The sequence below is a fragment of the Plectropomus leopardus genome, chromosome 1 (assembly GCF_008729295.1).
Source record: "Plectropomus leopardus isolate mb chromosome 1, YSFRI_Pleo_2.0, whole genome shotgun sequence".
Classification (NCBI taxonomy): Eukaryota; Metazoa; Chordata; class Actinopteri; order Perciformes; family Serranidae; genus Plectropomus; species Plectropomus leopardus.
The window spans coordinates 8,719,586-8,841,481 of NC_056463.1; the positions used below are offsets into that span (position 1 = coordinate 8,719,586).

Sequence of the window (121,896 nt, forward strand, 5' to 3'; positions counted from 1 at the left end):
GGATAGATGACTTGCCAAGAGGAACAGTAAAATGGGACAGTAAGCACAGTATGTGATTTTTTGTAGCTTATTTACACTGGTCCCATTATGATGGAAGAAAAGTGCTTTGTGTGAAAATTGGAATTATACCATCAGGCTATTCTTTAATGACCGATAAATTCTTAATGGGACATGAACCAGTCTGACCACAATGTTGTTGCAACAATAATTACACTTATTCCATGAGAGATGTTGTCTCAACTATTACCCCTGTGGTTGGGGTTCAAGGTTTTCTGCTCGATATTTTAAAAATCACAAGCTGGACATACATTTTACTCAGCAGAGTTTGCATCAAATTGAAGTTAGTTAAAGGTTAGATTATGAACAGATTCTTGTGAGGCAATGATATATGATCCAAAAAGTCCAGATCCATGTATTTAACTTTGCTCTCAGAGTGAAAACACAGCACAGCATTTTACATTATCACAAATTTAACGATTTTTTCACGAATTTTATTGCTCTGGAAAGTTAGCATAGTTGTTTCATGTTTCCTCACACTGGTCATGGTGTAAATAGTGGTAACACTTTGGTCCAATAAAAAGGGTGATTAATGTTTACCTGTGTGTTTTATTGACCTGAACCTGGAAATTGCGCTGTCATGTTGTTGCATAAATGGGTGGGCTGCATTTCTGCACACAGTTCATCTGGACACAGCCTAAAGCTGCTGACACTCCCAACCAACTGAAAACAACAAAGCAGCGTTAAGGGCAGACTGTTGCATCGCCTCACATCGCTTGTGTTAGCCAAAATGTTGCACTTGCAACGTTGCACTTGCACATACGTTCTGTGCCTGCGTGTAAGGAAATAACTCTCCATGCCAACAGGTGGGACAAATGTGTGTTTGTCATTAAAAAGGGGAAACCCAGAGACCAACAGGTTTTTTAAAAAAATTTGGGATGATAAAATGAGACGAAGAATGAAGAGCCTTTTGTCAGTGCCCTCTTGACATTTCAAATTACAAATCAGAAAGCAATTACTTATTTTTAACAAAAAAAGTGGTTATTTAACTTTCTGTCTCATTTAGATGTGCTGTGTTTGCAGTCATGACAGTCAAGGTAAGTCTGCTGTTAGTCATGAATGTGGTGCTAAGCAATTTGGAAGCGAAGTCTTCTGTACTCATGAATACCGGGCTTCAGAAAACTGAAACTGTGTGCACTGTTAGGGAAATATCTAGTTATTTTTAATTTCAAGGTTAAAACAAAGCCCGGCATGGTGCTACAGTGGTTAGCACTGTCGCCTCACAGAAGAGAGTTTTGGGTTTTACATGTGGAGCTTGGATTTTTTTCTGTTGTGGATTTTCTCCAGGTTCTCCAGCTTCCATCAACAGTCCAAAAACATGCAGGTGTAATTTGTTGTCTGTCTCTACATTGTTGTCTGTCTCTGTGCATCAGCCCTGTGATTATCTGGCAACCCGCCCCGCCTCTGGCCCTGTGTCAGGTGGGAGGGGCCCCAACCTTCCCATGACTCAGAAAAGGATAAGCGGTTATAGATAATGGAGGGAGGGATGGATGGTTAAAACAATCAGATTGCTAAAAGGAGACAAAATGCAAACAATGGTTCTGGCCACACACATTCCTTCATCAACATGTCACACATTGTACATCTAAGCATCTACCCAACAAATAAGACTTCATATTATTCACTTATAAACTGCAAAAGGTCTCTTGTCAGGAAATTTTAAACATTTTAACAAACGACCAACGCTATCATTTTGCCAGTGACGTCATTCTGGGAGCCAACGAAGTCAGAGAGAATGCAGACATTGAATGAAATACATATAAGCAGAACTAATGATTTATACATACGCGCGCACACACACACACACACACACACACACACACACACACACACACACACACACACACAGACACAGACACAGACACACACACACAGACACACACACACACACACACACACACACACAGAAGTGCAGCTGGAACTCGACATGGTACTAGCACAGTGTTTGCTACCAGACATTTTTTTAGGCTGCCAGAAACTAATTTTGGCCACCACACGGTGCCAGTTGGCCTAATAATAGTGTGCATCAGGAGTCAGTTTGTGCGATGAGGTAACGAGATGAATGTAAGCTATCCAGCTCAGAACTGCAGTCTGTGTTGCAGTACAAATTAATGGGAGGAAAGCTTGCACACCACAGGAGAGGTACAGTAGATCACTATCTTTCTGGGGAAAAAAATAACTCACTGCCAAGTCAGACGGTCTGTCAGCGCTACAGCTTGTCGCTTGTGTTTTACAGTCGTCATGTAGTTGACCTCTTAATCTTTGCCATAGATCAACAGGGTAAACTCTGGCTGCTTAACAGAAGCTACAAATAAACATGATAATAAGAGATACTGATATTTTATGTCATAAGATAAACTGTAGATGAAAAAGTCTGACAGTGTAATCCAAGAAGTTATTGTGGTGTCAGAAGCAATCAATACAGAAATTTTCCCAGCTGTGCGCCAAGCTACGATAAAACAGGCACAGATCAGCAGAATTTGACATGAGTACTTTACAGGTGCGATATTTTGCATCTCAGCAGTATGTAAATCATATCAGCCTCTTACCACTTTTCTCCTCCAGCAGCCACGTGTTGCTGAACAGTGTATCCAAACTGCGCTTGTTTAGGGCCTTTGATGATCCTGAAGTTCTTTGTGTCGATGTTAAAGCAGTCAGAGAGACCTTGAAAAGGAAAAGAACATTTTTATGAGCATAGGCTAAAGAAGATCCCATAAATGTCCTGAAGTACCAAGTGCATCATAGATATACAACCTAATTGCAACACAAGTGCAAGCATTATGTCATGCAGTGTTCCTCGTGTTAATGGTAAAATAACAAGGTGCTCATTTTTCTATACCCCCTATAGAAAAACCTGTCCCTACATATTAAAACAAAGCCAAACAAAGGCTTGAAAACAAACAAACAAACAAAAAAGGATTTTTGGGGAGGACTGATGGTTCACCTCTCAGGAGGTAATCTGAACCATAGGAGTGTAGTTGCAAGGGGAATGAGTAGGTTTATAATGTAATTTGTTGTAAGATGTGTAAGTTGCTATGTATTGTATGTTGTTTCCACTGAGGACCGCTTTAGAAATATGTGTTTTTTGACTGCTATCCTCTGGGATTTTTTTGTCATAATGTCCCTTCTATAAACTGTGCTTTTAAATTCCCTTATTTTTGTGATCAAATTTAGTTTTGTGCAGAATATAATAACAATCTCATGCACATGTGCCCATATATTCCCCTCCACACCCCAGCTGGCTTAGAATGACCTGTGAAGTCTTAATGTTATAATTTAAAATAAATAAATAAAAATAAAAAATAAAAAAACAGACAGAATATTGCTTTTAAATTCTTCATAAAAATCAAATCAAGTAGGCTTGGGCGGTGTTTAGAATTGCAGTAGGTATGATTCTGAATACCACCAAAAATATAGACGTTCGTCTTTCTATTAATTAAACTGACACAAAGATGCTGTATTGAGGGGATGCAGTGCATGCACCATAAGAAGTCAGTCTCTACTGGTGGATCAGTAAGCTAAGAAAGGTTTTGACTGTGAGTAATGGGGGACACTGCAGGACCAAAAGGAAGAGACAGAGAGGGAAATATAGAGGTAGATAGAGCGTATTTTTACAACTAACTCAGTGATTTAAGGGTGTATTTTGACCAAACTAGGAGAGGCTAGCCAAGATGGTTTTGGTAGGTTTTAGTTTTTTTCTGTCAAGTTTGAATGAAGTGTGACAAACTTGAACTTATAAGGTGTATGGTTGTATTTTCCTGTTTAACAAGTAAAGTGCGTGTAATAATATTTCCTTTCCTTTCCTTTCTTGACATTTGAGCTAAATTGTGGTGAGGTAGAGCACTACAATGACCTCTATTGTCAGCAGTTAAACATTTCGTTTTTTTTTCCTTACACTAACACCATAACAAACCATATACCCTGGAGAAATGGCAAAAAGGAATGAAAAAATAGATACCGCCCATGCCTAGTTTGTAGTTCTTTACCATTACCATAACCTATACAAAACATGTAGGTTTCAGTGCCACGTTGTAATATCTCAGCAGTTTTATGAACGTCTGTACCAAAAAAAACTTTCACATCAACATTTATCAGAGCAGACAGTGTCTGGCTAAAGTGCAACAAACAACTGCCAACTCATTCTTACTCATCATTAAAATAATCCCTTTCCTGTCTCGTGTCTGTTTGTCTCCCTGTGCTGCTCTAAACACAGACTTCTCTCATAAAGACAACAAATACTAATTGTATAAGCATTGCAGAGAAACTGAGCTGTCACATTTGATTGACATTCATCCATCAAACATACTGACAGGAGTTTTGGTTATGCAGCATCGTATGAACTTTACCAGTGTTCTATAAAAAAGTTTGCCTGAGGTGTGCTACTTCACATGTGTAGGTTTCAAAAACAGGTGCTCTTTGGACTCAAGGACAATATTGACCAAAAAAGGTGGTAAAGGAGGTTAGACTTGTTATTTCTTTTGTCAATAAGTCAAAACCAAAAAATTCCAGGGCACACTGTGCTGCAAAAGTTGAAAAGCCTTTAATAAATGGGTTTGACCACTATGCGTTTCAACTTACAGTCATCAGGGCATGTAACAACAAGAGGCAGCTCACAGATATACCAAGGCTGATGCCAGGTGCCAGGCAATCAGAGAAACACTAGATAATTGTTACCAATGTTTTACTCCCAAAAGAGCTCTTTGAAAGACACACATTGAGCATTTAATAGGTCTAAATCTGGTGTAAGAAAGATGCTAAATTGTTGATTTGGTGAAGGAGCTGAGAAGACCCTCAAAGTGTTCTAAATGAAAATAACAAAACACATGCAACACATCAGCACCTAATCTCTTGCAACTGCAAGACACAGCAGGGAGTTTTGTTTCGATATTGCAGTTAATGTTTAGTGAAGTGTAACCCGACAGGTAGCAAGAGGGTAAAAAGTAAAAGCTGCTGTGGGACATGATCAAAGCCAATCCGTTTTCCCAAATGTGTACTTAACTTCTCTCACATCTCTTGACAGCTTACCAGGTGACAGAAAAAAAGTAGCGAATGCCTGTTTCTCATTAAAATACCAATCAGAGAAGGTAAGCTTTTCAGATTTTGCATGTCACCAAGTTACCCATTATGGCTTATTAATGGCGATAGCATTATTTGGCTTTTAAATTTCCACCAAAAGAGTATGTAAGGACATGAAGGTGATGAGATTTTCTTTTTGGCATAGGAGAAGGGGAAAAAACGTAAGCGTCTGCCACTTCAACTTCCTCTCAATCCATCTCTCTCTGTTTGTCTGTCTTCTACTAAATCCCCTGCTGATCTATGTTACACCAGTTGCCAGATTTATTGTAAATGTGTGTTGATTGGTGTTGCTCCACTGATGTTTTAACTCAATGTTGACCTTTACACTAGAGCTTATTGAAATTCTAAATCCCCAAATATACCAAGTTAGATTGGGAACTATTACATTTCAGAGCAAAGAAAACACAAATACATGAGGAAAATAGTAAAGGAAAGTTACAGGCCAGTTGCTAGAAGAAAATGTTGGCATTGTATGTTTCTGCAAACCACGTAGTACATGTACATTAGTACATGTCATATTTATCATATACACGTTTTTACAGTGCTGGAGAATACGAGCTGACTTTGACATTTGGGAAATGAAGGGGATAGTGGATGACGTGTCACCTACACTAAATGCCTGCCAAGCAGCAGACCACAAACAAACAACAAAACCAGTTGTGATTTACTGAGTCATTGCTGTGTTTCCAGTGGCTTTTAAGGCTCCAAATGTTGGTGTTTTGTAGCAACCAATCTGTTTTTCCAGCGGCTTCTCAGACTCCAAACAAGGCTGTTTTGTAGCGACCTGAGAGTTTTTTTTTTTCAAATAGCTTTTCAGGTTCCAAATGAAGGTGTTTTGTATCTACGCGTTGTTTGCATGTTTTTTCAGTAGCTTTTTAGGCTCCAAAAGAAAGAGTTTTGTAGCGATCTGTCTGCATTTTTCCAGCAAGGATAATAACATGAAAAGCCGACATTGCTGCTATTCCTACCAAGAATGAATCCCTAAAAAAGGGTAGTTAAGCCAAAACATAATTCCTAGCCATGACCAAGTGTTTTTTGTGCCTAAACCTATTCTTATGTAAACCATAATTTAAATGTAAAGTTTCAACATATCCACTATAACATGCAAATGTAATGCATCTGTGGTTTGCAGAAACATACAATGCCAACACATTTTCTGGTCATTGGGTTGAAAGTTAAACTGACTTTATGCTTAATAAGACACAGAAGTTTGTTTTGTAGGAGATGTGCATGATTGTTAAAAAATAAAGTGCTTCCTCACAGTCTGAGCTGTGCAGCTGAGCTGAAAGCACAAAAGCCTCTGCTTTTAACCACCACTAACTCCCCCACTTCTTGCATCTCTGTGGCTCTTGTCCACACACTGTTAGGCTCATTCAATCCCTCGGCCTCACGCTAAACGACCCCTCTCCCCATCTGTGAGGTTCTGGGGTCACGTCAAGTTAAGTGAGCCCTTTTTTCCCTGCAAGGGGAAATTCAGTTAAAAGTAAACAACAGGGTGAAAGAATGCTCAACAAAGTTGAAAAACATGTAGAATTCAAATTAACCCGCAACAGGTGACAGCAGAGGTCACATTCAAGACAACTGTACCCAGGACTCTCTTATAATGATATCAGTCACAGGTGAAACTTTATAATTTACCTTTGGCAGTTATTTATTTAACTCTACATACCTAATGAGCAAAAGAATATGATTGTACTAATAAGAATATTACATAAAATACCTATTTAGAAAGAGAACTGTGCTATTACTTGCTGTTATGCAGAGAAAACAGTCTCTTAATACTCTCTTAATGTGACTACTGTTGACCCAATATTGTTGCCATGTTATCCAATAACCCTATTAATTGTGAGTTTAGCATCTGTTTCCACTTTTATCCCAATGATACTCATCTTCATCGCCAAGATAAATGGAGAAGCCCAAGTTACCCGCATTACATAACTGTCTAGTTGATGTCAAGGACTGTGAGTCCCAAAATCTTCAGGACGTAACAATGTGTACCAGTCTGCCATTAAGAAAACTACAGCTGAGTCTTTGAAACACACCTCCCAGGAGCTGTTTGCTTTTCTTGGCTTTCCATGCAACACAAAGACTATTAACAATTCAGTATCAGTGTGTTGGTTTGGGGCTGTGTCAAATACAAAACATTGTTGTGTAGCAGTTTGTGGTTTGATTCCAGAGCCAACACGGAGCAAGAGTTTGCTTTTGAGGCCTCTTGAGGTGCCAGTTTACTTCATCAGAAATGCTTGTCAGATGGGTCAATAGCTGCGGAATCATGTCCTCCTACCCCTCTTTCACGTCGAATTTGAGTGGGGCTGTGTCCGACCGTTTTTGTAACTTCCAAAAACCAATCCAATATAACTTCATATCCGCTTTCTGCAGCAATTGGCCAGCTGAACAAAGTAAAAACTATTTCTATAACTCTTTATATTAAAAGCTAAGGAAAAAATAACATTAATGTCTTTCAGGACTGTTTCCAAAAGTGCAATGTCATCTCTGTATTTAAACGATTGTTGTGTCTTCCTCCTCTCTGTTACTGCCTTCCAGTGTGGCCTTTTGGAACAGCTATGAAAACTTTTGGCGTCTGACATAGTTGGACAACACCTCGTACGGACTAGTTTTTTTCCGGTATAAAAAGAACTACTCCGTGCCTGTGTGTATTTGTTCAACTCAACCTCTGACTAATTTCAGAGCTCAAGAGAAGCTCCGATTCTGTCTCTTCCCTCCAGTCTCTCCTTTTCCTTCTCAACTCTGCTCATTTATAAAGTAGATTCATAAAGCCCTGGCATAAACAAAACATTTTCAATCAAGTCGAAACATTTTCAACTCTTGCACAGACCTTTGCATCAATTTGCACTGGCTCAGGTAGAGTCACATCTAATCCTGTCTTACATTTCTGTGCTACCTCAAAAATTCACTTTCTGTTTGAACAGTTTATAACAGTATACAAATAACTTTTGATAGAGCTTTATTATGATTAATCAGATCTGTTTTTTGTGCAAACTGAGGGATCATTATCACTAAAAAAGCATTTTACCAGAGTTCCCACCACCGAAGGCAGGTGGAATTTAGGACTGACTCTTTTTTAATGCAATTCAGAATTAAATATAAGACTAATTTCATAGTAGCCAAAACTGAAGGGAAGAACAAACAGGAACCAAGATCACCTATTTAAGGTTAGCAAGATATAGATAAGATATTGTTTGCAATATAAAACATGATTTTTTGGTGATTTTAATGCAAGAGCATTTGGTTTATTATCTTTTTTAAGGTTACAAATTGTTTGAGCTTTTAAAGTGCAATGTCAAAAAAATAAAAGTCATAGAAACCTACTTCCCATGACTAAGCATTTTTAAGACTTTTGAAAGATGGGTAAAGGACATTATTTTAAAATTAATGGATTCAATGCCTTTAAAGACTGGTCACACTGTAATGAAGATGCTCCTCTCCTGCACTTAAGATTAGAAATCAAGCTTCTGGTGCTCAACCTCCAGCTGAGGGACAATTGTTGTTATGACTTCAGAACAAGTAATCCAATTTGAAAATACTCTCTTCACATATTAGCTAAAATTGTTTAATTAGAGCTTGTACATACGTAAATTTAAAACTATATTTTTCTGTTTTTTATTTTCTTTTTTATTGTCCCTTTATATTTAATGTTTAATTTCCTGTACATTGAGAGCAAAGCTAACTGTCAAATTCCTTGTTTGTTGAAGCATACTTGGCCAATAAAGCTTACTCTTCTTCTGTTTGGGTTGATAATGTTTTACTGAATTTTATTGAAATTTCTATGTTTTATAAACATGACATTACCTTCACATCAAGATGGAATGTGTTAGAGTTATAAAATACACTACTAGTGATACCATAGACTGCATAAAAAGGGACGTATCAATTGTGTTGTCACCCATTTGTTTGTCAACTTCCGTTTGGAAGCTCAAAGTTCAACATTTTGACCATCGTCATTGTCTTTTTTGGGGGCTGTGAAGGCGCGAGGAGTGGATCTGATTCATAGACTGTGGTTGGCAACTCACAGACAGCTTGTCATTCAAACGCTTTTAATTATGCATAACTTAAAGCCTTAATAAAATGTAAATAGGTGAGTTATATAAGAATCCACCCCTATATAGCAGTCATGAATGGTGAAATAAATTATAGACACCAAATAAGAGGAACCATAAGAGGAACTGCAGTTTTTGGCACTTCAACATTGGCCTCATTTTTCAGCCCTGGAGGTCTCAGCTTGAGTGACATAGACTTCAGCTGCACCTCAACTTAGCTTTTTGTTTGTAACATCAGACAAGAATTATTTGTTTGGGTGAACAGTTGTTTGCACTTTGAAATGCAGAGGAGAGGTTACATATTGAGCAGCTGTGATCTTTGAAGAAAAATGGATGGTGCCTTAACAAAAACTTGAGGTTGTCCAAATTCCCTAGAAAGTGAATATTTAGATGTGTGAATAGGTTATCTAAACAAATAGAAGAGCAAACATCTACTCCCACGGTTCCTCAGCAAGTATCAGTAAACCCGGGGTCGAGACGGAGAGTTTTGGTGGACTGCAGACAGGGAGTGTCAAACCCATAACGACTATTTTACCACAGGACATTATGTGAGTGGAGTGACAGCCAGAGTGAATGAGTCTTTCATTTCTCAAGTCTGTCAGGTGACCAGGAGTTTATCACACCTTGATTGGCACAACTATAGACCATTTGTTCTGTTTCATGAAAAACCCCATTAAAATAAATGGCAATCTCTGCCATGGCGGCTCTTCATGTAAATATTGACACATTCTCCACGTTGCTCATTTCCTGCTGTATGAATGGTTCACATGTTCAGCTGGGGTTTGATCCTGCCCCCCAAACATCCTCCTGAAGTTTCTGTTTATCTGGAAACATAAAAGCGGTGACTGAAAATAGATTGCTGGGAACAGATAGGTGCATGAAAAATAAACAGAAATCAGTGGGTAACTCTCGACAGTGTGTGGTGCATAAATCATTTTACAAACAAAGGGCAGTGGGCTGTGCCATTCTGAAGTTATTATTGTTTAGCTGGAGCACATAGATTTTAACAGTTCTGGTCAATGATTTAATATTAGGGTGACTTATGACTATAGCATTTAAAATACATAGACTTTTTAAGACTTTAAAATGCCACTGGGAATAAAGTTTTAAGTCCAATTTTACAAAAAATAAAAAAAGAACTTACTTAGAGATAGGGACAATTTAGCCCAAAAGAAACAGAATTGGGAAATATCTGGTGTTTGTAAGCATGTTTTCTTGATGATTTTGCATTTCTCACTCTATATGTGGTATTCCACTGCCTAGATTCCCATCCTGCCAAGCCAGTTTTCTCAAAATGTTCATTTCCCAATGTTGTCCATGATGCAGTGACAGCTGCCAGTGAATCCTATGCTCTGAGCATTGCGACCAAAGACAAAATATAAGTGTTGTTGGTTCTGCTATACTAATCTGTGTGATTAATGTGTGAGGCATTCAGTCAATTGTTTAAAAAAAAAGGATGTTACCAGTTATTTTGAGATTTTAGAATGCAATGTCAGAAAAAAAAAAAGATTCATAACTCCTAATTTCTTTTTTCTGTCCCTAGCCTGACTAACTCATATGTATATATATATAGTCATCTATACGTCACACATATAATATATACATATGGCAGCTGATCATGTCCTCTCCAAAGGTGGAGGAACTCCACTGTTTTCCCAATTTGACATTTACGGCAGCTATTCTTCTTTTAGTTAGTCACTAATTGCTAATAACTGGTTTTGAAATCTCCCGCTGTGTGGCTGCCAACATAATACGTAATCAATACGTCACACCTGTACTGTCCACGGTCATGTTTTCTGGCTTTACATTTTACACAGACCTCGTTTTGCGCTATTTTTACCACTGGTCTCAGCTCAGAGGAGAGACAACTTTGTCCCCCCTTTCCATGACCGTATGTAGAACAGCAAGTCGGCATAATGGTGTGATATTCCCGCCTTAAACAGGCAGTGTGAAAGCAGCTTATGTCTAAGAATTTTTAAGACTACTGAAAGCTACGACAGGGTAAAGTATCAGGGTGAAGGCATGAGAATGGAGGTTACCCAATTTCCATTCCAATCTACTAATGTGGCAGAGCAATTTAATATTCCCAGTAATATCAGCAGCTTCTAACGCGAGGTCGGAGTCTCGCTGGGTTTCCTGTGTACAGGCTTCCATGCCCAGATAAATAAACCTCAGGCCGGTGGCTGCCGGTGCGACCCAAACTAGTCCGCTGCTGCCTTTGGCCTGACACCAAGCTGCAGGAGCTCCACCACAGACCCACTGACATAGAGCAGCCGTGCCGGTTGCACTGCGCAAACTTCTGGCTTGGACACATCGTCATATCAGTCAGGCATGATGCAGCTCTTTTATTAGCTGAGGCAGTGTCATATGGTTTAGGTTTGATGTGCATGTGAGTATAAGACACGTTACGACTGCATCTGAGTGGTGTTTTAACAAATATGAGAACAGAGTGCACATAAACTAAATCTCAAAAGCATCAGAATGTACTGTTTTTCCATTGAATCCATCCTGGGTTTCCATTACAATGGTTTTCTCTGGAAAGATACTTCCCAGTTGACAATATACTCCCAAAGAATTTGGCACTTTAGATCACATTTACCCAACGCCAACGTAAATACTCTGGGAAGGCACAGGGTATCTAAAACCAGATGTTCCCCGCAGCAACAGCCAACTGGGCACTGATTAACAAGCTGTAAACCCTCTGAGCCAACAGAAAGCCCTCCGGGGATTCAGACCAAGTCTCCCGGGCAGAACAATACAAGACGTGTAGGACCAGCTACCACACACATCTGCATGACAGTGTCCAGATGTTTGTGTAGCGTTAGTCAGCAGTAAGTTTGTTTGGTGGAGTATTAATTGCTTTTGGCCAGTGTAACATTTACTAACTGTGACAATAAAACCTCAGCAGCCTATAAATAGAAATGCTGTAAAACAAAGCTACTCTTGATTAATGAGCAGGTATTTTTCAAAACAGTTTGACAGTAATTCAACCAATTAATCACTTGAATAATTCAATTTGATGAGACATTTTAACACGAATTACCTCTGGGATATTGGTTGCTACTGATTTATTTAGTCCCTGTGAAAGCCAAAGAATAGGGCACAGTTTTGAAAACAGGATCTGGACACAGAGAGACCCAAAAAACAGTCGACACAGCTTGATGTAATGTAGGAATCCTGATCAAATTATACCACCAAACTGTAATCATCTGACTCTTGTGTGAAACATAACCTCCTGCAAATTTATTGGCACAGTAAATACCTGGGGTTGCTGAATGGTCCCCTGAGAGTTTTCAAACTTTGAAAATTGGTTCTTGCAAATGGAAAAATGTCATATATTTGATTTTTATATGATGGCCATGGGATTCACTCTTTTTATAAGAAATGTTACCATTAAAATAATGCAACATTACAATTTACACAAAGCTTGGGTTGACTGTTTATCATAAGTTTAACTTTTTCTATATAAATTGTTATGGAATTGGTTATGAAAACCAGGCAAAAACCTAATCAAACTCCAATGACTTATGAGCTGTTTTAGCCAGTGATTTGTTTTGTGCAAATTTACACTTTAGTTCAGTATCACCACTCTCATCAACCACCTTCTTAGCAGCAGCAGCAGCAGCAGCAGTCTTCTTTAGACTGTTCTCCCAAGATGAACAACAGCATCAGCTCTTTCATCAAATGCTCCAAATTTACATCAATTTATGCTCAAGTGGCAAAGCCCTCTATCGGTCATAGCAATTATCAGTCTTGTCAATGGCAAAGAAGGAAGCTGGGTAACATTTAGGGCTGTATCCAACTCAGAATTATGTCAGTATAATCAGATTTGGCTGCTCAATTTAGATATTTGACTATTTGTTCCTTTTTTGTCCCATGAGAATTGGAATGGCTTTAGTGAGACTTTTAGCGTGACAGCAATGTTCATGTCATAGAGTTAACAGGGGAACTACGACTACTACTACTAATGACGGATTAGTAATGTGCAACAACATATTTTTTTTTTAACAACACTAGATATCAAACAAAAGCCAGAGACTGCATCATATTATCTTGCTGTGAGCTGTAAATTCATCACTTCAGACGAGCAATCACTCTGTCTCTGGGGACCAAGAAGTACACTTCACTCTGATAAAAAGTAAATAAATAAAAAAATCTCAGTCAACATCATCCTGTCGATGGGGGCGACAGAGATCTGAAAACACTTGTTTGCTATAATGCTCTTGTGGTTGCAATTCACCGAGTAGGAGAAGAAAAGCTATCAAATCTTGTGATTATACTTTCCGTTAAGTGCAAAACAGTTAAATGTGAGACAACCCTACCCTATCAAAATGTGCGCACTATACAAGTATACAGTGTCAGACATGTAAGTGCACTAACAGAAGTATCCAAGACAGAGTCACTACTTCAAACGGAATACTAACTTTAACTTCACATCAGCCACCTGTATATGGTGATATAAGGACTGAGAGTCATTTGGCTTACAAAATAGTTACAAAAATAAAAGGCAAATATCTATACTATGGAGCAACAGGCTATAAAAAGCTTCATGCTATGGTACCAGATAACTCAGTGGTGAAAGAGAGTTAAGCATAGATTGCACTGACTGGAAAAAAAATAGCCTATTATAAGTTGATGATGCAAACACAGCTTCCCAAAATTTCCTTTGGGAAGTGGCCATGAGGTAATTGCTACCATGCACTTTTAGACTTACCCATTAATAAAATAATGGACTTTGCCTCTATTTCATTTATTATCAGGACACATCATGGAGTGTCAGTGTTTACCTAAACCAGAATCTGGCAGACTGTAAATTTCTTTGGAATATTTATTTTGTATTTTGAAGGAACTCCAGTAATAGCATTTTTTATGAGTATGTTAAGTAATTAATTCGCAATTTTGGCACTTAAATTGTGCACTTCACCTTCTACTATACATCAATATGAAAGTCATGGTGGGAACTTTCACGACAGCTTGATCTTTCCTGCATGGAGTGGCCACAGTGAACATTAATTAAAAGAAGATAATAAATTTGAGCTGAAATATTCAGTTGGAATTGTGCCGTCTGAGGACAAATCTGCTGAAGGTATTAGAAAAAAAAGGAAACAAAGGAAACAAATGGATATTTAGTTGTGATATAGACATGTCTCTCCAGGGTTCAAACACATTTTTATGGAAAAAAAATTCAAAACTTTTCCAATGACTTTTCAAGGATGTATAATATTAGCCAAAACATCACACATCGATGCATGTTACAACAACGTTACCTCAACAGCTACTGCAAATTAATTTTCTATACATTACAAGAAAGGTTGCCAATGGAAGATAAGTGTAACAATGTCATTACACACAACACATGACTTTTTCAAAACTTTCAATGATTTTTTCCCAGGCCTGGAAAATGTTACTGTGGAACTTCATGACTTTTTCATGTTTTCCATTACTGTGGAAACCGTCTCTATTTCAAATAGTAGTTTCTTGGGGCAATTCGCACCCGCTGTTTAAGCATGTAATCTACATCTATATTAGATGCTGAAACTTTAAGTTATCTGTATAGGATCATTGGTCCAAAACTCCCCAGATTCCACAAACAGCAGACTAAAACACAGCCTTCTTCTCATGTGCTTGCCAAAACATCTCCCACCACAGCCAGCATCGAGTCTTTCTCCGCAGACTCCTGCTACAAGGTCAGAGTCTCCCTCACTGTGGCATCAGTCCAAAGCTTGTTTCCAACAAATTCCAAAATCAAACCAAATATTTACAGAAGAGATTTCCTCTCTTGCACTTTTTAGTTTTGTGCTAGTTACCAAATGTCTAAATCGAAGATCAATTCATTTCTTCTTCTTGAAGAATTTCAGTCTTGTAGACCTCAGTTTATAAACCTCAGGATGATGCAAAATCTCAGAAAACGAGTGAATAATGCTTAATTGTTGAGGAAAACTGTCCATGTAAAGCCATGGAGACAACATGCACAGTATTTAATGGAAACACTGGCCAACCCAGTGTGTTTAAACAATGTGGTTACAGTCCAAAGTATGTTGAGCCCAAAAGCATATAGAGATGTCTGCTGTGGTGCTGCATCAGTTGCTCAAGTTTCTACAGCATATTTAAAGGACGCAGGAGGTTTGATGAGCTTAACTTGTATTTGAGGTAATTGTATATTCATTTATGTGACTTAGATGAAATGTTTGTCTTGGAAAAAACAAATATATATATTCTTCTGGTGCCCTTTAATCATTCTGCCTCTCTTTCTCTCCCCGTCTTGATGTGTTACTGGTATAGCGATTTCACTGGTAATTGACCACAGTTCTGGCTGAGCACCAACAACTCTCCAGTCGCTGGAAACTTGACTGTGAAAAGATAGCATCAACTTTCATCTGAGGCACGCAGCACCTCTGCAGACCAGAGTGGGACAACATATCCTTCAATGAAGCCACTGAGCTCTGCGCCTCCTGTCGCTTACCATGATAGTGGGTCAAGATGTTAGGTTATGATGTCATCCACACAAGCAGCCATTCATTCACTCAAGATATTCACATGTGGCTGTCCCTTTAAAAAAAACTTAAAAAGTAACAGTCTCAAAGTTTCCAGTTGCTGTTGGAACGGGTCAAAGTATAACTAACAATTATAGAGCCATTATTATACTGCAGACCTACATGAAGAAAGAAAGAACTTATTTATACAACAGCAACCATGTGAGGATACACACTCACTGAGACAATAACACAGGTACATAAACACCTTTCACTCACCTAACTGCTGGCTGCAGATCCAGAGCAGGAGGTAGCAGTAGTACTCCATATGTTTGCCGGTGCAAGCGTGCATGTGTTTGTGTGTGTGTGTGTGAGAGAGCGTGAGTGTGTGGGTGTGCGTGTAAGTGATGACTGCTGTGAGTGTGTATGTGGTGGGCCGAGGCAAAGAGACCCAGTGGCGGGCACAGTTAAAGATCCCACTCTGATTGACTAAGTTAAAGCGCTGCCTATATCTTGGGGAAGTAGGAGGGGACTGTAGGAGGAGAAGAAGAAGGAGGAGGTCCACTCAGACACAGCTGGCAGTTAAACTCCGTCTCTCACACACTCATGCAGCTCAGTTTGTCTGGGTGAATACTCAGAGATGACTTGTCTTTAGACAAAGTTTCATTTTTGGAGGGGACACTTTGGTAGTGTTTTTTTTTACTCAATTATTGTACTTAAATATAATTTTTACATACTTCTACTTTACTTCAGTATTTGTATTTTATGTAACTTTGTACTTTTACCCAGCTTTATTTCAAAGAAAAATAAATTACACTTTTGACTCCAATACATTTCAAATAAGCAGCAACCTCTTGGTGCTGAAAAAAGAAGCTAGCATGTAAGTGGCACAACTTCAACGAATTTCCCAATATGTAACCTCTCCTCTGCATTTTTAAGTGCAAACAACTGCTCACCCAAACAAATAGTTTTTGTCTGCTGTGTAACAAACAAAAAGCTGAGTTGAGGTGCAGCTGTACTGTATCACTCAAGCTGCCAAAAACCACAGTTCTTCTAATGGCCACTTGAGGCTGGCTCTGAAACAGAGTCAGTCCTCATAGAGTCGCGATAAAATTACCAAATTCAGAGCAAAAATAAACATATTTACAAAAAGAGGTTTTGTCGTTTCAGTTTTGACAACTGTGCAGGGGTGAATTTTTATATAACCCACCCCTTTACATTTTTTAAGGCTTAAATGTCCATATAAATAAAGTGGACCACTTTGGAAAAAGGCAGGTCTGCAAGGCATCAAAACAGTCTAGAAGTCAGATACACCCCTCAATTTTCCACAGCTCCAACCTCTCGACCAAATATGGCCACTTCTGACTCCAAAAAAACGTGATGGCAACGGCCAAAGTGCCAAACACGAGGCTTCAAAAGAGGAGTCTCCTAGACAAACCTGTCTCCTAGAAATTAAGTTTGTATATTTTTAATATGTATTTATAATTAGGCTACATTGTGGTGACACAGTAACTGTTGGATTATGTTCAGAGACAAAATTTCTTCGATTTAATGAAACACTTAATTAATGTACCGCGCTGGATTTGCAGCGCTGTAACACCAGAACCATGGGTTCATGTCCAAACTCCATCTGTGGTTTAGGTAACAAATGCATTTTGGCTAAGGTTGGGGAAAAACATGACTTTGGTTAAATGTTGGCAAAAAAGGTTACAATAATATGTAATGTTGTAGTTGCTACCAGTGGATGGTGTATTGCAGGACTCCTCAGTTGAAAACCAACAAATAAAATGTTGTCTGTCAACATTTTCTTGATATGTTGGAAAGTGCAGTTCGCTTAGTATTATGTTCGCTTAAAAAACGTATTTGCTCTTTCAAATTAGTTGAATATAAACATAATTTCTAGGAGATAGGGCTGTTTATCAAACAATATGAAATACTTTTTACATAGAAAACAAATCATACACTTGCAGGACATACTTCAGTATGTAGTAATCTTTCTAGTGATAAACTATATTACTAGATAAAAAATAAAGTGGTTGTGGCTCAGGTGGTAAAGTGGGTCGTCCTCTAATCAGAAGGTTGGCGGTCTGATCCCTTTGGCAGGACAATGAACCCCAAATTGCAACAGACGGCTGTTCCATCGCTGTGTGAATGTGTATGGATGGTAGCCTGGACCACCAGAGTATGAATGAGTGTGTGAATGGATGAACGTGACTCGTAGTGTGAAAGTGCTTCGAGTGGTGGAATGACAACAAAAGCGCTATACAAGTACAGATCCATCCATTTACCAAAAAGTGTCTAAAATTGGCTCCACGTTGACAAACTACAACACTAAAATGCTCTTAGATGTGTGATGAAAACATAATAATATAATATTCTATAATAAAAAAACTGTAGAAAGAATAATACTGCATAATTATAAGCATCCATACTTTTGATACTTTCAGAAAATACTTCTTTACTTTTACTTCAGTAGTAATTTGAATTAATGTCTTTTACTTTGAGCATTTTAAGACTATGGCAACTATGGCATTTTTAATTTTATTGAAATAAAGGATCTGAGTACTTCTTCCGTCACTGGATATTTGTGATGACCTGCATTTAAGAGGATGAAGTTTTGAGCTCTTCAGGTGTTAAAAGAGATTAAAAAAAGTCTGATATTTACTACTACTCAGAAGACTGAAATTCAATTACGAATGAAATTAAATAATGAGCCAATGAAACATTCGCAAAGATATTCAATAAGTGAATCAAGAGATATATAGATCAGTAACTTTTCTTTTTACACACCTAAAATGTCTGCTGTAAGACTGAAGCTATGCACCACAAATGCTACCATCATGTCACAACCACAAACTAACCAGTGTATTAACAGTGGAACGTAAATGTGGGGTTTGTATGTTACCTCATACCCCTGCAGCTGAACCATCCAGTCCTAACTACAGAACGTACAATGATCCCACTTACGTAATAAGACATAGTTTGTGTATACTGCTCTCCTGAAATCCATTTGCGGTCACCTGGTAGATCTCCAATCCACTTCTTAACCGCTGTACGTCACAAAAATGCACATCTTTTCTTAACGTAGGCCTCGTTTCCACTTTGGTCTGGGAAATGATTTTTAGACTGGCAATGATAATGGAGACTATGTTTGCATAAAACACTAACACCTGCATAAAAAAACACTTATACCATAGCTATGTACAGACATGTTTAAAAGGCAAGAAGCTATAATGTTTTTTATAGTCATATAATCGATTACAGTATTTTGTATGTATTGTATCAATAAGAACACTATACGAATAGTGCTGTTACTAACAAAAGTGGGGCCATTGGTCATGTTGCCAATATTGTTGTGATCTATTCGAGTATCTAATTAGGGTGCCATATAAATGAAATGCAACTTAAAGCTGATAAAATAAATCTTTTTATATCAGCTACTTATCAAATGACTGCTTATTTTGAAGAGTCTCTCACAATTTTAATGTTTTAATTCTCTCTCACCTCTCTCAAGTGTCAGATTCAGCTGACTCAGGCCTGTGTTTTTAGCTGTAAAAGCTCTAAAAGTCTACCTAAGGCAGATGGACAAAGTTAGCTACTAATTTGTAAACATAGTGGAGAACTTAGATATTAAGAGTCAGATATTTCCCTCAAAAACAGAGCTAAAAGGAAACTGAATACCTAAATTCACAAACACATAGGGAGGTGGGGACCAGGGCATCTATCACTCAGCATGGCATGACATGTCATGTGTCATGGAAATCTCAGGCCTATCACATTTAATTTGTTATATTGAGATGTCAAATTAATTATGTTGTTATCTTGGGAAAGCACACTTCATTATCTCGATACCTGTTATCTGGGAAAAATGTAGTAAAAAAGTATAAATGTATGGACGCTTAGGGCATCTATGCATAACAGCTTAAAAGGTGGCGCTATGTTATGTTTACAGCTTGTTGCGCTGCCTCCAAGTGGCCAAATAAATACTTATTATGCATTTATGTCTCTACATGAGTAAAATAATATTAAACAGAGATCGGTTTATGATAAGAATATTGTGAAATACCTCTTTCTAAGTGGACAGGATGTGAATAAGCAAACATCAGGTTTTTTCAGCGTGTCCTAATGATGATGTCCTAACCTGCTCGACACATCAGCAAACACGCTAAGCAACATGTTGCTTGTAAAAAAAAAAAAAAAAAAAAGCTCATCCCGGCTCTGTCGTGGTGGAGCTTTACGCTCATCTAACCTATTTTCAGAGCAACAGCAAGCTGTCATTTAGGCTCACTGAGGGCTCGAGAGGACACCTGAATGCTGTTGTTGCTCATAGTTTAGTGTAGTTGTGTGTAAGTGTGAGTGTTTTGGGCCGATGTGTGTGTGTAAATAACATGGAGTGAAAAGTGATTCTCCCTCCTCCATTTTGCTGTTGGTTTAGTGTAAATTATACTGTATGTTGACATTGTCCCCATTGGAAGATGAGGTCCATAATCAGTAATGCTGGTGGTAATTGTGTTGATACTGGGTATATTTATTGGTGGTTATCTACTGTGTGAGGCACATGGGAAGAGTGGCTTACTTTCTTGGATAAAGAAAACAAAGAAAGTGTTGCTTCTTAGATTTTAAAAAGACAAAATGACATAATACTGCCGCTTAAAGTGAAAATATATTGTAGGAACCAACAGGTTACATTTTCAGGGTTTGTCAAATGAAGAAGTTAGGGGAGTTCAGAGTTCAGAAAAATTTTTCAGTAACATCTTTCCATGACTACCACACATACCATATCCGGAGGACGGGCGGTCAAACAGCCCATGTGAGACTGTGAGGTGCCTGTGAAACTCATCACTATGAGTTTGTCACAAATCCAGATCTGATATCCATCCTGTGAGCAGCTGTCTATCTGAAAATCAGTCAAACTGACAAAAATACATCTCTGGTTCTCACAGACACTTCCTTTACAGTTTGCAATCACAGCTCCCTTTTTTTCTCTTCTACACGCAACCACAGATCACACAAATCAAGCAAGTGTTTGTGCTTAAACGACTTAGCGTAACCAAGCCTTAGAAAAAAAACAGAATTAAGACTCGCTTTCATTTAGAGTGCTTAAAAGCTCATTAACTTTTTTCTCCCCTCCTTCATCACTTGTCCTCAGTAGACTGCTGCCCCTCTTGTTTCTTTCACGGCAGGAAATTAAGTGCCTACCGCTGGTGCCTGAAAATGTCCACACAGCATTGCAGATGTAAATATCAGCAGGTAGGGTTGTTGAAATAAGTTACTGCATAAGGTGTGTTAAAGTAAAGCGATACTCCACGGCTGGATAGAGTACAAATGTCTGCATTTGACGTTAGGACTTTTTGTCTAAAACTATAAAAATTTCAACATGACACTGACGTTACATTGAGCTTCCTGCTGACATTATGTCGCTGCAAAGCAAAAGCAAGTCCACAGGGTTTACCGGGTTACATCACAAACACACAAAGATTTCCTTGGGCAGACTAACAAGATAATATAACAAAGAAACCATTTAAGAGGCAGCATTCCTTGCCCGTCAAACGCAGTCATTCCCAAATTGGAGGGGAAACTAAGAAGTTACAGGGGTTTGGCAGTCATTATAAAGTTCTCCATAAACATGAAAACTTTCATAACAAGGATTGTTTCTTCCAGTATTGTGGCTACAAACTCATAGCTCAAGAATCTCCCACTGTCAGCTTGTAAGACGAATGATAGATCGGAGGGGAACCTACAATTAAGATCTCTGAATGAAGGCAGTGTGCCAGTGCAGTTAAGGAGTCGGGCTCTATTTGTCAGCGTTTCAATATGAGAAGGGGGTGGTGGGCTATTCTCCCCAATGCTGCTTACCTAAATTACCATGTAGACGTTTAGCTTGCTGTCAGTGAGGGGGTTAGGGGGACTGGAGGTGATCTAAACGGAGTGTGAAAAATTGGGTTTTGAAATCCTATTCTTTATCCCTCCTCCAGACCATATAAGCCATACAGAGTCCCTCTGTGGAGTGCAGCCTGAAATCAACACTGAACAGGAGCTGCGCTTACCTCACCTTTTCAGGGCCCTCTCCGACACCATACCACAACTGCAAGCAATTACCTCAATCACCCCAGGATTATCTGTTTGTGTGCGATGTATGGTCTGTCTCCTCGGGCTAGAACGGGAGCTTTGGCCAGACACAGGACAAGTCCTCGAGGATCAGACGTAAAGAGGCATATAGCCAACCCTCCTCAGAGTTCAGGTTGGGTGCGTGCCTTGTGTTGAGGCCCAGCGTCTATCACCGATCTCAATGTTGTCTCGTTTTAGACCTCCTAGCCCGCTCTTTTGGGCTGATATTAAATTGCTTCTGCATTGCTTCTTTCTAGGGCATCATTACTTAGGCACAACAGCCAAGGTAGGAGATGAATGATGCAGTTTTTGGGAGGGCTATGCCAATTCTGAACAGCATGCCAATTCTGAAAGCTATATTTAAATCTGAGTGGTTTCACAAACTTTTTCCTATTGGATTTAGTGTTTCTGCAACTTTACTCATGACTAAGTAGAAAAACTTCAGCAAGATTTTGACAGTTCAGACACAAATTTCATAAGCCTTTCAGATTTTTAGGCCGATCTTTAAAGGTGCATTAATTGACTTCTGGCCAGTAGAGGGCAGGAAAAACAACTATACAGCAAAAACACAATTCTCCCCAACCCTTTACTTCTACCCCAAATTGCCACGAAGATATTAAGAGCGAACTTATTATGTTTTTCCGTATTTTGTGTGTCTTATATATAGTGTTACAGTGGAAGATGCTCATGTTTAAAGATGGCCAATGCTTCAAATAATGAAGTAGACGTATGCTCAGGTAATCCTGGTGACCGTAATACTTCAGATGTGCTGAATTTATGTATATGGTCAACTGCTCCAGGTACGCTAGTGAAAGTGTTTACATTAGCCTAGACTGCTAAATGAAGCTACATGCTAATTTCAGGGAAACATGTAATGTCGACTGCACATGTTGTTAATTTTCCTTTCATTTCTGATCAGATACTGAAATGACCATTTGTGTTTAAAAGCTTTAATTAGTGATTTTTTAATGTAAAAAGTGCTGCTGCAGTCATTATCCAGCTGCAATGACGGTGCAGAATCACAGAAATAAAGAATATACAGAAGACCCAGAAACACTGACTAATCAGAGTTGACTTAAATATAATATCCAAATATTTCTAGGATATATCACACATCTTGATTTTCTTTGATGTTTTTCATTTCTGTTATTGTTTTTAATCTCTGTTAGGCACTTTGTGTTACTCTTTGTATGAAAAGTGCCATACAAATAAAGATTTGATTTGATTTGATTTGATATCACACTACAGGAAGTCTCAATATTTTGGAATCTCCTCTAAACTACTGTAGACAACTAAAATACAAAATGACTGAATGGACTGTTTCAATAAAATTGAATGAAGTAGATACTGTCATAAAGTTACTATCATAATGAAGTTAAATAAAATGCAGTTACAAATGAAGTCTTGCTATAGTTAAATAAATCAAAGTAGAACCACTGGTGCTTTCATTTTGAAGCACTTGGATTTTTGTGCCTGATATGTTGATGTTTTTTGATGTGAACTAAGCCCCCAAGTCGAAGTCCCCCCTTAAATGTTATAATTTATTCACTGTAAATTGGGAACCAACTACAGCGCTCCAGTTCAAATATTAATAATATCTGCAAATTGTACTGCTGCTCCATGGTTGCAAAATGCGAAACCTTGAATACATGTATGAACCTGAAAGTGAGCATAATAGGTCTACTTTAATGCACTCACAGTAAGGGGAGAGTGTGAGTTTGACAAAATGTTATCAATTTGACATTCCCTCAAATTCCAACAACACAACTGTAACAACATTGTAAAACAAAATAAAACATTTTCAGCTTCATATACAGAGAAATAAAAATAATTGTTCTTTGAGCAGATACCAAAAATGGTGACTATGAACACCCCTTAGCGCTAAAGAGAGTACTTTCCCTGACCCTTAACCTGTCAATACAGATCAATGCTGAACAGAAGCCCTTTGATTTTAAAGCCAAGCAGCACAAAGGCTTTTCAGTTTTGTTGTGAACTGAGAAAACCATGTATTTCTTTTCACTGCTTTTCTCTCGAGGATGTATTATCCCAAAAGTGTATGGGATCTAAAGCAACAAAACAATGCGAGGGAGTGTTCAACCTTTGACTCAAAAAGACAAACCAACTGGGAGACTCAGATTCTCAGATCTGAGTGTGAAGCCTACACCATCTACTGACCCTGGAAGGTCCGCACGCAGTCTTTATGCCCACAGTCCCATATCCTGTTGTCAGAAGTCATCTACAGTTCTCTGTTACTGACAAAGATATTTCTTGGAAACCGTTATTCAAACATTGAACTGTACATGCTGAAACTTATTGCCCGTGGAGATGTTACTTTCCACAAATCACAGCCAACTGAGGCAGGGGCAGGCTGAAACAATGAATGGTTTTTAAAGCAATAGAGCACACACTCTGAGCCCTCCAAGGAGCTTTTTGAAACACGCTGCTGTTCCAGAAGCTTGTTTTTGGCCCCGTGTCATCTGTGAGGACGGCAGGGAGAGATTACTGCATAGTTCCAGCAAGTAGCCCTGCTTAAAGCATTAACCTGGATAAAGTGCTGGGAGGTCATCTGCAGGAAGCTCTCTTTAAAGCATTATGTGCTCTAAAATACATGAACCAAACAAGACACCATTTATTATCCAAAATGGACTGGTTTGACAGATTAAAATCAGAAGTTAACATTTCTCTATCCTGATGTACATGTATTTTAACAAACCTCAATATAAAAATAAGTTAATTGGACAAATGTTCAGACATGAAAAGTTATACTGGTTACTTAAACAAAAGCATAAAAATATTCTCATTCAAATCAGACAAACTCCAGACTTTCACCAAGGAGACTGCTATTTGTGTCCAATGTAAAACCACTAGTAAATCTAGTTCCTTTGTAGAAGTGTGCTAGTATGTGATGCATATATGCTATAGACACACGTCATGTAATGTTATATTACACTATTAACAAAAGCACTTATTATAACCAAACCACAATGTTTATAAAAAAAACCCAACTAAAATCTACGGAAGTAACCCATAGAAATTATGTGCTCTACTTTTGCTGTAAGTTTATTTTGAAAAGAGACTGCATGCATTTAACTAGCAGGAGCTGTAATTTCTTGTGAAAATGAAAGTTAATTTTGAAAAGACACAATGCACGTAACAAATGTAAACTGACACATCCTGAATATCCAAAACTTATGCTGGAGGGGTACCTAGCGCGTGTCATTTTTTGAGGTGTAAGGCCACTGACCAAGAGTCAGTATTAGACCAGTCAGGAGTGAGAATGTGTTGGTTATACACACATGATTCTGGACAGTAAAGAGTTTTCAGTGTCTCAACAAACTTTCTGTTGGTGCTGTCTCCAGAGGTGCTCTCCCACTGGCAAACAGTCAGTTCAACGTCTACCCAGTTAGAACAGGCTAATGTTGCAGCAGCATTTAACATCCGACATTAAGCCGTTAAACCAAACATACCGTCCAAAGAGACTTAAACTGACACAGAAACAACTTGACTAAGTCGTTAAACCTGTGACTAAACCTATCATCACAAGTGATGCTGAGAGTTTGCTGTTAACTGTTTGTGCTGCCAGGTGGACTCACATCTGTCCTCCTCCACTGCAGCAGCAGCAGCAGCTTCAATCCATACAGTCTTTTGTGTGATAGAGTCGAGCTCAGAGTGCTTCCCTGAGTTAGCAGATCGGCAAGATGCAACCAAAATGTTCGGGAATATGGTTATACACACCTCTTCTTCTCCATTCACATAGCTACCCTACCCTAGGATGGGATGGGATAGGATTAACTATAAACCCACCAAAGGGGAAACTGGTTTGCCACTATAGATAAAAAGATACACAATATGCCAACAAGACATCAACACAATCATCACACTATATAACACCAGGCAGAGGCTTCAACAGAAAGTACATCAGTAAAAGCCAATAAAGTCCGTAAGAGTTAGCTGAGTCGCTGCCAAGGCAGGGGCCTTTCATTCTGCTGGAAGAACTACACCAAACAACTGAGTCTTAGTAAGTTTTATTATCCAGCCCTAATCATCATTATGCTAAATGAAACCTTTAAAAGATTTATACCTTTAAAAGATTTATTGTACAGTTTAGTGTTTGTTTAGTGTTGTAGATGCTTCAAGGGGCACAATTTTAAACAACTTTGGTTAAATCTGCAACAATATAATTAGGATAAAATACTTTTGTTTGATCACCAGTAGCTACAGTTGTCAGATAAGTTATAGGGATAATTTTCCTCTGTGAAATTTTGTAAAATAACAAAATAAAGTTGCATAATTCAAGTAAATCAAATGTGTACTTCAATTATGCATTTAAGTTAATTTACTTTGTTAATTTCCACTGAACATACTGTCTTATAATTAAAAATCTAAAGTGTCACACTGTATCCTTGATTATATTTATTTTGTTTAAAGATTTAAACCCTGGTCTTTTGTTCCAGCAGCTGAATTAAATCATCTTTCAGGAATGAAAGGAGACGGTCAACCAATTTTAGAGCAGTACAAATCAAAGCAATGCGAGTGGATTTGGATGAGGAGAAGCTGAGTGACAGAATGCAGGCTGGGAGGAATTCAGTGGTTTTTAGGCTGCCATGCTGAAATCCTGTTACTCTTCAGAATGCAGACTGTGTTTTTTACATTATTTTCAGGGTAACAGTGTATTTCGAAGCCTTTCTTGCTGTTACTGTATGTTATGAGTATGCATGTGGCTTCGGATGATTCCTCTGTTGTATAAAAGTGATGTGTATACTCTGCCTGTATGCAAGATTATACTTTGATGAGTAAATAAACACAGCAAGGATCTCTTTCTCTATGTGTTAAACAGTCTTTTCTTCGGTTGCTCTGTATTCGTTCTGCGGATGTTTCCCAGAGATGGTTTTTAGAACAAATAGTCTATCATACATGTAAACTCAACCTGAGATCTCTGGTTTTAGGCTTCAAAGACTGTCCACCCAAAGCTGAGCTCAAGTGGAAATAACGTAATGCATCCCACATATCATTATGTGCAAGTCACTGCGGTATCTTTGGGAAAATCAAATCGGAAATGCAGAGTTATATGCTCAGCTTCTGTTAATTTGGGGGTAAATAAGCAGAGCTGGCTGAAAAACAGACAGCCAACTGTTCTGTACTCCCATCCTTCATTTTCTTTGCCTAGTTATTCCTTTCAGAGTCACAGAGAGCTAAAGCCTGTCCCAAGATGCATTAAAGAAAAAACAGGAAGTTACCACAAACAAGTCAAACAGGCCTGGCACAGATAGGCAGGAAAAAAAATCACAGCTTTGGACAATGACTCAAATCAATCAGAACTACAAATCAAGGTATATAAGTCATAAAATGTACCACCTTTGTACTGAGAACTTTGTAGAGATTTTGAAGGTTCCCCCAATCATTTCCCTTCAGTTGGAAATTTTTTTGAGTCTACATTAAAAGGCCATTCAAGGATCTGCATCTTAATTTCACGTCAGACAGCCGTCTCTGTCACAACGCAGGTTTCCATTAATCCAATTCAATAAAACACAATTGGGAGATTACATCATTTCCATTGAGTGATGTTATGTGACTTCTCCGCTCTCGATAACACAAGAAGGATGATCAAAACACTAGCAGGTTTGTTTCTATTGCAGCCACCACATACGTCGTCATTATTTCCAATAAGGCGACGTAAGCATGTGATTCAAGCAATAATGGAAAGGCAAGCTCCTTATACGTGGGAGTGGCCACCTCTGAGGGATTTATTGGAGGTGATAGTCCACGATTTTACAGAGGAATTGTGGATTCAAAACTTCCAGGTAATCTGCTAAACTTTTGAAGAGTTATGTGAAGCAATAACACCTCTTGTAGCACCTGCTGCATCATGCCCGAGAGAGCCAGTTCAGTTTTTAGAATGTCACGTGAATCTTTGTTGTACCATATCATGTATCATGTGACCTATAAAGAAAAAAAGCTAAAAAGAAAAAAGAGCGTTTCCATTGCAGTTTTGCAAAATATGGCTGTTTTGAATTGCCTGAAATACCACCTCAATCAAGTCTAAAAACTTTTTTGCAATACATGGGAATTTTTTTTAAATTGAAGTGTTTCCATTAGGCGTATTTTACATTCACAATTTCAATTTGCGCAATTTAAGGGTTAATGGAAAACCTGTCTACAGTCAGTGTCCTGATGAATTTTGGGTCTGAGTATTTGTTAAAGACTCATTTAAGTTGCCTATTTGAGTTACACTGTCTTTGGTTTTACTCAATCAGTTTATCATGAAGAAGATTTTGTTTTTGGGTTCGTATTTACTGTGTTCTTTCCCTTCTGTGTTCCTGTGCTACCTTTACCTAATCTGCACAGCCACACACCTGCCCTCCATCAGCCTTATTGGAGTTTCCCTGTTCCTGAGTTTTTCCCAGCCAATCAAGCTCCCTGTATGTAAATGGCATTGCATTTATGAAGCACCTGCATCCAAAGTCAAAGGCATAAATATGGATGGTGTAACCAGCGGAACATACCAGGGGCCAGAAACTGCAGGGAACCATGTCGGAAGGTGATTTTTTGCCACTTTACTACCTTAGGTGAGCTGGCCCTCTTGAGAATGACAACAATAAATTATTTGTGAAACCTACAAACTGCTCTAGGCTTTTCCACCCTGACACACTGAACAGTGCAAAAAATGATACCAAGACGCGCAGCGCCTCATGGACGAATTAAGAAGAGATTTATCCCAGAGTTTCCCTGATGCATTCAGACCCTACTTTAAGCCTAAAATAGCAAAAGAGTCAACCATGAAGGATCAGGCCAAGATGCTCATAGTGATAGTTTGCTGTGATAGTTGGAGATATCAGGCTGTGATGGTTCAAGTCCTGGGCAGACTGTTAAATTAGCTTTCATAAAATTGCGTTAATAAATTAGGTGCTTCTGTTGCTGTCCGTGGTGCTAAACAAATGCTGGTTTGCAGGATGGTGAGCCTCTCCATGATGACATAGCAATTGTCCCTTTGTTAGTGTCTGGAGTGGTTATATGTGTGTGCACACAAGTGTGTATTTGGTTTTGGGGTGAAGCGAGCACTCAACAAAAAATATTTGCACCAGGGCCAATCCCAATTATGTAACACAGCTTTTCAAAGTGCCTGACAATTTTTCTCTCATTCATTCACACACCGATGACAGTAAACTACCATGCGAGGCACTGGCCTGACCATCGGAACAGTTTGGGGTTCAGTGTCCAAGGACACTTTGACGTGTGGAAAGGAAGGACCAGGCAAGACAAGACCACAAACCCTGTGTTTATGGAGGATCCACTCTACCTGCTGTCATAGCTTCCACATGTCAATGAACTGCTCACCTTACGGAAAACCTGATGAATTAATACTTAAAACTGCAGCCCTGCAAAGTTTTTGGCCTCTTCTAAATTTTTTCTTCTTCTACCTTTTGTTATACTTATATATATATATACACACACACACACACACACATATACATACACATATATATATAATAAAACAAGCTCAATTTGTATAGCACCTTTCATATCAGAAATGCAGCACAACATGCTTTACAATAAAGAAATTACATGAACGAAGTGCTTCACATCAAAAGACATTGAAGACATAAAGAAATAATAAAACACACCAGTAAAAATAAAGTTCAGAATGAAATAGATAAAATGCATCTTCAAAAAGCAAAAAAAAAAGGAAAATAGCCATAGTAGCCATAATAGCCATTGCAATAACTGTATTTATTGCTAATTATCATAATTACATAGACTGTAAGATAAGTATAGATTTTTAATTTCACATAAAATTATGTTATAATGTCATTTTTAAGCACTTCTTCCATGTAACACATTTTCAGGTAATTTTCTTTTTTTTTGTTTGTTAATTTACTAATTTCTTGCTAATTTTTGGGTCATTTCTTCTTTTGTTGCTCATTGCCTTCTTCCCATGTTTTTGGGAGAAATCAAGACAATTTTTCTCAGGTTTCAAAGGGTTAATCTTAGGAGTTGCTGGTGACCACAGCAGAGCTAAAGGGAAAGTGAATATTGGATTTGGGTTTGTGAGGTGGAACTCCAAATGCATGTGAATGTTGTTCTGTGTCTGCTAGATTTCTAAATAGTTTGCTAAGTGGAGCTAAATATTAATTACGAATATTATTAATAACTTTCATCTTCGATGATTAATATTTTAATATTGATATTTTTACATTTTATATTTGCCATAGCCACTTTATAAAGTGATATTTCAGGACTGTGGTTTTTTCAGCTTGTTCGCCCTGCAGTTACATAAAACAGCTGTCCTGCCGTCAATATTCACCCTGCTACACAGTCCTCTTCAGTATCTTAATGAATCTTACTTATTGGATAGAACTTTATTTTTCTTCTCGACTGGTGTCCAAAACACAACCATCACCACAGCACTTATCCTGTTGACACTACGGCTCAAGAACAAAAACCTTGGTTGAAGTATCTCCAGCAGTGTATTATTAGCCACTTAATAGTTTGTCTGGGGATGTAAATTCACCAGTTTCAGAGGACCTTTGCTCAGCGTTTCAGAGATTTGGCTTTGTTTCTGTACTTAAGTCATCAAGCGCCAAATCAATTTAGGAGTTTAAAAGGGGAACAATCATCACAGGAACCATGAATCAATGAAATGTTTTTTTAGCCAATAACTCAACTTGCACTATTTTTTTTTGCTACCTCTTGTCCACTGCATTAATTCCCAAAAGAATAAAACAATTACTACAATCTCATTGCTAGTTTCATGCCGATGGAATATCTCAATATGCCATTTATATAAAAAATTAACACATTAAAGAGTCACGATACAGAGAAGTAAATGTTTCTGTCTGAGCTCGAGTGAGTCATTCTAACTTTTCCAGATCTCTGGCAGGGCATTGTGCAGGTTTAGTTGTGCCAGTAGCAATAGTGGGAAATAGACTAATGTGGAAAGTAAAGCCACACGCCACAAGATGGACGACAATGGAACGCCGCAAAGCTCACACATCCAGATTCAGGGCAAAGCCGTGTCTCTCGACACCCAGCTTAGACACAAAGCCTCACTGCCCATATGAAATTGCTTCCATGGACAATGTGCTATACGTCAGTTAGGATTTTTTCCTCCATCTGCAGCCTAATAATGACATGCTGAGTGCGAGACAGTCATAGAAATATACATTAGCTCCCATTCAAACCACATTCTTGTAGCTGTGTTACTTTCCAGGACTCAGAATATAAAGAAATTAATTACGGTCAAACACTACATTCCTATATCCAATCAGGCAACTCACAACTCAAAAGGCTTCATACCGAGACTTAGGTCATGCCTTCCTGTGGTCTCACATAAACTTCTGCCTCCGTCATGTCTTCATCATGGGAGAACACGCACTCCTGTTTCATTGCGTTTGCATTTACATTCATTGCGAGACAGATGGAAAAACTGTACTGTGCTTTTTTTCTCCTCTTGGATCTCAATGGAAAACCAAACTGTCTACAATTTTCTGCTTGTAATTATTAGGTTTCACGAAGCTTATGCGCAATTGTCTGTTGCAGGTTGACCACTCAAACACCAAGTTAAGTCCCTCTCACAGACTTTTTAAACGCAATCCTTATGACAACACATCAACGGTTAATGCAACACATCTTGTGGCGTGGTGTTTCCAAAGGGAAAGTGTATGTGTGATGGTATTTCATGTTGTTTTACACCCTGGCAGCTACCGTTCCAACGAGAGTTTAAACTGTCTGTTTATTTTTGTACCAGACTTGGCAGCACGTTTGCTTGGGAGAAGACAGATTCAGTTTCTCTAACTATGTTTGTATTTTTCAAAGAGCTATTTAATTTGGCAAGCAGAAGGTGTCTGCCCTAAATAGGTCCTAATCCAGTTATAGTTTGTGCTGTACATTGTGTTTAAAAGCATTTGCCAAGAATGGAGTGAGGGCCTCTCAGGAGGCACAACCTGCAGTCGGTGCTTAGGTTGAGATTTTAAAAACAAAATGAAAATGTGACTACCTCAGCATAAATGAAACCCTTCTCCACGCATTGAAATAAAATATATTTGTGATACATATGTAATATAAAAGTGGATAATATTTAACCTATTGCAGTTTAATGCGGCATATTTCCAAGAAAGCAGTTAACATAGATGGTTTTGTTATGGTTTACACAAGGCTTGAAGGATTAAACAGTTTTATGGTATACCAGGGTATACCATAATACTATAATACTATACCAGAAATCCTGAAAACATGTTTTTCAATACAGTCATAAATACAGGTGCTCCTCTTTCTATTAAACTCATTGTACGCAGTGCACAGCACACACCACAAGACCTCAGTCTCCAGTCTCTTCTGGTGGAACAGACAGCTGAGCAGAAAGACACAGTAACACCTAGTGGTGGAGGGATAAGTTACAGGACTTCAAACAGCCGGTAGCCAGCAACAGCAGAGAGAGATTGTTGGGAATAACGACAGATTTTTACATATAATTTGGTGAATTAAGGATTTATTTCTACCAAACCGTTGCTTGTGATTGTTGGAGCAGTGGACATAGGAACTAGATCACAAAGAGTAACCAAGACAGTTTGGGTTAGTTTTATATTGAATAAAGTGGGTTTTATGATGAAAACAAGGCAAATCAGCCTCACCAGTCTTCCTTGACTGAGAGAAAGTTAAATCCAAAAGGTATACAGCTGTATTTCTCTGTTAAATAAGAAAAATAGGCGTGAAAATAATAGTTTTCTTAATATTTTGTGGGTTTTTATTGTGAATTCTTTATTATAGTGAATAAGTCGGAAATTGTGCACTCAGCATTGGAGGCGGGCTGTGTGGTAGGATGTTAGTGCCGCACACTTATGCTGTCATATACCGAATACACTGGAAGGTAGAAAGGTATGAAATATTACATACACCCCAAGCTTAGTTCACATTTTTTGTAAGGGTCAGGAGTGAATGTATATGTAGATTTTAGACACAGGAACAAAACATTATGCCATTGTTTGTTATGTATTATATGAGGTCAGCATTTTTAGCATTTGCCATGGAAGATTGTTAACTGATCAAATCTGTAGGTCTGTTACCAGAGACCTGTGACTACCAGGAGACTTGCCCTTAGGTCAGCCAAAACCCCAATAGTCAGAGGCTCTTGAATACTGAGGGGAATTTTGAAATGTCAATATGAACATGTGAGCGGGGAAATCAATGGTGTAAAGATTAGAGGAGTGACCTTGTGACTGGAAGGTTGTTGGGTCCCCCCACTGGTGAAATAAATCTGTGTTGGGAAAGTTAATGAATGGTGTTTGCCTTTTTCTTATTCCCAATGCTGAGTGCAGCTACCCTGTGGCTAACACACTGGACTGTGGTTTTACTGCGACAGCATATCCTCATACAACAGTTTGTATGATACTCATACAAATCAGTGCCCCAAAAATGAAGTCGGCACATTATATACTTGATGTTAAGTTACATACATAAGTTACAAGGTAAGATACATGGGTAAGATTTAGTCAAGTAAAATTATGTTGGTTTGGTTTAGGAAAAGAAACATGGTGACCTTATAATAACTCAGACTTCACTCAGTTTCGCACACACTGCGCTACTGAGGAAAAGTTGTGCGTCAGGAAAGTTATTGGTCTCTCTGGTCACCACATGTTCTAGATAACAAACTCATTTTTCAAAGAATCTATTAAAACATTTCGCGTGCACAAACCATACATATCACTTAGGCTAGAACTTTAATGGCTTTAATAGAAGACAGGTTGTGTGCTAACAAGCATGATTCACTGATGAGGGACTGATAATAATTTAATGTAGTATTGGTGTGTTTACAATACTTCAGTCTTGGTCTTGTAGTTTATTATGGTCAATGGGTTATTTATTGAGTTAAAATAACATTGGTCAGATATTAAGTTTAGTGTAAGTTCTATAACGAAGACTTATCTTTATGGATAATTCGTTAAGGCAATCATGTTGCTACTGTCCAAAACCTTTAAACAGGTAAGCCAGGCGGCAGACATGGGGGGGCCAAAGCATGTTGACCCCTGGAGTTGCAGACTTGGCTCTATAGGTGTTGCTACTGTCAAATTTTAAATCTATTCTCCTCTCTAATGCTGTCAGATGTCATTTTAGGCAAAATCTCAGCACCCTCCTAAACTTCATTCATCTCCAGTCATCATATCCAGTGTCTAGGTCGAACTCATCGTAAGTCCACTTCTCATCACAACCAGATCCTCAGCCCCCTCCGCATCTTGTAACCATCAGCACCAGCACCAAGGGTATAGGGGATTCACTATTTTACTACCCCCTACCCTAAAGTCTTGCTTAAAACTAATAGCAAATTTATCAGAGATCAAAGATGAAAGGGATCAATGTGGATGAGCTTCTATTATTCAAAAAAGCACACACATGAGTAGAAATAACGTCCTGGGCATCACAAACTGACACACACTCTCATTCACTCTCTCCCTCTCCCTCTCTCACACACACACACACACACACAAAAAAGCCTTCTCAATTATACCAAACACACTACATTACACAAACAATGAACATCATATCATCCGCAACAAAGTCTGAAAAATGAGCCATGGAGGAGAAAATGCACAGCTACATTTACCGAAAACCACCAAGATATATAGCTGGTCGGTGGCCCATTTTTACTCTGCCAAACAGCTGGTGTCCAGGAATGAGATGTTTGGCTGGAAATACCAACTCAGACTTTTAGACTTTTTCAACGACCCCTAACTGCTCAGTGATTTATAGAAAGAGGATGGCATGATTCCAGGAGCGGGGTCCAGGGCTGAGCAGGGTCCCTGCATGCTGAGTGTCTTTCCTCTGCCAGGCGCAGGTAAATATGCCCCCTGTGGCGATGCTGACAGCTGGAACCCCCCTGTTCAATTACACAGTTTATGAGCACTGAGTCCGTTCTGTACCTTAAGACTTGAGGTTACAAAACATGTCTTCAGTTTCATAAAACGCTCCTTCTGCTTTTATATCACTGGCCACATGCAATGTCTTGAGAACATCACTTTTCTTATACAGTTTACCAGCATCTCTGCCTGACAAACAAAACTCAGATGAAAAATGAGTCAATTTGCTTCAAGCTCTTTATAAACCAGGAACTCACAGATTTAGAAAATTAAATTATTGTTTTTGGTCTTCAACCCAGAAAGAAATGATGGCCTTTCACCTAATTAGTGTGGTTGTATTGTCTTTCCCAGCTTCAAATACTTGTTCCAAACACCAGCTGTTTCCACACAGATGTGTCTGCATATGAGCTATTGGCTGCTACATGATGAAGCTTTAGAGAGGGATGTCTAAACCCTCATAGGGCAAAGCAGACTGACTGCAGATGGACTGTTTTAGTCACAAGGACAAAAGACACTCTTTATGTTTTTTTTTTTAAGAAAAATTTAATTTATTGGACAACAACAGACTCTAATCACTGCACATTCAATTCTCATTTGCCAATCTAGAGCAGGTTTAGCACCTTTTAACTATTTGATGACTATCTGTTTCAGTCATCAATTAATGGAACCTTAAATTATGAAAAATATTATCTTGAAAATATAAAATCAGTATGGAGCCCCTAAAGTCCTGAAAGGTGATTGTTTTGAAAAAAATCATCACACAACAAAGCAGGCATGCAATATTAATGCACAATTCAAATCTTTATCAAAACTTGCCATTTTCAACGTGTAAGTTGTTAGCTCGGAGGTTTTTGTTATTTCTCGGTACAAAGGGGATTTTGAAAATGGTGAAACACAGACAGCAAAAGAGAAGGAGAATGCAGGCCTAAATAATCACCCAAAGGCACGCCTAAAGCCACAGTCTACATCCAGTAACACACTAGAGGCTCTGTAAATCAGAGTGAATACCTATCAAAATACACATAATAAAAAATAAAGTACTCAGGGAGTACATCCCCTGGAGAAACGTTTTGATTGTTTAATTTGTTTGTTATATCCTTGAGTCTTCCACAGAATTTTTACTATGATTTAATATCTCTGTCGTGCAGAAATTCATCTAAATTGCTTCATGTCATAATGAATCAAGGCAAATGCCCGGATTGAATAACAGTGTCACTTGTTCCATGTGGCAGAAATATGCCACCGGTTTCAGGCAGCTGGCACTAATCAGACCTCGTAAGCATTCCAAGTTTGATTACCAGCTCAATCAAAACACAATCAGGAGGAAAGTTACGATGCAACCAATCCCTTGCAGGGAGGATTCAAGCCATTTGTCAGATATAAACAATGCAGCAACAGACCATAAAACAGAAGGAGTCAAAGAACAGAAAGCAAATGACAAAAGTGTAACAAATCCCACAGTTTTTAAAAGATCACAGAGAGGTTTCTGATTCCTAAACCACCCAGAAGAAGTTCTTATTCTGTCAGAAATTTGAAGACAATGCATTTTCTTTGGACATTTTTGAGCTTTCAAGTAACTGACCCAACTTTCTGACCCTCGAGCGTAGGCAAACATGATTCAAGAGTCTTTGTTTTCACTTTTGGCAATACACTGGAAGAGACGCAGACTTCTGCTGAAGGTTCAAGAGCATTCCTCTGCTTTTATGATAAGCCGTAGTCTGTTAGTGCTAAGCCTGGGAGTGAAAACTTCAGACTGGCCAACAAGCTGTGTAAGCAATGACGGGAGCTGCACTAATTGAAGAAAGAGCGATGGACTTAGTGCTTCACTTGGAGCTAGCCTGTCTGTCCTTGTTCCCTTTAAGACAGGAAGACCACACAAAGACATCCACACACTTCTATTTTTGTAACACCATTATCTCAACAGCAGCATGCTCAAATTATCTTACTTAGAAGAGAAAAAACAAAAAGTAAGTTCCAGAACTAGAAAAGTGCAGATTTCCCCCGCACATGGACACTTGCTATTTCAGCAGACATGTCGCAGAACATTTCGCAAGCATCCCAGAGGCAAAGAAAAAAAAATGCCTTGTCTATTTATGATGGAGCCACAGCACATTTCAGAGCAGATTATGTTTTCCTGCTAACAGGCACTATATGCAAAATATAAATAAAACAAAGGCCTATTTATGAGGAAATAATGTATCTTGAATAATACAGACAAAAAAAGGAAACCCTATACTGCTCTTTTATTTACAGAACTTATGGTAGAATCACATATGAAGGAAAAGTCAACAAAATCTGCAAGTCTGCAAAACTGACCTGGTAAAACGCTCCACTTTGGTAACACACCTGCTGATATGATACCGTGTGGAGGGAAGAACAAAACTGGGTTGCAGCCTGACTGTTGTTGTTGTTAAATTATCTCTTAACACACCTCACTTGAGTGGTTTACAACACATCTGTTATGGAATTAATCTTCAGATGCTCCAGTTCAAAATAAGATCAAACATTTCAATAGATGTCAGTTTATGAGCCACGATGAAGGCAAAAATGTGGCCTGCAACGGACGGCAAGGTTTGTTTGATTTCCGAAAAACTTGTAGCTCCTACAGACCAGTTAAGAGGAGTGAGGAGTCGGCAGTCAATAAAGATATAAAACAGGTTTTCCAACAATAAATCACTGCAACCAACAGAGATTATTGAGCATACAGTCAGAAATGTGCAGAAAAAATATTCTGCTGGTTGATCCAAACAGATACACACACTCGCACAAACACATACAGCAAACGCTGCAGGCTTATTCCTAGTGGAGATAATTAACGTGTCCTTATAGTGATGGAGGATAGAAAGGGTGGATGTTCGCGGTGGGGAAAATATCAGTACAGCATAGTATCTCAATATTTTTGAGTAGCAATATCTCGTTGCCACACAGACACAAATTGTCTATTTTTTCACCATAAAAATTATAGATATTACAAAGTAAACTTTTGGTATATAGAATAATAACATCAATTGTGTTTTCAGTCCACGGGTTACAGTTTGCTGCAATTAAAATGACTTAAGTGAGATAAACAGACTGATTTTTTTATCTTATTATATAAACATTAACAACATGTTTAAAATTGTAATAAAATTGTATTCTGACCTAAGTATCATGATAATATTGTGTCGTGGGACCTCTGGTGATTCCCATCCCCTGTGAACGCAAATGGGACTGTGAAGATTTTTAGCAAAAGTTATGGTTTCTCTTAAAAAAGAAGGCAATAATTGGGTATTTAAATGTCACTGACTCATCAATCATGGGTGATTATTAACAAAGACGTATTTTTTTACGTCTAAATTTTCTGTGGAATACATATATATATATATATATATACATATATATATACCTGCCTCAGCACCTTCACAGCACAACAAAGCCATAAAATATAAAGAAACTTGTCAGAAATGTGTCAAGTGCCAGTGTGGTACCACTAATGGAAACCAAATAAACATAAAAGGCACTTCATATTTACCGATGGGGACCGAGCTGACCAAAGGAATATTTAAATGTGCAGAGTGTGCCAAACTGACTCATTCAATCAGTAAACTGAATGATCCTCTGAGAATTATAAGTTTTGAATGTGTTTTCCCCTTGCTTACTGACGTTTACGAGAGCCAAATATATTGTCTTTGGCGATTGTAAAGAGAAAATGAGTGAACTTGAGTAGGGAATCAGTTTTTACTTTCAAAGCACATGGGGTAAAAGTTTCTTATTTTCCTATTGTACATATATTTGACAAGAGGTTGTGTGCTATGTTTCCAGTATTTTTTCCTCTTCATTTTAGGTCTATTTGATTGCAAAGGTCTGCTTAACTGCTACCACATGTTAGGCCTTTGTACTGCTGTCATTGACTTAATGTGAGTGTGTTGTTTTCCAGACTCTGTGTGTGGTGAGTGTGTATGAGAGCGAGGAGAAGAGACAGATACACAGTGACAAAGAGATTGGAATAAAGAAAGAATGTATATGTGTGTGTCTGGTTACTCAGTGTGGGTCTTTTTCCAAAAGGGGGAGACACACTAAGCCCTAAATCACTGATTTGTCTCTCTCTCCTCAAAACATATTAATTGCATTATCTATTACTTTTATAAATCTCTAACTCAACAACAGGGTTAGCAAGGTCATTTAAAGAAGCAGGAAGAGAGGTAATGCAATTTTTTAAAGTTAAAACAACATTATAACAGCATTACATTTACAGGCATCTCTCCTTGACACTGGGATGAATCAGTGAGAGTTTAGGAGGGATGGGGGCCTTTTTCCATCAGAGGACTGCGTAAATCTGCTCCAATGACCGGCAGGTGAAAAAATAGAGCAAATGAGGCTCCGGGAAAGGAAACATAACTGGAGAAAAGACTTGGAGGAATTAAAAGCTGGTGGAAAATGACTTAAAGAGAAGGCGAGACTGGGGCGATACATTGTGCTGAGTGAATAAACTGTGGAACTGTCTACTCATGGTTGAGCTATGCATAACCTACATGAAGAGGCACATGCTGATGCAGTGTGTGCTACTGCAAAATACACAAGACTGATTGATCTCAATCATGGTCACTCCTTGCTTGCTATTTCTATGACCTCTATCAGCTGCTTTGCTTGCCTCTATCTTTTACTTCATGGTCTTTCGTGCCCCCCTCCCCTATTCTTCTTCTTCACGTTGCTTCAGATAGAGGAAGTGGTTTGTGTGCAGACTGTGGCTGGCTGGAACACTGTGCTGTGCACTGGGGAAGCCGAAATTTGAGCCCCTGTGCATTAAATGTTCCACTAGAGCAACAATTTCTGCGAGGGGAAATCATGCGGTGGGCCAGTGTTAAAGGATCTGAAAGGGAGGGGGGCTCAGACAGGGTAGAAAGGAGGGAGAGAGAGAGAGAGAGCTCGGGGTGGTACTAAAGGGGAATCATGACTCTAAATAAGATCTTGGCTATTCTGGTGGTTGCGTTGGTTTTGGTGCATGCCATACACTGTAGATCTGGATTAAAATCTGGCCACATACCTTTCTCACATATCATCTGCTTGCTTCTCCTCCATCCTTCTTATCTCTCTTACTCTTTCGCTGCTGTCAGCTGGTTGGCAACACTGAAAAATGAAAAAAAAAATACAAAAATTAGTTTTAAAGTATTTCAGCACACAGAAACACAGCTCCACCTGTGGATAGGCTTAAATTCAAGAAATAATTTTGTTGTGCTTAATTTTAATTTGTTGCAAAGCTCAATAGAATAGCAGTTGCAGACTCGTTGTGGAAGTTGTGTGATGTGGATTTGTTGCGATGCCCATTTCTAGTTTAACAACAGATTTACAGATTGGTAGTGAGTGTTTACCTCAGCTCATAAAGGCAGCTCTAAGTGGCATCTAGTTGTGATGTTGCAGATTGCAAAGTGACTAATGGAGACAACCAGTTTTGAAAATGGTTCAGTATTAAGCAAGAGGGCTGCAATCAGCAGCGGCAAGTCAGGCTGCAATGTAAACAGTAATCAGGACAATTATCCACCATCAGTGTTAATTTTGCTTATTTTTGCCACTGACAGGCTCAAATTGTTACTTTTAGTTCCTTGACAACAGGATCCCACAGCAGTTGATCTTTCTGTTACAGACTTAGATCCTTTTTGTTTAACCAGAAACAGCCCTGAAATCACCATCACCAAAGACACCAGACTGATTTCTGGGCTGTGTCTTGTTAAACAAAAATGTTCTTATTCTTTGACAAAAGTTCCCTTTATGTTGTGATCCTTTCCATAACGTTGTTAGACAGTATGAATAATAATCTGAGAATCAGAGCACAAAAAAAACTTTTAGTGGACGTAAATTGACGTTGCCCGAAGGGATTACACTGCAGCGGTCTCGCTCAATACTGGACCAATTTCAAAAGCTGTTGTTCCATTACTCACTTCGGCACAAATAGGATCCAGGTTGAAAAATTGCGACGTTACCCTTTAAGGTGAGACATTTGTAGCTATTGGGGTCAAGCGAAACATTAGTCACTGAATGATGGTACAGTTAAGCCTCTGAGATGCTGCATGGGATGTTTGAACCCTGTATGTCAGCTTTACCTCAATCATAAAATAGTTTTTACACTGCAGTTTTTAAGTTGTCGATGCAAGCAGCATTTAGTCTGCAACATTAGTCATTGCTTTGACTGTTAGTGTAATGTGGTTTCTAAACCGTGAGTAAGCAGAGGGGCCTAAGCACGGGGGTCCCTACAGGAGCTTACTGATTTTTCCAAAGGTTTGCACATCTTTCCTAGTCGAGGTAACATCTTGAGCCCGTGGCACAGTGGTTGGTTCCATCAGATTAATTGGTTTTGTCTGCTGTAACACTCATCTGCAGAGCGGATTGATAGATAATGACTTACAGAATAATGCCGCCTCATACTTAACTTAGAGTCTGAATGAATCATGAGGGATTCAGCTGAGCAGAGATGTGTGTCAACAGGATTAATAAACAAAGGAAGCGAATCCATGTACAAATATATTAGAGGATGAGAGGCCTCCTGGCAGAGGTTCAGGTGTCCAGAAATCTGATGGCAAATCTTTTTGCTGCAATTGTTTTTTCAAGCATTGCATTTATAAGGTTTATCATTTGTGGAGAGCTTGCAAGCTGAATACAATTGGATGACATATTAAAATAGTTTTTCAAGCATTTAAAGAGCATGAAAGATCAGTTTTACAAGCTTGTAAAGATCCATAACTATGGAAGCCTAAAGATGAATGTATGTTAGTGCTACTTTTTGTATACATTTTTGCTTTATGTGTACAAGTTACACATTATGAGAAAGTCTATATAACGTGGCTTTCATTTGCTGTAAACAACACAAAAATGTGAAATTGGAGTAAATGATGAAGTAAATATTTCCATATTGCACAAGATTCATGTTTTTCACTTACCAAAGGCCTTGTTGATAATTTCTTGAAATCAATGAATCACATAAACAAAGTCATTAATGTTTTGACAGCTATTATAAACAGACAATTAAAGGCTTTCAGTTGTGGCCTTCAGACCCTTATTTGTTTGGAAAGGCTTGCCAATTCAGCCTGAGAAGTGAGTGATAACGACATAATCTTCATAAATCTGTAAACATGAATTGGCAAAATGACAAGCCCTTAGTTCAACTGGCTAAGAATGAATTGAGCCCAATGTAGATTATTTTATCTGATGCCTTGAGGGTTGGTAGTCCTGTTCATCTTTGAAAGTCAAGTCAAAGTCAAAGTTTTAGTGATGTATTAGCTGAACCTTTATAGACTGAACTTAAAGGTCCAGTGTGTCAGATTAAGTGGTATCAAGAAGTGATATTGCTAATGGAAACCAAATCCTCGTGTGTGCCAAGCGTGTAGGTTCTTATTCTTATTTTTAGGTGATGAGACACTAATGAAAACACTGTTATGAATATTAGCCTACATGACTGCCAATAGATGCTGCTAAATTCTGAAGACTGGACCTTTAAGAAGCCAGTGCAGTTTTACACAATGTATTTTTTTTCACATTTATCAGGTATATTAACAATGTGTTTTTAAGTAGCCTATTGTATAAATCTTGTTGGATGATAGTGCAGTAGGGAAATGTGAGGGAGGTTCTGGTTTACTTACAGTGAAGTCAACCCAGAATTGTTGACTACCCCAAAATTATGTAATAAATAAATAGGCCTAGTATGGGTCCCCAACATTAAGAAACTGCCAGATGCAGTATAATATGTCTAATTTAAATACATTTGCATTATCTGGGTAGTTTGGGGGGTTATTAAGGATGCTGAATCCATTTCTGATAGTTTCAAAACTCAAAATGTATGTTTTAAATCAGAAGTCTGCATATTCAAACTGTCATTGGGCTGATTTTATCAATTTTTGTGCACTGTTTTCATAGGCACTTTAAGACTTTTTATGGTTGGAAATGTGTGATCACTCCTTAAACTGACATTTCTATATCTCAATTACTTTTTTTAACGGTCGACCGAGCTTGACACTTTTAAATGACTTTTATTGACACTTTTACTTAAAATGTGACTGTTTATCAGGATTGCTTTTAATCAAGCTTGGTTTTATTTTATTTTAATTTGTACCACCAACTGCAGATCAAATTTCCCTTTGAGGGACAATAAAAGCTCTGAACTATACTGAACTGATTTTGATTCAATTTGGACATTTCAGAGGACACTGAAGTTACTACATTAGACAGGTACTCTTTTTTATGTTTTTGAAATAACTGAAATAACTTCAAATCAGTTATAAACTGTAAAATATCAGTATAATATTGAGATACTCTTCTATGAACACTGAAAGGGAAGAATTTGCTTGTAGGCCTACCTGATGAAGGACTGGAGGATGATAGCATGGGGAAAATGTAGGCTCTATTCACAGGCCGTTTTGGTTTGAGGCTGTTCGTGTTGCTCTTCACTTCTGAGTGTTGCCGACGGTAAGACAGCAGGAGCCGTTAGCTGGTGAACCTGGATACCTCCTTCCTGATAAAAAGTGACCAGGTGAGTGCTTTCACCTGTGCTTCACATCAAAGACGTGACTTTAAACTGCCTTAAACCAGTTTAGTCCGGTCCTGTTTGAAACTACCATGGTCGTGGGCGCTTCCTGTAACCAGACCGGAGCGAAACAGGACAGGTAGGTGGCATACACCTTTGGGAGGAATTACTCATCGGAAATACCACATTTACCACATTCACCATATTTACGAACACATGAACGGCTGTCCGAAGTCGTTTTTAAGATGCGGGCAATTCGGAAATTTCCATAATATCCGAATTGTGACGTTTGCGTGACGTTTAACGGAAGCAGAAATGGAGGAAAAATATTGAATCTGTGTCAACAATTGACGGTAAAATGTGTATATATATTTCGTTACTTTGTTCCCAGTAGCTATTATTTACTTAGAATACTTGCGCGTTTAAGTATACGCATTATTAGCTGTAGCAGGCAAGCAGGCTTTTAACTATAAAGCATCCCAGGATAACAACTTTAACCTAGTTAGCTAACGTTAGCGTTACAACATTGATGACGCAGTTGTTATTCAGGCCAAGTCATGGATGTATTGTAGGTAAGTCGAGCCAAGTGTACATGAAAAAACAGCCTTTTTACTTCTAGCACTCATATTTTTTTCTAACCAGAGCGCTTGAATGCCTGTGTATCATAGTTACGACTGTACAGCTGGGATGTAAGATATTTCAGAGTATTGGTGGAAATCCTAGTACCCCCCACCCAACTTTTTTAACTTTTGATGTAAGATAAGATTTATTTTAATTTCTGTTATTGTTGTTTTTATGGTACTGATATGATTTTTCGCTGTCAAAAAAAATCCGAGGACCGCATAATAGCAGCTAACAGTCATAACTTCCCCCAGATAAAAGGCTATTACCAGCTGGGAGAGAGGCTATTCAAGGTTACGCCATGTAGGTTAGTTGTTCATTATTAAATGTCTTTTGCATAATATGGAACTATCTATACCAATTTCTCTTGATTGGTGCAAAATTATGTAATCACACCATGTTTTGTTTTTGTTTTAGTTTTAGGTTTAGTGTGTAGGATTTATGGGGATAAATTGGAAGTTAATATTCATAAGTATTAGTGGCCTATGTTTTCATTAGTTTTTAATCACCTGGGAATAAGAATGGTTGTGTTTTGCTACCTTTTGCACTGATTTATGCAGGAGTGGCATGAAATATGGGTGCTGCTGTGGGCACACGCGTGTAGGGCTGGGGCAACACGAGGCTGAGGTTTGTTACTGTAACAAAGAATAACTGTTTTGTTACTATTCCTAAAAGTGACTTGAATGTTACATTATTTTATCTAATTTGCTGTTGGCTAAATGTAGATTGCATTACATTACTTTTACTTGAGTGGAACAAGCTCTTGCATTAATTTTATTTCTGACACTTTATATCAGACTGTAAAACACAGATCACCAGTTAAGACTGGGCTATTTTTGTTGGGGAATAATGCCCTGCAGTGTATGACAAGTTTTAAAATGTTATTTTTGGTAAATTTGTTGTTATATTTATTGAGTGATAACAAAAATAGTTAGATCAATAAAAAAATAGATTAATAGATAATAGATTAATCGATTAATCAAAAAAATAAACAATTAAGATTAGACATAAGATTAATCAATAAAAAAATAATCGTTAGGTGCAGCCCTATTGTAGTGTCTTACATTCCTGGTTATGGTTGAGTTTAAATGATAAATAGACCTACCAATCAGAATGACACCACACATAAGTCAAATAACGCTTCCTTACTTTATTACAGAAATTGTTCCTCCTGAAGTAAATAGTACAATAGCATGTTTAAAGTGCCAGCACAATTGAAATACAAAAAAAATAAAATAAGCCTGTGTGAACAAACTTTTCAACAGTTTGATCAATTTATTTGAATGGAAAATAAGTCAAACCAGACACTACTCTGACACAATACTGCCTGTCAGAGTTTAGGCTATATTGCACCTTTAAACAATAATTCAATTCACTCTTTAAACAGTTCAAGCTTAATTAGGCCGCACCTCGGGTGGCCAATCAGATTTCAGGGGTGGCCTGTGCCACCCTCTGCCACTCCCTGGATACGCCTCTGACTGTCTTGGCAGTATGCATAATGTGACTGAAGAGGCCGGAATGTGACATTACAGCCACGGAACTCCCCAGCATTCTATAGCTGTGTTCCACAGTCTATGCACACACACACAGCCATATAGTGATATAGTGCAGAGATTGCACTTTACATGGCACCTGAAGATAAACAAACAGAAAGTAGACATTAGCAAGGGTCATCTGATATTTGTAACTCCACACAGCATAGATAGGTTATTATCATTTTGGGGCCCTGAGCACAGACATGTAAAGGCCCTGCACCCCATCTTATTAAAAGGGGCCTACAATAGGGGTTGGTAGGGGTGTCAACATCTGGAAAGTGAAGCGCTACCTTGGTAGCTGCGCTCTTTTGGTTGTTGAACCCTGACACTAAAATATCTTATTAATTGGGGCTTACAATAGCAGTTGGTAAGGGTGTCCACAACTGGAAAAGTGAAGTGCTACCTTGGTAGCTGCACTCTTTTGGTTGTTGAACCCTGAAGCTAAAATATCTTATAAATAGGGGCTTATAATAGCGGTTGGTAGGGGTGTCAACATCTGGACAAGTGAAGTGCTGCCTAGGTAGCTGCGCTGTTTTGGTTGTTGAACCCTGAAGCTAAAATATCTTATTATTGGGGCTTACAATAGGGGTTGGTAGGGGTTGCAACATCTGGAAAAGTGAAGTGCTACTGTGGTAGCTGCACTCTTTTGGTTGTTGAACCCAGCTAAAATATCTTATTAATAGGGGCTCACAATAGGGGTTGGTAGGGGTGTCAACACCTAGAAAAGTCAAGTGCTACCTTGGTAGCTGCGCTCTTTTGGTTGTTGAACCCTGAACCTAAAATATCTTATTAATAGGGGCTTATAATAGCAGTTGGTAGGGGTGTCAATATCTGGAAAAGTGAAGTGCTACCTTGGTAGCTGCGCTCTTTTGGTTGTTGATCCCAGAAGCTAAAATATTTTAATAATAGAGGCTAAAATATAAATAAATAAAATGTCTCAATTCAGAAGCTGACCCTCTTTAAGTTAATTTGGCCAAGTGGATCATTTTAGTTCTGTTATCATAATGTAATTGATTTGTGAATAAATTTTAAGATTTTAGAATCTTTTTTTGTTACGATTCTAAAATGGACTGGAAGCCAGGATCTGTATGTACTTTGTGTGTTAATGGGGACGTGGAGGGCCAGGGTGCTGCTGGGTGGCTGATGGACAAGATCGGCTGTCCTCTGTCCCTCCACCAGTGCTGCTCAGTGTCTCTTAATCACCAAGCACTGCTACTTGATTTTCTTGTTGATTGGCGTCATATGGGATGGGTCACAGTAGTGGCATGACACAAAAATAAAATCATTCATTCATTTGTTACCAATCACTTCTTTTAGTGATTTTTTTTTTTAAAATATTGACTCTTTTTTTTGTCATTTTGAGTCTCCTTGTGTTTGTTTGTGTGTGTGTTGTTTTTTTGGAAGTAATTTTGTGACTTGTTCTCATTCTGAGTCTTATTGTGGGTTTTTTGTGTCTCTTTCAGATATTTTTTGTATTTAAATGCCATGTTTATCTTTATTGTCATTTTGAGACCTTTTGTAGTTGTTTTGTCTCTTTGGGGTAATATTATGTATTATTTGTGGTTTTGTGTCTCTTAGTGGTCATTATGAGTCTCCTTGTGTGTCTTCTTGAGGAAGTATCGAGTCTTTTTGTGATCATTTTAAGTGTCCATTTGATTGTTTTGTGTTTCTTGGTGGTAATTTTGAGTCCCCCTTGTAGTTTTTCTGTTCTTTTTTTAGGTGACAATGCCATTTTGTGTAATTTTGTGTCTCTTTGTTGTCATTTAGAGTCTCCTTGCGGTTGTTTTGTGTCTCTGTGAGGTAATATTGTGTATGTTGCTGCTTTGTGTCTCTTTGTGGGAATAAGAATGGTTGTGTTTTTGCTACCTAAGAGCTTTGTTTTTGCATCACCCACCTTAGTTCTTTTACAGGTTTAGCACACAGGTGAAGTTTCAATTAGTTACAATCTGTAACCTCTCTGCCAAATGCAACTCAATCCTACACGGGACCTCTAAGGGGAAATTCTCGTGGCTAAAGGAGCCCTCTGCCTCCCCCTATTGGTAGAAGAGGGTGGAAATTCTAGAAAAAAAATATTTTCGTGCGCCAGATAATTTGACTGAGCTTAGCAGTAAGAGCTTTCAGCTCCTAAACGGATCTTCATTTCGTACTTTTTCTTGCTTTTATAATTTAGACAAATTATTTCTATTCACTTGTGGCTGGCAGGCTTGAGGGGACTTATATATTGCAAGAAATAAATATACAAGATTCCTTATCTGCAATACATTGAAATTTTTGGTCATACTGAAGATTAAAAAGTGTAATATGTCAAGAATACCTATCCTAGTCGTACAACAAACAAAGCTAACAAAAAACAAAACAAACCAAAAAAACAGACAATAACACAATGAGGTTACAGACACACATTTCACAAATATTTCAATTTTATTTGCATTATATAATATAAAAGAAAAATATTTCTACTCTGTTTTGAAAAATTTTGGTTTAAGTATGCCCTCTTATTCAGAGTCAGATTATTTTATTTGTCCCAGAGGGGAAATTCAATTACACAGTCTACCAATCACATAAAGCAGGACGAATACAGTCACCAGCAGCAGCATAACATCACCATGTCAACATATGGACTACAAGTTACTCATGCTGCTCCACAGGTCCACCTGGCTCTTAATGTTATTACCAAAGTGATATGTTTTCGAAACTTATTTAACAATTACTACTGTACATTACAGCATTATGTTTTTGATTCTGCCTTGTATCAGTTTACCAGAAAAAGAAAGAAAAAGAGTAATATCTCATAATGTATTTTCCCTTTTTTTTGATACTGTGTTCCATCAGTGTGAGCATGCTAATAGCTGTGTGATTGGTCATGTGTGCAGGGTTTCTCTGAGGGTGTGTGTGTGCAAAGTTTAACCTCATTTCCTTTCAGTGCTTTGTATTTTAGGGTAGTAGTGTAGTGTGCAAACAAGGGGTTGACCTCTGTGATAGCTCTCTACTTTGGGGTGTCCAAATTGTACCATAAACCTGTACATATGGTGAATATTCTCTTACCTCTAAGGCAGCCTTATGCTATCTTAAAATCCTTACCAACAATATGAATATGAATTAAGGCATTTATCGTACAAAAGAGTTTCATAGAGGGGTGATTATGTTTTATCTCTTTATCTTATAGAATAAAACCTACAGCTCATTAGTAAGTCTTTCTGAAAAATGCAGCACTAGAGTATGTATGCCCTTTGTTTTACAAGTTTTGTTGAAAGAAAATGAGCCAAAAGTCTTGAAAAAATAAGAAAATTTTAAATACATTGGCAATACCTGAGCCAAACTACTTGAAGGCAGTAACATGCCTTTACCACGTGATGGCAGCAAATTATTACATATGGTGGATTCCCCCAGGTTACACAGCTGTCAGTCAGAATAGTAATCGACAAGGAAATGAAATTCCTTAATGCAGAACAGACATGCCATAATTCACTGGAAAAGAAAGGAATTGTGGATTTAAAGCATGCAGCTCAGACAGACCACTGCTGTTTATTATTATATTTGTAAAAATAAATGTTGACATTCATGCATATTGACTTTCTCCATGAATAAAAAAGCTCTCTTCTCCCACCTCCATTTTCTTTAAATAGGATCATGTAAACGTCTGGTGGAACATGTGAGGCATGATTGCGCTTCCTGGTCTGCAGGTTCCTGTATTTGCCACCTCCACCCAGTACATGATGTCTGTTCCTCCCACACCTTTTTAATGATGTAAATTGGAAAAATTACATACTCCCAACACCCTGGAGAATCAAACTGCAACGGGTGAGTGCAATGGCATAACAGCAAGTTTCACACCAAATTATACTCATGCAGGTTATAGAAATGACTCACTTATGTCTCTTCATTGAAATAGGCAGAAATGCCAAACTGCCTGAGATTGTACTGAAAATGCTTTTAAGAAATAAGTGAGGCTGACATTGCCAGTGCATTTATTCTAACACAGACACTTTAATCCTCCAGAGTATGTGTTTCATGTAATAAAGAAAAACTTGCCAGATTACTATTATAGCTTTGGCAAATAATAATACATGCCCAATGTGCTCAACTAAGTACTTTCATAGCCACACTTTTGTGACAGTATTGTAATCCAGATGTTTTCTTGCACAGATTTCAGGACCCTCTACCCCCACCGCACATCATGCACACAGACACAGGAAATGCTATTGTTCTAGACAGGAAATGCTAAGAGCGGGGCCCCAGATGACACTCCAAAAGACTGAGATTGAGCAGCGAAATGACCACAGCATGACAACATGACAATATGGGTAAGTGTGATAAAACCATGAAGACCTGCCTGTGACAGATAATTCTGTCATGTCACTCAGTATGGATCCCCTGTGTCTTTGTCTGTCTTAGTGACCTTTACCCCAGCATGTGCAGACACTTATAGTACACACACACTCAGAAACACACAAGTACGTACATTTAGATGCTCAACACAAAGCCAGTATTGTGGGTTGCAGGCACTAGAGAAGAGTCTCTCACAGCAATGGGAAGTTAAGCCATGGTAACTGAGCTGGAATCTTGGCTTGTCTCTAGCATCTTTCTATTTACACAATTAGTATGACAAAGATGTGTTACTCTGTGAGAGCGGGTGGTTGCCTTTGTGCTTCTATACTCAATGTCCTCTCCTGTTGTAGAATTAATAAAGTATATCCTCCTTCCTTACAGAGAAAGGAAAACATAATAAAAGCACCAAAATTAAGATATTGTAATGATTCTTATTTCTCTGACAAATTCATTTTCGATTTAACATTTAACAAAATTGAATTGTAATATTAGATGGTAAAGAGTGAAAACAGAAGTGCACATTTTTGTTATTTGCATCCAATTTAAGGTGTATCTGTGGCTGAAATTGGTATCATGACATTTATCAAATATTTTGTGATGATTATATATATATATATATCACAAAAAGGCAAACATATGCAAAATATAATCAAGCTGATGTCCATTGTAATTAATAGTTTTACACTCAGACAAAACTCATATGTATTAAACAAAAGCTTTAATAACTGTTTTCAATACCAATTTTATTAAAGGATTTGATTTAAACAGCATGTGACCAAAAAAATTACAATTTGATTCCACTGACAGCTGATGAATAATAGTACTCAGTATTTGCAGTGTTTCTCAAATGGGGGTGCAGGTACCCCCCTAGGGGTTGTTTGGAGTACTGCAGGGGGTACATTTATCCTTTTACAATGTTGATTTAAAGGTTTACTAAGCTGTGTTTTCTTTAAAAACAATGTATAGACTCATACAGTAGTAATCTCTCTCTCATTCATCATTTTCGACCCACTAGAAGTGTTGTGGCGGTGTATTTTTCTGCATAGACTCTGCACTCTGCCTGTGTTTTCTTAACTTCTTATTTTCTATGTTCGTGATGTTAATGGTTATGTACCCCTACAGCACGCACGGGAGGTCAGGGTTTATGTAAAGGTAGCAACCAGGTGTCAGATCGTAAGCAGCACACACCTTAGAGACACAACGCAGAAAAACAAACTTTCAAACAAACACTTCCACCAGTAAGCATGTTTACAAATGGTAACCAATAATCCTGCATAATATACCTTGAAAAAAAAAATCAGTGATACATAATTCCTAAAATAATGATACTGTAATAGGTTCTTTAAAAGTTTAAGGCATTTTGATAGACCACATTTTGAATTAAATACTTGTATTTTCAGTGCAATCATTGACTACCATAAACTGCTGCAACAAACCCAATCAATTTCATGTTTACATTTTACAAAAATACCCAACTAATTCCAATGAGGTTTTATTATTTAAAAAATATTTAAGACCCATTGGATTAAAAGATACGTTTTGGGAAAGAATCAAATAGTTACCTCTTAAATAAGAGCTTTACAACTTTAACTATGTATTCTTTTATTTGTATGTGCCTAGGTGTCTATAACATAATCTTGAATCAGTTAATTGGGACTTAACTAGGTGCAAAAATAAAAAAATGTTCTTGTCTCCTCCCATCTATGCCTGTGTCACTCACACACACAGACACACACATTTATGCACGCCGGATGACGTGCAGCCAGCTCCATGCCTGAGGAGCAGACTGCGACACAGCGTCCAACTCCCTCCCTCCCTCTCTCTGTTTCTGCAGTCCTCTCCTCTCTTGTCCCAGGCAGCACTGCTCCCGCCTCCTCCTGCAGCCCTGCCTGACCATTCATCAATAAGCTGTATTAGCCCATCACTAATCATATTGCGAGAGACAGAGAGTCTAGAGTAGGGCAGCCAGACTTTGTGTGCATCATCAGTGCATCATCAGTGTGTGTGTGTGTGTGTGTGTGTGTGTATGTGTGTGTGTGTTTACGTGTGTGCAGTTGGTGAGGGAGGAGGGAGGGGTGTATCCTAGCGGGGAGCTTTTCCCTGTTGTAGTAACCAACCACACGCCGGCTGCCAGCCATTACTTCACTGCAGCAGCAATCAGCCCTTTCGTACTTAGTGAGCCAGACACACTAACCTGTCTGTCCCCTCCTCTTTTCTCTCTCCCTCTCTCTGCATATTCAGCAGAGCTGCCCTCCTCTCCTCCTCATCACTCTGCCACTCCTGCAGCGTTGCTCTCTGCTTGAAGGGGACACTGGCCTGCTCCTCACCCACTGATTCTGCATGACTGTCACAAAGGTAAGACCGCTCCAGATGGGGAGCAACTTTCAGGATGTCACCCGTGATTCAGGCTTGGCGTTAGATTGGACTGGGAAGGTTATCTAAGGTGTAATTCTTGTGTGAGTGTGTGTGTCGTTGTCTGTGGAGTTTTTGAGTTGGAGTTGCCGGGTACTGCAAGGTTATCAGGATGCTGCTGCCTAATGATGTGTGTTAATGTGTATTCTCATTAGAAATGCAGTACGGTTATGATGAGAGCAAAATAAAATTCTGTGATTACAGTCCGTAATCTGCAGCGCATTACAGGCCAGTAACAAGTCATTCTGGGTATGAGAAAGTTATTCTCTTTATTTGTGTTGGAGCTGCATAAACTTTATGTAGATGAGACTCTGAGTTTAGAGAGGAAATTCAATATGAGGCCTGGAATTTGAATGCTAAACTGTCTCTGTTAGGTGCTGTATATTTTTACAAGACTCCCTTTCAAACTCACTTGTCATACTGTATGTGCAGGATTGTTCAGAGACGTGGTATTTGTGATCATTTCTGGCAGATGAAGCTGTTTATTGTGTTCATTTCTAGCAATAAGAATACGAGACCTGGTGAATGGATCTTGCTAATATAGTGTTTTGTTTGCTCGCAGCTGCAGGGAGTATCTCCGAAAGCTTGACTGTGGCTTTGACAAAAAGTGATTTATAATGCTTATTAACAGATTACCATTATGGTATGCACATTCTGGCTCACAGTGGATTTCAAGGTACTTCTTAAACACAACTTGGGGATTTTGCATTTCGGCAGTGTCATTGTGCTTATATTGTGGCTTTTTCTTGATTTCCTGTGGCTTGGATTGTCCCTGTTTGTACATTACCTTGGACTAAACTCTCTGCCAAATGAATAAATGTTATAAAAACAGTTCAAACATTCACATTTTGGGGTCTAAGTCCTGATTCATGGATGAACAACAGGTTCCAATAAGGAAAACCACTAAATTTTAGGGTTAGGACTTTTGGTTAATGTTAGGGTTAAGTTAATGTTAGGGTTAGAGTTGATTTAGGCATATAGCAATGTGGTTAAGATTATGGTAAGTCTTCTGAGAGTAGATACAAGTCAATGTCCTCTCAAGTGACAGCAATAAATATGTGTGTGTTGGCAGTCTCAAGCTGTTGAAGTAGGTGTGTCAGCCCGCTTCAGTGACTGTTTATGTGCACCCAAGTGTGTATTGGTGGTCGCAGTCTGTACTTAACGCTGAAGCAGCCGGTTAAATCCTCTTAATCAATTAACTGAGGGAGAGAGAGAGAGAGCAAGAGGGAGTTACAAAGAGAGAGAGACAGAAACAGGAAGAGACACAGAGAGAGAGGAAATGAGCACACCTTCTCCCATGTAGAGAATTAACCTGGACCAAAATAGATGACCTAGTGTAGACACAGGACAAAGGCCTATTTACTCACACTGACAGTCACACACCTGCAAGGTCCTCACAAAAGTTAGATTACTGAATGTCGTATATCCTGCAATCTCCAGCACAAAACCACACAGATTCACAGACGAATGCTCTCAAAGTACAATTTCCCTGCCTGTGTGTGAGTGAGATTGTGTGGGAGGTGTGTGTTCTGCTGCGTAGGTGGATGCTCTCCACTACAAGAACTGAAAGAGGGAAAGGTCAGGTGCTGGTGTGTTGGCGCCCAGCCAAAGTCTAAATTTGACTGTAGACAAGGCCAAAGGCAGCGAGGTGAATTTTAATGAATGCACCCGTGATTTTTTATTTTTTTATTTTTTTTTTGCTAGCAATTTGATTTCCTACCTGCAATTATGGAAATGAGTTTAGGAGGAGGAAGGAGTGAAGGAAAAATAAGGAAAGACAAAACTGTGCTTTGACATCTCTGTTCAAAAGAGGTTTGAAAAAAGGTATGAAAGCACATTACCCAGTGGTATCTAAAAGATGATGGGTGTGTGGGAGATGCGGAGAGAAAGAAAGAGAGAGAGAGAGAGGGAGTCAAGGGAGCTGTTTTCATGGCTGTGCCTGCCAACAGCAGAGAAGTCACCTTGGGAGGGATACAGGACAAGAGCTTCTGTGCTGACGGGGCTAAACAGCCCTCTACCCCACAACACACAGATGCACACTGACAATATTCTGGGAAGCAGTCACTGCAATGCCTGCTTAGTATCAGACAAAGATTTGAATGGTTTGGCAGGCCTGGGCAATATGGAGCAGTCAAATACCATGATGTATTTGACTGAGTACCTCGATATTGTGGCGATAATTAAAGACAAGGCAAGACAAGTTTATTTATATACCGCCATTCAGACACAAGGCAATTCAAAGTGCTTTACCGGGGCATAGAAATACATGAAATACAATACATTAAGACAGCATTAAAATTGCATTTGAAGCTTAAAGACAATCAAAGAAGCAAAAGCAAGCAAATAAATAGTTGTAGGTTAAAGAAAAAGTTACATTATTGGAAAGCCAAAATGAACAAAAATATTTCATGCCCTGATTTAATATCTTAACGGTTTTAGCAGACCTTAGGCATTGTAGGGTTGACTATTGGTACTTTCACAAAATATTTCCACAATGACACCTTGATAAATAATAGAACAATATGGTAACTTCAGAAAATAAAATCACTTTACTGTGATGTAGTCTTTAAAACCAGCAAAAAGGCAACACTTACACTGCAATATCCAAACATCTATAACTATATCTAGTCTCATATTAACAGTCTGGCTTGACCTCTGAGCATTACAGCACAGATTTACAGTGTTTTTTTAATGAGGGAGAGACTAGGGATGTGCAATTATAACAGCACTTTATTGGTATCTGCCAATATTGGCTTTAAAATAAACCATCAAAATTGGCCAACATGCTTTTTCTTATTTTGCTCCATGAATGAATATAAGATACATTGAAAAGCATAATCTGCTGGTGGGCCATCACGATAAGAGTATGCATAATGTGATGTTAATTCCACTACAGAGAAAGCTTGATTATTATTATTGAAATTAGGTGGGGAAAAAGCAGATATATAGATATCAGTATCAGTTATCGACAAAATGAGTTGTTGTATGTAGTTATATCGTATAATGGCTAAAAATCCAATATTGTGCATCTCTAATAGAGACCATTATGCATATAGCACAAGTGTGACAGTAATGCAATCTAGAAGTTAGCTGTAATGTACATGTAGTATTAAAACTGTGTTAGTTTATGAGCACCAGCACTTTTACATGAAGTTGCACACATTAGTGCAATAATAGGAGGTGTATTGCCACTTAGATTATCTCCTCAGACTCATTAGCACATCTGCATGCCTGATTAAACAAAGACTTAATTAAAAGCTCAGTACTTGTGAAATAAGTGAAGTGTCTGTGCTCCCATTAAGTTATTTCCAAGATGTTATGTAAAGTAGTTTAAATTAGCAACACATGAATATACATTCTCCATTCTGGCTCCTGTACCTATTTTTTATTTGGTGGAAATTGGGTATAAAAAAGACTATATTATATTTACTATTTACTGAAAATACTTAGCATCTATACAAAGGAGGTCATGTATGTTATGGAAAAATACTAAATTTCAGACTCACAATCAATGCTGATATCAGACCAAACAACAAGAACAAAAAGACAAAAAGAATATTGTTTGGGCTGCTATATACTTCACTCATCCGATATGAAACATTTTAGGGTCTAAACATGTATATGAAGTGTAGCATGTGTAGTCTATGTAAAAATTTCCTACCAAAATAATCTCAATATACATTCATAACAGGATATTTGGTGAAAAACAATGAACATTAGCAATTAGTAAATGAAAAATCTTAATGATCAACAAAACTTTGCATTGTGTTCTTGTTTAAAAAATAAAATAAAATAACAAGACCATCTGGGTAAAAAGCAGGGTTGTAAATTAACTTTTTTTGTCCACATGCCACTGTGGCTGGTAGATTCCAAAATCTATGAGCCACTCAGTAATTGATTGGTTTTTTTTTGCTGGTGAGTGAAGCAAATCTAGCAGCCACTTGCATATTTTACCAGCATTTGTCTGGTGGCTGGTGCTATTTTCCAACCTTGGTGATAAGTATTCTTTTTTCCACCATGATAAATCAGTACTTACGTATACATTTATCAAGTTACTATATCTGTCTAATGTATATTGGTTATTTTCCATTCTTAAACAAATAAATCCAGGGCTATTTTTCCAAAGCCAACATACTGATGTGCAAACATTAACAGCTAAATTAATTACGGCAGTAGTGATGAATGTACACCTAATTAGCACAGGCAGATGGTAGAAGCTGGCAGTACCAGTCTCAGAGTGGGGTGATTGCATGGGGATGGAAAAGGATGCCGCAAGATTTAGCATATGATTATTGATATATATATAAGAAGCAATAAACATTTGACACAGTAAATAGATCTCAAAGAAATGCTGATACATCACAGCGCTCAGTGCAGTCTGACACAGAGCTTTTGACTGCCTTTGGAAGATAGCTATCCATCATCGTCCCTCCGCTTTGTTGTTACGTGTTCCCGGGTATCATCTATGTCAGTATGATATTAATTACTCCCATTTATTAAAAAATAAAAATCTAAAATTGTCTAAAAACTGATGAGGTTAGAGGTATGTGTGTGTACTTTATAACATAAAGGCATCCAGCAGACCTTACTGTGATAAATAGATCAACAGAGAGAGAGAAACTACTATATACTCCTCCTACAACATGCTGACAGTGAAAATAGGTCATTTGACGTGTAAATCCATGGCCTTTGCTTTGAAACATGGCCTTACTGGACTGATTCCTCTGTGAGACGGACCGTAAGCTCTTTAGCTTTTTAACACAGACACTTTAGTCTACTAGCAATCATTTCTTTTGACCTGGAGGTCGAACCAGTCTGATGCTACCAAATATAATGACATAGCCTATCAAAGTGAACATCATAATGTGATCTGTAAAATACCTGAGGGTAATGCTTTACATATATAATGCTGTAATACTGCAAGTTTATGAGCAGAATCAGCCTTGTGTGTGACTTAGGCAGATGCTGGGATAAAGACACTGCTGAAGAGCTGCAAAGGAGATGCATGATGTATCTCCTCAGCAGTTTTATAAATCAGAATACAAAGTACTGCAAAGTACAAAGAATGTATTTATTTTTTTCAGCATTTTTGCCTTTGTTTGAAAGTACATCACAGAGAGGCAGACAAGGAACATATAGCGATACAGGGGGGCACGAGCCCCTGGCTCAGTGGTATTACACTTACATGCATGTCTGTCCCTATAGGCTGTATAATATAATGGACTTGGCTATGTCCCCCTTTAGTTTGTGGACTCCTGTTTTTAAGCCCATAAATTCTGCATTTCAGCCGATGCCATCTTGGTTTTTTTGGAACCAGAAGTGGTCATATTTGGATTAGTGGTTGGAGCTTTGGAAAAGGGAGTGATGGATCTGACTGAAAGACTTTAACGGCGAATTGCAGACAGCCTGTCACTCAAGCTGCCCGCCTTTAACTTTTAGGGAATGTTTAGTGCATTTTTTGCACTTTTCATTCTTCATTTTTTGATCATTTTTGCTTTGTTCATGCATATGGCATGCCATATGGAAAGACTGTGTATTTTTGTTTAACCTTTGAATTTCCAGCTCAGCTCCTGCAATAATTAAAAAATATACTGTGTTAACAAAATTGTTACATTCATACTGTTGAAACCACCATAAAAGCATAAAAACATGCATTGTATTATTCATGGGTTTCATTCTGGGCTTTTGCCTTGGAATTTGTAGTTTTTACTATTTTCTACTTGATGATGACATTTTTACCATATTTTCGCATTTGCAGAAAACACATGATATCTCCATTAGGTGCACTGTTATATCAATGTTGCTGTTACATATCCGAGGCTGTAATAAGGATAATTTTAAAAAATCTATTTTGCATGTGATATATTGAAACTAATTTAATTTTTTGTGTTTTTTTTTTTTTTCTACGAAAAAGTGGCAGTGGCATCATTTAAAAAAATCTGCATTTAAAGGGTTACATTTTTCAAAAAAATAACAAATATTTGATATTTATGATTAGGACTGATATAAAATAAATAAACGAAAATAAAAAAATAAGCTCAATGAAAGTAGAAAATAATATTAATGTGTCATATTTTTAAAGCCTGATTTTGAAATTTTGTGCGATACAAGTGTGTATTATATTGAAGTCGGTCCTAAGGGTTAAATATGCGTTACTTTGGCCCTTAATTAAAATATAAATGGTTTTTTTTATAAATCTTGAAAATATGTTTACATTTACCTCTATTCATTTCCATTGAAAATGCAGATACAGAACTTAAAGCCTGGTCATCTGCAGAATACTCACACTCCAAATCCTTGGGCTGCGACATGAGCATGAGTAGAAAAATGAAACGAAACTGTTGTTCTTGAGTGTGATGCTTAGTGCCTCATCCAGCCTGCTGTTCTCAGTGGTGTTGCAGAAAACTGCCAACACAGCTAGCACATCAGGGCACAGCATGGGATTATTATTACTATATCTGGACACTCTGTTCTCATTTGCTTTGAGTGTATGTCTGTGTGCATGAGTGTGTGGACGTGGGTGGGAGAGCACAAGTGTGAGTTGGCAGACACATTCTGTGTAGGTGGGTGGATAACTTCCATGGCTACTACTAAATCTGTACTAATACTGTAAGTATTACAGATCTTAGCAAAAGGATGAACCTGTTCATCTGCTGTCTTTTGACCTGGAACTGGGTGAATATATGTGTATGTACGTCCACAAGACTTCATCTCAAAGTAGCACAATGAAGCCCTGCAGCTCACAGCTGTTCCCTTACATAAGATAAAAATGGCAAGAACAAACCCATATAGTGAAACTACTCAGCCTTCAGTTTGTTCAATAAAAGACCACTTGTGTCCTCCAGCAATGCAGGGGGCAACAGAAGCTAGCTTTAGCATTGCTCGTTGCCCCGAGTTACCTTCCTGTCAGTTTTCGTTTGGTCTCAGTCCACAGGGCTCAAGGGAGAGGCATAATGGCCACAGCGGGATTTCCCTGTGCAAGACACTGACCTCTCCAGAAGGTTGAGGTCACTCGCCCCTCCGTCTGCCAAAGACCTCCAGTCAGAGACGTTGGGAAATAAATGCACAGAATGACTGAACTCTGTTTCATATTCAAACCTATTTCTGACCATCTACAAACCATGTGACTGAACCACAAAGCATAACGGCAAGCCGCTGCCATAGAAGAAGTAGTACAGACCATTTGGGCTGTTCTTTTGAATAGCCCTTTGATTTTAAAGCTGTGATTTGCACGGCAACCCCTAAAATGGTCCAGTTGTTTTTGGTTGGATACCACATAAAGAGCAGTGTGCCAGGGCTGGAGAGGGGGTTGGGGAGGAGGACAGAGGGACGCTGAAGGAGAAGAGGACTGACAGAGATGAGGAGGGGGAGGACTGGCCTTTGGAGTCCCCCTTTGTGTTCCTCTAGACACCAGCAAAAATGCTCCCCAGCGAACACTAACAGGAGGCCGTGTGGTGATAAATGATAGTCTGTTCCCAGAGGACATCCCCCCCACACACACACACAAACACACACTTATGTGTGTATTAAGAGGACTCTTTATGACTTTATTTATTTTCTGGCACATAACTCAAAACTTAAACATCTGCACTGCACCCTTAACCTTGGCCTAATCCTATTTTCATTTTAACCCTCTCACTAAAAGCTGAAACTTCAAATAAGATTTTGCAAATGCATATTGATTTAAAGGTCAAACACAGGTGCTGTCGTTCAAATCGGGGGGTGGGGGGGGGGGCATATGGGAACCCATTCTGTGGCTTTCAATTTTTGTCAGAGCATTTATGTTTTGACCTCAAAATGGTATTGTCTCAGCACTTCTAAAAACTTTCTCTGATGTAAAGTGAGATGGGTTTCTGCACAGTGTTACTGGTACATGTAAACCTGTTTGTAAAGCTTTGTAAAAGCTGTCGAAAACTTGTTAGTTTGGTGCCAAAAGTCATACAAAAACTAAATGAATCAGGCGGCGGCACTCCTGTGTGCTGTGAGGTAAAATAACTTGCCTTTGCACCGAGATTGCACTATAGGGATGCTTCAAGGTCCCTTCTTAATGTCGCCTTTGCATTTTTACACAGAACCAAACAACAGCAGCATCATGCCACTCGAGTGTGTCATTTTAGATTGCATGTGGGCTTCATAGAGGCAGAAAAGGCATGACATTTATCACATGTATGTAGCAGTAGTGCTTTATGAACAGTGGCAATGGTATAACATGGCAATAACAAAAGCTGAAGAGCTAAGAATCAGTTACCGCTGTTATGGCGGCTGATCTTATCTTCTGTTCGGAGGGTAAGAAGCTCCTGAATCTCATTGTTTTCCCAATTTGCTGACAATATTCGCTGCTGATGTTCTTTGAGTCAGCTGATAACTGCTGATGCTGCTTTTTGAATACTGCGCAGTGGGTTGTGCAGTGCGCACATAACACGCCATCAAAACATCACACCACACCCACGATCCTGTCCTGGCTGTTCCTTTTACATACACCCAGATTCAATGCTGTAAGTACTTTTGCTTCTGGTTTAGAGGTCAAACAGCTCGGTCCCCCCCATTCCACGAAACAGTGAGACGGAATAACAGTATTTCCGCCTTGAACAGTCAGCGCAAAAGGGTCTAACATTTCAGTCAATGGAGTCTTGTGGCTAGCACCTTCTGTGCCGCTGTACTCCTGACTCCTTTTCCAAACTGGAGAGGATGGCAATGTGCTGACTGCCATCTACTGAAGGTAATTAGGTGAGTGTAGATCTATTAATGTATTTATAAAAATTAAGTATTACGTTGAATCTCTGTATATCTTCAACTGCTTAAATAAAGGTTTAACAGCATGATGGTAAACCAGTGACTTTCAAAGGTTCAAACTAACACATTTCTCGTTCTCCATGCTCACACTGTCCGTGAATGACGTGTGTGGGAGGGAGGCAGGGGGGATTAGTGCTGTGACCTGCGTCACTGCTTTTTGATAACAGTGTTTTTCTAAAACACAGAAAAGAACACAGATCAACCCGCCCTTTAATTTGAACCCTAATGAAGACCTGCAGAGGTCAAAACTTCCACATATTCCTGCTCCTCTGCACATAAGTGCCTGAAGTTCTTCTTTTGCACAGTTTAAAATTTTTGAGACTTTATGAGCACTTTTAATGTACTCACTGTGTCAAAATGTCTTGACTCTGTCAGTCCAAAACTCAACCCTCACAAAGATAAAAGCGACAAACACACACATGCACACGCATGTTTCTCCCCAGCAGAAGCTTTATATTTAACCATGTTGACGTGAGTTCTATATAATTCAAAGTAGCATTCCAGCTGTGTTAAGTGTGTTTGCAATTACATATCTGCAAACACCCCAATTATGAAGGAGGCCCACTCTGCCCTGATGTCAGGCACACACATGTGGTTGGAAAGACGTCTGAAAGCCATTTTCAGAGTGTTTATGGTACAACTTCTGCTGTTAACTGGAGGGCTATTAAGAGCCTTGCAGCATAAAACGATTCAAGATATGTTTCGAGATATGAAAGCTCTGACAAATATCAGTGACTGTATGCTTTTATAGTGATTTGTCCAATCAATGTAGAAAATAAACTTTTGCTGTAGAAGAGCTGTGCATATTTACATACACAAATCCAAGCACATCCACACGCAAACTGTCTTAAATTCTTTACTCGGGGCACCTCGCCCACCATAAATCTTAATTGAGTCTGATTTAGACCACTGGCCATTTGTCAAGCTTAATGTTTACCCGCACGCTCTCTCACACACCGACACACAGACAGACACATTGAACTGAGAGCTAAATCGCTAACCTAGCAACCCAAAACCAGCTATTCTTGGAGAAGGAAAAATACACAACAGTTTAGCAGATTAAGAATCCCAAATCCAGAATTAGGCTTCTTTGTTTTTTTATATTCACTCTAAATGGAGCATATAAAAGAATTAAAACGAGGGAGAGCCATTTGTGTTTGTGTGTGAAGAGAAGGGGGGGAAAAAGTGTGAGAAAAAGGAGGGAAAAGGGAAATAGTTGTGAGAAAGCCACAGAAAAGCATTCACGGCAGGAAGACATTCAGATCTCATGAGCTCATTGCCTGTCAGAAAGCTTCCTTATATGCGGCTCAATGTGTGTGTGTGCGACTGTCTGCAAAAACTGTACTTTTCAAATGTGAAAAGCCCGTAGTGTATCCAAAGGAGTTGGGAAACTCTTCTTTCCGTGTGTCACTGCATAAATCATTCCTTTGCTGCAAATGCATTCACACAGTCCAGACTCTCATACAGTGACTTTCTCACCAAAGTATGACTAGAATTCATTGCGAGTAGTGCACAGGGGAAAGCTTTGTTGTGGCTTTTGTTGGATAAAAGTGTTCATTTTTGGATTCCCTTTTGGGAGGCTGCTGAAATGAAAGAGAGCAAAATCATGGGAAATTATTTGTGAATGTCCTCCAGTGGAAATAAAGATCCAGGAGAGAGTGACCATTACCAGCATCCCCTTTCCCCTCCAGCTGAGATTAGGTGCACATCCCATACTGTGTGTGTGTGTGTGTGTGTGTGTGTGTGTGTGTGTGTGTGTGTGTAGTCTTCACAATCAGGACATAGGATGTGCTTCCTGTTTGTGGGCCTGGGGACAGAGCAATATGTGCGTTGACACAGATGCTTGTTTTTCTTTGTATGTGCACGTGAGTATGATCGTGTGTAACGGCTGGATGGATGGTAGAAAAGTACTTTATACATCATGAGATGCCCAGAGTGTGGTGCTCAAAGTGTGAGTAACATAAGGTTTTTGCTGAAAAAGTGTTTGCATATGAGGAAGCTTATTTATCTCACTGTTTGTTTGTTTAATTCAATCTTTCATTGAATTTATGGAAATAATATCCAATAGGGATGCACAATAATATCAGGCAGATAAATTATCAGTAAGTAATAGGAAATTTATAGTTACATATTATCCTGATTATTGAATTATAGCCGATAACCAATAAAAAGCTCTGATTTAAAAAAAATAAAATAAAAAAAATTGCTTTAACGAGGGCAGCATCTACCCACTCCAATACAGTAGGTGGTGGTAGGATGGAAGGATCAACTCTTTCCTTAAACCTTTTAATAGCCATCATCAATAATAATCCATATTTTCTAACCAATCATAGCCTTTCTTACCCTCAGGGGTGCATAAACAACAGGTTATAAACCTATTTTTAAGATACAAAATGTGAAATAATTGGTTATTTTATCTGTATCAGGCAGGAGAAGCACATACTCATGGGTTATCGGTATCCACTGAAAAAAAAACAACAAAAAAAACATATCTTACATCCTTTATTCCCAAAAACAAAATGCATAACAAAACAACGTCACTGTTCTCACAGGAATCAAGCATTGCCAGTTTACAACAGAAGGGATTGTGTTTTCAAAAGATTCCTCTCTGGAACCCCGTTTCAAAAGTTTGCATTTTTAGGCCCCCAAAACGCTGTTGTTGTGTCAACAAAAAGAAAAAAAATACAACAAAAGTTTAACGTTTATGCCCCTTAGAATCAGCTAAGCACAGGTTATTAAGCCAGTTGTTAATGCTTCTCATTTGTATTTGATATATTTATAAATAAAGTGGTAGCAAGACTCAATACTAGTTGAAAGGATTTGCTATTTTGTCTCCTTTCCCTCTGAGCAATGTTTCTTTCTCCTATTTGCTCCTGTCTCTTATCTCCTCTTGTTAATGTCCCATTTATGTCTAGATATCTATCTTTTTCTTTATCTGTGTCTTTTTCGTCTCTAAGTCTCTGTCTTGCTTGGAGGGTCCTAAAACTCCAGTGGCCATTAATACAGTGTTACAGTGACACAAGAGGCCTCTTGTCAGATCAGTCTCTGGCTGTGGCCCATTGGAACAATTGTTGTTGGGTTTTTTTTATATCAGAAAAGTCAATACTATACTGACAGCTATTTCTATTATTTTGTCCACCCCATTTATGTCAGTGAGGGAAGGCTTAACACCAGAAACACCTCTCTGTAAAATGTTATGCAGTTCAACAGCACTGCAAACTACAACCTCCAAAATGATCATGTAGTTTATTTACATCTAACAACAACAACATAAGATCTGTAATAATTTAAGTAATTTACAACAATAACCAAAGGGAATAATAGCCGTAACATCCATGCTGTGTTCTCCGGGCCACTCACAATTCAAGATGATTTAGATTCAGAGGGCTACATTGGCACAAACAGTTTATTGATGCATCTTGATGCATGAAATGTTTTATTTCTATGCGATTTCTCTTACTGTGGGAGTACTTGCTACTTGTAAAACATGGCATATTTGTGTTACCGTTGGATTGCATTCACCATGTTCACTCATCCTCACCACAACTCAGAAAGTAGCCTCAAAACTTTAACATGATGCACATAACAACATATAATGTATTTCACCATCCAATATGTTTAGCCATAAAGAATGTATAGCCTCATCTTAGAAAATTACCACAGTCAATCATAATTTCAAGAATTGGGTTTTAAAATTATGATTATTAACTTTTCTGTATTGAGACATAATCTTTTTTTTTTTGAGCAGTGTTTATTCAAGGTTGAATAATATGTTTCTATTTTTTTTAGGTGAGACATAATCTTTTAAGAGAGAGTAACGATGCATCTAAGAATCGATTTTCCCTTAACCCCTACATTGTACTTAAATAGAATAATCTTCAGAAGCCAGTCTATCTCTTTAACAGTCACAGTGCGAATGAAATGATTCAAAATATGAGGTACTTAGAAAGGAATGCTCTTCTTATTTAATTTGAGTATCACTACTGTTGCACTGCTGGAGCAGCAGTGGTCAATACATGTCAGCTGTGCAGGCCATTGCAGTGCCACTGCAGTGAGAATCAGGGTGGTCCATTTTCTCACTGCAACTGTAGCTGCCCAGTCGGGAGGCTTGATGAAGTGTCATGGAATCTACTTACGTAATTTTATCCCACATCACATTCCCAGGCATGAGGCTGACAATAGCAGTGCTGTGTACTGCGCTGTTTTCATTTGTTGCATGCTTTCAATGCAGTGTCCACTCACATTTGAAGTATGTTCTATCACCGGCATCAAGGCCTAATTTTTTGTGATTTGTTTATTTCTCACATGTGGTGTAGTGGTCAGGTGTGATGCATTGTGACGTCTTGTGCTGGTGAAGCACAGGCTCAAACGTGAGACATACCACATGTGAACATCTGCTTTACACTGTAGATAGAACTGTGCTGCACACTGCATGAGACAGTTAAGAGTTGAGTGAACATAAGAGAGCAATGAGTGGGGAGTGGGGCAATGAGTGAGAGCACATCCACAGTGGTTGATACTGCCACCCACTCTCTCTTTCTCTCTCTCACACACACACACAAACACACAGACATCCGCACTGGAGTTCATCAGGGTCAAATTCATCTCTGTATTTCGCCTACGGGGACTGATAGCAGTGTAAATATAGATCCAGCACAAAATACTTCATTTATTTAATTTCCTTTCCTCGTGTGCTTTCTACATATTTGCCATCATTTATATTTAAATATGTCTAATAAGTATTTCACTGTCTGTGCTATGATTTGTTCAGTGCTGCTAAAAATGCAAGAAAAGTGTTTTTAAAACATATATTTTAAAGGATATTAGTCATGGTGGTTCAAATTATTAATTAACTGATGAGCCCATGTGGAGATCACATGAACCATAAATACATAAGCCTCTTATAAAGGCTGCAGTATATGGTGGAAATGTCCGATCTGAGCCACAGATAAAGCCTGGTGTGTCAGCAGTTTGTTTAAATGAGGATGGCCAAAGCAGTATGTCTTAAAGAAGTATTTCACTGCTGGAAAGATGGTCTTTTGATAAAACTAGGCTGTCTATACACTATGCAGTAAAAAGATGCAGATACTTTATAATAGGTGCTACATGACCAGAGGAAACAGAGGAAAAGGGCAATGGCATTCACTTTTGCTCAAGACGTAGAAAACCTACAACTACCAGAATGCACTTTGCCGCATTGGACCATCAAATGCTCCTGCTGGTGGGTGATGATATGTGTGCTTGACCCTTTTAAAACAATGTGGTGGCCAGTTGGCAACAAACAAACTCTATGGTTAAATAGTAAGCTAAAGTATTAGGAGTGGGAATCACCAGAAGCCTTATGATACTGCAGTATATTATCACAATATAATATTAAAACAATACTTAGGTAACAATATAATATTGCAATTTTAAACCAGTTGCCAAATGCCTAGTATTGCACATAAGATATATTGCAATATATTGCAAATTTCAACTAAAATTATGTCCCTGAAGGAAAATCAGTTTTATCTCATAAGATAAAGCTCATAAGCTTTAATCACTTTCATTCAAGTTAATTGTATCTGTTAGACTGAAAAAAAAACTATTGATTTTAATTTTCTAGTAGGCTTCCAAAGGATCAATTTGTGTTTGTGTTATTAATAATATACATATCAAAAAACTTGATACTTGGTTTCCATATAGTGGATGCTGACATGCAAAGATATTGCGATACTATGCTGTATCGTTTTTTTTTCTCAACTCCTATTCACTCTGTTTTTTGAAACATTTTACAGAAGAATTAGGCAAAGCAGTAACATAATTTGATTAGCAGTGCTTAAATTTATAGTTTGAACTTCGTTTTTACAGCCACCATTTTTACAATACAGGAAACATAATGGCACCCATCTTCTGTTCACAAATTCTTCTATTACAGCCAAACAGTGCACTAAAATGTGTTTCTGAAGACAGTTTAGGTGAGAAATAGAAAATGCACAACAGAAACTTGGTTTTATATTTCATCAGCACTGCCTAGTTTTAAAGTTTGATCGGGCGGGTCTCTTTCTCAACCCACCTCTATACACTTTGTGTCTGTGGTGCCGGGCACATGAAAATCTGTAGTTCCAGCAACAGACCGCAAGCTGAAAGATGAGCAGGTAGGACGGGAGAAAGTTTACCACAGTTCCTTTACACATACTAACCACATTATCATGATACAAAGCTGGTTAAAGTCAATCAAGTATCCCTTTAAGCAAGACTTGATTGAGTTTAATTGACATTTGGAGGTGCCAGACTACAGGTGGTGCAGGGGTAAAGCTGCAGAAACATGGGTTCAGTTCAGAGGTCTGTCAGATTTGGGTCTCACATTTTCTGTGCTGGCAGTGCTCATAGGTAGAAAGATGGTAAAAGTGAGTATTCTTGCTGTGCTAGTGACTCCTAGTAGTTGGTCTGGGTGCCTTGCAGAGAGATTTGGGTCGGATAGCAGTTGGAAAAAAAGCAACATGTTTACAGTAGCAGACTCTTACAGTAGGAGTCATTTGGCTGATTTTCTACACCCTCCTTAGACAAACAGATGAGATTTTAGCCATTCTAAAATGGGAGAATGGAAGGAAATGCAAAAAAAAAGAGACGAAACAGTGTTATCCTAAATCAACCTTTCTAGATGTTGATATGTTAAGTATATAAGTTGAATAGTGCTTCATATTTGCCTTTGTGCGGGCAGCAACATGATGCTGCATCACTGGGTTTGATTTACGCTGGAATTCATTTCACAGAACTGCTATCTGATTCTTCTACTTCAGCCAAACACTTTATGAGAAACGTCAGTATAAATGTCAATCGGCCCTTACTTTTTGGAGAATCTGTTCTTAATTCCAGCTGTGTGGGTTTCCATTGCTGTCACTATGGTAACACAGTGGGTATGCCTGTCTGTTGAGAAAGAAACGGTCCAACAACAGAGGCGAGAAACAAAGAGCCTTCAGAAATGATTGGACATTAGAATTCATACTTCTCCAGTCATGTCAAACATGTACTGTATTCTCTGCTACTTCAAGAACTATTAACATTTGTGATAACTATTCATAGCACTTTTACTACATTGATGTATTACTGTAATTAAAATGGGTAATTTGATAAAATGCCCGTTCAAACAGAATTCTGTAAATGATAAATTAATACGCTTGAGGCAACTTAATAAGAACATTGCTTTGAACTTACACACTCCTCTCTCCAGTTATATTGGAAGTTTACTTTAACCTTAAAGCCTCCAGAGATATTTTGTTTAAACATTTAATTCTGAAAAACAAATAAATATAACTACCTAAAATAATCATAAAAAAATAGTTTATCTCTTCAATGTTGTGTGTGTTGATGATGTTGTTTAGGGTCGATCGCTTGTCTGTGGATATTTGCTAAGCTCTGAGGAAAACGTAAAGCGATCCCATGAGTCTTCACAACAGTGTCGTCAACAAAAACACCACTTAGAGACGCTAGGTAGGGGTACAATTAAAAAACTGAAAACGTATCACGTTGCTAGTTGCTCAGGGAAATCCTGCGGACACCACATTGTTGTATGCAGACCTACTGTATGCATTTTCTCAGCGTGTTATTATTTACTGGATGGATTCACCAGCTGAGAGCCAGCTGCGTCTGCATTCATGCTTCTTCACTGTGGGTGCTGACTTGCAGCTGAGAGGGTTTGCTGGGTCTGTGCTGACGACCAGGTTCATTTATTTATGTAGATGGTTTCGTAGAAAGAGAAAAACAGAGGATAAGGGAGGGTGAGACCTGATCAACATTTGGCTCATATTGAAGCTTGCTAATAAAATACGGGCAATTAAAGTTTAAGTGCACTTCAACACTTTAACTGTTTTGTTGTTCCATTCCTTCACAATAATGTGACAACAGAGAGATTTGGAAGCTCCATTTTCCTAAATTCACTCATGAAAAACATACCTAATGGCCAGTAAAACATCTTTTTATTTAATGTTGGGTTTAGATAATAAGAGGATAAGGTCATGCAGCTAAAACAAAGTTAAAGGCTGTAAACAAAATAAGAAAGTAGACTCCAAAGGGCCCATGTTGTTCTGTTTCTGCTGAATGTAAAAGTATGCAGTTGATTGCTAACAGATCTGCTGACATAACTTGAACAGCTTATTGTATGTACATGTAAAGTTTGTTTGTGCGTGTTTTAGAGTAGAAATGTGTTTGGTCTGATTTTAGCATTGAACCCAGATTGCAGGTAAATGTAAATATCAGCTACCATCTTACACAACAGATATAATTGGATATAACAGTAAAGGCTGGGCCCCGTTTCTATCAGAGTTGCCCATTGGTGCGTGAAACCAAATAAGCTTGATTTCTAAAGATAAGCTAATGGCATAGCACTCTGCTATCTTAAATGGGGATGAAATTATTTAATGGTGTGGCTCTTCTAGACTTTTGAAATGTTATCGGACCAAATGCATCAAATCATGGTGGTCAAACTAGTCATTTTGAGGGGAGTGTGACCCAAGACTGTAAAAAATAATGGGCATAGCTATCGTGACGTCACTCGTTGTTTTGTGGACTCCTGTTTTGAAGCCTCAGGTTCTGCATTTGGGCCGTTGCCATCTTGGTTTTTCAGAGCCAGAACTGAACATATTTGGGAGAATGGCTGGCATTGTGAAGGAGCGAGGTGTGGATCTGATTTAGAAGCCAAGAGCACTATCTACACACAGCCTGTCACTCAAAGCAGCCATGGCCTTAATTTAGGGTAACTTTAAACCTTAAAAAAATGTAAACGGGTGAGATATATAAAACAATTCACCCCCTACAGTTGTCTTGAATGTTGCAATTAGCAATAGAAACTAAAACTATTTTAGTACCAGGCTGTAGGCATGTTTATTTCTGCTGCAAAATTGGGCATTTTGTGGTCTATAAAGACTTGACTCTTGACTGTGTTTTGGAGTTTAGTGGCCATTAGACCAACTGTTTTTGGCACTTCTGTGTTGGCTTCATTTATCAGGCCCCAGAAGTTGGTGTTTGGTTGTGATGCTCTAAAAAATGTATCCACAGATTTAGAGATGTCTCTGAAACAGCCTTTTTGGGCCAAATGCCATGACGTGTCTGAAATTGAACTTGTATTTCCATCTTTGGCCACCATGTCAATGCTCCATTTACAAAAATTGAAGAGACCAGGATCACAACATTTCCATTCAAATATTTGATTGTAAACATACCATTAGTGGGCTTAACTATCTTGACAAGCAAGATAACCTAAATTTTCCGCTTACCAGTTTGGAGCTGTTTACCATTAAAGTGATCAATTAAGTAAATCAATAGTTGGCCAGAATCATGTAGAATCTTTGCAGAAACTGCTAGCCAGGTGTTTTATTTATTTCCCTCAAAGTATCTGCATTCCTACTCTCACACAATGTAAGGACAGTTACCCGGGAGTGCTCCTGACAATGAAGAATGGGAGCTGTGAACTCCTTAGCTGAGGGTAATAAAGGCTAAAAGACATTATTCCACAGCGTCTGGGGGAAAAAGCTGTTGTGGTTTGGAGTGGAAGGTGCTGAGGGTAGCAGCAAAGACAGGCGTGAAAAAAAGCAGGTCCTTGTGTCATGGAAATATAGGATGAGAATCTTTATTTCAAGTGCCACACATCCTTGAGAAAAGCAATGAATTTGCCAGGTTGGCATTCCTTGATTGGTAACCTTATGCCACTGTAAAGCTGTGATCTGGACTGGAAAAAATGTGAAAGAGAGCCACTTTATCTTCACACCAATGAAAGCACAGAAAGATAACAAGGTCATTAGAAAGAAAATGGCCAGGAGAGTTAGCAAATTAGCCAGTTTTGCTAATGAAAAACTGCTTTTGCATACATAGCGACAGTGGATTTCTGTAACTTTGGGTAAAAAAAAAAAACATGCACAAAATGACTGACAGAGAATAGAAACTGATGGGAGGCCTGCAAGGCAAGAGCCTGCCTGGGATTTGAACTAATTTTTCCAGACTATATTAGTCATGATTCCACCTCCATGGTTGTGAATTTTTACAGCTTGTGCAGAAGTCTGGTTGTTGCTTGTTGGGATTTTCATCTTGGATTTGGTTTTAAATGCTGTATAGTGAGTAATTAACTTTAGTATCACAATTCCTGTGTTGAGGCTATTTTTAATCCCATAGATCAGGGGGTTTGTCAGATATGTATTTATGTATTTTATATACATGCATTGATGTGACATGATATAATGGTAACCCCCAAAATTTACATGTAATGATTGTAAGTGAATATTGCATGTCCAGGTAGATACAAATCTTTGCAATGTAGCCTGTAGGAATTTTTATGGTAAGGAGATATAAAAGAGGTGTGTGTGTGTGTGTGTGTGTGTGTTTATTTGTCACGTATATACATTGTTTAACGCCGATAAGTCTAAATATCATCCTGCATTGAAAACAACGTGGTTTGCATGTCTAGCAGAACTTCAAATCTTAAAAGATTAACTTTGCTTGTAAGCGCCATCAGAACACATGAATGCTACATTTTTTATAGGACCAGTCTCACTTGGAGTCCTTTCATTTTGTCCCACGTCATGCGACTGCTAATCAGTTAAGTTAAGATAGACCTGTGTTTATCCGGGGGGAAATCATTGTGCAGCAGCTGCAGTACAAAGCAGGAAAGAGTGCAAATAAAAGAATGAAATGTCAACAAAGGAACAGGAAGATTCTTGAATAATAAAAAGGGAATATATTCAAATTAACTTAACTTTGTGCCCAAGTGCATACCTGTATTAGGGGCTCTTTAGAAGGTCTCTGCAAGGAAGACATTTGGAGACATTGTATGAAAATGTACCTACAGTATAGCAATATTACTTACTTAATGGAAAATACTCTTGTTTTAAAATAAAACCTGACAAGTTGTCAGAGGGGGTATTTTTCTTTACCTAAACCCAACCAAACCGTGGCTGTTTGTAATAGAATTTGTATTAGCATTGTTTTTGTGTTTTCAGCACCCAATTTTAACACATTTGATAACCACCACCGAATAATGCATTGTTCAGATGTTGTGTCCATTTCATGTATTTCTGTGAGACTGTGTTGAAAATACACACACACACACACACACACACACACACACACACACACAAATTAGGATACACAGAAACGAGGGTGCTGAAGATTATGCAGTTAGCCAAAGTATGACTTGGGAAGTGAGCAGACCCAGCAGGGAGGAGATGGTGCCAATAAAGAATCCCTTCTGGAATAACTGCCAGAATTAAATATTTGTCCCCTTTGAGGATAGAAATGAGGTCTGTGTTTTACAGCTGGCTTTTTAACTGGGACACATAGGTCTACTGTACTGTAGAAGTCCAATTGACAGGCTGGCAATAAACAGATCAATGCAACAGACTGGAAAGATGTGCATGAGTGACCATGTGATAGATATCCAACTTACTGCCAGTTAGCCAAAAGCTGTCCTGCCATTTGAGTGGAATGCTTTTTATATAAACTTTATAATAAACCAATGGGAAAATGATAATATAGCAGAAGGAGGCATGTGGATGTGGAGTGACAGCTGCATTAGTATTGTAGTCCTGTGGTTAGTTTTCCCCGGGTGAGCTCATCAACAGAGAGGCTCCTTTGAAATAGGTCAAATTCACAACACATTAACCTTCACCCACATATGGGAATACTGTCATTTCAAATGTGGCTTAACAAGCTTGCACATGGGTGTAAAAGGCGGTTGTGGTTGCCTGTTCCTTTCTCTCTTTTCTAGGTGCGTGTGTGCACATTTTGTAAGCGCAGAGTCTTTTCCTCTTGATGAACCAGGAAGCTGAGAAAGACAATATTGCAAAGACACAAGATTATCCCAGATGTGCAAGAGAACATATGGTAGTTTTAACCAGAGCCCAGTCTCTTTCCTCATCTCACCTGTCAGATTTTGAACGCTGCACAGTCATGATCTCCTCTTCATACTACATTTGTGGTTTAACCTGCTTACTGTGGTAGAAAAACGCATCAGACGTCTTTCCTCATGACCGCTGCTGCTGTGAATTAACAGGAACATCTGGAGTTTCCCTGCCCCCATTTTAAAGCTGGCAGAGGTGCCAGAATTGCCGCAATCTGTTTGTCTCACACATATTTCCCCTTCTTTGTCTCCTGCCTGTGATAATAGACTGTGACATGCGATGTGACATCTTTAATTTGTGTCAAGGAACCAGCAAAAGAAGAAAAATCTTTGGGTCCAATTAACCCTCCTAATAGCATCAGGCTCTACCATGTTACGCTCACTTTGATTTTGCAACATTTTTATTCGTCCTCTTCTTTGACTGCTCCGTTCCGCCTCCAGCATCAGAGTGAATCGACTAGTCCATTAATTGTGAGTAATTAAAAGAGATTACGGAGAACTGACCGGGTGCTCTAATATGATATTGACGTGTATGAGGTTCCTGCGCAAGTATATTCGTTATCTCAATGCTTTGGGTAACTGTATCCGACAAATGGCTCTATAATATCCTTTCACTGCTGGTATCCAGCATCTGCACCTTCTGTCAGACTGTTAGTTGATGCGTGTTATATCTCTGGACAAAGTGGATAGAGATTTGCTAAAAAAAAATTCAAGGTCACTTAGTGATGATGCTTGATGTTTCTGCTGACTCTCTTGACTTTTTTTGTTGCACAAACGTTAAGACAAAATGTCCACCTGTACACAGGAAAAAATGAAAATCTAGAGGGCAGATAGACAATAAAGTTTTCGCATTCGCACTTCCCAGAGGATAAATCCTTTCAGCGACAGATACTCGCACTACTCTGGTGCCAAAATGTCAATACAATACAATGAATCTCATAATCTAAAAAGTTATTTCTGTAACATTTGCAGTTCACAAAGAAATAAACCAATATATTGCCTGTTAATATGAGCACCAGATAAAACATTCTTATCACCACTGGTAAGGCTCTGTCAGTAAAACATGACGTTATTCAACACTTCAATATTTTGTGATGTAAGGAAGTTCTCAGTCTCGGAGGACCACCAGTGAGGTTTTAGACTGTTTTTCTAGAGTATCCTTGCTTTATTTTATTTTTTACAGAGGCTTTCTTATTATAAGATGTAGCTGTAAGCCACTATTTCATTTCACTTTTAATTTTAAAAATGATTCCATTTGTTGACCTGTTGTAGAGTTGTAGTATTACAGTAATGCTGAATAGTGCCACTTGCCTTTCTTTTGTTTTGTTGTGACATACTACACACAGTACTGCTATACTGCTCCGACAGACATCCATGTAAGAGAGCTCCTAACAGTAAGAATGAGGTGTAGATGATGTTGTTTATGTTCTACTGCTCATGTAGGATTACTGAATATAGTGCTGTGGAGACCTGGCATTGTTTTGTCGATGTTAAGCACTATAGAATAAAGTAATGGTGTGGAAATCTCCATTTCATTATCTGTCAACTCTCAGAGCTAATTGGCATAGCTCCTGCTAAGTAGCCCAGCTAACACTCTCCAATATCACCTCTCACATTGCACTATGTTGATGCAGGTACATACAACATAGTACCCCCAGTAAAAGTAAAGTTTTTAACATGGTAATATGGTGTTTTTTATATGCTACAAGCAAAATGAGCAAAATAAGCAGTCAACATTATGGCTGAACATTTCCACCGTGGAAGTGCAGTGTCCCAAAAGACATGCTCAAAAACATGGATGCTGACTTCCAGGGTTCATAAACTTAGGGAACCAATTTCATCAACTTGTATGAAACAAGGAGAAGCCAGTTGTAGCAACATAGTGGTATTTTGTAATCCAAGTTTCACTTCAGCTTGTTAGAGCTGGCAATCAGGAACACGGTTTATCAAACATTAGCAACTTTAATATCTACTTTGTAAGGTAGTCAAACTAAAAGCTCATGTTTTCTGTTACTGTCTACAAGCAGAGATTTGTGTGTTTGATAAGCAATGTTGAAAGTGAGCAGGGTGAGCGGCTGGTGAAAATAGAGGCAGGGACTGGTTGCATATTTCTACTAAATGATGCAAAGGTGGAGAGCATGAAGAGACTTTCTGCATGGAAAACGCTTTTGAATATGTAAATTTGAATTAAATTTCGCAGAAGAATATTTAAGGTCTTAATGAAAGCCCAAAGAGGAACTTTAATAATCAAAACACTGTTTCAAAAATGAAAACAAATTATTTGTTGCTATATGTAAATGTGTTTTTTTGGCTAAGATTACTGTTGGAAATTGGGTTAAAGAATATTTGATCTTTCTCATTCTGTTTCCTCTTGGATTCATTATCATATTTTTCAATGTCTTTCCAATCAGTATCACAAAAATGACAGGAAGATCAGTACTCTAGCAGCACAAATCCTTGTTGCCAAGGTTCTGATGGCCAATGTCTGGAACGGAGAAGTCCTTGGCCAGGCAGATGGTCTGGCACTTAGCTTGGCCACGTTTTGTCTAGGTTCCTTTTTCACGCTCTCCATCCGTCCAATCCTGCGAGGGGAGGCGGAGTGAGAGGAAGAGATAGTGAGAGGACACAAGAGAAAGAGGGAAGAGACAAGTGATAGATTGAGGAGGCAGAGATACCAGAAGGGTGTTCAGTCCATCTGGTCGCAGACACGGTCGAGCTAGCATACTGAGTCTCTGCAGCTCTGAACTCAAAGCTTTGTGTCTCCTTCAGTTTGGATGAACAAGTAGCTTGTAAGAAACTGAGCTATAAATACACTGCAAAGATCAAACAAGTTCAAAATCTTAAAGATGACTAATATTTGAATTAATAAATGGTTTTATTGATGGTTTTAATGGAGAAGAGAAACAGGTTGCTGCACTGTGTTTTTAATCTTCCCACGCTCTAGCCTCCGGTGAGAAAATTAGGATTCATAATTAGGCCTTTTCACAGCAGACAGTTCAATTTGTCATCAGAGGGAAAGCACAGGTGTTGCTAATAACCAGCAGGCGATTTTAGGGGGATGGGGAAGGACACCACCCCCCTTGTTAGTAAAATCACCAAATTACGTCCCTTTTGTTGTCCTGCCATACACGGTCCTGTCCAGATGCGGGCCTATTTACAATATGTTATTAAAAATTATTAAATCTTACATAGCATTTTTAATTTAACTGCAGTGTTGTCCCCCCTGTTTCAAATCAACAAATTGCTTCCTGCTAATAACAAGTAATAATGGCTCTATTCAAGTGTCCAATTAAACCATGACAGTGAGACAGTGAGTGTGTTTACATGCACAGAAACGTCCATCTTTTTGCTGTTATTTAAAAAAACAAATCCTAGTAAGCTGTTTACACGGCTAATGAAAAATAATATTTCAATAATAGTTTAATTTACATGCAACTGTGCAAGCTCCAATTAACGAGCCCTACCATGTGTTTATTATGTCATAAGATAGAGAAGTGGAACAGCTGGAGCTGCTTGACATTTTGCCTCCTTGCATCAACACCTTCTTGATAAAATTGGTGCTGCGGTGTTTGCGCATATCCAAAAACCTTGATATCCAAGTCTTCTATAATGTTTAAAATAGATGTTTTTGCTTCTTACCAGAAATGTGGGCTTTTATTTTGGGCATGCATCTTGACCCCCGCCTTGCAAACTTTTAGTGAGTTGGTTTGTGTACGTCACATCCATTACAACACACAGCCAATGATAAACAGACAGGAGGCCATGTGTTGCAGACTGCGGTAAAAAAAAAATTGACACATAATAATTGAAATGGGAACAGACACCACGATCACTGTTTGTGTCCTCAGAAGACACTGACGTGCGTGCATACAGTGATACAGTCAATTACGCACAGAGAGCCCAGAGATACAGGCACATCACAGCGTATCTTGTGAAAAAAAAAAAGCCACCTACAGTTTCTTACCTAATGTAGGCTAAAGTGTTAACACGCTCATCACACACAGCTACATTCTGAATTGGACTTAAAAGGGGTCATTATGACGCCCCCTGCCCCCTGTCTCTGGTTCTGGGTTAAATGACCAATGAGGAAAACCTTTTCTTATAAACGCTCTGTGTGATGTGCATATAATCACTCTCCTTGAAATGATCCAACCTCCTGCAGGACAACGTGCTCTTTGAGCAATCACCTTGAAATTTTAAAATGCAATATCTTTACAGATCTGAAATCATAACTGGCCGAATGATTAATGATTCCAGTGAGCTGTTTTTGTAGTCATACATCAATGATGGATTTCAATAATATGATGAAAGTGCTCTCCTTCGTCTCCTTCGTCTCCTGCTCCTGCGTCTTGGGCTCTGTGCCATTTGGCTTGCTCAATATGAGCCACTGCCAGAGAGATTTCATTTCAGAGTTGATGAGATTTGTGTACTATGACATAAATCAACTTTCTTTAATGTCCCCTCTGTAAAAAATGTACAAGCTTTCCCCTAAAACACAATTTCAATTATCTTTACGTGTTATCTTTGCTCAAACAGATGTCCACCACGTAAAGATTGTACACTGTGCATTCATGTTTTCTCTTTACTGCGGTTTTACGGTATCACGGTATTACTGAATTATTATTGTTATTATCAGTCAGAATGACCCTTAAAGGGATGGAAACATAAGTATTCGTTTTTTTATATTGTGAATAAACAAATGTGCACAGTATGATAATTGTCAACTTTCATATCTGGGTATACCTTTAAACCGGTACATTGCTGAAACCCTGCTTGCTTTAGAAGAAATTTGCCTTCTGGAGGAATTACTGTGGGGATAAAGAAAAAAATAAAGATGAAGCTGAAACGCCTCTTTGGCGCTGATATTTTGATCTTTTGATGCTTCAGTTGTAAGTTTATAGATACTGAAAATATCAATATTTATCTCCAGACAGTTTTAGAAGTCTGTGTGTGTTTCAGAGCAGGCAGGTGGTCTGACAGAGGGGAGTTAATCTCTGTCTGCTAAGAGCCTCCTCTGCTCCTCCTCTCTGTCTGCTTTTTTCTTTGTCTCTTTAAATATTTCATCATTCTTTGTTGGTCTCCTCCTGCCTTTTCTTCCTCTCTTTTATTATCTCGTCTTCTCTTTCACCTTGAATGCCTTGTTCTCTCTTCAAGGCAGTGTCCGCCTCCCTTCATCTCTGTTTCTCTTTTGTCACTGTGCCTCACATGTCTGCTTTTCTTTCTCTGTCTTCCTCTGGACTTTCCCTTCACCTTGAGTTTCCAACCCCCCCATCTGTCATTTGGGGTGTGACGCCCAGCTCGCATCATTATGCTCCAAAAAGCACGTGGCAGAAACTCCTTGGGGAAAGGAAAGGAAAGCGCAAGGGAGATTATTAATTTAGACCTTTTTTTCTGTTTTTCAGTGACCAATATTTTTTAGTGGAATTGGAAAAATACATCTGTGTTTTTAAAATACTGTATGCTCTTGAGAAAAGGGCTAGTATTTGTCAGCATAGCAAAATGCGTAGAAAATACCACAGTATATAGCCATAATAATTACATTACCTGGATGATTACACTGCTGACGTCAGCCTCCTTTTACACTCTGGGGCGGTGTGTAGATTCCAGGACACACACTCCTCCACGTACTTGTGCTCTGATAAGTGCCCTTCAGCTGGGTTTCTGGGTTTCCTGTCCTTGGGTTGTGTGCTCTCTGCACTATTACCGCTGCTTAATGGGGCTGGCTTTAGGCCTAAGAGCTGCCATTAGCTGAGCTTCTGCATCTCCTGTCATTATCGCTGAGTAGTAATACCCTATCATCATGAACACACACTCCAGAACTCAAACAGCACTGGCTGCTGTTTCACCAGGCTACAATCTACGGCACAAAGACTGTATAAAGAGTAATCTTGCATTTAACTTGGTCTATTTTTTTCATTATCGTTGTCACAAAGATATTGTCCATTTTAAAGCTTTGTAAGACAGGGGTATACTGTAACTTTGCAGATGTGACATGTGGAGGTCATGTAGCACCACCCACCCTCCACCTGCCAGTTGAAGGCTGACATCAATAAAAGGAAAGTTTTGCCCTTTCACCTAACCTACTGTTCACTTTAATGTGATGAACTACAGCTGAGCCTTTTTGGTGTGTTTGTGTGTCTTCTTAATTGTTTGAGAAAATCCAGAATTGATATAATAGACATTAATGGGCCAGATAATGGAGACTGTGTGAGTGCCAGGAGCTCCTGTAACCTCTTTCTTCAACTGATTGAAATTAATGCAGGCTCAAATAAAAGATTACCTTTCCAACATTCCTGAACTGACCATCTGGAAAATCTGGAGAGACAAAAATCCAGATGGACTGATTCATTTTGGGGCTGTTGGGGCAGGTGTGTTAAATCTATTCTGCTCTGTTTTATTTTATTCCATTTGCCACTCGCTCATAGCTGCGATCGCCTGCAGACTTGTGCAGTTCATTTGCTTTTGTGTGTATTTGATGCTGTAGAAAAATATTGCATGCATGGCTGTCTGAACTGGGTATTGTGCATCAGTTTCTGCTGATTTTTTCTGAAGTAAAATTTGGTCTTAAGTAGCCTTTCAGTCTGGTGTCTCATGGAAACTTGAAAGTGCGCCTTGCACTGAGGTGCCAGTTTCTCCTTCAGTGACTGCTGATACTTTTGCTATGAATTACAACAGCTGATAGTCATTGTTGCTGACTGTAGGCTTTTATTGATGTGCTTAATTCTTGCTTACACAAAGTGTAAATCATGATGTCACATCCGGTCAAGCATCTGCTCTGTACTACTCTTGTACTTCTGTACAATTGCTCTTGTAGCATTTCTTTCATTGGTCTTCTGGAAAAATGTTCCAGGGATTTACTTTCCATGCTCTAAATTCAGAATGCACTACACTTGCTATTAAAGATTTTCATAAAGCTACTCTTTGAGCGTAGAGAAAGGTACAGCTCCCATGAAATTTTCCAAGCAAGCCTTTGTTATTTTGTTTGGTTTGCTGTGTAAAAACCTTTTCAGCTGTTGCTCTTCTCTGTCATGCCTTTTAAATTTGGTTAAGCCATGGACTCTTCCTTTACTGAGCCTGCAAAGGTCTACAGCCAAGGGCTTGTGGGAAATGATGTTTATAAAAAGCCACTTAAATGTTTCAAAACACTATTGTTCTTCTTTTAACTGTTCGAACTGTTGAAAAAGGCTTTTTCACCAGGCTGAGTTTTTGTTATTAGCAATGTCCCATTTGTCAATGAGATTCTTTGAACATTTCTGGTTCCAGTTTCATTTCGGCTCTCTTTATCGACCACAATCCTTTGCTATACATGCATTTCATTGGTCGGGTTGTGAGCAGTCTCAGAAGAGCTCTATCATTTTTTCTTCTGTTAAAAATATAATTTTATCTGTATTTACTTTCATAAGTAAAGACTACACTTAATTTTAGAGACTAACAGGTTGATATTCTGTCTTAAAAATGGCTGATAAGATCGCTGTATTTAAATTTTTTAAATCCTGGTAAAAAGGTTTGTGTCCAAAAAGTTTTATCCACTCTAACTTCTTCAAAACATATAAAATGACACCCTATGGCTTCACATTGAGAAAATACATGTTCATTTTTGATAAAGAAATAAACTTTTTAAATTGAAAATGTGACTTATCTGATAGGGTTAAGCTCTACTATGCTTTGGGCATAATTAAAAAAGACCTTCTGTGCTCATTTTAAGGGGTCAGATCTGTATTCAGGGTTTCTGCTGGATCATGTTTACATGCTTTAATGGTCAAAAGGCACTTTATTTTTGTCTTAGTGTCTGTGCTGGTACACTTATAATTTGTTAACCCATTTTGCATTACAGCATTTCTGCACTATCATTGCAGTTGAGGAGTGACAAAGAACAGAGAATTGGGGAACTATTTACCATTAAAAATCACTTGTAATAGCTTCAAAACACAACATAGCCATATTCCAGCAGGAATATGATCCAAAATTTGGGAGAATTTTACAACATCAAGCAACCAAGTTTACATTTTTCTCTGACATAAGCCTGTAGCTACAAGTAGCAGTGGAGGCTACATAATTGAAAAACTTGTAGTAACCTGTGTTGAGCAGATGACCATATAAAGAAATCTGGCACACTATGATGTCATACTGTAGCCAGAGTAGAAAAAAACTATTGGAAACAGTATTCAGACTGGTCCCACCTTGAGGTTTTTCTTACAGGGATTGCCTCTACATACCTTGATCTCATTATTTAAAATTCTGGCCATGTTTAATTTTAACATCCTTCATTGTTACTATATGACACAAAATATGTTAATAGATCCCCTTTAATGCCGGCCAGTGATTGCTGATAAAATGCAAATACTTTGCTCTAATGATCCGCAACTTCACAACACAAAAAGCTTTTTATTAGCAGAGTTGTCCCATCAGGCATTGCCATAGCAGTGTAAAAAATATTCCAGCACTTTCAGGCAAGCTGTGACACTTCCTGAGTCACTTCCCACTTCACACTGAGAGAGGATTTGGTCAAAAGGACCAATAGGATGTCTCGCTTTTTGTGATATTTACTCCTCGCAGAGATGGGAAGTCATCATAAATGACTATACAGTGTCGCTGCCAAGAGAGAGGACGAAAAGACAGAACATGACATGGTGTCTTGACAGGACTTCACTGTGTGTGAGTGACAGGACATGCAGTCGACCTTTTGTGTCTATTGAATGTGAGCTCAGATGGCCAAACTTCCTTATTTGGCGCCAGCATTGAGAAAATCTTGATTGGAATAGTTTAACCCATTGATTTGATTCTGTAGTGTTTGAATGGCCTTTTATGGTTCATAATGAGTCAGTATGCTGCTATTGACTGGGTTTAGTTTGAGAGGAGAGTGGATTTTCGACTGCAGCTGGGATAATGGAGGCCAGCTAAATTATGCTTTTCCTATTAAAATAACTATTTTTATTTTGTGGTTTGTTGCAGTTTGACAGCTAGTTTTATAGTTTGGTGACTGTTTTTAACAGAGACACAAATATTTGCTGCTTTTAGGATATCGGAAAAGAGCATTAAAACCTCAAAGAGAGAGGAGGAAAGAGAAAAACTGAGTGTGCAGCAGAGCAGCAGCAGTGTCTTCAGGCAAGACGAAAAAAAAAACTCAATAAACACACTCTACTCTCTGGAGTGGTCTGCCTCGCAGCCATGAAAACTACAGTTAATGTATACTGCTGCAAACAGACAACACATGGTCAGAAATGGACGCAGACACATAAACGGACACACATGTACAACACATCATAAAGACGAGTATATAACACAACAGGCACACACAAACACGCCAAGAGGCCAAACCTCATTCTCAGTGAACCTGCAGGGCTCCACCCACATTTCAAACACACAGACAACCGTCAGGGGATGCAATTTTCACCATAACACCTGCCTCGGTGTATCGACATGACCAGGGGTCGTTTCAGAGTGCGTTTATAGTGAAAGAGTCGAGATTTCAGGGTTCGTCAGTGAGGAACAGGCTGTGATTTGCGGGTCATAGAGCTTATTAAACATGAATCAGACTTGAGGCACGCATAGCTCCTTCATGCTATAATAATTATAACAATTGAAGAACTGGGAGCTGAAACAGACTTTGCAACTCAATCACCAGAAAAATGTTTGCATTGAATGTTTCTGCAAACAACTGATTATTGAATTAGTACATTTTTTTGAAACAAATACATTGAAATTTTATTTTTCCTCAGTTACAGTGGTGAAGGTGTGATTATGTTCAGACGCAAAAATCCCTTTGCTGTGGTTAGGAAAATATAATTTTGGCTTTAAACACCCACATTTGGTGGCACAAAAGCTGCTGGAAAAACAAGGACGGGTTGGTGAAATACATCCAGGTTTGGGGGCTCAAACACCACTGGGAAATGTTGTGATATGTCCCTAAAAAACACCCAGGTTCTGTGCCACAAACACAACGGGTAAACACCAGAGTCAAATCACACACTGAGTCAAATGTGAGAATGTGGGAATAAAATGCAAAATATTAAAGCTTTACCTCTATGATTTTAACATTTAATACCTATTACAGCTACTGTTTTATGATCATTTCAGTTAAATAACAGCTAAATTATATCATTCAACATATCTTATACTATAAGGATTATAAAGATTCAAAGTATTTTCTCCCGTCAGTTACTTTTCTGTTCCTATTACATAGCACCAAAAATGAAAACTGTACAAGACAAAATATTGATTTTCTGACTATAAATTCAGTGCATCATCAGTATGTGTAAAATGCCCGTACCTAAAAGTTAGAGAACAGTTTTATTATCTCTGGGACAACTCTGGATTGTTCAACTCTATCAGGAATAAGACTTCTACATTCATTGTCTATAAATATTTCAGGTTTTTCAAAAGCAACTGTCTGATGGTCTTTGTTACACTGTCCAGTTGTAACAAATGTTATCTTCTTGCCTTTGGCACTGCTGCATTTGCTAACAAGGTCCACAGTGTCAGACGTTCCTTCTGGGGTCCACCTGTCTTTGCAGAAATAGGCAGGTTTCATGCCTGAAGCGTGAAGGATTAGAGTGCAGATAAGAGATTAAGAGAGGGAGTGAGAAACTGCCGGTGGTGCTGGGAATCAGCCCAGAAGGGCCTTGTGATTACAAACAAGCAGTGGGTGGGAGAGGAAAGAGGATGAATGGCTACTACTGGCTGGTCTGGAGCATGAACTGTGGAAGAGACAGACAGAGACAGAGGGCCGACTGAGTGGCAGGATGGGAGAGACGAGCAAGAGGAGAAAAAGGGGGGAGTGCTAGCCCTCCAGCTATCAGTACCAGTAGGAGGAGAAGAGAGAGTTTAAAGGGGAGGGGGGAGGAAAAACATGAGAGAGAAGGAGGTAGAGCTGACACAGGCTGCCTGCTGGATTTGAAGAGGAAGGAAGGGAGAGAGGAGATCCTGGAGGAGCGCTTAGAAAGGAGGGTGGATGTTTGCAGTCTGAGAAGGCCGCAGCAACTCTGTGACTGTAGTGTCACTGTGAGGACACTGGGAAGGTAAGGTGATGTTTTCAGCGAGGTGATTACTAAAACTTTAGTCAGGACATTTTCCAGATGTGTATTATATATTCGATATAAAGGGATTGAATTTAAATCCAACTTGGTTTTAAAAAATTACGGTGAAAATATGCAAAAACAACTTTCGGCAAAGTTCATGAGGCCTGTTTAAAAATCCTAGAGGGATTCATCTTGTGATCTGTGTTGCTGGATACAAAGTCATTTTCTCTTTCTCTGAGTTGTTTTGTTTTTGTGTGTGTGCACGCTGCTGCTCGTGGTCTGTTTGTGTGTCCTTCTGCTGCAAACCCTCGTGAGATAAGAACGACACAAACACACACAGATATCCTCTCTGTGCCTTACCCCGGTGACCAATGAATGAGCATCCTTGTAAAGAGAGCTCAAAGCAGGCGAGTCTCCTCGAACCGTCCCTCAGGCCGCTTTCTGCTGCTCTTCTGTTCTACATTAATTCTTTAACAAGCTGCTATTATGCTGCTCATACAGACATGGCTCCAGAGCAGTCAAACTGCGTTTGAATGGGATGAGTTTTAGATGTTTCTATGTTGCATATGACCTACTCACAGTACATACTGTAGAGTGTTTTAAGGGCTACAACTGACTTATTTTCATGATCAACTCTTACATATTGCTTTTTGTCTTAACAGCAGTCTAAAAACCCAAATGTAATAATTCTAATGCTAGTAATACTGAAGTAAATATAATATCAATGTAAGAAATAAGTCCATCACAAGTATAGTCCTTTCCTTGAAAACATTTCAAAGAAGTATGTGTGTATGTAAGCATATATATATATATGGTTTATCTTACTGTATTTTCTGCTCTAACTGGTCAAGTTGGAGCTAGTTTTATAGTTTTAATGACTTTAGATATCATTTGGGTAGTGTGGGAGCTATTTAAAAATATTTGGACTGTTTGATTTATTCCAGATATTTTCTTTGTTTAGACAGTATTTTCTTTTGCTTGGTTTGTGAGTATTTGACAGCTCTACAGGCACCTCAGGTTTATACAGCTGTAGAAAAACATTGGGGCTGGGTATCCGTACTCGATATCTTTAAGGCATTGGCTGACATAACCAAGTGCCAAGTAGTATTGAAACTTATGCAGTCAAATGATACCTGCATCCAACCCAGATCTTGAAAAAAAACCAAGTCATCAGCATTTGCGATTTAAGTTGAACGCATTGTGTTTTACGAAGTGGGCAGCCACCAGACGCCACAATACCTGTGGCATCTGGTGGCATCTTAACTTAATGCTTCCATTCACATCATGGGCATCGAATGAAGTAGAAGAAAAGGTATCAAATGAAGCACTCTTTGGTAGCAGTATGACTTTAAGGGTACTGGTTTGCTTTTTGCTTTTTGTTTTTTTTGTTTTTTTTACAAAAAACCCCAGCGCTTACGAGCATGCACCTTTGAGGGTTGCTTTTTTTTCAGAGAAAGAGAGGTAGAAGGAGCCGTGGTTTCTTTGTTTACTTGTTTAGGAGAAATACACCACAACAAAACAGAAACATCCACACAATGCCTGCATACATCTATTCATAGGTTTAAAATTTGTTTACATCTGATTTTGGACAAATAGCCACAACAGCTAGTTAAAAATGCATCCTTTGTTTTGGATGTAAAATCTTAATCTGAAAGAGTAACAGATCTGTCAGGAAAAATGTAGTGGTGTTCAAAGTGCAATATTTCCTTCTAAAATGCAGCAAAAAAAAAAAGTTATCTTGAAAAATCACGTAACAGTTTCAGCACCATATGTCAAATTCTGAAGCACAATAAGCTGTTGTGACTGTAATGGCAGTGGTTTTGTAATACTGCGTCAGGCTCACTACAGCTGCCACATCTGAGTGCTGAAGTGAAGACAAAGTGATCATCTACACTGTTGTAATCTACTGGTTGCCATTTCTCCAGTCTGGTTTGAGACGGAAAGGGACGGGCAGAGACAATGGCAGCCGCACGGTCTGAGGATGTTTCTATTTGCATGTGTACACCACTCCCACCAGTTCCCCTCCACATCCCAAGAACAATGCTGAATAGAGGATTGCCTGATGTCATCCTGCTTCGCTGCTACTGATCTGACAAGAGTCGTAAATCCTCTCACGCTAGATCCTGTTGTGAACTGGTATCAGTAGTGTAGCTGAAATTTATATTCAAAAACAGATCCGGCTTCTGAAGATTTATCAGAATTTAGCCACATTCATTAGCAAGAAATGACACCAACTTTTTTCCTTACGGGACAAAGGGCATTTGACATTCACTTCCTGTGACGAGGTCGACCTTTGAGTCCTTCTGCAGCTCACTCCAAAAAAATCAAAAGCTCCATCGATGCGTTCTTGTGGTGGAGTGACAAACAAAAGAAGCATCTTGACTCAAACATAACCACTTCTCTTTTGTTGTGTGTAGCAGCTGCAGACAAAGGCGGCTTTTCTTTTCTATAAGATCCATGTGAGACAAGATAGAGTGACAAACAACAGGATACTGCAATCTGTCATTTTAGTTTACAGCTGTCTTTTCTCATGAAGTTATTTGGAAGAAATGTCTTTACCTTCATGACACATTACTCATTGCCTCTAAGGCGACATGAAATGGTGTCAAAGCTGTTTTCACCCAGTTTTCACCCTTCGAAAGTCTCACACCCATGACCAATTTGGACAATTTCCCACAACTGCATGTGTGACAGTTATCATGTCTGCACAGATGGACAGCCCACCCTGCAACTGTGGGTTTGGTAGATGTGAATTTGACATCAGGCTTCACCACTTCTGTCTGCATTATCGTCATCGTGTCAAGTTCCAGACAATACTTAAAGGGTACAGATAACTCTGCCTGACAGTGTAATGTAATTTCTCCATGTTACTGTACCGACCTGGCTCTGTGTGTTAACCTTTATAGATCTTGCTAAGTAAAACTGTATAATGTACATGCTTTAAAGAGTTGATTATAAATTTAGTAGAAGCCTTTGGGGTTTTTGGCTGTTGGTCAAACAATCAGTACATCACAGTGGGCTGTGGGAAACTGTGACAGGCATTTTTCATCATTTTCTGATATTTTATTAACAGACAATTAAAAATTCAAAACAATAGGACAGATTCATTAATAATGAAAACAACTGTTAATTGCAGCCCTTATACAACAACCTAACAGGCAGAAATAATGTTGGCATTGAACATTTCTACAAACCATGAATACATTACACATAAATGTCCAGATACACTGAAACCTAATATTTCAACAATTTGAATTTGAACTTATTAGAACAAGATGTGATTAAAGTAGTAGACATAATAACAAACATGACAAGAATTGTGCATGAGAGGTTAAGAAACCTGAAGGGGCTTATAGTAACCCCTCCCTCTAGAATTTACTATCTGTTCAAATTCTAACGTTAATTCTGAAAATAAAACAATCAAACCAGCCGTTATAATAACCAGTGAAACAGACACATAACATAACTACACAGCTCATACATTAACTACAGCGCAGGTGTTGTTAGACTTAAATGAGAACAATGATGGACAAGTTTTAATAAAGTGAGGAGTGATATACTGCAGCTATGGTCCTCTGTATTTTTTTATCAACAATGCTGTGTGTTTAGATTTTAGGCACAACTACTTGGTTAAGCTTCAGGAAGCATCATATTTTGGCTTATAATACCCAGTGTGGGGCACACAAACGTGGCTGGAAATGCAGCAATGTCGTAAAAACCAGCCACTTTTCTGGTAGGAAAAGCAGCGATATCTCTACGGAAAAAAAACGCTTTGAAGGCCTAAACAGTCAACATTTTTTTTGTTGATCTTGAACAGTTGGGCATTTTGAAATTGGTGCTTGCTTCTGGAGCCAGCCTCTAGTGGCCAATCAAGGAAATGCAGTTTTTGGCACTTCCATAGGTGCTCATTTTTTAGCCCTGAAGGTTGCTGCTTGGTAATCTATTAATTTTTTTGTCCAAACAGAAACTTGACCTTATTGTTGTATTTATTTGTTCTCCTCAGATGTCATGGCGTCCGACCTACCGAAGCTCCAAGTTTCGAAATGTCTACGGAAAAGTAGGGAACCGGGAGCACTGCTACGACGGTATCCCCATCACCAAGAACGTCCATGACAACCACTTCTGTGCCGTCAACTCCAAGTTTCTGGCGGTCGTCACAGAGAGTGCCGGTGGGGGCTCTTTCATTGTTATACCTGTGTCCCAGGTAAGTGTCCAATCACACTCTTGATTGGCTGTTTGTTAGCTGTTTTTTTACTTTACTGTATGCATCAGTGTTAAAGGAGATTTGTGATGTTTTATTATTGTGTGAGTACTGTCAGAGAACCTGGGCATTTGTGCATTATTGAAAATGTACATTATGTTTAGTTAATAGTCAAAACTTGAGTGATTCACTGTGATTTGTAGCATTAGGATGTTGAGGTGTATTACACTGTATTAATATTAGGGTTTTACACCATACATTTTGTTTATAGATTTAGCAGATTATTTTAGTTTTAGTGTCTGAAGTTTGAAGACAGTTTCCACACAAATCCACCACAGTCTGTGCTGTTACAGAGCATGCCAGCCTGAAGTCCTCAAGCCAGTATTAAAACCGAACTTTTAACAAGGTAGATTTTTTCAACAGGATCACATAAGGGCATACTGGTATTTCCCATAAACAAGACAAAAGAGCACTGTTGTTATTGAAAGTGTGAAATTCTTTTTCTTTTTAAAGGAAAAGGGAATGTGTTTTTATTTACAGAAAATTCTCTTCACATTTGGTAAACAGAATCTGCTTTACTGCTTTTGCTGGATTATTGATTACACAACAGTATTGCACATTTTAATATGCAGGATAAGCCTCACAGTCGCACATTTAAGAGGTATTATGCAGATAGAAGTGATAAATCATGGAATGTATTTAGAGGATTTTTTTTCCAAGTACTGCATTTAAAATCCTGCTATGTGTGGTAATGATATTGTGTTTGATATGACAAATACAGATTAGTTTCTATATGTTGCTTTTATGCCTGTTATGAATTGAAGTGCTGCTGGATTCAGCAAGTGTTTACTGTGTGTTGCCGATTGTTGGTGTATTTATGTATCTCTGTATTATGAACAGCGCAGTACAAATATGAGTGTTATTTTTTTCCACAAGGCTATAACATAGTTGCCTCTCTCTCTTCACTTTGTAGTTACAAGTGTAAGGTCTGAGAAACACCATAAAGTGCTTTGCCTCTTTAAGAGCGTCTGTGCCAAGGCACTTGAAAAGCTCTCAGCTGCCAGGCAGGGTTGAGTCAAGCTGTTATCGTGCAGAAGAAGTATTCAGAAAGCTGAGCAGTTCTGCTGTGAAGCTGGGAGACCTCTGCTGCATCTTACTTTATATCATCAGGAGCTATGGAGTTCAGCCATGGAAACAGACGGACGACTCGCTCTGCTAGTTAGGTGGTTAGATACAGTAAGAGCTGCAGCGATGTCCGCCTTTTTATTTTAAATCTGAAGCATGGATGTATAAAGAGAACTGGATATAGTGTTGAAGGCAGGGCCCCGTTCATTCCTGTTAAAGCTGTTCAGCTGCACATGAACAGTGATGCCCACAGAAATCTTTCCTTGGGATGACCAGATGGGGCCACTGAAATTAAGGGCTGGCACACCAAAATCAAAACCCATAACTGAATTTCAGGTATCCAATTGTGCATGCTAACATGCTCTCAGTGGTAATGTACCATGCTGACTTTTAGTGGGTAATTTACCATGTTCAGCAGTGGCGCCCCAAGAATTTTTAATAGGGGTGGCCAGATGGAGCCACTGAAAATCATATAAGGTGACGCTCCAAAACCAAAAGAAACCATGACTGAAATTCAGGGACTTTATTATGCTGTTGAAGTATACAGGTGAGATGAAAACTACTCTGTCATATGAGAGTTTTTGCATATTGATATTCTTTGATTTCCTGTTTTACAGTTGATGTTACTAATTTATAACAGTACAGTTAACATATTGAATTTGACAAAAACCCTGTTTTAGATTGTCGATAGTAGGTTTACTGAGGAAACAAGTTTAAGATTTTTTTAGCCAGTTGTGTCATGAAATCATGAAGAGGAAAGGACATGAAGTTAATATCCAGAAAAAAGCTGAAATTATAAGTTGCTTTATTTTTGACTCTATTTGTTGATAGTAAAATGCCAATATTTTCTGGAAAATTGAAATGGTCTGCACTGAACAACTAGAAAATACACACATTATTATCTACAGTAACTAATAATTCTTGATGTGAAACTAATATTTCATTGTGGTATTTTTCATGCTGTGTAATGACTCCATCTGTGACCTGTCCAAAGACCATAACTCGATCGATTTCCTCCTCATCAAAGGATTGCACTTAAGCATTTCCTCTGGTTTCTGCTGAGTTGACGAGTTCAGAAATGACATTTCTCATATTCAGCAGCAGCAGCAGGAGCACAGATGATGGCTTCTGTGGGATGATGCTTTCATGCTGTATCCTCTGGCATACATATTTCAGTTTCTTTGTTAACCTCCAGTATATAATGCACATTCTGATAAATGCAAACTATGAAATATTTAGGCTACAGTTGTGGAATAGAAAATAGTCTTTTTTTTAAATAAATCAAAGTGCTGAATCAATGAATGGAGTTAAATCTTAATTAGGAGAAGATATGGTCTGCAGAGTGGTGTCAACAGTCATACTTAAACCAAAATCAATAGCTGTCTGCCCTTTTTAGTCGATGTCTTAATCTGAAACAGTTTGTCGAGTAGGTAAAAAAATGACAAAAAGACACACAAGGACGAAAACCTTACACCACAGATTTTTCAAAATAAGCTCCTCCTGCTCCTCCATTAGAAATACAAACTGATCTTTGGTAGGTTTGGCTAATGACCAGGTGTGAGCACAGCAGACATATTTCGCTGACAGCCGGCGAGACAGCCATATGGTTGCCCCCAGACAACACCGCTAGCAAGTGAAAGGACTACCGCTGGCACCACCTGGCACACACACCGGCCCAGAAATGGACACATAAGGTCACAAACACCTCTTCGTCACCTCAGACAAAGAAAGAGTGCAGTTAGTGTGGCGCTTTTTGAGTCACTGCTCGTACTGCTACTGTTGTTATCCACTGTGTATGATACAGCTTTTGTAATTGATAATTATAAAGCAAAAATACCATGTGATCTTTAGTTTCAGCTTCTGAAATGTGAGGATTTGCCACTGTTCTCTTGTCTTATGTGATAATAAACTAAACATCTTTCGGCTTTAAAATGTTCGCCAAAAAAGTAATAGCAATTTGTAGATGTCACTTTGGGTTTTATGACATTGTGCCGAGTATTTTTCACTAGTTTGTGATATTTTATATACCAAACAATCAGTCAGTTATTCAAGAAAATAATGAGCAGATTATCAACAATGAAACAGCCATTTCTCAGTAAAACATAACCTATTTTCATGCCACAACCTCTAAAAGAAAAACAGTGATGTCTCAGTAAAAGAAAACAAAAAAAGAATATATAAATAATTTTCGTGCCACTGTCCCGGTTGGAAAAGCAGCCATGTCTCTTAAAAAAGTAACCACTTTTCAGGCCACTATCCCAAGAGGAAAAAAACAGCAATGTGTCTTGGTAAAGCAGGTGCATTTTATGCCTAAAAAGATACTAGGAACAAAAAAATTACTCGCAAAATCAAATTTTTGTTTTTTGTTGGTCTGCCAAGCTGCAGACGCTATCCACTGTTCCCTCCACCCCCCAGTGATGAATTCAGCTTATATATTATGCCACTTCACAAACATTGATATGAAATGTATGAAACATGCAAATGTAACATATTCATGGTTTTAAAAACATACAATGCCAACATTTTCTTCTTCCAACTTGGCTGGTTTATTTCAACTTGCTTTGTTTTCTGTTCACCAGCAGAACTTAACGCAATATGTTATATGAGTAGATGCTTATTCAGAAGTCATTTTACACAGAGTAATTGACAGTGTGCATGTTTTTATGGCATATGTAGAAGAAAATTTTCAACATATTGTGGGTGCTGCTCATATTAAGGAGTAATAATGTTATTTAGCTACAGTTTTTTTATGACTATTAAGTTAAATGATTACTGTGGGTCATTGTTATAAACAGCTCTGCTCTAAATTCAAACATGTGCCAACAGCAATCCAATGAGCCTGCTGCAGACCATGCTGTTGGTGCATATCAGAGCACTTGACTATTAACATATGATAAACTACAGCAGCAGAATATCAATTTAATTTCAGCATGACTCAGCATGTTGTTTTTCCACTGCTCAGATTTATCGTCTTACTGAATCAGCATGCAGCAACACTGATGTGAAGCTGCAGCAACAGTGAATTCTTTGAAGAAGAAATGCTCCCCGTCTTTAATTCAGTCATTCATATTATAATTATTATTATATCATATCATAATGTAGCCATAGGAGTCATAAAATGCTGCTGTTAGAATAATGTATACTGTAACCACAGAACAACAGTGTAAGTCTTGTTAATAAGGATTTATTTGGCAATACAGATCAATAAGAGTTAGTAGCAATCACAGTGTGGTGCCTCTGGCGTACTGGAGCTGTTGGTACCTGACTTGCACATCTGTGCGTCACCATTACAGCTCATCTGAGGAAAGACAAAGAGGCTTAATGTAGATCTGTTTCTTTCCTGACAGTCTTCCACTTAGCAAAACTATTTTCATTCATAGTTTTTAATCTTGAATTTAGTTGAGAGATAGCTCTAAATACCCTGTATTTTATTTAATCATGTTCCATTAGGATTCCTGATTCCCTCATAATCCACCGTGGACCTTGTGGTTCCCAAAAGACATTATTTCTTTGCAGGTAATTAGTTCCAACTTAATAAAGGAGTCCCTTAGATCCCATGTTATTAATGTTTTGAGGCCATGTTAAAACATCACAGTAACATTTATAGAAAAAGCTAATACGTCATAGCCACACTTGTCTTTTTTTCTTCTTTTTTTTTTTTTTTTTACATTTTCTATTGAAGAGGGAGAGTTTTTTCTTGTATTGCTGAAATTTACATCCACACATATATTTGAGTGTGATGATAATGTTTTGTTGTCCAAAGTTAGGAAAAATGACACAAGAGTGATGCCTTCAATGCAAACTCAAATTAATTACATTTATGAACCATTCTCCTTGTGTTCCAAATGTTTAATCTTTTACCATCAGTATGGAGCTGCCCTTACAGAATCTGTACTGTTGCGTGGAGTATGCATACAGTTGGGACATACTACTTTGTCACAACCCTGTGCCTTGAACTTTGACCCTCTTGATGCCATTGTTGACCTGGTCAGAATTCAACCCAGAGGGCTCTACTGAAATATTCTACCAGATTCTACCATGCTGTTTCATATTCATGACAGTAAAATTACATTTTCATTTCTCTATCATTGTTATTTTGATAATTATGCCCTTTTGCCAGGGCCACTATGGTTATGGAAAAACCTGGAAAAGTCACAGAATTTCACGATCATATTTTCCAGGCCTGGAAAAGTAATGGAATTTTGTCAAAATTAAAGCTGCAAGCAGCGATGAACGGGCCCTCGCACCCCCACGTATGTCGGGGTACTGCTGGGACTCCAGCTAAACCGGTCGTTAGTATCTGTGGAAGTGGGATAATATACGCAGAGGGTTTGGACCCTGGAGTGACCTATTTCACATGATGTAGTAGAGGGGAGACAAATTCTATGTCATCTTTGTGTACATCATTTGTTGACCAAACCATGTAAATCAAGTAAATCGAATGATAATTGTCCCTCAAGGCTTACTTTCTGTTGGCAGTAGGTGGCGCTATTACAGCAAGTGAATATTGTCATATGGTTGTGTTCGGGGCAGGACCCTTATCAAACCTATGAAGTTGAAGGCCGATCGGACAATGTACACCAAAGGTACAACAATTTCCTGTATTACGGCAAGACATCAAAATTGTACGCCACTTAACGGCAAAACCGTAAAAGTTTTGCACAATCTTTTTATCATCAAGGGATTGAGAATGGACACACCTCTTTTGAAGTCGGTAAGGGTAATGCTCTAGGACAGGATGGCAAAAGTGCGAGGCCCAAAATCGCCAAAAATGAGCACAAAATTCAAAATGGCTGACTTCCTGTTGGGTTTGAGGGCTGGGTCCAAGAAAAAAATAAATATATATAATTCCTTGCATTCCAAGGGGGTCCTTGGACCGTTCGATGCTCGGCCCCTAATTATTGAAAGCTTTGGAATAGTCATGGAATTTTGTTGTGTATAACCAAATTGTAACAGTAATCTTTCGTGGATACCCTTCAACCATTTGTAACATAACAGCAAATTTATTTTCTCACATGCGTCGATACGAGCCGTTTTGTTTAACATCGCGTGTGTTTCTTCATTTTCTCCTTGAGTTCTGTCTCTCCCTGCATGTATGCCGTTTTGCTGAAATTGTGTGGGTACCCTTTTTTGCTGTTGGTTATCTTTATGACTATTTTGTTCACTTAATAAGTTAATATTCCTATTATTACTTTCTGACTGATAAACAGTCACTTAAATTCATTGTCATCCGTCATTGCAGCTTCTGTCAGCTGTTATCTGTCTGCGGCTTAGTCAATGTGACGCATCTTCCGCTGCGCAGAGGATTGTGGGTCAGAATAGCCAGAAAAGTATGCTGACTTACATACTAAAAAATGTGACAGATGCAGTAGGGCATCTCTGTATTATTGGCGTCCTATGTATTTGGACACACTAAACCTTTTTCTGGCAGACTAAACAGTCTGGTCGTATTGGTATTGGAATGCACAGTCTTTCTTGCTTAGTCACACTGTCTCCTTTTTTTCTTCTCCTCTTTTTATTGACTGAATTGATGTTCCACTTCACTGCTGTCAAATTTTGGCAGACACTGGTCTCAAATGCTTTTGGCATTTGTCCCTTATCCAGTTAGCAAAGCCTGCAGTATCTTTGGCAAACTTGAAACATTTTTCTCTGAGCAGGCCTCCTGCTTTTATGAGGGTTAACTACAGTTCTCACTTTTAAAAACTGCCTGTTGATCAGCTTCCTTTTTGTGTACACAGTAAGTTAATGCACTATATACCGAATGTTTGTTGCTATCTAATATACCAGCTAGATTTCGGTTGCAAGCTAATATTGATCTATATGGATAAACACTAGCTGATATTTTACTATCTATATACACAGAATTGTTTTAAGTTTCATCATTTTGCCTCTGGCTGTTATAAAATGAAATGTCTTGTGTGATTGCGTGACGGGCAGTATGAAAATGTTATTGCATTCTCTCTTTGTGGGCGAAGGTGCAGAGATGCTGATGATGAAATTTTTGTTCCAGTTATTATGTTTTATTTTGTAATAGTAGAGTTTGTTATGGCTTGGTAATGCATCTGGAGTGAATCTGTGGATGGTGCATGTATGCAAACACACACACACACAGGATTTCACAGAGGCGTGACCCGATGCTCTTAAACAAATCTCTGAGGAAATAAAAAAAGAGGTCAGTGGATTGAAGTGACATCAAACATTCATGACAACATGACCGACATTAAGAGGCTTCTGTCATCTGCTGTTATGAGCCACTGCCCCTCTGTGGACTCTGCGGGTTATTGCAATAACAATCATGTGCCTCTCAGATGTCCCTGTACAATAACCAGGTCTGTTTTGTTTTGTTCAGGATTTATCAAGTTATCTCGCTGATGTGATTTCACTTTTATTAGATTATATCCATCATGTTACAACAGTAACAGAGAAGAATTGTTTTCTTCAGTAATGTAGATTAAGACAGATTCATTATTTGCATCCAGTAGCTGCTTAATTTAATTTCTTATCATTTGTTATCATTGCCTGTTAGGTCTTGGGAAAAAAAACATTCTCCATTCTTTTCTAATTTTGTGTAATTTATGCTCACATTTCACAACAGGTGCTGCATTCTGGGTATCTTAAATGCACCTTTATGTGCAAGATACAAACACATGCATTCATGTGTTTTGTTTTATTCAGTTTAATTCCCACTAACATCAGTTTATAATTTTTTACTTTTTGTATGGCTCACGGCACAATAGATCGTCATGTGACAATCAAAGTAACTGGATGAACAAGATAAAATATAAATCTCTTGCAGTGCACCTTATACATGAAATAATCTCCAAAAGACCCAAAACGAAACTACAACCATTAAGGCTGCTTAAATGCCTTATTCCAGATCTTGTTTTAACTGAGTGTAAATGCTTTTGATTACATGTACTCCATAGCATGTTTATTATCCTGTATTTTAACTTTACTAGCTGTTAGACATTGCTGTTATGGTTTGTTGTTTTGTCATTTTTTAATATTTTTTTCATTTAATTTTATTTTATTTTTGCTTCTATTTTTTGAGGGTTGGATTGACAGATGCTCTTATTTGCATTCCTTTCACCTACATGCTTGAGAAAGAAAAAGAAAGAAAAGTAAATGTAAAATATCTAAATTTCATTGCTCTGCTTCAGTCTGGCCGACTCGACTCTCATCACCCAAAAGTGTGCGGCCACCAAGGCAATGTGCTCGATATCAAGTGGAATCCCTTCTTTGAAAACATCATAGCATCCTGCTCTGAGGACACCTCGGTAAGTGACTCACTGTCTTTCATTGTTAATGTCTGCTTTGTACCAAACAGGTTGACTCAGGATGATTGTGGACATTAATGGTACTGTATGACAGTGACACTTTGATGATGTGGAGAACATGCTGGATCTATGAAAGTCTCGAGTCTGTTAGATGCTGAGGTTGACAGCCACTTAACCAGAAAGCAAAGAGGTCATCAAGTACTGGACGTGAGATTGTGACTGGATTTTGGCTGACATCTGCTCTGGTTGTTGTTGTTTTTGTTGTAGGCAAAGGACGGATGTGAAATCCTAGACTGTGTAAGATAATGCAGATAGCTAACGTGACGTCACACACTGGTTTGTCGACTCCTGTTTTGAAGCATGGAGTTCAGCTTTTTGGCCATCACCATCTTGTGTTTTCGGAGCCAGAAGTGACAAGGAGGTGGAGATAACACTAAAATGAGCTGCTAAGCTGCTATCTTAGTTAGCATAGTGCATTTAAAGCTATGGTTGTCAGTGATAATACTAATGCTGTGTAATGCTGCGACTGAAAAAATAAGCATTTTTACAGATAATAAATTAACATTAATCTCAATTTTTTATAGCAAAAATACAGGCTTAATACCATCAAAACAAAAGTGACTTACCGGAAAAACTGAATATCCAAAACCTGAGAGGGTCTTTTTGTACAACTAAACAACTATATGCTGAACAAGGGTTTTTTAACCCTTGTTCAGCATATAGTTAACCGCTATTAACTGAAACACACCAAAATTAATACAGCCACACCTACATTCAATCAGGGGTTATGCCATGGTTACATTACCTAACAAATGTTGTTGCTGTGGCAGTGACCAGTCAACAGACAGCACCCAACTGTTACCGAAAGGTAAATTAGTTAATTTAATAATATGAAACAGGTGAGTTGTATAAAATGTCGCCCCCCGTACAGTCGTCATTAAGGTTGAAATTAGCAACAGAGACCAAAACCGTTTTTGTAAAAGGCTGTAAACATGTTAATTCCTGTTGCAAAACTGGGCATTTCAACATAGGGGTCTACGGGGATTGACTCACTTCTGGAGCCAGCCTCTGGTGGCCATTTGAGGAACTGCAGTTTTTGACACATTGGCCTCATTTTTCAGCCCTGGAGGTTATCGCTTGTGAGAAATACCTTTGAGCACAAATCCACTCTCTGTTCTGTCCACATAAATTACATCATACACAATTACAACTCTAAATCAGTATCATTCATAATCTCAGATGTTACATGACGTATACTAAGAATCTGCAGGCCTTTTTTTTACCAGTACATGCATTAGTTACATCACTCTACCGAGCATAGTAAAGCCATGGTAGTGCTGTGTGCTGTATAATACTTTCACTTGTTGAAGGATAATCTCCCCTGGTCCAACACAGGGCCTGCAGCCATCACTGTAATCCAGTCTAATCCTAATGCAATGGGCTGCATTGATACTCTGCTATTTTTGATCAGAGGGATCTCTCGCTGTGTCATACTGATTGCAGTTTCATATTAGAGAAAAATATGGAGTGGCCTCTGACAAAAACATAATACTTATTGGCCCATTTTATGAAAACGCCTGCAGATGTGTGCGTGTGTGTGTGTGTGTGTTTGTGTTTGTGTGCTTCATGGTGACGCAGACTCACTGTGTATTCCTACTGTGTTTATATGAACGCGGCAGGTGCGAGTATGGGAGATCCCAGAGGGCGGTCTGAGGCGCAACATGACGGAGGCAGTGCTGGAGCTGTATGGTCACAGCAGACGGGTGGGTGTGATCGAGTGGCACCCCACCAGCAGCGGCATCCTCTTCAGTGCTGGCTACGACTACAAGGTACCACAGACTCGAATCAGCAGTCTTCACTGAAAGCACTATGACCGTTACCAGGATAATAATTTAATTATTAAAAACAGTTAGAAATATTCCATCTTCAATACTTGTGAGATTTTGTCAGTTTGTGTTATTTAGCTTATTTCAGAGTTTAAATCAGCTCCAAGGAGTTTTCAACTGGTTATCAAAAAGTCTAAGTTTTATATTGATGCCACTTTTTGACCTGCATAAGCAAACAAAGCCATCAGTAAAAACATTAGCTATTTCTATAAAGCTTTTCTTACAGGGACAGATCAACCCACATTCAAAAATACATATTTTTCCTCTAACCTGTAGTGCTATTTATCAGTCTAGACTGTTTTTGTGTGAGTTGCAGATATCAGCCATAGAGATGTCTGCCTTCTCTCCAACATAATGTAACTAGATGGCACTCTGGTTATAGCAATCAAAGCACCAAAAAAATACATTTGGAAAAACTCAACAGCATTGTCTCTTTCCATAAATCATGACACAGTTACTCAAGATAACCCACAGACGTTGTTATGAGCAGTTTCATGTCGGAACTATTTTCTTTCTACCAATCTACAACCGCCAACCGAATTACTACACAGACCTACTAATAGCTTACAGAGCACCACTGAGCTAGTTAACGTTACAGCTCATCCGAAGAGGACGCCATAGATGTTGACATGTCTCACTGTCACGAGGACGAGCCTCTCATTCATGGGTAGATGCAGGCTTCCCTCTGCATGGTGATACGACGGGCAGTTGTAGTTTCTTTATGTTATATTTTATGGTTATGGCTGATACTGTGTCGGGATCAGCAAAGGGAAAAAGGAAATAACTGACTGAAGAACTAAAAAAAATAACAGGAGAGCATGATAGAGCATGGACGAAAACACGAGTCAATCTTGTTCTGTCATTCAACAGATGGAGGGAATTATGGAAGTTCAGATGATTCAATATAGATTCCTATAATCCTACGACAGGTTGTACTATTTCTATTTCATTTATAACTTGAGAGAGGTGGTTTTAAATTATGCTTCCTGCAATCATTTGTGTTCAAAAAAATCAAAACACTAGTAAAAAAAAGTGCAAAACAAATGCATGTGCTAGCCAGATCAAGAGCTTTAAGGTGGTGGTGCTCATAGAAAGACTACCATTTTTGTCCAAAATCAAGGGGCTGCCAAAATCAACAATATATGAAAGTTGCTAATGGTTGCTTTAATTGGTGATGTTGAAAGTATTTCTATGATAAATTCGATTAATTGTTTAATTGATCGACAGAAAATGAAAATGTGTCAGTTATTTTTATTATTCTAGCTTCTTAAATGTGACGACTTGGTACCTTTCTTCATTCTATGTCTGTGTAAATTGAATATTTCTGGCTTTTGGTCAGATAAAACATGAATATTTCATATTTTCTAGCCTAAACACTGCATAAAACAAAAACCCCTACAGACAATAAATCAATCATGAAAATAATCATTTGTTGCAGTCCCGTGTATCGAGTTTCGCTAACCAGGTTATGTACGGATGGATATTTAGGTGCTGTTGTAACCATGAGACATTCTTCTTATTTCATTTTGGACATCAACAGAGAATTCTGTCTGATATTAGTAGCCGCACACAAAGACGTCAAATTCCTTTCATGAGCCCACAACATAATCACATTACTGCTTCAAACACCACAGCAACACGACAGCTTCACCCAAACAGTCTCTCCTAACTGTGTCAGATCCTGATCTGGAACCTGGAGATCGGAGAGCCGGTGAAAATGATCGACTGCCACACTGACGTCATCCTCAACATGTCCTTCAACACAGACGGCAGCCTGCTGGCCACCAGCTGCAAAGACAAGAAGCTGCGTGTCATTGAGCCGCGCTCCGGGGCCGTCCTTCAGGTCAGCAGGAGGGGAGTGGTGTTTTTATGGGATCGTGCACATTAAGGGAACAAGTGTTTGTGTTAAAAATATCCTTTACTACAACTGGTGCTACTAAGGAAATTATTAACTGTTTGACTTTATACACACAATGTCAGCGGTTCCAAACCTTTACTTTAAGGGATACCTTTTCTGTCGTTAAGTAAACTGATGACCCCTGACTAAGTGACATATTTTATGGATATTTCATGTAATATTCAATCCATGATATTAATATGTCATCATAACTGATAACCTGTACATTATTCCCAAATACCGAATACAATAACTGCAGGCAGTTTGTGTAAAATCAGCAAATAATGATGATATGGTTCACTTCTACTGAACCTTTCATTTAGAGAATTTAAAATTACAGTGTACATGTATTAGTTGCTGACAAGTTCACCATAAAAGTATATGTACGTATGTGTACTTTTGGTCTGGAGCTGTTTATCATGGCTTGAAAAAAAATATTTACAGCCTCTTCTCAACCTCTCAATGTTTGACCTTGGCGATCTGGCCACTTAATCACCATGAAATGATTTCTGATTAGACCCATGTACTTCACCACTGCTGCACCAAGTGGAGGTGATCAAGACCAGGCAGCAGGAGGAGAGGAACAGGCAGGAAGAGAAAAAGAGACAAGTCATGAAAATGTTTTGCACCTGAAACACAGATTTACTTTTAAAGCTTAAAAGACAATTAGATATAAAAAAAAAAATATGATTTGCTGATATGCAAAGCTTCTAAAAAAAACTGTAATTGACTGGAATGATTAAAATCTTATTTTATGTCATAAAAAAATTTAAAAAATATTGAAAGGTTCTCCAGTATAGAACCAATACCACTTGGATTGTCCCTTGCTCTGACAAGGTTTCTGCAAATCCTTACAAAGTCTTAAAACCATTTGACTAATTAATTCATTAGGATTTCTGTCTGACTTTGTAAAATTGTAAAATTACTGGTAACTTTAAAAAAAAAAATGTGGGGCGCCTGGTGGCTCAGTAGATAGAGGGGGCGCGCCATGTATAGAGACTGTGTCCTCGCTGCAGCGGCCACAGGTTCAATTCCAGCCTCAGCCCTTTGCTGCATGTCACCCCCTCTCTCTCCTCCTTTCATACTTGTGCTGTCCTACCAATTAAAGGCAAAAACACCCCAAGAAATATCTTTATAAAAAAAAAAATGTAATAATTTACTAAATGCTTCTTACATTAATGTCACCAAAAAGTCATGCTTTATGTTACAATAAATATTTGGGCAAATTTTCTCCCTCACCCTAAGAAGTTGATGTCAGTAAAAAAAAATTCTTCAATTTTGTATTTTGTAAAATTGGTCTTTAATTTCATTTAGAGTGGCCTTTAAAATGCCTTAAAAAGTCTTAAATCCCACTTGCTTAAAGCTGTAAGAATTCTGTCTGAATACTTATAAAATTCTAAGATTCTCTTTATTGTCAGACATCTATTATATTATGTATAATATATTTGCAAATGAACTTTTGTCTGTCTTTGTGTGCTAATCAAACAGCAAGCCAGTTGTAAGAACCACCGTGTAAACCGAGTGGTGTTCCTGGGTAACATGAAGCGACTGCTCACCACAGGGGTTTCACGCTGGAACACCCGGCAGATTGCTCTCTGGGATCAGGTCAGACAACACCACCATATGGTTCATGCATGTAATGCCAGAGTGGGTGGAGCCTGTGTGTGTGTTTAATTCCCAGTGTGTGTGTGTGTGTTGTTTTCCCAGGAGGATTTGTCCATGCCAATTGTGGAGGAGGACATAGACGGCCTCTCAGGACTGTTGTTTCCCTTCTACGATGCTGACACACACATGTTGTACCTGGCAGGCAAGGTCAGCGCAGACTCTTCAACAGTTGTTTTCTATGACCGTAATACTTCACAGATTTACGATTTAAGGACATTATATAACATTCAGAGCATGAACACAGCAGCAAACCACTATTTACTATGTTAAGATATTGGGACGTAATGGTGTCCTGAGCGGAAAATGAAGTTTAAAATGGGTAAAATCTTATTTCATTGTAGAGCTGTGTGCAGTGCATTGATTCACCCAATGTTTAATAACTGGTTACAGACAGAGTCAAGCCATTTCAGTGTCGGTGTGAGATTGTTGGTTCCATTTAATGGTAGCCATTACTGCGGTGTTAGCTCATGTCAACCAAGCACAAAGAGCAGTAGGAGAGCAATGCAAGGAAACGGTCATTGGCTATCAGCTGTCAGCTGCCCTCCACTCTCCACAGCATCACAGATATATTCTAATTATGCAGGAAACACTGAATCCTAATAATAATCAGCTCAGAATATGAGCCAGCGTCGTAGCTATTTTTGCAATTGTCACTTGCTTCTGCAATTTCACTGCAAAAAACACCTATAAACATTGCAACATGCATAGCATTTTTTTTTAGAAAAGCTGCCATGAAATCAGGAATTTTATGATGCAACAATCCAAAAAACAGCCAGGGAAGTCCTGGAGGGACTGTCCTGTGTGTGTGTGTGCATCCCACGGTGACTGGCTCGATGCTACCGCTCTGCACAGCACTCATAGGGGGGTACCACTGAACATAAAAGTACGATTTCATGAAAGTGTATCGCCCAGCCTCCATCTCCACTTAGGGTAACATTATTAGCTCTGTCAGCAATGTTGAATGTTTTTAGCACTATTTGCGCTTTTAGCAAAATTAGCTGCTAGCCATCGGCTCAGCCACCTTCGTGTTGAGAACCGTGTGCAGTCAACTGAATCAGACACTGAATCATAAATATGATATGAATATTTTATACAGCTCCTTCAGCTCTTTCATTTTGGCAGATTTTTCTACTATGAAATCTCTAAAGAACAAAACTCATACTGAGCTCATGCACAGGATAGGGAAAGGACCATGGACATAGAAAGAAACAGCCAGTGAGAGGCAGAGGAAACATGCCAAAGTGTTGAACTCTACAGTAAATTGTCAAAAATCTTTCTCCAGAATTACAAACTCCACCTTTAAGGAGGTGAATACAAAAAAACGTATGTGGGTGAAACATTGAAGAGCTACTTGTTGAACTGTTCTGTAACAGTCACGTTCTGGTGCTTTGGCAGGGGGACGGCAACATTCGTTACTTTGAGATTACCACAGAGAAGCCGTACTTACAATACCTAATGGAGTTCCGGTCCCCAGCCCCACAGAAAGGACTCGGTAAGTTGTTTGATGACGAGCAATCTGTGATCTGTGCTGCTGAGAGCAGACAAAGATACTAACAACTTAACAGTCTACCTGGATGTGAAGGGGGGGTTATTCCTCTAAAAGTGGTGTTGCATGGCTTAAAAAAGTAAAGTCATTAAAGGAAAAAGAGCCAGATGAATTAAAGCATCCCCTCGGTGTAGTTTCATGTGCTGATGTTGATGTTTTCAACTGTAGATGTGACTTCAACCTGCCCTGAATTCAAGGATGAAACCTCAAAACGGTTGTGTCACCACATACTATTTGTTCTTGTCCGCAGGAGTGATGCCAAAGCACGGGCTTGATGTGGGAGCTTGTGAGGTCTTCCGCTTCTACAAGCTCGTCACCCTGAAGGGTTTGATTGAGCCCATTTCCATGATTGTGCCAAGAAGGGTGAGTGAAATAATGGGATGAGGTAATTCTACCCTCATTATTAATCGTTTCTCCTATATGTCACATTTATCCAGCTCATAAAGGGTTAAAGAGGCATTAAGTTCTTGTCTGACTTTAATCATCCTCTCTTAGATGTACAGTATTCTGGCTTGTAATAAACATAAATACACAGTGATGAAGCCTATCAGAGCTGAGCGCAAACAAGGACAGAAGTAATTAATCTGAACGCGAGGGGATCATTTTTCATTTTCTGGTTTCACTTCAGAACAAATGTGTTTGTAGCACAACAGAAAGAAGAAGCCAGAAAGTGCTGGCTGAGGCATCAGTGTAGATTACTTATATTTTTAAACCCATGCAGAGAGGTCACATTTCATGCTTTGAAACAAAGTAATCTTGTTTATACAAAGGAGTATGAGGGCCAGGTATTGGGGAAAAAAATTCAAGGAGAGAGATTTTTTAAATTTTTCTTTCTGAGAATTAAGTTGAAATGTCAAGAATGATCTTGACATTTTATTTATGTCTATGTTTATCTTTTGAGAATGAACCAATAACTAGCATAACTAGCTTATATGACTGCCTCTGCAAAATGTCTTGTGTAGATGAAGTGGCGAAACTTTACTTCAGAATCGCTCTTAGGCCTAGTCCACAGGTACATTTTAAAACAAGTTTTTTTCCCTCCTTTGTTCTAAAAAACAAAATGCAAGCAATGCTTTGAAAATCTCAATCCAAATGAAAAACCAACTGAAGTTGAGTCAAGAGCATGACAAACCTAAAGCCCACATATCACCGCAACCCTGAAGTAACGCGAATAAGAGGAAGATATCCAATCAGAAGCTTGGAAAAAGCAAATATCTGAAGGCTATCTGGTGCAGTGACCTCCGTAGCCCATTTTGACGCCTCTGTTCTGCAATATAGTGGAAGAGTAACTGTACATTTATGTGTAAACATATAAAAAAAAATTCTGTTGGGAAGGTCAGAGCCAGCACTATTTTGGTCACATCCACCATTGCACAAAATGCCATCTCATTTTTAGATACTAGATAGATACATACATACATACTTTACATACACACTACAACACAGCGACAGGGGACATCTAAACATAGAATATACACATCTACTGTACATCTCATATGATGAAGCAATATATACTGGACGTAATGTATCAATGTAAGAAAAATCACTGTGTAATGTGCAATGTAGCTTCTCTAGCATTATTCAAAATTGTATACATATATAAAGATATAAAGTATATACAAAAGCATCCCTTAAAGTATAAAATTTAAAACTTTAAATATATAAATATATGTGCACACACCTCACATGGGAGATCATAACACACAGCCTGACATTACAAGACCAAAATGCTGTTTTCTCTCACTTCATGTAAACACTGAAGACATTTTCTGAAAATCTTCACCCGAGAAGAAGTTTTGCAAAAGTTTTAAGTAACCTAAAACTCAGTGGATAAAAGGATAAAAGGCCAAAAGGCATTTAAAAAACAATGTTTTCAAATATACCCATGTAAGTGTGGACTAGGTCTTAGTAATAAGTTATTTCTCTTGTAGTGCATAAACACAGTGTAGTAAAAAGTATCAAGACTTTGAGATTGTGCTGAAAATTGTGTGTTCAACAAGTAAAACACAAACTCGGAGGAGTCGGTCACATTTGCACAAACTAGCTGGTAATGGACAGATGCCTGGTAACGTTTGTGTGTAAGACACATTTTGTATCACAAGACACAATTTGATGCACCAGGTGTTTGACTTATTCTCGATATTTTGACTTTGTTCTCTAAATGAAAAAAGATATTTCTCCTCTTATTTTTTACATGCCTGGCCCTAATACTCTGGTGTATAATTAAAATACAGTTAAATAACATTATTCCCTAGATACCAAATATAATCAGTAAAATAAGAATGTATGTGTTGTTTTCTGGTTTATAGTCAGACACATACCAGGAGGACATCTACCCCATGACGGCAGGAACAGAACCTGCGCTGTCTGCAAGCGAATGGCTGGGCGGGATTAACAGAGGTAAACAAGAGTTCAGACATACACTGGATTGGTTGATGCTTTTTTGGTGGTTGATAAAACCACCAGTGTCTCGATAAAAGGTAAATGCAACAAAGTGCAATGGACACACCTTCGTATTATCATGCAGACCATCCAGTCAATAACTTGCACATATGGATATACTGTATGTGTATAAATATTATAACAAACTGTCGCTATTTTGGAGTTAAAGACTAATACAGAGCAATAATAGATTGAGCTGGTGGTCTGTGAAGAACTTGAGCCTCCTTGTGCTTTATTTTTTTTTGCTTTTGTTTTTTCACATTTTCACTCACTTTGTGTTTATAGACCCAGTCTTGATGTCCCTGAAGGACGGATACAACCGACCAAACCAGTTAGTGTTCAAGGCTCCGGTGAAGGAAAAGAAGAGTGTGGTGGTGAATGGGATCGACCTGCTGGAGAACGTACCGCCCAGGACAGAGAACGAGGTATCTCTACTCTGCTGTTTCTTTATTACAAAAAGTAGCAATAGGGATCCAAATCCAGGAAACAGACAAATAAATGAGGGGCGCGTGAGCTGGAGTGATTGACTGATTGATTGGCTTTGTGCAGCCAATTTATTGGGTGAAGAAATGGATAAAGTAACCTACTCGTAATCTAGCATGAGTGTGAAAGAAACGTGTTGTCCTTTTTTGCCAGTTGGCATTAACAGTTAATCAGCTGTCTTTTGTTTTGCTCATGTAAAATCGTTCTACACAAGCTTGTGCAAGTCTGTAATACATATGGAAGTTATGCACATTTTTGTGACAGGCCACTCTCATTACCACACATCCCATCCCCTAGCCAATTGGCATATATACAAGCACACCTTCACACGCACACACACACAGACACACACACACGACATCCCAGCCAAATCTCAGCCCTGGAGGCCAAAAACTATGGCTGCCAAGACCTAAAGGAAATTTTTGAGGACTGACCAACCGAACAACCTATAGAGCTGCTGGTCACTGTAAAAAGCAAGCGAGTGGACCTTGAATCAAAATTATTTTGGTTAAACAGACAGCTGCAGTTGCAAAGCTGTTCCAGAGTTTGATAATATCAGAAATATGTTATAAATAACCATTAGTGTAACATAATATCTAACTAAATGGGCAAGATTGTTTTGTAAGGTTTTAGGAATGCAGAATAAGCTACAGACCTTCCTGTGATGGGATTCCTCGAGTCGCGATACAGCAATCTGAGACTTAAAATGAATGTGGGCCGGGGGCATAAAGTCTGGAGCCAATGGCAACTTCCCTACTTCCTAACCTCCAACTTCTGACCCCTTTGCTTGGACCACACCTGTCTTTGAATCCAGCCTTCATTATGATCTCAAATACACACCTGAAAAGTTTCATGATTGCATCTTGCACAGTTGTGACTGTATTGCCTTCTGTCCACAGACAGAAAGACTTATAAACACCTGGCAAAGTACTCAAAAGTGCTTCTGTGGTAGTTCCTTCTACAACAGATGACTCCAGGACCACCTTTTTTTTATAATGGCACACACATTTATGCCGCCTGTTAAAGGCGGGAATGTCAGGCTGTTATTCCGCCTCGCCGCTCTGTTTAAAAGGTTCGATCCTGGAACGGGGGACCAGAGTTGTCTTGTCTTTAAGCTGGTAGCAGATGTAGTAGCAGCATAACAACAGACAGATAATTGATTTCTTTCAGAAATGGGAAAAAGTAACTTATAAAAAGAATTACCCAAATATTTGCAACACATTAGTCAAAGTATGAGAAAATGATCTGAACATAAGCAAAAAAAGGAGAGCTAATAGACAATGATAAACAAGGAAATAAATATGATGAATTCATATGATTTTCTAAAACCGCTGAATTCTTGCAATTTGTAGGACATTTCTTGCCAAGTTTTTCTTCATGTTTTTCGAAAGATATCAAACTAACACAGTTGTTAAAAGGCACGCCCATTTGCTTCTGGCATGTCGGCATGCTGTCCTAAACCACAAACTGCTGCAGCATGATGCCGCCGTTGTTTGGTTCTGTGTAAAAATGCAAAGATTGGACTTTTTAGCAGGCCTTTTCTCTGTGTAACACCAGCCCCGCTGTCAACTCCCTTAATTAATCTATAGAGTAGGTGCGGTGCTGTTGTGACATGCTCTGTTAAAAAAAAAGGCAACTCTGACAACAAAGTGTTTTTCCATCACTGTTCATTCTCAACACTTCCCCCATTAACATCAGATTTTCTTCTTTGTTAAACTGAATTTAGTTACATGCACAAGTTTGTGTTTTTCTCCACGTAGCTCCTGCGGATGTTCTTCCGGCAGCAGGAGGAATTGCGGCGGTTGAAGGAAGAGCTGAACACCAAGGACGTGCGAATACGCCAGCTGGAGCTGGAGCTCAACAACCTGAAGAACGTTAGCCCCAACAACGTCTGACCTCTCAGCCTCCGGGACTGGCAAAGCTGCTCCCTTTGCCTCCAACTCTGACCTCCAACAAGCTTCTGAGCCCTCCTACGCCTCTTTTTTGATATATCATAACTTCATTCCCGCTGCCCTGCATAGCGCACACAATAATATGATAAGTGTTGGATAATGTCTTAACTGGTGCAATTACTGGAATATTGTAATAATGACAAGTAATGGAGGCACGGCAGTGTTCATGGATTAGCACCTTAACATGAAATCGTTGACAGGGAAGGTTTGCGATACAATCCATTTCGGTATTATCTGTTTTTACAACTTAATGTTCCTGATCTAGCACACTCTTAAGTGTTATGGTCAGATATTGCATATTTTCTGCCAGACCTCCTGGGTGTTTGTCTCACTGTGCCTACCCAATAATTCACGTAATGCAATACCTTCATCACCACGCAAACAAGCCCCTACATCCTCCTGTAATGACCAAACCACCATCTAGTTCTAGTTTTCTGCTCGGGCAAAACTGGAGGAATAAAAAGACTGTCACTGGCTCCTTTTTCTCTTCCCCAAGGCCTTACACCCTGCTGCAGACACAGTTTGCAGAGAGCTGCAACATCATCTCAAAATGGCTGACAAGTGAAGTACTTCTGCACCTGACAGACGAGACGAGCTTTTACAGACGTGGATCATGTTTTTCACTGAGCTGCTTATCCCGTATCCTCTTTTTTCATGTTCAGATGATGCTGGCTATAAATTTTACTTCACAGTACTGACATATAGCTACTCAAATGCAGTTTTTCTTCCTAAGGAGAGTTCGCTCACTTTTTAATCTTTATTTAAAACATGGGAAAGCAGCAGGGGAAACATGGATCCAGAGGTGGTGGACTTGCGAACATAGTCTCAAGGGAAGCTTTGCTGGCTGTTCTTGGATTTTAGGGCTAATTTTGAGGATGAGGGTTAATGTATATTTGCTTCTATTTATTTGTCACATTTACCTTTTTAGCTGATAACATGTATATTTGTTAATCCAATTGTTTTTGTGCGATGTGGCTGCGCAGGTAACGATTGTGAAGCTTGATAGAATTTTGCTGAATGTTTCCGGTTGATCTGGCGCAAGATTTTGTGTGAAACTGTACCATATATGGTATTAGACCCTAACAGCATAACTAAGGTATAAACATGTAATCTTGCCTTTTCCTAACAGTGCAGAAAACTGTAATAATAACCATCATTTTACATTTAAACTAAGTATATCACTATTAGTGAAATGTGTTTACTAGTAGATGTGTGATTTTTGCTCTAGAGACTCCGGGTCATGTGCCTCTCCTTCTCCACCTGTACCATCAACTGACATATGTTGGCTAAACTGCAGTTTAAATGCCTCTTTTTCCTTCAGTTTGAACTCCACAAGTGGGCACTGGATTAATATTTGATTTGCTATATGATACCAGCCACGTTCAAGCAGTTACCACAAAGATTCTGCTAAATATGTGTCTTTTGATTCAGGCCCAGTCACATTCAGTGTTGTCTCATCATTGCTTCTTTTCCTGAGGGACTGAGAAAAGGAAAAAGATGAATCTGCTGCATGCTTAGCACGAATGGATTTGTACCCCAGGTCAGTAAAAGTACATGAAGGTCACCTCTTCCCAGATCACATCATAGTGAGGACATAAAGGGTCCAAAGCTTTATAGCTTCAGTTAAAACAATCAGAAAACACACGTAGAAATCCTTTAAATTTAGACTTGAAGCACTTAGATATTAATGGTAACTGCATGTGTTTCCTGCAGGACAAATAAAAAGGCTACAGTGAAAGTAGAAAGAGAGGAGTGGACCTAACAGAGATGGATCAGCTACAGAGGACAGACAGGTGAAGTTTTGTGTTGTCAGGGTTTCTTATGTAGGTGTACTGAGGACTAAATAATCAATTATGGGAAAATGTCGGTATTTTCCAACCTGGATCCTGTTTTCCCAACTTTTTTTTTGGTGTTTTACTTCATCCAGTCTAGTTGTTTTTCCGTTTAACCAAGTCTATCTCAACAAGAAGTCTTCTTATGACGTCTAGAGGAAGACAATAAACAGACAGGATAGGCCTTTCTCACAGCAGACGTTTTGACTTGTCATAGTAGGAAACGTGCAGGTGTAACTAGTAACTCTAACGATGACTTTGTTATATTCAGGTGCTCCATTGAGACTGAAAGTGAGGCAGCGTGCACAATACAAGGATCCTTAAATCAAAGCAGGTAAATGGAATTTATTATTTACACCTGAGTTACCCTCTGTGGAAAAGGCCTATCATGTGAAAGGTAAAGAGAAACATTTTAATTCTTTGTCAGACACTTAAAATAACAGTCTGAGCCTGTCAGTGGCAAAAACAAGCACTTTTAGTGGAAGTACATGGACAATGCACTATTGCCTGTTTAGCAGCTGCTGGCTGCAGCAGTCTCACTCAATACTGGATTAATTAAAAAAAATGTTGTTCCTGTTAAACTTTGCATACACTGTGCAATTTTGGGCTGTCCCAGACAAAAGACGACCCAGAGACACAAAGATGTGAGGAAATAGGGTCCAGGCTGAAAAATACCAATGTTTCCCTTTAACTGTAAATCTTTAGGAAGGATAACAGAACAGAAAGGCTTTTATGCTTTTGAAATGACTGATCCCCTTTTTGTACAAATGTTTAATGGAGTTTTGGTGTAAACAAACCCGTGTTAGCGCCGCTTTAACTTGCTAAGTTTGGTGTTTGGTAGTACTGTAAGGCCTAGTCCACACAAATATGAGTTTATTTGAATAAATAGCTTTTTTTAAAATGCATTTTGGCCTTTCATCCACACACAAACACCATTGTAGGTGACTGTAAATGGACCTGTTGTAAAACTCCATCCAGGGTGAAGATTTTAAGTAACTCTGTTTTCAATGTTCATACGTAGACAGGGAAAACTAAGTGGTTTGCACATAATGTCAGAGTGTGCACTGATATTTCCTTTATGAGACACCACAACTGAGGCAGTAAAGGTACACAACATGCAAAAAAATCAGATAATGCGATTGGGATGATTCACAATTTTAGTTGGATTGGTAATTTTTGCATTTTATTTGCAATGAAAAGACTTGTATTTTTCATGCTTTTTGCAGAGGTCTGTACCAACAAACATGTTGTTAGGGCCTCTCTGTAGCACCACAATGCTTCGTTGATAATGGTATGTTGTGACACATCTTACCTTTATTAAAAAAAAACAATTGCAGCTACCGCGCTCTGGTCAAATATCACTTTAGATCACATTTCGTTAAACTGTGCAGCCCTGTGAGGCAGCATGTTGTGCAGTGGCAGATGTGGCCAAAACAGGGCTGGCTCTAATGTTACTAGCAGGACCTTTTACAAGTTTACACACAAATGTGCTGTTGCTCCTCCACTATAATGAGGAACAGAGACATCAGAATGACATCAGAAACCATGGACCTCACTGCTCTTCTGAATAGCTTTTTTGTCAGGCTTCTGATTGGCCAGAATCATCTTGGCGTGGCTTGAAGGTTAATGTTAAATCACTCTCTGTTGGTTGACATGCTCTTGACAGCACTTAAAGTATGCGTGGATGTGCTTCTTTTTGAGAACAAAGGAAAAAAAACACCTGTTTTCAAAAGTACCTGTGTATGTGTGGACATGGCCTGTGTGTAGTTCAGTATGGAGTAAACGCGATTGCATCTCAGTCTGCTGAAAAATGTATCCCGGATTAGTTTTCCATCATTATAAATTCCCTAATCACTTTAAAACTGGAATATACATTTTACCATTTGACTTGACTGTGTTGTACAAGGACCACAAACTTCCAAACATATATAAAAGGGATTTATTGAAGTGAATGGGAGGAAAAAAAGAAACAATTTGGCTGATGACAGTGGATTTAACATAGAGTGAAATATCACTGAGGTAGGCCAATTTGACCATTACGTATAATAGTGAAAACAAAGTCCAAATAACTGACCGTTTTCCAGAGTTTACACTTTGAAACAATAAATTTTCGATGCACATAAGTTGCGGTTGTAACCTCCATTTATATCAAGTACTTCTCTACACTACCACCACAAATTCAAACATTGCCACCTGTGTGTCACAGAAAAAAAGAACATGGAGAAAAGCGATAATGAGCTCTGATGTTGAACATTTCTCTTTATGGAAAGATTATGCATACAAAGTTATGTTCAAATCCAAGAAATTTCACACTGCGTATTTTAGATAAAGCAGCATACATATTTAATATCTTATTACAATTCATAGTTTCACCTCAGATGTCTGTTCAATGTCTGCCGTCATCAAAGAGTATACAAAAAAATAGATTTGGTCATTATTTACAAGAACACGTAATTTCCGAACTATCAAAGCTGAGGGTTTAAGGAGGAGGAGCAGCTTTGACAAGGGCAGACATTTTTTTGCTATGATTTAAAAATATGCCCTGTGAGGGTCACACTGTGCATGTTCAGACAGAAGTTTCACACCAGGACAGCAGAGAGTATTGGCATACTGGTGACACTACAAATACATAACTTACATTTAAAAAAAAAAAGTACAATGCAAAAATAAGTTTAAGACGAGGAGAGGACAGCCATACATGAAATCCAGTAGTTGACTTTAAAATGTATTAGACATGCACTCTTTTTTTGTTTAATTTTGTTTTTTCTTTTGAAGGGGGGTCTTAAAATACATAAGTCATCAGAAACTGGTCTTACACAAACGGTGAGAAAAGAAAAAACATTTCTTAAAAAGGTTTATCTTTGCTATTATTTGATATTACAAAATTGGCGTCCACGAAGCAGTTAAAAGTGGACTGTAAAGACTTGGAACACGGGAGCATCAAAGGTACATAAATTTAACTTATTTCTCCAGACAACCCCGTCTACCTGACTGGCCAATAACAAAAACCACTCCTACTGCAATATGAAACTGGGGGAAAAATACATGGGGTTGCTGGGAAGTGACTGGTAGATACAAGTTTAATAAAACAGTTCACAACTTAGCTTCGAGGGGACTCTCAATCGTCTTCATCCTCCTCCCCTTCTTCATCCAGTTCCCTTTTTCTCTTCTGACCTCGTTCTTCCTCTGGAAAATAAGAATGACATTTAAACATGTTTCCTATAAAAACTCTCTTTCAGGTTTCTGCATCATGACACCAGCAATGCTGGCTGAAATTCTACACAGTTTTTACATTTTGAGACAAAGTTAGATGGCTTTGTGATGGAAAATAAATGTATGTATCAGTCCAATCACAAATCTAAACTATATAGTAATTCTAAGCAGAATTTGAGTATGTAGTGTTCACACTGGATACGTGCCAAAAATACATAAGCTAAAACTAACCAAAAGAAATAAAAAAATACTTACTTTTTAGTGTGCAAAGATAATATTCTACCACAAAAGCAGTGTGCAGAGAAAATGGAAAAGGTTCCTACAGTAGGAAAATATTACAACTAATGGAGGCTGGTGATAAAAAAGCTCCAGGAACACTACAGAATGCAAAAGTCTGAGTTTGGTTGCCTTTTCACCTTGCATGCTTCATATCGTTTCCTTTTATTATAAAAACAGTTAAAGCTGGGATAGGCAGTTTTATTGAAAAGGAAAAAAATAAAATTTGAAAATACACCCTCCTCCTCACCAGGTGCAAATGTTTCATACCTAGTGTTACCAAATAATGATTTGTTTAATATTATTTCGCTGTAGAGCTGCACGCAGAGCATTTTTTTGCTCCGCTTTCACTCTCTCTGTCCACAAATTACGAGAGTTGGGGCTGTCTCCCAGAGCTGGGATTTGTGCTGGCTGTATTCGAGTTGCTGCAGCTGCTGACTGGGGTCGCTCTCCACAGTTGCTGCCCGCTCTCCTCTAAGCGAGGTGGTCTGCAGCAGTAGAGCCTCTAGCTAGCTAATGTTATATAAACATGACCTTGAATTAGCTGTAAGCCTTTAGCTCAGGGAAGCAGACGGCTAAAATATAAGAAACTTCTCTCTGCATCTCTGAAACGCTTGGTGGTGGTTGACATGTTTAGCTTACTGTCAGACTCTCTTTTTGATATGTCTGTCTTCCTTTTTTGGGTTGCTGTGTGTTGTTGCCAGTGCTGGAATAGCAACTTTATCTGTACCATTTGCCGCCGTTGAATCAGACTTTCTCCATCTGAAGGCACGAACACAAGCTTGTGCATTTGTAAAACAGCCAATAGGAACATCCTCTCTCGCTCTAAAATGACCTGTGATTGGCCAACATCTCCCATCTCTGGCTAGATTTTCTAAATCCAAAACCAGCCAAGAGGAGGTGTAGCAGTCTAGTGTCCTCTCAGACCACCTGAATTACAACATTTTTTAGTTAGTTTAGTAAGTTTATTATAGGATATTTGTCCGATGACCCCAAAATAAAACCACCTACACAGGCTTTTTGAGGTTTCATGTTGAGTTCAAGTCAGCGACCATTTTACTCACCCTCATCGTCTTCATCGTCAACCTCCCTGTCATTCAAATCCTCCTCCTCTTCCTCCTTTTTCAAAAACATAAGTAACGTTAGTACGGTTGTTTCAGACTGAACATTTTTAACCATTAAAAAAATGCATTTCTCATAATATTGTCACCTCTCCACTTAGGTCCTCCTCTTCCTCTTCTTCATTCTCCTCGTCATCTTCCTCCCCTTCTTCCTCCTCCTCATCTCCTGGTGCCGTATCTTCATCATACTCCTCCTCATCTACATTTGGGTTAAACCGGGTAATTATTAGCCGAAATGATCAAACGTCTACCTTAACAACTGTAAGAGACACTAAACAGAACGAATGACAGCAGTGAAGCACTTTGTAGCCTAAAACTTACCGTCTTCATCGTCCTCGTCATCATCAAGGCCCTCTGCGTAAACCTCAGCGTCAGAATCTGGTGCCTCTTTGTCGTCTTTGTCGTACCCGTCCAGGTACGTGAGCTGGGGTAGTAGCTTGAATACGTTGTCTCTGTATTCGTTCAGGTTTGTCACTTCACAGTTAAACAGATCTAGACTTTTCAGGGTCCCCAATTCTTTCTGTCAAAAGAAAAATCAAGTTTGATAAATACTAACAGTCAGCTGCTTTTTGTTTATCGTGCAAGTATTTTAGGCTCTCACTTACCAATGGTTCTATTGTGCTGAGGTCTTTAATCTTGTTGCCACTGAGGTTGAGATGTGTGAGGTTGGGGCATTTTGCTGCCAGAACTTCCAACCCTCCTGAGATCCTGTTATCGCTGAGTTCAAGCTGTTGATCAAGTAAAAACAATCAAAACATGCAAAACCTTTAAGTCACAGACTGGTTTTGTGCAGAAAAAAACACCCACCTTTTTGAGTTTATTTAGCTTCGGCAAGTGGGCAACTGTTATCAGTCCGACGTTGATTGTGCTTAGAAATTCAAGCTCCTCAAATTCGTCCGTTAGACCCTCGATCTTTCCTTCATTTGAGCGACAGTTGTCTAGAACAAGTTCTTTGACCTGTGGGACAAACAAATACATCAGGTCAGCATTTGGCTAATATGAGAGTTCGTATTAAAAATAGTATATAAGGTCAAATACAAAGTTAAGTATGCTTTCCGTTCGGATAGAATTAAATATTAAGTTAACCTATTTCAAATCTAAAGGTCTTTTGATAATAGTTCTGTTTCATTTGGAAGGGATATACTTTATATATAACCTCTAGCTCTTATTCCTAGTGATGTTGGATGTGATTTAACTAAATATTACGTCACTTTGGACAAAAGTGTTTGTGACATAAATATACTGTAAAAATGTTACTTAGTATTTGGCACACTAAATTGACTTTGAGCTTTTGAAAAGTTACTGCTCCATTCAAGTACTCTTCCTGACTAGACTTCTTACTGTTAAGAGTTTAAGAAAGTGTTTATTTTAGGAGTAAGCCAAAACAGAGTGAATTATACAAATTTAAACTTAAAACATTATGGATACATCAAGTAGCTAATTGTCAGTAAACAGTACATTTACAAAGTACTTGCATTCTACTGTAATGTTACCCTTCTCTGCAAGTTAATACTTCTACCCGCCTCAGAGAGTTATATTCTACTTTTTACTCATCTCTTTTGTTGCCATTGTTTACTATGCAGTTTTCTTTTATAATTGCAAATATATAATCAGCATGTAAAATATGATCCATAACTATATATGACTGCCCAGCAGAATGTAAAGTATTTAAGATTAGCTCCAAATTGACAAAATACATCATTAAAATGTTAACATGCAAGTTACCACATTAGTAATAACAATCCAATCATATAAGTACAATAATGTGTTCCAGGGGTACTTTTTATTTAAGTAAAATTTTTAAAGCAGGACTTTAAGTTGTTATGGAGTATTTTTAGTGTGTGATTTTGCTATTTTTCCCGCAAGGAAAGGACCTATGCTTCTACCAGCAGTTCAATTCAGTACATTTACTCAGTTTTTACTGGACTATTTCAATTTTACTACTTAATACTTCTAGTCCACTACAATTTGGAGACAAATAATGCAGTTTTTATGTAACTAAATTTTTGTGTTTATTTGCTAGTGACGAAACAGTCAAATTATTGAAATATCAGTCAACTAGTAATTAATGATTTTTTAAGCATTTTTATGAATTAAGCAAACCCATCTTAAAGTACTTAAAATGAGCTCAACCAGCTGCAACACATAAGTGATGAACACATTGATACACAGGTAATTTTAATATAATATATATTTTTCAGAAATAGTATATGTACTTTCACTTTCGGTACTCTGAGTGGCTTTTAATGGTAAAACTCCCTGTGCATAATTACAGTTTTAAATGCAAGACTTAAGTAGTAGACTTTAATGCTAGCTAACATTTTCGTACTTTTTCTTAAGTATACAAGTAGTTTAAAATGCAGGACATTTACTTTTTAAAAGGGCACTAAGTAAGTAATACTGCTGTTACTTAGTCCACCACAGACTTCATCTGCTATGAAACAACACTTAGATTCTCCACATTTGATCGCCTGCGGATCGATATTTAAATAGACTAATTTTCGATCACAGGTGTTTTCCTGTCGCGTATTTTACGGCGTTCTAGAACGTGACTCCGCCAATCAGCGCTGAGGACCGGAACTTAAAAATAAATAAATAAAAATCTATCAATAATCCGTCGACACATTTCAACGCTCTAGTTATCGCGATGCGTTGGCTCTCCGTCCATTACGTAAATATCACATTTTTAGCTACTTTTCTAGCACAAAAAGACATCGCGCGGCGGTTTTCAGGCTCGTTTTTTAAGCGGTCACCGCGTTAAAACGTAATAAGGGATGCGTGTGAGCGGCTCAGAGCGAATAGTCAAAACAAGTCGGAGGCAAACAGTCCTACGAGTCGTGCACAGGGTCATTTGTGAGTAGGAGGGGCAGCTGAAGCAGATTAGATAGCTGCCAGGCAAACGTTTCATTGTTGCTTGTGCTAAACAGTTGCCGAATGGATTGAAGGCGCGTATAGACTTCTGTTTAAACGAAGGTATGATGAATCGTTCGTCGTTTGTGTCGAATGAACGGGATATTCGGTGTATTTCGGTTTGCCTTTGTTTCTCGGTAAAATGGCGGCTTGTCCTAGTTCTGGAAAACTAGAGCAACAACGCGGCTCGACGATTTGTTTTCATTATGGCTGGATGTGTCGTCGAAAACAACAGGAGTCCTCGGTGAAAGAGCCGAATGAACACCCGCCGGTTAATAACGACGCGAGCGTGTTTGTGTTTGGTCGCTCCGGGTTTTCCGCCCCGGCTGGTGGCTGATAACGGTCCATGCTAACGCCGCTTTCTTTCGGCCATCTGTGTGCACTGTGGCTCCGGTTGTTAGGCTGCATGGGGGCTGCAGGCTCCCCAGTGTGGAGCAGCTCAATGTTTGAATGCCCGTCCTGCAGAAATAAACGACTACAGCGAGACGGTTTGAGAAACTACGGGTGCAGAATGCAGTTGTAAGGCGATAATTCGAGGCTGTGATCTTTATGCATCATTGATAATGTCATGACTTTGAGTCTCCGCATCCTTTAACGCGCCAAGTGCACGGTTTAAAATGTTTATGTGAATGCATTTTTCATTCAAAGCATGCAGATAGCACACGAAACAACGAGTTATAGCAGCAACGCGGGGGTTTAAACGGAAAAAAGGGGCGCGTTCGTAGATCAAAAGTTACAAATATGGCTTCTCATGCTGCTTGCCTTGTTTATACCGCTGGCATAAAAAAAAGCTGTGCTGCATTCTCAAACTGTACATTACAGACGTGCACACAAAAGTTCAAGCGGCGTACCTGCAGCACCTGCCGACTGCAAACATGTTCGCAAAGCAACAATGTGACCCGACGCCTCCATCATCTTTTTTAACTTGCAAGAAACTTTGTATCCCCACGCCAAGACATCACACGAAAGATTCTCCATTAGCTGAGAGTGAAACATTACCAGCGAGATGTGAGGCCAACTTACATCTGACGGAGTGCGGTTCCGCAACTCTAGATGAATTCTTTTCTTCATGTCCATCCTGGATCAGCGCACCCGAGATATGATACACACTTTTAATAATTACTGCAAATGCAACTACCACCTCCAGAACAGACTGCTGTTGTTCATTCAAACTTGATCCGCTCGGTGGGCGGGAGCACGTCTCGGGATTGTCGTCACCGCCGACCAATGGCACGAGCCAAATAAAGAGGGAACGGATTTACAGACACGCGGGCCAATCAGGACGCCCCTATAAAACTGGGTGGGGTTTTGTTGTCGAAGTTTGGTTGTTTTGTTAACTTAAGTTTACATGGCTAATGTGATGCACTGAATACATGCCATTGGGAGAGGGATGCCACATGTTTGTCAGCGCATATGTCACTACTAAACATCAAACACACTTTGAGCCTTATTTTGAAGCTGGACATTATGTAAACACTTAGATTTTGTTTGGTTTTATACAGTCAAACAACTCTAACACAATGTATTTGTCCCACTATTCACAGGAGATAAACAATAAAGAAAAGAATGACAGTTTGTTACTTACTATTTACTAGATAATATAAAACACAAATGCTCAAAACTGCAGCATAACAAGAAAAAGACCCAGACTCAGAATAAAGTTTATTGCTGAGTAGATTCTTACTTACAATGAAGTTGCTTTTGGTGCATTCATTAAACATAGCCTACAATAGACATATTAAGAGGAAATTAAAAAAGAAAAAAGAAAAAAAAAAAAGCAAAGTCCTGGAATACTTAAGAAGATAAATATAGAAAGAAAAGTTTTAATAAAAAAAAAAAATTACATGCTTTTTTTTTTAAGATTATTTTTTGGGGGGCATTTTCCCTTTATTGACAGGAAAGTTGGAGATAGACAGGAAAGGAGGGAGAAGTACATAACACAAGTACATAAAAAACATGTTACTATATAGTTATTTAAGAATTAAAAAACAAAAATAAAGCTGTACAGCTGTGCTGTATGTGCAAAAATATGTAGTGTGGGGGATGTGCAACAGTTCACAGAGCAGACGTGCAATGTGCAGAGGTAAGAGTCCAAGATAAGAGTCCGTGTCAGTGGAGTCGCCGGCCTTGTAGATGAGGCCTACTGCCGTACATTACAAACAATACACAAAATACAGATCATTTATATTTTATTATTTTTTGTAATTATAGATAATAAAAATTATGTAATGGTAGATTTAAGTTACCAACTCCCAAAAAGTTCATTTAGTGTTTAAACATAGTACAGCTTATTTCCACAATGACTTTCCCAAAATCTCGACAACAACAAAAACACCTTAACATCAGGCTCCATCATAGACTAAAATAAAAGTAAGGACATGTAAAGGAAATGTGGAATATATTAGGCATTATACAAATGAGATATAACATTGTTATTAAAAAAAAATGCAAGTTAAAAAAACAACAAACTAAGACACCAAATAGTGCAGAAGTTTAAATGTAGGGACAAAATATTTTAATGTATATTATATGTATATGCATAATGAGAAGTAGGCTATATACTGTATACAGAGATAAAAACAAGTAGTAAATGAGCTTTAGTATATAAAGGCAAAGTAAAAATATAATGATAAAGTGACAGCATGAAAGGGAAAACTAGAAGGAATAAAGTAGATGAATAATCAAATTGAACAAGATAACTTTAAACCTGCAACTTTATGTTTAAATTTGTGTATTTTTCTACATCATTTGTTACACTTTGATTTATTTGAAAAATAAAAATACATCTTTTCATTTATTTAAAGATTTGTTTATACATTTATATTATCTACAATCAAACAAAATCATTTTTTTGTAATGTCAGCCCTCCACTGAGCGGCGTCCTCTCACAACAAACTCTGAGCGTTCATCTGTCCAGCTCAGTTAAAGCAGTACAGAGTTTATCCACAGGGGGGAAGCAGAGACAGTCTGGAGCAAGTGACCATCAGTAATGAAAGAGTTCAAATTTCCAACTCTTGATACAAAAAAATAAAAACATAATAAAAGCGGAGGAGGGGGAGCTCTAATCACATTCAACACAAAACATTTTGTGATGTACAGTAACTGGACACGTGTTATTTTTGCATATTAAAACCTAATGTGAAGAGAATTTAATTAAATATATCAGCCGGGACGGAGCCAAGTAGAAATACATGTCAACGATTATTGAGACGGAGGATAGTTTTGCTCCAAGAAAAAGCTTTTAGCTCTGTGTTGACCTAATCCTTCACTTTGATTGCTTTGATCTGCTACATACCAAAACTTCTCTTTTGGGAGGGTTGATGTAGTGGAGCCAACAGCAATTTGTTGTCCAGCAAACGTCTTACAGGCTGCTGCAGATATGAGGCACCTCACCGGTTCACGTATGAAGTCCACAAAATTATCCCTTTCATTCAAATCTAGCGTTAGTGCTACCATGATGACTAAAATGGTTAAAAAAAATGGATCTTCCAGGAGAGTCAAATATTCACAACACCACACTTACTATATTTAATGTCATTTAATTAAACACCTTCTTTCAAAATGTAATTTTTTGTGTGTGTGTGCAAATTTTCAAAGTAAGAAGTAAGCATTTAGAAATAAAAATATATAGTGATTGATAACCTTTACTTCTTGCCACAGTAAACGTGTGTCCTAATAAAGTTATAGTTTAATATTTTGATTCCAGCCACTATAGAGTCATTGTCTAAATATACTAGTGTTGATTTCCATTTTATGACATTTGTTAGATGAAGAGAATCCCGTAGTTGTCCATTGGAGGAGATTCAGACTCAGCTCACACAAGAGGAAGCCCCTGACATGAGATTAAATCCCCCGTGTTGTTTAAATAACAAAACACGGCTCCGAGGGTAACTCTTAAATCTCTTCAAACACCCACAGAGCAGTCTATAAGCATTTAAACAGTTCCATTTTCTCAGTGTTTTGGCTCTTTACCCCAGAACACTAAATTTAGTACTACATTTAGTCAAATACTGCAATTTGAGGTACTTGAGTATTTCAAATTCATGCGCTTTAAACTTATATTTACACTGAACAAGAATTTAAACATTTTTGTTTTTGCTCCCATTTTTCACGTTAAAGACTTTTTATCCACACCCAAGACTTATTTCTCTCAAATTTTGGTCTCATATTAATGTAGTTATGTGAAATCCTATTCAAGTTTTTCTTCTTGTTGTTTTTTAAAGATGAAGCTGCACATCTTAGAGTGGCCTTTTATTGGGAGGCACACCTGTGTGCTAATCATGCTGTTTAATCTTGATACGCCACTCCTGTCAAGATGGAGGATTATTTTGGAAAAGGAGAAGTCTCACTCACACAGATTTTTTTTTAAAGATTTCCAACCA

At 38.5% G+C, this 121,896-nt stretch overlaps 3 protein-coding genes across 6 annotated transcripts in view; 1 reads left to right on the forward strand and 2 right to left on the reverse strand.

Annotated features, from left to right (window-relative positions):
- Positions 1–16,131, reverse strand: part of itga11a (integrin, alpha 11a) — a 68,803-nt gene extending 52,672 nt beyond the window's left edge. For both annotated transcript variants that reach the window (XM_042491529.1, XM_042491539.1), the window contains exons 1-2: positions 15,944–16,131; positions 2,607–2,721 (exon numbers count right to left, since the gene is read on the reverse strand). In XM_042491529.1, coding sequence (XP_042347463.1) covers positions 2,607–2,721; positions 15,944–16,016 — 188 coding nt within the window. In that variant the 5' untranslated portion in view covers positions 16,017–16,131. The remainder of the gene's footprint in view (positions 1–2,606; positions 2,722–15,943) is intronic.
- Positions 16,132–49,482: 33,351 nt separating this feature from the next.
- On the forward strand, positions 49,483–110,974 carry coro2ba (coronin, actin binding protein, 2Ba). Of its 3 annotated transcripts, XM_042491754.1 has the most exons (13): positions 49,483–49,571; positions 51,838–51,951; positions 87,692–87,892; positions 96,175–96,291; positions 97,971–98,120; positions 99,856–100,020; positions 101,563–101,679; positions 101,782–101,886; positions 103,135–103,231; positions 103,536–103,648; positions 105,595–105,685; positions 106,013–106,152; positions 107,971–110,974. In XM_042491754.1, exons 2-13 carry the CDS (start codon positions 51,937–51,939, stop codon positions 108,103–108,105), a joined length of 1,446 nt encoding a protein of 481 aa, XP_042347688.1. In that variant the 5' UTR covers positions 49,483–49,571; positions 51,838–51,936; the 3' UTR covers positions 108,106–110,974. The 3 variants fall into 3 exon arrangements, with proteins under 3 accessions (XP_042347688.1, XP_042347679.1, XP_042347698.1); XM_042491745.1 differs by lacking the exon at positions 49,483–49,571 and having other exon boundaries at positions 51,732–51,951; XM_042491764.1 differs by lacking the exons at positions 49,483–49,571; positions 51,838–51,951 and adding an exon at positions 83,401–83,688.
- A 942-nt stretch (positions 110,975–111,916) lies between these two features.
- anp32a (acidic (leucine-rich) nuclear phosphoprotein 32 family, member A) lies at positions 111,917–119,285 on the reverse strand. Its single transcript, XM_042491842.1, has 7 exons — positions 118,538–119,285; positions 115,412–115,561; positions 115,210–115,332; positions 114,926–115,124; positions 114,694–114,803; positions 114,548–114,602; positions 111,917–113,180 (listed from the first exon to the last, which is right to left on the reverse strand). Exons 1-7 carry the CDS (start codon positions 118,589–118,591, stop codon positions 113,113–113,115), a joined length of 759 nt encoding a protein of 252 aa, XP_042347776.1. The 5' UTR covers positions 118,592–119,285; the 3' UTR covers positions 111,917–113,112.
- Between the last annotated feature and the right edge of the window lie 2,611 nt (positions 119,286–121,896).

What these genes read in the sequence shown, in the direction of transcription:
- anp32a (XM_042491842.1), bottom strand. Translation starts at nt 118,591, where the DNA reads ATGGACATGAAGAAAAGAATTCATCTAGAGTTGCGGAACCGCACTCCG. An exon ending in TGACGAGGACGATGAAGACG is followed by an intron (nt 114,804 to 114,925) that starts GTAAGTTTTAGG and finishes ACCCAAATGTAG; the next exon opens with ATGAGGAGGAGTATGATGAA. An exon ending in AGGAGGACCTAAGTGGAGAG is followed by an intron (nt 114,603 to 114,693) that starts GTGACAATATTA and finishes TTTTTGAAAAAG; the next exon opens with GAGGAAGAGGAGGAGGATTT.
- coro2ba (XM_042491754.1), top strand. An exon ending in GTGCTGGCTACGACTACAAG is followed by an intron (nt 98,121 to 99,855) that starts GTACCACAGACT and finishes TAACTGTGTCAG; the next exon opens with ATCCTGATCTGGAACCTGGA. An exon ending in AGATTGCTCTCTGGGATCAG is followed by an intron (nt 101,680 to 101,781) that starts GTCAGACAACAC and finishes TTGTTTTCCCAG; the next exon opens with GAGGATTTGTCCATGCCAAT.